The sequence below is a fragment of the Peromyscus leucopus genome, chromosome 4 (genome assembly GCF_004664715.2).
Source record: "Peromyscus leucopus breed LL Stock chromosome 4, UCI_PerLeu_2.1, whole genome shotgun sequence".
Classification (NCBI taxonomy): domain Eukaryota; kingdom Metazoa; phylum Chordata; class Mammalia; order Rodentia; family Cricetidae; genus Peromyscus; species Peromyscus leucopus.
The window spans coordinates 88,747,661-88,891,839 of record NC_051066.1 but is presented as its reverse complement, the minus strand read 5'-3'; the positions used below and the strand labels follow the sequence as shown (position 1 = coordinate 88,891,839).

At 41.2% G+C, this 144,179-nt stretch overlaps 2 protein-coding genes and 1 long non-coding RNA gene across 4 annotated transcripts; 2 read left to right on the top strand and 1 right to left on the bottom strand.

Moving 5' to 3' along the window:
- Positions 1-23,930: 23,930 nt before the first annotated feature.
- Positions 23,931-72,658, bottom strand: LOC114697508. Of its 2 annotated transcripts, XR_005091373.1 has the most exons (4): positions 72,366-72,658; positions 69,255-69,295; positions 26,997-27,135; positions 23,931-24,374 (listed from the first exon to the last, which is right to left on the bottom strand). It is a non-coding gene; the product is annotated as an uncharacterized LOC114697508 (long non-coding RNA). The 2 variants fall into 2 exon arrangements; XR_003735194.2 differs by lacking the exons at positions 69,255-69,295; positions 72,366-72,658 and adding an exon at positions 32,325-33,377.
- Positions 31,312-36,703, top strand: Actc1 (actin alpha cardiac muscle 1). Its single transcript, XM_028875762.1, has 7 exons — positions 31,312-31,420; positions 32,046-32,203; positions 33,397-33,721; positions 34,334-34,495; positions 34,629-34,820; positions 35,673-35,854; positions 36,379-36,703. The coding sequence occupies exons 2-7, from the start codon at positions 32,075-32,077 to the stop codon at positions 36,520-36,522; spliced, it is 1,134 nt and encodes a 377-aa protein (XP_028731595.1). The 5' UTR covers positions 31,312-31,420; positions 32,046-32,074; the 3' UTR covers positions 36,523-36,703.
- A 450-nt stretch (positions 72,659-73,108) lies between the features above and the next one.
- Gjd2 (gap junction protein delta 2) lies at positions 73,109-77,016 on the top strand. The gene is made up of 2 exons (XM_028875763.2): positions 73,109-73,199; positions 74,272-77,016. Exons 1-2 carry the CDS (start codon positions 73,129-73,131, stop codon positions 75,164-75,166), a joined length of 966 nt encoding a protein of 321 aa, XP_028731596.1. The 5' UTR covers positions 73,109-73,128; the 3' UTR covers positions 75,167-77,016.
- The last annotated feature ends 67,163 nt before the right edge of the window (positions 77,017-144,179 follow it).

The following is a 144,179-nucleotide window of genomic DNA, read 5'->3' as shown; positions in this document are numbered from 1 at the left end:
TGGGGGTCATTCTCATTCAAATCTCAGTCTCTGTAGCTGTCCATGCTATTTTTCTTTAAGAATGCTGCCATATATATCTTTGTACACACACACACACACACACACACACACACACACACACACACACACACACTTTAGCTCCTTCCCAGAGTCTTCCTGTGCCTCCAGGAGAATGCCACAGTTCGTTTGTTCCTCTAGACATACTACTTTTTTTTTTTTTCACCAATTCCTTTGCTTTAGCTATAGCTCTCATTAATATCTCCTAAGGTCTCTTTCTGCCAGCCCACTTAAACCCACATACTCCTTTCCAGGTCAGATTCTCCAAACATGCTATTATTCATCTAATAAATATTTATAGAGTATTTACTCATCACAGAATCCTCAAGTAGACTCTGGAGTGCAGCAGTGGAAAAAAAAAAAAGATGTGGTGCTTTTTCATCAAGGGAGTCAGACTCCATCACAGAGGCATTCAAACTTTAATGCATGCTAGAATCACCCTAGGAGCTGATTAAAGCCCTGAAATGCTAGCTCCACCCTTAGAGTATCTTGTTCAGTGTATATGAAGAATTTGCATCACTGACAAGTTCCCCGCCAATGCTTGTGCTGTTGTTCTGGGTACCACATTGAGAACCCCTGCTTCTAGCAGGACACTGAGTAAAATGGAACTGTGGAGCTAATAAATTGTTGCATTATCACCCCAATAATCCTATTGTTTACTTAAAATAGCACCGACACTATAGTTGTTTTTAGCAAAAGTTATATTTGAGTTTTCCTTGAGCTGAGTCTTGGGAATGAACTAGAATTGGATGTAGGGAAAAAAGAGGGTGAAGATTCTAGTTAGAAGGCCTTTGTGAGACTCAGGAGTGAGAGGGCAGGATGCATTGGGAAATTAGAAAATACCTTGGCAGAAGGACAAAGAAAGATTGAGAACATGGCCTCGGGCAAAGCTGAACTCTTTCTTTCCACCTAACAGGTGATGTTTGTTGCTGCCACCAGTGACTCTGAACTCAGAGTTCATCTTAGTATCTTCTGAAGAGTGTATAAAAATAATGAATCACCAGAAATGCAGATTTAATTGAACTGAGGTGGATGATGTATTTTGTTAAGTTTTTTTTTTTTTTTTAATCTTCCTAGGTGATTCTATTTGGCATTTGGATTGAGAATGTGGAAAGACTGGAAAATCCCATCTTTTATAGTGAATATATATATATATATATATATATATATATATATATATTCATACATGCACACACACACAACCACACACACACACATACACACACACACACCATATATATCATTGTATATGTGTGTTTGGGTGTGCATGTCTGAATGCAGGTGCCCTAATGTATTTGTGGGAGGATGGTGTACTTGTGTGTGAAGGCCAATGGTTGCTATTGAGTATCTTCCACTTTGCACTTTATGTTTTGAGGCAGGATCTCTTAGTGAATTTTCACCAAATGGTCTCATGTAACGTAGTGTATCTTGTTATCTTTTATTTGTTTGCTTGTTAGCTTCATGTTTGTGGAATTGTAAGCATTGAGAGAGTGACTATATCTATGTACTTTGACATGTTCCATAGACAGTAATTTCAACAACAGTAAGGAGGTAATGTAAAAGTGGTCATCATTCTATGTATTTATCTACACAGACCTGTCAGCTCAAGGTCTTTCCCATCACCCTGCTTTAAGGGACATGAATGATAGTCCACACTACACTCTTATTATCAATGGAGTGACTAGATCTATATCAGGAGAAGGGAAAAGTGGAAGAAAGCCTAAGGGAACAGGAGCAAGAGGGTGGTGGACAAAGTGAAACTGTCCAGAGCAAGGGACATTCTCACAACTTCAAGTGTTCTGCCCAAAGGGAGGATAAAAGACTTGGGAAGAGACATATCCATGGGTCAAGCATTTCCACACTTTCTCTTTGTTGTCACAAATGCCCCATACAATGGATACCCTATTACTACCGTTCATAGTTTGTCCATGAGGAAGTGAGTTAGAGAGCTTATGTAACTCTCCTAAGGTGTGTGTGAACAGCCTTGCTCTGGGCATGGCACTATTAAATTTTTATTAATTTTTTTCTATGAATTACTTCTTCAAACCTCACAAGTGCTTCAGGTGTTTGTCAACACTGTCCCCCTTTTGAGCAAGAAATCACTTTTAAAGGCAAAACATCCTACCTGATAAGTGGACATGATATTTGAAGAGAGACAGGACCATCTCTGGTCTCTTAATACTGTTCAGCTTTGCTGAACAAGGCTCAAGTTGTCCCTACAAGACACAAAGCTGGTGACTTTTCTGATGGCACCCTGCAAACAAGGAAAAGTTGCCGCACAGAGAGAGGATGGTCAGTCGGGAAGGACTTAGAGAGGAACAGTAAAAACCAGACCTCAGAAGAGTCAGGTTGGGATACATGAGTGTTGTCTTTCTAAGGTGACTTATGCAGGTTCCACACCTGCTCAGTGCAGGGGGAAGTAGTGAGAAAAGTCACAAGTGCTGTGCATAAAGACGTGAGGATGGAAGCAGCTATTATGTGCATGAGAACACAAATAGGAAAATGACACCATATAAATAGACTCATTAAAGATGCAGATATGTGAAGGGAACTGTTAAAACTGGATTGAGGACCAAGGGGGCAGTCAGCCCAGAAAGTGGCATGAGCTGGGAGTAGAGGGGGTTTGTAGGAAAGAGGTGTGGGTAGGAGAAATGCTTTGATGACCCTGGGTGAGGTGCATGGGCTAGAAGTTGACTTTGCCAGAATGAATACAGTTATGCATTTTAGCCAAGCTATGGCAGCTAAGTCAGAGGTAAAAGGCTGGCTGGTTTTGTGAGAATTTCCAGAGATGTTGAGTGGTGATGCCAAGCCCTACACTACAGCTAGAGAATTTAGAATCTGCCTGGGGTGGGCAACCATGACCTCCAGCTAGGATCCACTCTGATGATTACACCCAGAGTGTTGTCCTAATAATCCAGTGTGATGATTACACACATACACACACACACACACACACACATCATCATCATCATCATCTAGGAACTTGTTGAAAAGGCAAATGATCAACATCATTTTCCCCTACCTGCCTCATTAATTGGGCATACCCAGATAATGATGTGTGTGTGCGTGTGCGTGTGCGTGTGCGTGTGTGTAATGTGTATATATATGATATAAAAGTTATCAATGGACTGGTGTAGAGTGCTTGAGAATATGCATGCCTCTTATGAAGAGTACACAAAAGTGATTCTAAAGAGCAAGACATTTGTGCATTTGTTTATAACATTACCCAGTACTGCTAGAATACTTGGTTTTATGGGTCACCAATACATAAAATAATAAAACACACAGTTTAGCATCCTGCTGTTCTAATAGGTGTCCTTTAACATGTTTGTTTGTTTTGTTTTGCCAACCTAGTCTCATGGCTTCAGTCCTATTATGAAACAGAAATCCTTACCTACCAAGGCCAGAGACTAGGGACTCATGAGAACGGCTGTCTGGAAAATGAATAAGGAACCTCTCACAGAGCAGGCGCCCAAGAGCTGGCTCAGGGTTTAGAGGTGAGCACTGGTTGTTCAATACTTTAAGATGGTGATGGCTTGAAGTTGGTCATGGAGGAAATATTCATATCACAGAGAACAATAAACCTCACAAGCAAAGTGTCCTCAGACAACTCAGCACGGCAGCAGAGGCCAAGGACTGAACAAGGTGGAGGTGGGGTCTGACAGTCATGTGGGTGTTGTGTTTATTACCATGGTTGTTATATTTGTACCCAGGCCAGCCTTCCCTGTGTCTAAGACTTACCATTATTCTTCTTTTCTTTGTGTATGGGCATGTTCATTTGTGTGTGCTTGTTCATTCATAGACCGGTGTACAGGCACATGTGTGCACCTGCATGTGGAAGTTAGAAGCTGACAGTGGGTGTCTTCACCAACCTCTCTGCACTCCATTTCATAAAATAGTATTTGTCTTGCTCATGTCTATGTTTGTACATCGTGTGTTTGCAGTACCCCTGGAAGCTAGAAGAGTGTGTCAGATCCTCTGGAACTGGAGTTATGGACAGTTGTGAATTGCCATGTAGGTGCTGGGAATTGAACCTGCGTCCTCTGGAAGAGCAACCAGTGATCTTCACCACTGAGCCATCTCCCAAACCCCTCCACCTTTCTTTTGAGACAAGAGCTCTCACAGAACTAGGAGTTCACCCATTTGGCCTGGCTGGAGAGCCAGCAAGATCCAGGGCTCTTCTGGTCTGTCCCTTGCCAGCTCTGGGATTACAGGATTGTGCAGCAGAGCCTGGGATTTTATGTGCATGCGAGTGATGGAACTCAGTGCTACTATGGCAGCAAGCACTCTACCTACTGAGCAGTCTCTACAGGCCCCAGCTACAATTCTAATATTATTATTATTTCTAATTTAAAAATATGTTTTTCAAGGAACTGTAGATACCTCAACAGTGGAGAGCACTTATTGATCTTTCAAAAGACCAGAGTTCAATTCCCAGCACCCCAGGTGAGCAACTTCCTCCACTGCCATCTTGTGGCTTCAGCAGACACAGAGACACACAGACACACACAGACAGACACACAGACACAGACACAGACACACACACCAAAATAAATCTTAAAATACAAGTTTTTCAATAAAGAAACGTGTTATTAGGAACCCCCCTGCATCTCTCTGTCTGTCTCCCCTTCCCTTCCTCCTGCCTGCCTCTTCCTGTTTAGCTGTAACACACATTTAGTAAGCTACAGGTCTAACATTCTCTGCTTCTGTCACACCACCCTCCTTAGTTTCCTGTGAAAACCACACCTCTGTGGCTTTGCTTTTCCTGCACTACTTATTTGGAATGATATGTTCTTTTTTTTTTCCCTCTAGTCAACTCCACCCAGACCTCACGGTCAGATACTACCCACTCCAGGAAACCTTACCTGATCACTCCAGCTAGTTGCAATCTCTTTTTCTGTCCTACACTCCTGAGGCAATTGTGCCTGTGCTTACTCATTGCAGAATTCCGGGTACAGAAACCTGGGATAGTCAACAGTTGCCTGCAGAAGAGAACTTGGTAAAAATAGTGTAGTTTTCTGCCTCACCCATCTTCTCTCCACTGTCAGGCTCCCAGTAGGCGCCTACTCTTCAGTGCCAGGTAGTAATCTGCTCTGTCTTGGTTTTCTAAAACTAAATACTGGCACAATAGTAAGGGCACTGGCCAGCCAGCCCTTGCCAGCAGAAGAGATCAACTGACTTTGATCAAAATATTGTTTTTAGATTGCCAGGCTTCATAACTCCTAATTTAAATAATCAAGGATATCCCAATCTCAGGCCTTCTCCTTGCAAGGACTTGTAGCCTCCGGTGCATTATGCAGTGTTGAAACTATATCATATCACACATGGATGTGGCCAGATATCCAGAAGTACTTCTAATTATAAACCTGGTGTTTCTTTCCTGGCATTATGTCATCTGATTTTTCTTTTCATTTCTGTGAAATCGGAGACATCTTTGAGAACTTGTTGACACTGTCATGAAAAGACCTTTGGTTGCTTTTTATTTCTCTTCCTTTCTTTGACTAAATTAAATGTATCAAAACTCATCTGGCAGGTGATATTCACACCTCAATTTCTGCTAGAGAAAATCCATAAATTATCAACGGATAGGCATGCACATCTAACCATTAAGGCAGGGCAAAGTGACAGGTCCACCCTACTCTCTGATGCCCTGTGGTTTTTCCCTGTTTTTTTTTTTTTTCTTCCTCCCAGAATTCAAATGCTTCCCATTGTATAATCACAGTGTGACACACAGTCACCTGAAGCCCAGGGCAGAAGCTCTGTCATCTCTTTTCTTACCCTGGTCTAACTCACATCTACACTTTTATTTCTTAGTGGAACTGAACAGAACCTGGAAATGCTTTATTAAAGATTTAATAAATTTAATAAGAATTCTTTCCTCACTTCACTGTTTACATTTCTAGTCCTTTGGTTGACTATCAAGACTGCCAATTTTGTAAATTCAAAATAAGAAATAGCAAAGGCAACTGAACTCATAATATTTTTCTCATCCAAACACTCTTATTAATTGTGGAGGTCCATAAATGTTTCCTAGTGGGATCTGAGCTTGCTTCACCCAGCAGGGCTGCAATGGAGGATCGTTTAACTCCGTGTGTGGTTACCAGGAGATTGGAAAGGGTCTGCACTTGGCTGTGCTAGGGGGAGGTCTTTGGTCCACTCCTTGGCATTCCTATAAATAGCCCTATATAAGAGACAGGAGGGGCCAGTGGATAAGGATCCAGGTCCTCCTGAGGCTATTCTGTGTTTCTGTATCTCTCCCCTTTATCCTTCTATCTAAATCTCTTATCTCTCTCTCCTCAAGTGTACCCTGGGGTAAAATGTGGGAGCCAGTCTCCCAGGTGGCCTTCCACAATTAATCAAAATACAGATTGGGCTTTTCTTTAAAAAGAGATAAAATAAAATTATTGAAAAACCACTTTCTTCAATTTCAATCATCAAGAAAGGATAAGCAAGGGACTGGGGAGGTGACTCAGTGGTTAAGAGCACTGGCTGCTCTTCCAGACGACCTGAATTCTGTTCCCAGCACCAACATGGTAGCTCTCAACCATCTGTAATTCCAGTTTCAGGGGATACAATGTACTCTTTAGGCCACTGAAGGCACTAGACAGGCATGTGATATGTAGACATACAGGGAGAGAAAACACCTATACAGGTAAAATATTAGAAGAACAATATTTTTAAAAGGAAGTATATGCATGAAGAATGTTTCACAGTCATTTGACTGAGCCTCACATGGCTCAGGCTCCTGTGTGCAAAGAAAAAAGTAATTAATGTATGTGAGCTTGGAAAATGGCAGTTGGTGGCAGCAGTGACTACCAGGGATGATGGTCCAGGAAGTTAGTCAAACCAGACTAACACTAGAAAGATGTTGTGAAAGGGAAGGATACAGATGCTAAAGGAAATGACAAATATGATTTGACAGGGGGAATTAGAGATGATATTTGCAGCAGAGGTCTGGCTGTAGGATGCAGGAGAGGAGGTGAAAAGGAAAAAAAAAGTGCTGGTAAAATCTTTGGCCATTCTACTGGGTCCATAGTAACAGCCCACTGTGATTCAAGTTTAAGTTTTCCTTTCTCTACTGAAACTGAATAGCGTTTCTTGGCTGCGTAGTTAAATCTCCAACGGTGGACCTTCTATTTGGGAATAAACAGGTAATAGGCTTGCAACCCAGGAGACAAGTGAACAGGCTGGGATGGCCTCTGGTATGTCCGGAGAATAAAGGAAATCTGGGGGATTTAATTAGGACAGGGATATCTATGCAGGTTATTTTGAAAGCGGGTTCACTGGCACTTGGGACAGCCATGGGAGATTGGCAAAGCAGTAGGCAAGTGTTGGCGATCACTGTGAAAGTTAATCTTAAGTCATAGCTGGCAGTTCTATCTTTAGTTGTTAAGTAAAAATAGTTTCTCTTTTTAATTTCACCCCTTACTGTGTAGTGCTAAGGATAAAACCCTGGGCTACGATGCATTCTAGGCAAGGTCTCTACCATTGAGCTATGCCCTCAGCTCATCTAGAAACTCTCAAAGAGACCATCTCAGTGGGTTGGTTCTGTAAGGTGCCTCCTGAAGCAGGAAGCCAAGGACATTCCCCATTATCTCTCATCTCTGTTTTAGGGGGATGAGACTGAAATGGCTTCCCTTTTCACAGCTGTGTGGACAGCTTCTGGTGTCATGCTTCTTTGAATCCTCTTGCCTATATTCATGTGAGCTTGTCTGTTTTTCTTTAAGATTGATAGGCACTCCTTGTCTATCCTAGACTTGAAAATATTGCTGTGAATTATTTTCCCCCACAATGCCATTCACCTTTTCTGTCTCCTGGTAGACTCTCAGAGCAAATGTGTCATTATGCTGTTTATCATTTCCTTTTAGCCAGGAGAGTATTCACTGCTAAAGAAATCTGTGCTTAAACAATAAATTATTCTGTGCTACATTCTAGGAACTTAACTTTTTAACTTAGCCATTATCTACAATTCACTTAGAGTTGATTTATATAGATAATATTAGACAGAGGTAATGTAATGTTCATTTCTCCCCAAATAGTTATTCAATTGATTCAGAACCATTTATTTAAAAGGTCATCATTTCCTCCATGTTGTTTGAGGTGACATGTGTTTTAGATCAAGTACGCACACACACACACACACACACACACACACACACACACACACACACACGAGTAACTTGATAACAACATCAGGACCCATGTCCTCTGGCTTCTTTTTATTTCTAGCTATAGTGAGGTGAATACCTTTCCTTTACTCTGAGCTCCTACATTGTGTCTTACTGCTTTCTTACAGCTAGTAAGCCAAATGATAGTAAAGCGGAAGCCTCAGAAACCATGGTCCCAAACAAACACTTCCTCTTCTTAACATGTTTATCTCCAGTACTGTTTCACATTGACAGAATGCTAACATTATAACATTATGATAAACTCGTTTTATACTTCCCTCTCAATTTTTTTTTTTTTTTTTTTTTTTTTGCACCTTGATATTTTAGGCACACCATGACCACACCAACCCTTATAAAGGAAAACATTTAATTGTGGTGGCTTACAGTTTCAGAGGTTCAGTCCATTATTGCCATTGTAGGACATGGTGGCATGCAAGTAGATGTGGTGCTGGCTACATGTTGATCAAAAGGCAACAAGAAATGAACTTTGGCATTGGGAGTAGGTGAGCATAGGAGACCTCAAAGCCCACTCCCACAGTGACATACTTCCTCCAACAAGGCTACAACTACTCAAAAAAAAAAAAAAAAAAAAAAAAAAAGGCACACCTCCTAATAGTGCCACTCCATTTGGGAGCCATTTTCTTTCAAACCTCTTCATCTAGTATGACAGTCCTTCCCTTTTAATTGGAATATCACTCCACTTATAGTAATTTAGCTTTTGAGCATCCCTAACCCCAAGCTCCCAATTCTACAAATGCCCCTAAATCAGATTTGTTTTGAATACTGGATGTACAACTGACACCAAGTAATCGTCAAATGATATAGAGCATGCAAGTATTTTAAATATCCTCCCAAACCCAAAATCTAAAATGCTTCTCTCCCTAAGCACTTTTGAAAGAAATATGGATGTATTAGTTCGATATTTATCATTTTCAACTTTGTCCAGCTTTTTCTAGATTATAGATGACAGGCTTATTTATTTACTTATTTTTATTGATTGATTGATTGGCTCATGGGTTGACATAGTTTTTTTAGGCTATCCAAACTGGCTTTGACTTTGCATCCTTCTGCCTTTGCCTCTGGAGTAGCTGGGATTGCAGGTGTGGGCCACCATCCTCATCCTTGATTCAACAGGTTCGTTGTTTCATTTCTTCCCTTGGGTTGACTCGTTACAAGTTACTCATACTCTTATGGCTTCCCAATGTAATGCAACTTTTATTCTGATTTGCCATAGACTAACACGTTTTCATTCTTTTACATTTCCTGGACAATGCGAGCACATTTGAACTCATTAACTCACTTTCCCACTCAACCGAAGCTGCCTACTCCTTGCCCTCACGTTCCCCTTGGCTTTCACTTTTGCTCCTTTTCTGCCTGATGCTGACACACCCTTTCCAGTGGCTACTTGTAAGATTTTCTCTCCCTTTCAGCTGCTTCATAAAATGTGTCTCATCTGTCTTTCTGTGCACTTACTCTGTTTATGTTGGTAGAATTTGCACTAGATTGAGTATCTTGCGTCATTTGTGGGTAATTCTTGACCATTGTTTTATTTAAAGTTTGGTTTTTGCCACATTGTTTTCTTCTAGTAACTGGTCTGGGATCCCGAGAAAATGGCCACACAATCAAAAGTATTTCATGATGCTTCATTACATGAACCTGTGTTCTGTCAATAAAATCCATGTTAGAGGGTGATGGTTAGTTAACTTTTAATAAAAGAAAATACAGCAAGGAGATCAGGTGTATCGCTTCCTTTTTCTCTAATATGAAAGGCTTTGTCTTACTTAATTTGTCGTATTAGGTTCTTGAGGCTACATCTATGGTGATGGTATGCATTTTAAGCCAGATACCCCATACATTATGTTATTTGCATGCTTACAAGAATGTAAATTATTATTTTCTCAAATCGTAGATAATTATTTTCTCAAATTGTAGATAATTTCAGATGGTGTACTCAACATAATTTATCATAAGCTCATTAATAGATAACGTGAGGACCACTAGGTCAGCCTAAGAAGTAGAAGAGCAATAACAAACCATGTTTGTTATGGTAAAAACAGGTAGAGTTAAAAGGGATGTTAAAGTTAATATAATGAGGTCAGGAACACTAGGAATGGGAAATGAAGGGGTCTGCAGCTGGGTATTAGATAGCCAAGCTGTTTGCACAAGAGGAAGGACATTGGGAACAACTGTATTGGCAGACCAGAAGGTCCTCCAGAGTCCCCCTGTAGAATATACACAAAACACTATGGTCCTTTTATATTCTCTTGCTCTTCTAGTGCAGTTAATTAAACAGATGGAAACATTTTATTTTTTATTTTTTATTATTTTATTTTATTTTTTTTTAGGGTTTTGTGTTTTGCGTTTCTATACTTGTACCGCTGCCTCAACTCAAGATGCCTGCTTGCTCCGAGTGCTGGATTAAAGCTGCGAAACAGCATGATGGAAACATTTTAAATATAAGAGTTTTATTAGTTTTTTGAGAGTTTTACAGATGCATACAGTGTATTTTAATAATATCCACCCCTAATACTCCCTCTTAATTCCTCCCAGATCCAACCTCACCTGCCCAGTTTCTCCTAACTATGTATCATTTCAATAACGCACTGAATGCAATTTATGCTGCCCATGTGCTCACAGTTGCCACTCAGTTAAGGGTTGGAGCTGACGATCCCCTCCCTCTCCATCTAAGTATATGACAAGCAACATCCACCTATTCCAGGAAGGAAACCACTCTTACAGACAGAAAGTTGGATATGAGGTACCAAGATAAACTACAGCTACGTCTTGGTAGCTGTGAAAGGAGTTAGCACCCTGTCATAGTAAAACTAGAAGCTGGTAACATAGAGAGGATAACAAAGAAAGCATAGTCCAATTAACAGCTAGCAGATCCTGGCTAGTTCTGAGACCAGTAACACCTTCAAATTCAGCAAGTAGCAACACTGGCTAGGGCTAATGCCCAGCAGGCAGTTAAGGGAAACAGCTAACAAAGTAGAAGTCAGAGGTGGACAGAGAGAGGTTTCAACCATTCTCCTAGCCTCCTTAATTAAGCAAGCAGCTCATGAATGGGTACATGATCATCTCCCTGATTGGCCCAGGGAGACAAGGGTAGATTGTGTGGTCTCTCATTTGGCTCAGCTGGTAATAGTTCAGAGAATGAACCAATCTCAATATAAATTATCTCAGTCTTTGCCTGGGTTTGGCCAAATCCGATAAGAAGCTTCAACAGCATTGTTCTATAAGTTTCTCCTTTCCTAGGGCCCCTTCCCATATGGGAGATAATCTAACCTTTCTGGCATCTTCTCTTGCATCCCCTCCTTGAGCCTTTTGCTTGATTCCTTGAGTTCTGCTTTCTTTCTGCAATAGACCTTCAATGTTTCTTCTTTTAGCTTTCTCTCAATAATGAAGTCTCTTACTGATTTTGTGTGTGTGTGTGTGTGTGTGTGTGTGTGTGTGTGTGTGTGTGTGTGTGTGTACATGCCACTGCACTTGTGTGGAGGTCAGAGAATAGCATGTAGTAGTCAGTTCTCTTCCTGTTGGTACTGAGACTCAAACCCAGGTCATTAGACTTCGCATCAAGCACCTTTACCCACTAAGGCATCTTATCCCTTTAAAAAACTCCCTGTTGAGCACATCCTTCTGGTTGTCTGTGAATTTCATTCTTTAAGTCTGTGAAACAAGGCCCTGGCTGCTGACTTGGTGGAAGCTGTATGTGTCTGTGTGGTTCCAAGTTTTTACTCCTGGGTTATGGAATGTCTGTTTGCAGCAGCACTGATTTCCCTCATTTCCTGATCACTTTAGATGTCATGTCTCAAGTCTTGGATCTCTGTCCTCCAGGAAATTGTGGGTTCATCGCTGAGGTAAAGACATTATGAAGGATCCCACTTCAGGAAACTAGAAGCACACAATGGGAAACACTGATCTAGAAGGTTGAATTTACACTTGACCACAATAGCTGCCTGATATTGTTAGAAAATGCTATATGTATATTTCTAATTGTACTTATACCATTCATTTAACAATGTAATGCAATTTTCTGATCCTTGAATGTTATTAAATGTTATTATTACCAAATATTAGGATATAAAGAAATGAAATTTAGTAGTTAGACATTATAATAGAACTTGTAGTCATTTTATTAGGTATGTTTTAAAAATTGAGCAGATATATTTTAGATAGACAGGTCATCTTCAAACCCTTCAGAGATCTACAGAATATGGCATTTAAAATGTTTTAATAACTTAGAAAAATTTTCTTTTTTGTTATGACTATGAGACATGTTGGCTCCTGGCAGTACCAATCTACTTCAGAGAAAATATGGGCATTGAAGAAACTGCAAATGGAGTAAACTTTCATTGTGGCAAAAGTTCACCACTGAACAACAAAGTATCCTCGAATCAACTGCTGACAAACAGGATAGACAGGACATGAAACAAAGGACTACTGGTTCTTGCCAAAACAAGTGTGGTTATGGTTTTATCAAAAGGCATCTTCTGAGGCCAGGACAATATGGCACCATCCCTGAAGTGGCCTTCACAATCCGGAAAAGGTACAGTGCCCTTTTCTTCGAAGACAGCTGAACAGGCAGTGGGCCGATGGCTTCTGATGTGCAATGGAACAGCAGCTGAAACAGTTATTCTTGAAGAGTAACTAAGCTCATGCCTCTCAATAGAAGACTGGCATTTAATAGAGGGATGTGAAGAAGAATGGGATGCTGAGATGAAGCCACATATACACAGCCAAGAAGAATGGACAGCTGAATTAAAAAAAATCAACAATTTCCAGAATTTAAAATCCTGAATCACGACAGGACACTAGTGGAATTTAGGTGTTTCTGGTACATGGACTGCTCTCACTCAATGTGAGGTCGAACTATTGACCTTGTGTACATCCTACTTCACAAATGAGTCTGTCAGATATGCTAAGCCTATAGGCTGAAGATGATGCCCCAACACTGTGGAGAAAACTCAGGTGACTGTTCAGGCAACTGGCTGTTTCTGTCAACTCACAATTTTTTGGAAATTGCTTGCATGTACTTCCTGGTTTTATTTTTTTATTAGGTAATATTATTTTCCTTCTTGGATCTCTGAGGGAGTTGAAGATTAGTTAGTTATAGTTGAAGATTAATTAGGATAGAAAGTGAATTTGATACATTTTGGACTTACCAAAATAGGATAGATAATGGAATTATTTTCTCTGAATTTGTCAAATACAAATGGACTAGACATTGTTTAGGTATTTATTACTTGTGTATATTCTATATAGTTATTGTACTTTTGTATATAGTTTTTCTTATGTTAGTTATAACCTTTTTTCTTTTTATTAAAATAGAAAAGGGGAAATATGGTGATATTTTATTTGTACTAAAATGTTATTTGTATGTTAATAAATAAAGTTGCCTGAGGGTCAGAGCTATTAGCAAGCCATAGGAAAGCTGGGCGGTGGTGGTGCACACCTTTAATTCCAGCACTTGGTAGGCAGAGCTAGGTAGATCTCTGTGTGTTCAAGGATACAGCCAGCATTGGAGACACATGCCTTTAATCTCAATACCAACCATAGAAGACCTGGAGGTCTGTACAGACAGGCAGTGACTAGGAGGTCATGTGGTTGGGTTTACAACCAATGAGAAGGCAGAACAGAAACTCTATAAAAAAAAAAAAAAGACAGACACAGGAAGTAGGTCTCTTTTGGAGAGGTAGGACCACCGTGAGAGGAAGGGTAAGGTTTTTAGCTCTTAGTTCTGACCTCTTGGCTTTCTTCTTTGCATTGGTTCTGTGTTTCTTATTTAATAAGACAGTTGGTTACATCTACAGTTGCCAGTTTTCTAGGTCGGAGATATGTCCAAAAGAAGACAATACTCTGAAATTTTTGGAATCCCAGAAGCCTCTAATTCCTAATATGACTGTTGCCATAAATAGCTAGTTATTATTGTACTAGTATTGTTTTGTAGTTAACTGTGTGGCTTTTGGAATCAGAATGACTGCGTCTAAATTCTAAGCCCATCCTAATGAGTTTCGATTTGAGGTAAGTCGTGTCTCTGAACCCCAGCTTCCTCATCTATACCCGGGAGAACTAATCCTTCACAGGAGGGACTCAGGGTTAAATTGATGTCATATACACAATACATTTATTGCTGGTAAACTTTTAATATTAGGCATTGCAGCAACTTTATGAGTAGATAATGCAATTTTTCTTCTTTTACTTGTGGAGAAATTGAAGGTTAGTGAGAGTGAGTTAGTTAAGATCACATGGTTGCTAAGTGACAGAGGCAGCTGAGAGGTTCAGGCCTCTGTGAATCTGTTCATTGGTTTGCATTTCTTTTCTGTCTAAATGTTTGCAGCAGCCACACTGGCTGGGGAAGAGAGGAGGTAGAAATGATATCTCAGTAAACATGGGCCTTTGAACGAGTCAGAGTATTCATAATCCTCTGGGAGCTTTTGGGAAATAAAAACCCTCATGCTTCTATTCCAGACATACCCAGTCAGAAACTGCCAAGCTGATCTCATTCTGCTGCCCTCCAGGTCACTCGGATGTAAGTTTAATGATGATGTGCCTTAAGGTGAGTTTCTTTGTGTTTACCAGGTTGTAGGGAAATTTCAACCATAATGACAAGTGTTAGCTTTATTGTTGAGTCACTGTTCCCTAAGATTGTTTTATAATTTTTAGTGCAGTTTTTTTTCTGTTCATATTGTATGAATCCTACATTTTACTGGTTTTATTTTTCATTTTCACATTTTCACTTAGTTTTATCAGTTTGTTCATTTGAGACAAGACATTTATACCAGACTGGAACTCCAGGCTGTCTTGAAATGATGGCAATCCTCCTGCTTCAGCCTCTTGGGTGCTGAGATTAGAGTTGTGAGTGAACATGCTTAGATACTGGTTTGTTTGTTTTCTTTCAATTTGGTTTGTAGATGTGCATGTTCTGTGCAAATATGTGCTCATGCACATATGTGTGGAGACCAGAGGTTAAAAACAGATGTTCCTCAGGAGATTTCCACTTTAGTTTTCGAGACAAGATCTCTCACTGTATCCCAGGGTTCACTGATTGTACTAGACCAATTGGCCAGCAAACCCCAGGAATCCTCCTACTTCTGCAGGTGCTGACTTTACAAGCTCCAGCCACCATGCTTGGCTTTCTTTTGCTGTGGATGCTGGAGTTCATGTGTTTGTGCTGCAAGTGTGTCACTGACTGAACTATCTCCCCAAGCCCTGTTTTGGGTTGGTACATATATATAATATATACATATGTACATATGTATATATATATATAATTTATCTATCTGTCTATCTGTCTATCTACCTACCTACCTACATACCTACCGTTTCTTTGCTGCAATTTTCTATTTATTTAATTTTTTTCAAGATAATTTATAATTTCTTATTGAAACATTTTTAAGAATGACTTCTTGTGGAATAGTGGCTGTGGAGCTTCCATGGGACTGGACTAGGTCCTCTGGATATGGAAGACAGTTGTTTGGCTTGAACTGTTTGGGGGGCACCCAGGCAGGGGGATCGGGATCTGTCCCTGGTCTATGGGCAGGCTTCTGGAACCTGGTGCCTGTGGTGTGACACCTCGCACAGCCTTGGTGAAGTGGGAAGGGGCTTGGACCTGCCTAGGCTCAGTGTGCTGGGCTCTGCTGACTCCCCATGGGAGACTTCAATTTGGGGGATGTGGGGATGTGGGGTGGCTTGGGAAAGAGGGCTGGGAGTGGGAGGAGGGGGGAATCTGTGGATAGTATGTGGAGTGAGTAGAAAATTTCTTTCTTTCTTTCTTTCTTTTTTTTTTTTTGAGACAGGGTTTCTCTGTGTAGCTTTGCACCTTTCCTGGGACTCACTTGGTAGTCCAGGCTGGCCTCGAACTCACAGAGATCCACCTGCCTCTGCCTCCTGAGTGCTGGGATTAAAGGCGTGCGCCACCACCGCCCGGCCGAAAATTTCTTAATAACAAAAAAATGAAAGAAAAAATATTTTAAAAAAAGAAAAAAAATGACTGCTTGAAAATTTTGTTTGACATCCTGTACAATAAAGCCACCTCTGGAGGCATCACCATCCCTGACCTTAAGCTCTATTATAGAACTATAGCAATAAAAAAACCAGCTTGGTATTGACATAAAAACCAACATGTGGAACAATGGAATTGAATTGAAGACTCTGACATTAACCCACACACCTATGAACACCTGCTTTTTGACAAAGAAGCCAAATCTGTACAATGAAAAAAAGAAAGCATCTTCAACAAATGATGCTGGCATAACAGGATGTCAACATGTAGAAGACTGCAAATAGATCCATATTTATCACCATGCACAAAACTCAAGTCCAAGTGGATCAAAGACCTCAATATAAAATGACCTATATAACTTGATAGAAGAGAAAGTAGGAAGTGGTCTTGAACAAACTGGCACAGGAGACCACTTCCTAAATATAACACCAGTAGTACAGACACTGAGAGCAACAATTTAAAAAATGGGACCTCCTGAAACTGAGAAGCTTTTGTAGGGCAAAGGACATGGTCAATAAGACAAAATGACAGCCTACAGAATGGGGAAAGATCTTCACTAATCCCACATCTGACAGAGGGCTGATGTCCAAAATATATAAAGAACTCAAGAAACTAGACATCAAAATAATGAACAATTCAATTAAAAAATGGGCTACAGAGCTAAACAGTGAATTCTCAACAGAAGAATTTGAAATGGCTGAAAGACACTTAAGGAATTGCTCAACATTCTTAGTCATCAGGTAAACGCAAATCAAAATAACTCTGAGATACCATCCTACACCTATCAGAATGGCTAAGATCAAAAACACTGAAGACAGTTTATGTTGGAGTAGATGTGGAGCAAGGGGAACACTCCTACACTGTTGGTAGGAGTGCAAACTTATACAGCCACTTTGGAAATCAGTATGGCAGTTTCTCAGAAAATTGGGAATCAATCTTCCTCAAGACCCAGCTATACCACTCTTGGGTATATACCCAAGGAATGCTCAATCATACCACAATCGTAGTAGTATTTTTTGTAATAGCCAGAACCTGAAAACATTCTGGATGCCACTCAACTGAAGAATGGATTAAGAAACTGTGGTACATATATATACAATGGAGTATTACTCAGCAGTGAAAAACAATGACATCATGAAATTTGCAGGCAAATGGATGAAACTAGAAAATATCACCCTGAGTAAGGTCACTCAAATTCAGAAGGACAAATATGGTATGTACTCACTCATAAGTGGATACTAGATGTAAAACAAAGGATAAACAGACTACAACCCACAGCTCCAGAGATGCTAGCTAACAAGGAAGAACAAAAGAGGGATGCATGGATCACCCTGGGAAGGGGAAATAGATGAGATCTCCATGAGTAAACTGGGGATGAGGGATGGGAAATGGAGGGTAAGGGGTGGGAGATGAGAACATAGGGAAATAGGATGGTTGAGCTGGAACAGGGATGGAGTGGGAGAGTAATGAAAGAGATACCATGATAGAGGGAGACATCAAGGAGATAGGGAGAAACCAGGTACTAGGGAATTTCCCAGGAGTCCTCAAGGATGACCCCAGCTTAGACTACTAGAAATAGTGGAGAGGGTGCCTGAACTGACTTACCTTAATAATCAGATCAGTGAATACTGTAACTGTCATCATAGAGCCCTCATCCAGTAACTGATGAAAGCAGATGTAGAGATCCACAGCCAAACACCAGGCCAAGCTCCATGAGTCCAGTCAAAGAGAGAGAAGAGGGATTGTAAGAGCAAGGGACATCAAGATCACGATGGAGAAACCTACAGAAACAACCAAACCAAACTAATGGGAGCTCATGAAATTTAGACCGACAGCTGTGGAGCCTGCATGGGACTGAACTAGGCCCTCTGCACAAGTGAGACAGTTGTGTAGCTTGATCTGCTTAAGGGGCCCCCTGGCAGTAGGATCAGAATTCATCCCTGGTACATGGGCAGGCTTTTTGGAGCCCACTACCTATGATGGGACACCTCCCGCAGCCTTGAGGCAGGGGGAGGGCTTAGACCTGGCTCTACTAAATGTGCCTCTCCATGCCTTCTTGCAGGAGGGAAGGAGGTGCATTGGGATGTGAGGCTGGAGGGTCGGGAGGAGGAAAGAGGAGGATCTTTGATTGGTATGTAAAATTAATTTTAAAAATTTCTTAATAAAAAAAATTCTTGTTTGATAATTCCAGCATCAGATTTGTATTGATGGTGCTTGCCTATTGTTTGTCTTTTCTCTTTATATTTTATTTTTTCTTATAGTGCTAGGGGCTGAATTCAGGGCCTTATTCATAGTACAAAACACACTCTACCACAGAGCTATATCCCCAGTCCTATGCTGAGTTTTTAAAATTATATCCTGACAATTATGACATTGTATCATGACACCTTTCTTTTATTAGCAGCAAATCCTTCAGTTGAGTTACAGATAGCTGGGTCAGTGTACATGTTTAGATTTCTGACTCTATCCTGGCAAGAACAAAGTCCCTAGCCACACTATCTCATTGCAGAGGATGGGTGGGAGGAAGTCCAGGTCCCCTTGACCTCACTGACACCTTCCTGAGGAAAGTTAAGCCCTGACTCCTGCCACCCCATTTTCTTCAAAAGGGGATGAAAGTTAGTTCCCTGATGGGTTCCATTGTCCACAGAGAGGCAGAAAGCAGAAGGGTGACCTATACAGCTCTGCTGCTTCTGGGTGAGGACATGAGATCAGCTCCCTACTGCTGTTGAAACCAGAGAGGAAGAAAGTAGAGGGTCAGCTAGGTTCTGCATGTCAAGCTCTTGTTTTGCTTTCTAAAGCTGAGTGAGGGTAGTAGGGAGACAAGAATGTGCCTGGCTTTGTTTCCTGTTGGGTCTCATTGTTGGTAGAAGTTCAGCACCCCTTTGGACCCTGTTGACACCATACATGGAGTGCTGACTACAATTTGCCCAGCCTCATCTTGTGGATGGTAGGTGGTGATGAAGAGTCAATTTGGAGGTTATTGACACTTATCTGTGGGAGAAGAATAACATTGCCATCCCCACCCACCCCCAGCCTTAAGAGAAGATCAGCATCTGATTAAATACCCCTGCCACAGGGTCAGGCAGAGATATCTGAGCACCAAAACCTAATGGCTCCAGATAGGAAATGAGAGTAGCCCACACCCATCTTGACTGAAGCAATGGTTGGGGACATAGTTTTCCCATTCCTTTGCTAAATGGCTTTCCACTATTGGGTCACCCTGTTCTTTGTCTTTTTATCAGGAGAACAGATTTCTCTTAAAGCTGATTTTGTCTGTACCTGTTGTTAGTTCAGAAGGTGTGAGGCAATCCCAGAACTCACTGGTATGTTGTTTCCTAAGCCCCAAAGTTCCTATGCAGTCCACCTTCTTCATTCCTCCCTGTGTTTGTTCACTGATGTCCACCACTGTGAGACAGGGGCCTGGGAGGACTAGGATGCTCCATCTGTGCTGGGATCGGACCTTTGATCTATACTCAACCCTAAAGAGAAACATTTAGATAACAGGTACCTTGTTAATATCAACAAATAATTCATATAAATCATGTTTCAGTTAGAATAATCTTTGCTATGGAACAATCTTTTTGTCCACTGTGAATATTTGTTGTTCTTATTGGTTTAATAAAGAGGAAGATGGCTAATAGCTAAGCAGGTGGTGGTTAGGCAGGAGTTGTGAACAAAAAGAGAGTGTGGAATGAAGGACTGAGTGGCCAGCCAGACACAGAGGAAGCAGGAGATGAATATGCAATGCTGAAAAAAAGGTACTGCCATATGGTAGAGCACAAATAGGAAATATGGGTTATTTAAGTTGTAAGAGCTAGTTAGTAACAAGGCTAAGCTATCGGCCAATCATTTATAATTAATAATAAGTCTCTCTGTGGTTATTTGGGAGCTGGCTAGTAGGATAGAGAAAGTCACCTACATATCCTAGTTCAGCCCAATATCTATATCTGTCACCTACACTGTGGCACATCAAAAGAGTCACTTTTCCAAACCAGAACATTCTGGAACGAATTTCCAAAGCAGCACCAGAAATGCAACCACCTCTGCAGTTTTGTGTGGGAGTGTCTAGATAGGCTCGATCCTCCAACTGATGTAGTTTTCCGTTGACCAGAAATACAACATTCAAGCAATTTGACTAGAAGACATTTTATTGCACATGAAGAACTGAAGCAGAGTTAGATTACAGAGGAAAGTTGAAGACAGGTTTAAAAATAACCACACTAGTGGGAAAGATCCAAATCAACACTCAGAGTTGTGATGTGCTTCTTCAAGTACATGGAGGTTATTGTGCAGGATTTGCATTGGGTAAACAAGACAAAAATAATGTCTGACATTCGGCAAGAGGAGCCTAAGTCAGACTGCTTTCCTTTCTTAAGTTCACAAAACAAAAACACGCTGTTGCAAATGTATTCAAATGATGCCTAAGTATAAAATGAAAATACAGTAATTTCTCCCTTCTCCCGCCATACCAACCCCATGTGTGTTGGAGTGTAGAGGCAACCACCAGCAAAGGTTTCTATGGACTAAAGGCACTGAAGTCTCCCTGGAAATTTTCAGTCAACCACAACAGATGACTCAGGTTAGTGGGGAAGAACTTTCTGTCAGGTATAGTTTGGCTTTTAAATTTATGAAAAATTTATCTAAAACACCACACACACACACATATGAATGCATACACGAGCACACACTTACACACTTTCCATTTGTGAGGGCCACTTTTTGTAGCTATCAATAGCACTTAGGTTGAACTCTACATGGAACCTCAGTGCTGTTGTCTCAGAGAATGGGATGTGGTCTCACAGGTCAACCGGTGTCTGTTGAAAAAGCAAATCACTTTAAGACACAGTAACATATACACTTCTGCTTTGTTCATGATGCTGCATTTTGACTCTGGTCCAAAACTCCTCAGCAGTGCTTGACACCCACTTCCTTCCTTGAGCTCTCATGAGTCAATGGGGGCAGATTTAGTTAACAGCCAGAAGAGCTGAGTCTTGTTCACCTTCACTTGAAGGTCTTTGTATGAGTCTAGTGGTCTCGGACTTTTGTTTTAAGGGATTAAAAAAATAACAGATTTTAGCCAGTGTCCATTAAAAAAGTGATCACAGCACCACACTACTCGTGAAAGGTCCTAAGTACATCTCCTTACTGAGCTGTCACATCATCTTGTGGGCCCTCTGCTGGAGATGTGGAATCAGATCTCAAATGGTGCTTTTTAATTGTGGCCTCCAATGTAGATACAGGGCAGTATAGATACTATACATCTGTGTGTATAAACATAGTTGTGGGCACACGTACACACCTGAGAACATTTCCTTTCCAGATGATGATTGAAAGCTATTTTTCCTTTTATGTGCATTGGTGTTTTGCCTGTGTGTATGTCTGTGTGAAGGTGTTAGATCCCCTGGAACTGGAGTTACTGACTGTTGTGAACTGACATATGGTTGCTGGGAATTGAACCCGGGTCTTCTGGAAGTGCAGCCAGTGCTCCCAACCACTGAGCCATTTCTCCAGCCCTTTAAAGTGAGTTTTTAAAAAATGGTGCCTGGTACCACAGCAGTACCAGAACTGTGCTGTTTTCTGGGCTTAAAAAAAAAAAAAAAAAACTAAAATGCAGTGACTATCTCTACAATTTTGTTCAGATGACCACAGACTTTGGGAAAGTTGTTGCTTCAATGATGATGCATAACACACTGATATTATTGTTTTTCATATAAATATGTGTGTATACATATATAATTTGAATTTTTGGAAACGTTAGCTGTGTTGTCAACTTTGGATACAACTACTCCAGTTTATCATGTTGAGTTGACATTGTAGATAAATTAACAGCTATCTTGGTCTTGAAATGTTAAATTTAATTTTTTCCATTTGTACATGAGTAATGCACTGTACTGAATATGTACGGTCTTATCTTGGGGGTTTGATTATAGAAACTAGTGTTCTTTAAATAAAAAAATGATTATGACAGAAAATGTTTTCATAAACATAGTATAACATGATAAAGCTTACTCAGTAATTCTTTCTCCTAGTGTTTTGTCTTTGAAGCTTCTGTCATTAGCACTCTTGTCCTTTCCTCTAACATACATGGAAAATTATATCAAATTGACGTGGGTTAGTATTGGGAAGGACCTGTTACTCAACCAGCCCTTAGAAGCGTAATTCAAATTGCATAGACTTTGAAGCCTTCCCAAGTACTCTAATGAGAAAGACTCTCTTCCGTCTTCCAGCCTTCTACCCTTTGCTTAATTCTTCTTTTATACACGTGGCACACACTTGTGTTCAATACTATCTGTGTGAAACATTTTCCTTGTGCTCATGCTCTGTCTCATCCATTCAAGCACCCCTTCAGTAGCTGGTGCAATACTGTGTCTAGACATGCCATGTGGTGAGAATCAATCAAATCAATAGACTGCATAAACCGCATCTGGATTTCAAAGGGGCATCACTTAGCCAAAGAATTGGATTTTTACTCTTGTTCATATATTTGCATTTGCATGATAAACTTCAGTATTTTGAGTGTACTGAGAATGTTTTTTAAAATGAAAGTGTTTATCCATCTTTTAGCCAGGCAACATGACTCTGGGTAAAGACATTTGCTGCCAAAGCCTCATAACCTGAGTTGGATTCCTAGAACCCATGTGGTAGAAGGAGACAGCTAATTTGTGCAACTTAACCTTTGATCACCACACATGAACAGCAGTACATGAATACACACACACACACACACACACACACACACACACACATACACACACACACACACACCAAATAGATGTAAAAAAATAAAGTCTATTTATTTGAAACATTTTGCTAAATTATTTGACAAAATGAAAGACGTGGGACATGGAGTTTTATTGATCCTTGAGTCCACCAGAGAAAACACTTGAAAACATTTATTTAAATCTCGCTACTGAGATTTAGACATCTTCATGGTTGATGTTGAGAATTTAAATAATATTCAGAGTGACCAAGAGGATAAAAAATACTTTCTTAGAAACAGCACATGCTCTGACCATAGGGTACTTTGCTTTCCTGGCATGCCACATGATGTTGTATTTAATTCAGGCCCAGGCTGGTGATTGTAAAATATTATTAAGACTCTCCTAATAAACAGGTATCTCTGGAAAGAAACATCTGTTCATTCAAGGCCACTCTTAAGGTTGTTTGGAACTTTTCTACATGACTGTGGCTGAATCAGGTGTTTTGAATACGTGGGTTTCCCTTGTTACATCATGATGGAATATAGGAAGCAGAACCAACAACACTTTCACCACAAATGATTCTTTCATGTTTGCATGTGAATGTTCCATGAGAGGAGAGAGAGAGAGAGAGAGAGAGAGAGAGAGAGAGAGAGAGAGAGAGAGAGAGAGAGAGAAGAGAGCAGGCAGATCTAAATGTTGACTTTTCACATTTAGTCAGAATAAGGGTTAATTTGCAGACAGATCAGAGACCCACTTGCTTGCCCAATCAGGAGTCCCATAAAAGTCATAAAACCAGAAGCCATAATATATAAGTAAAAGTCCTGGGTATAGTGGCACACCTTTGATCCCAGCACCTGGGAGACAGAAGCCGCAGATCCCTGGGAATTCAAAGTCAGCCTGGTTTACATAGTGAGTTCCAGGCTAGCAAGAACTACATAGTGAGATCTTGTCTTGAAACAAACAAACAACAACAAAAATGTAATATATATGAAAGATCTGTAAGGTTAAAAAAAGAGAGAGAGAAATAAAAATAAATGTTATTTAAATTCTTAACCAGGAGTTTAGAAACACAGATTCCCCAATAGCTGTAAAATAGCAGCTTTCTGATTCCTCATAGGAAGACAAAGCCTTATGAAGTATACACATATAGCTTAGTTTTGTCTGTAATAGTTCATTGTTTTCAGACTGCCATTTTGAGAGAGTTCAACAGCTGAACTAAAATATATAAAGGAGATGTGAATGAGATAATCCCAAAGTCAGACGCTGCTCCCATTTCAGCATTCTTTGGTTTCAGCTGTTAGCTAGAGATCATTTAGATTGTAACTGCAGGAGCAAGAAATGCTTTTCATGCAAATTCTTGGCATTGCACATCTCTCTTTGAAGAACAAGTGGGCATTCTCCAAACTACTAGGCTAGGAGGCTGCTTTTCTTTCTTCAGCCCAGCAGCTGTAAGGAGATACAAAAGGCAAGGCCAAATGTCTTTTATGTCACACTTAGTTTCATTCTAGAGAAGTTCTCCCAGAGGCATCATTTTATTTTGTACTTTTTAATGTTTCCTAATCCACTGCAATAAGCAAATATTTCTATAATGGGAGGAAGGTTAATTTAGATCAGCAGTTTTATACTTACCATATCAAGAGGAAAACCAACCATGTATGAAAATGTCACAACACAACCCATTATATTGTGCAATTGAATGTTAAAAGAGGAAAAGAAAACATATTATGGTATATGGGCAGTGGGCCTTTTCATTAAGTTATATATACTTTTATTGTGATGGAAGAGGATCGTATGCATTTGTAACTCATAATCAGATTAGTGATGACTTGTGAAATGAACAGCCTATTTCCAATTTCAAGTATTCTCGTCATCATATCCATAAAGTCATTCTTTTCTCTCCCATCTATTTCTTCTTTTTGTCCCACAAAATGTTCTATAGTAGATTCCAAAAATAGATGAGAATACAGTAAAGTAAAAAGTGGAAGAGAAAGAAAACGGAACACCAGGGATGGTTTTGTACAACAGACCACAGCCGTCTTGGTTTGTGTTAACAGCTGGACCACATATGTTGTTTCAGGAACCGTAGACTCAAAACAAGCTTTTTTGTTTGCTGAGTGCTATGATTCTTAGTATTAGAATTGGACAGGAAACTCTCCTAAGTAGCTTGTAGAGAAGATCATGTCCCTGAGGTGGTCATCATAGCAATGTCTTTACAACAGAGGGAATGACCTATTCTTACTCAGTCCCTCAATATACACTAGTGATATCATATTTTTTTTTAAAAAGCAAGAGGTCTATGTGCCATCAAGATGAATTAATGGGGAGAGTGCTTGCCACCAAGCCTTACAACTTGACTTTGATTCCCAGAATCCAGATGATGCAATGAGGGAACTGACGCCCACAAATTGTTCCTGACTTCTACATTTACACCATAGTTGGCACTCATGTGCAGATGCCACACACACAATGGCTCAAATAGAAAATTTTAATTAAAAAACTATTTCCTCAAAATAGAAAGAGAAGTTCTCTATTGAAGGAAGGAAGGAAGGAAGGAAGGAAGGAAAAACAGGCCTGAGGAATGAACCTTGCAGCTGGCAGTCTGTTGAGCTTCATCTACAACTTAACCCAGTTGACCACACACAGAAGAAAGTCTCAAAACAGAGTTAGTCCCTAAGAAGTGCTCAATAAACAACCATGATTTGCCTAATTGGTATACCACTCTCTTGCGTTTGATGTGTGTCTCTTCTTTGACAGGGAACAGAGGAGTTTCACATCATGCAGATGAATGGAAACTCACCCGCTATACATGGCCATGACAGCTTCTGTAAGCAGACAGTCAGTGAAGCTTAAAGGCTTGGACATTACCATGTTTGGGCTATCCAAGAAAAGTAGGCTTGCTTCAGGTAACACTTGAAAAACCAAGACTCCATAAATAGATTTACTTGCTAATATGTGGAGCAAGCCAAATCTGAGCTAAGAAGGACACCTTCCAAGAAGGAACCTACAAGGGTGAGCACTTGATGCTTGAAGGACACACTCCTTTTAAGGAATTAAAAAGGCTATGCAGAACTCTTTTCTGATTTCCCTGCCTTCTACCATGGTGTAGGCCAATGAAAATGCATCCTTAGATAATTAAGCCCACATGACTCCAGAATCTAGCAGGATTTCTATCAGTACCCACCTCCCCTTCCTCCTGGTCTTGTCTGCCTTTCTGAATCTTTTTAAATGGCTTGTTACAATTGGTCTTATTATGTCAGAAAGCAGGGATTCCTTCTGGAATCTTGGAATCTGCCAAGAACAGAATCAATTTGGGGGTCAAAATACTCTCCCAGATAGGTTAATCTCTTTGATGGTTGCATGAAAAACAAGCAGTAAGCCGTAAAGATTAGCCATGCCTGAGCACCAGGATGTGTGGGCGACTACATCTCTCCCAGTCACATCACTTTCTTTTTTTAATGAAAATTGAAACTGAGCCCCTGCCAGAGGGCATGAGGATGAACAAATGTGTAAGGAGATAACATAAAAAATGTTTAGGAAGGCTGGCCCCTTACCCTGCTGTGGTCTGGAGAGAGAGCCTCTCCCAGGCTCCTCAAAGGCACATGGAATGCGGGAGGGACTGGAGGGGTAGAGCAGCTTGTGGGGAGGAATTAAGTGTGGCTTGGTCTGTTTCTGTCTTCTCTGTAAATACTACAACACCTCCAAATGGAGGAACAGCTGAGATAAGTGACTGCTAATCCCCCAGTGCAGGGGAGGAGGCTGGGCTGCTCCCTTTCAGATCCCAGCAGATGGTGGATGAAACAGGCTTCCCCCAGGCAAGGACACAGGGAACTGTCCCACCTTCTGTCCCTTTAGCTTGCTCTGCACGTCACCCTCATAGCCTATTGCGCCAGGAAGGACCTTGCTGGCCCTCCACAGCCCTGGGGACTCGCCTGGATTTGCTATTCCACTGGGATGCTCAAGGTCAGCCAAGCAGGACTCTGGCCAATAGTGACAGTTTGGGCTTCACCCAGCAAAACTCTGTGGGCTGGGGAGACACAGTCAGGCAATTTGTGGAAAGGAGAAACTCACCTGGGCAATAGGGTAAGGTCTCACTAAATACAGATTCATTCCTCTTCAAGGGTGGAATCCCAGAACTTGGACTTCTATTAGGCAGCCCAGCTGTAGGCAATTCTAACATCCCCCTTTGAAGAACAGCAATCTGGGAGACCTGAAGGCATGAGAAAGTGGTTAGGAAGCAGGCTCACTCAGGTGCCTCATTGCGTGCTGGTCTCTACTATTTGTTCATCTTTGTGACTTCAGGTGAGAGTCCCAGATTCTGAGGACTAGGACTCTCTCAAACTTTGGGAAGTGGCTGTTCCTGGATTTTAAAATCATCTTAGTTACAATAATCATGAACATAAAATTAGAAGACTGACAGCATAATAATGTGGATGTACTTAACACTATTGAACTATACACTCACTATCTCAGTTTCCAAATTAAATAAATCACTGAAAATTTGTGTTAAATGAAAAACTAAAGATTCTTATCAACTTAATTAACTTACATTTTAAAAGATGTAAAACAGAGTTTAGTGTTTCTAAAATGTGGAAACAAGCAGTGATACAGTAGTAAATATTTAATGCTATAAATCTTTAAGGATAAGACTGAAAAAACCATGGGAAATAAAAGAAAAAAAAACAGACAAGTAGAATTATAAACTAAAAGGTATCTGCACAGCAAATGAAGCAATTCTCAGGAAAAAGATGTATAGAATGGGAGGAAATATTTGCAACTCTGTCTGCCAAAGGATTAACATGTATATGAGGAACAAAAAGAACCCAATGACCAATTTAAATAAAGCAAATAAATAAATAGAACAAAAGTAATTTGAAATTGCAATAGATTCAAATAGATATTTCTCAGAAGAAAACATTCATAAATAGCTAATAGTCAGCAGGCATAAGCAAATAGGGAAACAGTGTCACTAATTAGGGAAATGCAAATCAAAACCACAATGAGCTATCCATTCACCCCATTTGGAATGAGTTATCATCAAAAAGCCAAAAGATGTTGAGGAAAGCAGACTCTGGCCCACTGTTGGATGGAATGTGTGTTAGTGTAGCCATGAAGGGAAACAGTTTTGGGTGCCTCAAAAACTTTCAATTACAACTATTACATGATGTGGTGCCCCCTCCCCAGGGGATCTATTTCCAGTAACAACAATGTCTGTATCTCAAAGAGATGTTTGCATAGCAGTGCTTATTACAATAATATTCACAAGAGCCAAGAAATGCAAACAATAAGTGTCCAGCAACTGGTGAATAAAGAAAATATCGTGTGTGTGTGTGTGTGTGTGTGTGTGTGTGTGTGTGTGTGTGTAAAAGGAAATTCACAACAACATAGATGGAACTAGATCTAGATTATTATATTACATGAAATACAAGTGAAAGACAAGCCCCCATGTTCTAACTCCTGTGAGATCTGCAGAAGATGATCTCATAGATGTTGATAGCAAACGGTAGTTACTAGAGGCTAGAGAGAGTAGATTCTGGGCAGGGATGGGAAAGGTTCATTAGCACTAAGTTACAGTTAGCAAGAAGTCCTTGTGTGTTGTTGCACAGTAGGGTAACTATAGACAATGTACAGCATATTTCAAAAAGTTAGAAGAAAAGGTTTTGAATGTTTTCACTATAAACCTGTAAGAAAAAGTATTCCTTTTTTTTTTTTTTTACTGTAATGTATATGACATTTTATATAACAGACATGAAAATACATTTTCCTTTAAGTGTTAAAGGACTAATGGAGGCCTGGTGAGAATTCTCAGCAGATAAAGTGTACACTGTACAAGACCTGAGATCAAGCCCTGGAATCCACATGAAGGTGGAAATGGTGAACCAACGCCACAGAGCAGTCCTCTAGCCTGCTTCACATACTGTGGCACCAATTTGCTCCTGCTACCTAGAGGCACTAATAGTAATGAATAAGTAATATTCAAAAATTAAAATGTGTTGAATGGACTGCAAAACATAGTTCTAAAGTGTCTTAAGGATGGTATTGCCTCCCCAAACTGGTGCTCAACAAATTTACCCATACTTCACTAGGACTCACAGTCTTAGAGTGAGTGGCCCTAATAGCATTGCAAAGTATCAGATGAAATATCACTGTTCCCAGTTCTGGAGAACTTCAGCACACATGCAGTGACCACAGGAATCTCTCATCAGCCACTGTCAAGCAGCAACTCTCTCCTACAAGTTCATGAAGTTCAGATCCATTCTACTCTAGAAACAAGTAAGCCAGAGGTGATTGTTGGCCCATGCCTGGAATCGCAGCACTTGGGAGGTAGAAGTTGGAATGTCAGAAGTCCCCTGCCCCCATTTCTAATGACAGAGTGAGACCACCTCTTCTCCCAGCATGTACTGTAAGTCTCTCTGACTTCCACAGTTGCCACTGAGGATGAGTCCTGCTGTGGATTATTTATCACTGAATTTTGTCTCACAAGGATGGAACATTACTGAATCGAGGGATGAATGGCAGTGACCCAATTTTTCAAAGCAGAAAGCTGCTGCTGTCTCTAAAACTATCATTATTGAGTGGTAATGGCTCAAGTTTGGTTTGTCTTGTGTATGACTTACATTGCTTGCCTCTTACTGGGACAATCCTTGATAAACCCTGTGAGAACTGAGTTATTGTGCCCCGTTCGGGGCGGTGGATGGGAATGGCGTCTCAAAGAATTTGTTGGCTTGCCTAAGACCAAATGTGCAGTATGTAGTTAAGTGATGGAGGCAGGATTTGAAGCCTATCACTCCTTCTGGTTCTCCTGTTCTCTGCTCTTTGCATCCTGTCAATGGACATTCTCACTGCAAAGTGCCGATGGTACAGCAGGGCTTGATCTCAGCCCGGCAGGCCTCTCCCCTGTCTCCATGGCCCAGCTGCCCAGCAGTTTCATCCCCAGACCATCCCAAACATGGTTGGGAAGCTCTGAGGGGAGGACCCAGCATTCCCCAGCCCCAGAAGTATCTAATCAGCAGTCCTCCTCAGCATATCAGTCCAAGCCCACTCTAGACAGAGAGGCCGGTGCCCAGTTTGCTATTTTTAACTGGTGTGAACTGAAGGAAAAGCACACGCATTAAAAGTCCAGGCACTAGTCGAGAACCAAGAATACAGGGCACCCCAGGGCAAGCTAGTGACCTGTGTCCTTCTATCTCCTACACCCCCCTCCTCATTTCAGGCTCTTTCTTTTTCTTTCTGAAAAATGCACAGGTCCTTCAAAGTCTGTTCTCCATGAAGGGGATGACACTCATTTGTAGCAATTCTTCTCACACTTTACTGTACATGCTAGTCTTGGGCTGTACAGTGAATCCAGTTCTGGGGTGGGACTGGGACGCTGCATTTTTAACTCATCCAAGTTATGAAGATGCTGTTTTTGTCCTCAGTCAGCGCTTTGAATAGGAGGGCTGGTAAACCCTCATACCCCAAGTGGCTATGATCGTCCCCACAAAAGCATTTGCTTTTTAAGATGTGCCTTTACTTGGAATGAAGAACTTCCACCCCCACCCCACCCCACTCCCCATTCCCCCTGGCCCCATTTAAAGATGCCCATCTACCTGTTAGCAAGTGGCTGTGTTATGTTTTGGGATCGGTGCCTCCATTTACTCTGGAAGCAGAGGGCCCCTTTCTTCCCTAAATGCGAAGTTTGAGTTTGAGCAAAACCCCTACAGAGTGGACAAGGGTTACTTAACCTTAGGGCTGGACTTGGACAGACCCTCAGGCAATCCTCAGCCTTTCCCTGGCAGCTCAGGACCATGCCTGGGGTGGGTCCAAGACTGGCTTTCCCATTTCGGTGAGCTTAGGCCCAGTTCAGGCTAAATGAGACCATAAGATGCCCTACCCAGGTGCCCCCTTTGCATCCAGGTACTTAAAAGTTGCTCTTTGTGTCTACAAGACTGCCCAGACTCTGCTCCTCTGTCTCCTAGTACTGGAAGATGAGAAGCTGCTGTCTCTCCCTGCAGTCCCAGCCAGCTGTCAGGACCCTTCTCCAAGGGCAGCCTGCCAAGCCTTCTGGCTGGCGTGACTTAGGTCCCTTAGTCTGGCGGGGCTAAAGAGTAATAAACCCACACAGCTACCAGAGAGCTCCCCCACCCTAGCGCGGAGGAAGGGGCTCATTGGAGTCACTTTGTCTTCTCCTGCCCCCAACCCCTTGCCGGCCTGCCCCTCCCTAGCTCCCAATTTGGCCATTGCTCTGGCTGCCCCCTCCCCTTCCTTACATGGTCTGGGAGCCCCCCGGCTGATCCTCTCCCCTGCCCTTGGCTCCAAGAATGGCCTCAGCGGTCCTAGATGGTGCTAAAGCGACCAAATAAGGCAAGGTGGCAGATCAGGGGCCCCCCACCCCTGCCCCCGGCTGCTCCAACTGACCCTGTCTATCAGCGTGCTATAAAGCCGCGCTCCAGGCGACTGACACCCAGTGCCTGCTGCCAGTGCCAGCCCAGCGGAAACCAGCTGCCCCTCGCACGGTGAGTCCCAGCTTTGCTCTGCCCTTGCTCACTTCAGGACCTAGTCCGCACTGTGCCTTTGTGCTCTCCTGGATCCCATACACTTTTTTTTTTTTTTAAAGCAAACTTTTTGGTGTCGTTTTTTACTTGTTTTGTCTTGGGCCTATCAATCCCCTCTATAACACAAAAAGAGCTCACTCCATCTTACCACCGGAGCTTTTGTGGGTCACTGATCTCTAGAACTTTTATCCCCCTCCTGGGGTTTGGATAGGGAGGGAGAATAGGCTTTCTGTTGATGAAAAGGTGGAGAGCTGAAAGGGCTGGAATCAGTCTATTGGCCACTAAGGAGTTGGAACTCCCGGGTGGTTAGGGCCATGGCTCCTTGCAACCAGAGTGGAGCGTGAGCCTCTTGTCCATGGGGGTGTGGGTGGGTTCCTCTGCCTTCTCTCAGCCACACTGGCAGTCTCTCAGCTTCTTCCAGTCCTTTTTTTTTGTTGTTGTTTATGTCTTGAGTACAAGGGAGATTCCAGTTGTCTCCCCACTCTCTACACTCCAATAACCCCACTGTGCCCTGCCACCTTCCTCTCTAAAGGAGGACGAGGCCAGCTCTACAGGCACTCACTGTGGGCCCCTTTCCTGTCCTTAGCCCACAGATTCCACAGAAGCTGTGCCATCATGTGTGACGACGAGGAGACCACCGCTTTGGTGTGCGACAATGGCTCAGGGCTGGTGAAGGCCGGCTTCGCGGGTGATGATGCCCCTAGGGCTGTCTTCCCTTCCATCGTGGGTCGCCCACGCCACCAGGTAACACTCTTTGCCCCTCACAGCCTGATTCCCATCTAGCATAGTCCCGGCCATACTCCTTTGTCATTCCCCCAGTCCAGCAATCAATCCAAGCCACTTTAAGCAACCCCTGCCAACCTACCAACACCAAGAAGTCCAGTGCAGCTCTCTCCTAGGAAAGGCCACCAGCTTCTCATTCCGGGTCTCTGGATTTTCAACTGCAGTGTCTTCTCTGTCTCTGAAACATGGATTTTTTTCTTTGCCCTCTGCCCTCTGTCCGTTCAATTTAGTTCAGATAATACGGCTAACCACTAGAAATGTAACTACTTGGAATTAACCAGCACCCAATCTACATTCTTTTCTCTTGTTCACAGCCCAGTGTACAGGACTCCCCAAAGCTGTAACAGACCTCAATCCTGGGTGCTGCATTTTTAGAAGTCAGCTGTGACCAAGGCAGCAAGTGCCACCTTGTTTATTAAAAGAAATGTCATGCTCTCTGGGTTTGTCGCATGCCTGGCCAGACAGGCTGCCAGGGAGCAGAGCTGGGAGTCCTCGGGCTTGGCCAGTTGAAGGGCACTCCAGGATCCTCTGAGTGGTTTGACTTTTCATCTGAGTGATAGTGGCCTGTCAGCCCATGTACACTGGATCTGATGAGTGTCAAAATCTTTTCTTAAGGGCACTAGAAGCTGTAATGACATCATTAATTCAGTTGTTCTAAAAGATAGTCATCTATTTCTTAGGTGACATCAGTGATAAGCTGAGGAATTTAATTAAGTCATCATGCTATTTCAAAAACAAGATAAGACTCTGTTTCTTCAGTGAAATCCCTTTATTCTCCCCTCCAGAGTTATAATCTAATTAATAGAGATACTCTTCCTCATGTGGAGATAAAGTAAAACATTTATTCTAAATGAATCATTGAATTTAGGATTGTATCTTAACTCTTGGAGGTGGGGTCCCACACTAGAGCCTAGGCTTGCCTGGTACTTGCTCTACAGGCCAGGCTGAACTTAAAGTTATGGCCTGTTTCAGCCTTTTGAGTGCTACGATTATAGGCATGAACCACCATGTCCAACTTTCAAATTCTACTGTTATCATTTCTTCTATTTTACAGCTATTCATCACCTTGGGAATTGGATGTTCATTAACAAGGCCTGGACTATATTCCTGTCTTGGCGAGAACATGATGTTCTCATTTTTTTTCTTTTTTGCAGGGCGTCATGGTGGGTATGGGGCAGAAGGACTCCTATGTAGGTGATGAAGCTCAGAGCAAGCGAGGTATCCTGACTCTGAAGTACCCCATTGAACATGGCATTATCACCAACTGGGATGACATGGAGAAGATCTGGCACCATACATTCTACAATGAGCTCCGTGTGGCTCCTGAGGAGCACCCGACCCTGCTCACTGAAGCCCCACTGAACCCCAAGGCCAACCGTGAGAAGATGACCCAGATCATGTTTGAGACCTTCAATGTCCCTGCCATGTATGTGGCCATCCAAGCAGTGCTGTCTCTGTACGCTTCTGGAAGAACCACAGGTTTGTGTGGACTAGGGAGTAGTAACCAGTTAATCATATGCCCAGAACTCACTGACTTCACAGTGAACCCAAATTCTCACCTGACAAAGGATAGGGTCCCCTCTCTGACCCTCTCAGTATCTGTGCTTCGAGGAAGAGGTGACAATAATTCCCTGAGGTTAGTTTCAGAGACTATTTATTATAAGATCTGATAACATGGAGTTAGATCTTTCCCTTATTTAAGATATGTAATATGCAGCATTCATAGCCCCTGGGCAGACGTATTCAAGGACACACATTCCCCTACAGAGTCTGAATCAAAACAGAGAGACACATTTTAAGTAAGGTTGGCCCCAAGATGCTTACATAACATGCTAACAGCTGATAAGAGGGCTGGCCATTTGAAAGTGTCCTCAGGAAATGTTTCTACTACAGCATTTAGTCAGACAAGCTGCGCTGCCTTCGGAGTTAGTATCCATCCATTATGGATCATTTTTATCCTTTGCCCTAGGGAATCTGATTTTATGTGGAGTAATGCCTAGACTTGTTTCTGGTACCTAAACAGAAGCAGGTTTTACTATGGCTGAAACATCTTCAGTGCTTTATCCCGTTCTCATCTATCTTTTCTAACAGGCATTGTTCTGGACTCTGGTGATGGTGTAACTCACAACGTCCCCATCTATGAGGGTTACGCCTTACCCCATGCCATCATGCGTCTGGATCTAGCTGGTCGGGATCTCACCGACTACCTCATGAAGATCCTCACTGAGCGCGGGTACTCCTTTGTCACCACTGGTGAGTGTGTGTGTGTGTGTCTTACCTGTCACAGCATCCGCCTGTTGGTTTTTGCTTCCTTGATGGATTCACCTCCTTCCCCACAACTGATACTTTCTTCAGAGCTTGACTATGAAGTCCTTTATCTCTGCAGCTGAACGGGAGATTGTCCGTGACATTAAGGAAAAGCTGTGTTATGTTGCCCTGGACTTTGAGAATGAGATGGCTACAGCTGCCTCTTCCTCCTCTCTGGAGAAGAGCTATGAACTGCCCGATGGCCAGGTCATCACCATTGGCAACGAGCGTTTCCGCTGTCCAGAGACACTCTTCCAGCCCTCTTTCATTGGTAAGGGATGGGTTCTGATGTTGAAGTTCAGGTTCTCTAGAAATTCTTGAGTCTCCCAGAGTAATATCCATTTAAATTGGAAGGATGGCAGGGTTCTTGAATCAAAGTCTGGTGTCTCACCCTGCTCAGTCTTTCCTCCTGATAGCTGCTCCAGTGAAAATGACTGAGAATGTTACACCAAATTTACCTCACAGTAGGGGATGAGACTGATCAGTCCCTGATAGCGCATGCCTGATTACTCAAGAGAGCCAATGTATTCCAGTAAGTTCCGTTAGTGATAGACTAGACTTTCAGTTATGCACCATTAAACCCAACCATAACTCTATTCATTATGGTAACTGGACACTTGGTGTCACCAAATACCTTTCCTACACACTTGTTTCCAGAAGAAGCTGGAATCTGATTTTAGTCCATAAATTAAAATTATAAGCCAGGCGTGGTAGCTCACATCTGCAATCTCAGTGCTCAGAAACTGAGGCAGAAGTATTGCCTTGAGTTCAAGGTTAGCCTGGGCTACAGAGATTCATCTCAACACAAAATAAAATAGGTTAATTTTCACTTAAACACATGCGATTCTTTCTGTAAAATATCTCCACACTCCCGATAGCTGCAGGATGTGTTCACTCCAAACAGGCACTGAACACATTTGTCTATCTCTTGGCAGTCTATACTGAATTATCTATTAGCACATTTTAGAGACCTATGTTCCACCTGTTCCCAGCAGTGTGTTATGGGGGAGCATATGTTTTAGATATGAACAGTGGCAGCTCACCAACACAGCAGAATTCTGTCCCCTCCCCTCCATCCTTGCCTGAATGTGTTGTGAGTACTTTAAAAAGAACTTGTTCCTAGGGATGGAATCTGCTGGCATCCATGAAACCACTTACAATAGCATCATGAAGTGTGACATCGATATCCGCAAGGACCTGTATGCCAACAATGTCCTATCTGGAGGCACCACCATGTACCCCGGTATTGCTGATCGTATGCAAAAGGAAATCACTGCGCTGGCTCCCAGCACCATGAAGATTAAGGTAGAGAAAGTTTGTGAGTGGGAGGGCAAAGGCAGATCTTTGTGTTCTAAGCCAAACTTCCTTCCCAGCCTCCTTCTCCTATATCTTAGCTTCCTCTCTTTTATGGAAGTTTTCTACTTAGTGCTAACACTATTCCTGATTTTTTTTTCTAGCACTTCCCCCACAAGATATGAACCTTTAGGACTACTTCTAAATAGTGAATATAAGTAAATATTTGAAACACAGTGCGGGGGAGAGTAATAACTAAACTCACCTCTACATTTAAAAGGCCCTAGGTTTTGAATTACCCTTCATGCATTTAGACTTTTGCCATATTCTTGTCTAGTGTAAAGAAGTAGAGAGATAATGAAATACAGGGAAATTTGCAAAACTTAATTGGCTACATTGCCTTATGGTATAACATCTCCCACATTATTTATTGTCAGTTATTCTGTGATGCATTTTCTGTGAGTGTTCCAAACCTATTGCCTGCTCCATTGTTGGGAACTTCAGAACACACTAATGGTTTTGTTTTCTCTCTGCAGATTATTGCTCCCCCTGAGCGTAAATACTCTGTCTGGATTGGGGGCTCCATCCTGGCCTCTCTGTCCACCTTCCAACAAATGTGGATCAGCAAGCAAGAGTATGATGAAGCAGGTCCATCCATTGTCCATCGCAAGTGCTTCTAAGTTGTCTCTCTCTTAGTCTCCCTTATATTCAGGATGATAGTATTGTGCTTCTTGGAATCCTCTGAGCCCCCCTCCTCCATCTCTCCTCAGTCATTGTACAGTTTGTTTACACACATGCAGTTTGTTTGTGCTTCAAATATTTATTGCTTTATAAATAAATCAGACCAGGACTTGCAACCTACAGAAGCCTGTCTTCTTTCTTGTGGGAGTAGTCCCAGGATGGGAAATGTGTCTGGTACCCGAGGCCTGGAATGGGGAAGGTGTTTGTTTGGGTACCCTGAGCATTACCTTATTAATGCAATGCCAAGTTTGCCCGATAAATTCATATGGCATTGAGACAGGAGTTACAGCACTACATTTTGATTTCATCCTTTGGGATAGAATCATGAATAGATTTTGAATCTTAGAAAGAAAGATTAGTTCCATGGCTTAGTTGTTAGGTTTAGTTCTATAGAAGTAAGAAGAGAAAATGGACAACACAACTATCTACAATTGGTTGCTATATTTGGTATTGCAAATTATTTTAGCACATCTTGCATATTTTTATAACTTAATAGAAAACAGACATATTGGTAATAAGAGGGTCAAAGTTTAAATTTGCCTTTCCTCTTGTTTTATTGCCTTCCTCAATTGTCTGGGGTTTTTTGTTTGTTTATTTGCTTGCTTGCTTGTTTTAGTTTTATTTATTTTATTTTGTGTGTATGAGCATTTTGCCTGCCTGTATACCTGTGCACCATGTGCAAGCCTGGAGCCCACAGAGGTAAGAAGAGGGCATAGATCTACTAGAACTGGAGTTACCAATGGCTGTGAGCCACTCTGTGGGTGCTGGGAATCGAAGGGTGCTCTATAGAAGACAGTAAGGATATTAACTGCTGAGATAGCTCTCCAGCCTTCAGATGTGTTTTTGAAGGATATTGAAGACATGGGAAGGTCTACTTGCCAGGTGTTGCTTTGTCTTATTGCATATACCCACCATCTCTCAGTCTCTTGAACCCAGGTTATGTGAAAGTTGTAAAAAAAAAAGGGGGGGAGGAGTAACAGTAAAAGGCTTATGAATACACAATGACCTAGTGAATTCCAAATAAAATATAAAATGAATCCAAGGTGTTTGTGACAGCTATTGCCTATGTTGCATCAAATGACTTCATTGCAACGTTGGTTCTAAGTACACAATGTGTGTATTTCATATTGTGCATGACGTTGCACCATGGAACACCAACAAACACTGCCTGAAACAGCTCAGATTCAAGACTGTTGTACACTATGAATACAGTGTTTTTATTGTGTGCACAAGGTTTCCTATTCTTATCCAAACATAATAGTATAATTTCTGAAAATGGACTTTAATATTTTTCCTGTCCTGAGCATGTAAGCATCAAGGTACTATATCATTGGACTGTATTATGTTAAAATGTTTGATTTTTTAAAGTTGCAGTCTGAGTTGCTGATGAGTTTTATTTTTAAAAATTATTAAAGGAAGGAATTTTGGCCTGGGATTAGAACAGAATTTCCAGCAATTTCTGAGATGGCCCTCATTGTCCTTCTGCCATTTTTGCATTATTTATTTATGAAAAATGGCATTGTCAGAACTGATAGTTACAAAAACCAAAATATAGATCACTTCCGGAAAATATTGAAGATAATCTCTGTCCTAAAGTATCAAATACTCAGTCAAGATTTAATTCTTCATGTGAAAATAAATAAGTACAAACATCTTGTCAGTATGCAAAGTTACTTTCATCTTTAATAAATGGTAAATATATATACATATATATGCCAAAGAACTATTTTAAAATAAATTCCCTTGTGATTTATCAATGATTTGTATACCTACTTTACATAGCTATATGCCTAGGATCACACACACACACAAATCTCAGGTGAAAAGGAATCACAAGCAGAAATTTTAAGACTTTCCCTAAACAAATTTAGGACGTTGAATATCAGCATGTTCAAAACAAGGAGAAAGGGCAGACAGTTTTGTCCACTTGGTGACAGATTTACAGGACAAACTTGCGGACACATGGTCATCTTAGGGTATTGGGGTGATTAAAATGAAGGTGTGAAGGTCAGAGGCAACAAGAAGTTAAGAAACCACAAAGCATGCTGGGAAAAGCATCTACCAGGAACAGTTTTGTTCTGCCCTTGAAAGACTCATCTACATGCAAACTCCAAACATGTATGACCTGGGGGCTTCAACTGATGGACACATGTCTGTTTAAGAATTAGAATTAGGTAGAGTTTGAAAAGATTGCTCAGTGGTTAGGAGCACTGGCTGCTCTTCCAGAGGACCTAGTTTAATTCCCAGCACCTATATGGCAACTCACAACTGTCTGTAACTCCAGCTCCAGGGGATCTGGCACCTCCACACAGACATACATGCAGGCAAAACACCAATGGACAAAAAATAAAAAATGAATAAATCTTAAAAAAAAAAAAACACAAAAGGAACTAGGATTGGGTAAGAAAAGCAGGGAGGAAGTCTCAGGAGGAGGGGGTGGGAAGGAAGCTAAGGGGCCAAACAAAGCAGCCTGACAAGAGCTGGAGAATTTTAGGAAATCTAATTGTGAAAAGTAGGTTTCAACGTGATTGCAGAATCTTGAAATTTGTTCATTTTCAAATTATCTTGTGCATGAACTGTTGGATCTCACAGAGTGTTTGATGGGCTTAATTAAACTTCATCTATTGAGAGAATCAAGATGCAGAAATTAAGCACCTGGTACAGTACTACACAGCTTGTCTGTGGAATACTTAAGACAGAACTCAGATGTTCTGATATCTAATGTGACAGTGCTTCTAAAAGCATATTTTCTAACTTTAGTCACAGTTTATCATGGGTATCCCCATTCTATCATTCTCTGCCCTTTAGGACATCTGGGTTCAAAACCTGGAGCACTTCAGGCTCATCAGATATCTTTAGTAGACTGCTGCTGTCATTACCATTCAAGGTCACCATTGTGTCTTTATGTCCATCAATTTTAAAAGTATCTCTTGATCCTTGACTCTGGGCCAGGTTCAGCAACAGGGTCAGAAGACAGAAAGTTGAATCTGATCATGTTTTCTGCGCTTAAGGAGCTCTCTTGGAGTTCTATATTTAGAATAAGAAGAAGGTCTCTTCTACAATAATGCAGAAATAGTAATCTGATTTGGTGGCCTTTTCTTTAGATAAAGTATAAATGTTATTTTAGATTTTTCCCCTCAGCAGTATCTTGTAGCACAAATGGGTTGCTTCGAAATCCAGGCATCACAAGAAGACATATTTGAGCCATGCATATGGAATATTATATAGACACTTTCTTTGTTTCCTTTATCTCTTAGGTGGAGTGCATACATATTATAAATTTCATATCTAAATATTGTATTAATAGTTTAATGTTACACAATTTACTGGGATATAATCTCCTGGTATTTCTATTTATGAGTAGATATAAGATATATATTATTTCTATTTAAAAGTAAAAGCTTTAGGAATTATTGTCTGACATTTGTATCCAAAGTGGAAAGCACATAGATTCACATTGCATTTTGGTATTCTCTTCTATGCTTGAAAATTTGATGTCAGATACTAGGACAGATGAATCTTTCAAAAACTGTGCTTTAAGAAAGGCACTAAATCAATCATGTTTTTCAAAAGCCACCTTCATGTGAGTAAAATAATTGATATGTTCATAGTAATGTATTTCATTAAAATGCTAAGTATGAAACCTTGTATTATTTATATTTTTCTCAGATTATAATGAAAAAACTATTGTTAGTACTTTTTCATACATTCAAATACTTTTTTTAAACTTTTATGAACTGAGAAATAGGTATTACTGTAGATACGTTTGTAAATATTCAAGACAATAGAATTAGGGAAAAGAAAAATTACTGAAGGAAATAGAATATGTAGAGCACTGGGGCTGATTTACAATTCAGGGCCTAAGTAAAAATTCCCAGGACTTTGTTCATTCATTCATTCATTCATTCATTCATTCATTCATCATTTCTCACATGAGACATGTTTTCTAGGTAGTCCAGGCTGGACTTGAACTTGTGACTCTCCTGCCTATGTTTTTTGAGTTCTGGCATGACCCACCATGCCTAGCATTCTCTTTACTTCTCCCGTAGATACTAAATCTGAATTTTGGACCCACATTCCTGCAGTGAATCCTTACACTAGTGTGACTGTGTTTGGGAGAGGTTTTCTATGCAGGTAATTAAGCTTTAACAAGGTCATAACCTTAAGTATGGAATTGTTGGACTCATTAGAAGAGGAAGAGACACTAGAGGCACACAGAAGGAGCACACGGCAGGCAAGCAACCATCTGCAAGACAATGAACGCCTCCAGAGAAAGCATCCATGCACACATCTTCATTTTGGGCTTCCAGCCTCCAGAACTGTGGGGAATGTTTTTGTTGAAAGCACTCAAACCTGGGGCATTTGGTTGGAGTAGTCTTGATAGACTAATACAAACTCCTTCCATATTTTGGGCATGGTATATTAAGATCCTTCTACAAACTCATCAGTCACTGGGATAGCAAAATAAAAACTTCTTTTGAAGGTGATATTAGCAAAAGTTCTAGAGAGGTCTCTAGCAAGGCTTGGGGACTGAGTCATACAGTGAAATAGTGTTTAGTATTATTCTCATGCACCTGATGGAAACTGATACCTAAAGAGGCATCAGCTTGACTTAGGTCACACTGCTAGTTAGTATCTGAGACTGAACACATCCTGTTAGCAACCCAGTGGATCTCTTCACCAACAATGGCAGTTGGAAACCAAAGAACATGCTCTCTCCATGAACACATTCTATCCATAAGGAGTTTCTGAGTCACTGTCTTATTGTAACTGTACAGACAAATGCTTTGAAGAGAAGGAAAAAAAAATCTGTAAAAATAGGAATAAACCTAGGCAGAAGACTCATTTGCTTGCTTTAGTCAATATATACTTACTGAATTCATCCTAGTAGGTCCTAGAGATAAAACAGATAAGTTCACTGCACTCGTTTGACTTACAGTTCAATGATATGATGTGTGTGTGTGTGTGTGTGTGTGTGTGTGTGTGTGTGTGTGTGTGTGTGTGTTGAGGGTGGGTGGGTTGTGGGGAAGCAGCCAATAGCCAAGTAAACAAACATACAGAGTTCTAGAGAAGGAATAATGTTCAGTGAGAGACTCTAACACACAGGGGGCATCTAGTTGGAGAAGATAGTCAGAAAATGCCTCTAAGGAAATACCAGAAGAATGGGAAAGCTGACAGTAAAGAGAACATGCTCCAAGATATACTGTGTACAGAGAAGCAGGAGACAGCCACTCGCTGGGAAGCAGTGAGGACAAGAGAGGGAGACCTGGGTGGTACTGGGAAGGTGTTAGAATACAAATCAAACAGGGTCTTTGCATGATAATACGAAGTTTAAATTCTAAGTATGACAAAAGGTGTTAATGGGTCATGCACATAAGAATGTATTTCAATATATAATTCTGTTTTGATTAAGATGTATTAATCTTATATATTATTTATATATAGTATAGTATTTCAGTGTATGCATACAGCACATACTAGTCAAATCCAGCCTTCCTTCACTTTCCCCTTCCAAAATTCAATTAATCACTAATCCACATTAAGAATTTTTTTTTTAGCTTTTACATATGATAGAACATGTGATACTTATCTTTCTGTATATGGTTTATTTTACTTAACATAATATCCATTAGTTCTATCCATTTCCCTGAAAATGGATATTCCATTGTGTTTACATGCCATATTTTCTTTGTCCATTCCTTTGTTGTTGAGTCTTTAGGCTGATTCTATATTGCTGCTATTGTAAATAATTCCATAATAAACATGGACATGTAGTGACTTCTCACAGACTGGCTTCATTTTGGGATAACTGGATTACATAGTAGATCTTCTTTTAGTTTTTAAGGAGCTTCCACACTGTTCTCCACCATGGTTATAATTTACATTCCTACTGTCTCAGGGTTTCTGATGCTGTGAAGAGACACCTTGACAACAGCAACTCCTATAAAGAAAACATTTAATTGGGGTGACTCGCTTACAGTTTCAGAGGTTTATTCCATTATCACCATGACAGGAAGCATGGTAGCATGCAGGCAGACATGGTGCTGGAGTAGTAGCCAAGAGTCCTACATCTGGCAGGTAACAGGAAGTCAACTGAGACACTGAGCAGTATCCTGAGCATAGGAAACCTCAAAGCCCGCCCCCACAGTGACATACTTCCTCTAACAAGGCTGTACCCACTCCAACAAAGCCACACCTCCTAATAGTGCAACTCCCTATGAGATTACGGGGGCCAGTAACATTCAAACTACCATACTCAGCATATCTTACCATTATTATTATTTTTCATAACAGCCATTCTAACTGGGCCAGCATGATGTCATGCTGTGGTCTTAATTCTCATTTCTCTGATGGCTGTGTGAAATATTTGTATTCATATTTCTTTTGGTTGTTCAAATCATTTAGCCATCTTGAAATTGTATTTGTTGTTGCTGCTAATATCATCATGAGGTTTTAAGAGCTCATTGTAGACCTTGGGATGTAGCTCAATGGGAGAGAACTTGTCTACCATATGCAGGGTCCTACATTCAATCCCCCAGACCTTATATGCTGCCTCAATTGACATTTAAGCATCACTTTTAACATGGACTCAATGTTGGTGACTTGCCAGGAAGTACCCAAATTTCTTACACCAGATTGGAAATTTGGAGGCATCTAGCTTCATGTGCTGAGCAGCCACCAAATATTCTATGTCTTCATTGTACAGATGGCCCAGCCCTTATAATGTAAACCAATCCTAAATCTACTGTGTGTGAGTATAGGTGTGTGCATGCATGTGCATGTATGTTATGTTCCTGTAGAGAACCTTATCAAATACACCTCAACAAGGAACAGCTAGAGAGTTCGGTGTTGAGAGACTAAAGACCAAGACTGTAGAGTTAGATTTTCCTTCATTTCTCAGAGGGGAAACTGACCTAAGCAATTTCATAAAATAAGGAGAAATACAAGTTTACAATATGGGGCTTAACAAGGAGTTCAGCTGATAATTACTATGATCTTATACTATACAGCATTTGTTTTTAATCTAAACTGGGTTTTTTGAAACCTCAGTGTAGAAAGCACTTTTCACACCACTGTGAGTCTCCCCTCAAGTTGAGGAGAACTTATTTTAAAACTCTTTACATCTTACAGTAAGGGGCAGCTACATTTCCTTTTGTATCCTTTATCCTGGAGTGTCAATCCCATTGTGTTATAATAACTGGTTTGATTTTAATGCCTTCAACGAAATACAGTATAAGCCTTCTAGCATTAAAAAGAAAACTGTAGGTTAGTAGAGATGAAGGAGTCAATAGGAAGAACCTGATTGGTGTTCACTCCAAATAAAAATCGCAATAAGGATGGTGTAAAAAGATAAAATTATCTCCAAACTTGAAGAGAATGGAGTGTGGCCTACACAAACATTGGCTGCAATCCTCCCATACTGCATGTAAGCTTCCGTCAGTGGGTCTCCACAGATGAGAATGAGTGGACACCCCTACAGGCACACACCCTGAGTGAGAAACACACTGCTCTCATTTAACCACCAAGATTGTGGTTGTAACTGCATCATTTTGCCTGGTCTCAGCTCATCTTCACATTGAGTTACTCATCTACTAACTCAAAACTCTGCTTTGGGGTTGTGAGGTGATTTCATACAAATACACTAAGAATAATTAACATTGTATTTTAATAAAGGAAGTTTTTCAGGTTATCAAAGGCTATAAATTAATAGAAACTGAAGTCTTTGAGATTGGGGACAGTTATGTCTTCCTTTCCCATATGAGTGAAATAGCAAGTCACTCTGAAGTTACTCTAGCTCTATCCTGTTGGTTTAATATGTGAGTATGATAAGAAGAAAATAAAAATGAGTTTCACCCAGTTAACTTTGCTTTGACATGTGGCCAAAGTTTCCTTACTTTTCTGGTTCATACAGGATTATATTGCCATCTAAAAAGAAACACATCATTAAGACATAATTCACATGCTCCACAGTTCACCCATTTGGAGTATACAGTTCAAACTTGATGTTGTATATCCAGATAAGTGTAACCATCACCATAATCAATTTTTGAACACATTTTTCACTTCAGAAAGGAACTCTTCATCCTAGCATGCTGCTTTTTCTGTACCCACATGCAGAAGGACTTTGGTGGCATGATTTGGCTGCATATATTCTGTGATGTTTAATCTTGGTTGCCAATTTGATGGGATTTATAATCAAATAGGAGACACATCTCTGGGCATGAGGAAGATTTTCCCAGAGATGTTTAACTGATATGGGAAGACCCACCCTAAATGTGGGTGACATTGTCCCAAGGACTGGGGTCCAGAAGGAGCCTGTTGTAGAGAAAAGGGGCCAGCCAAAGAAACCCACCCTAACCCTGAAACCAGAGCTAGTAGAGTGAAGGAAATCCACCCAGGGCCTTGAAACCAGAGCTAGTGAAAGAAACACACCCTGGCCCTGAGACGTAAGCCAGTAAAAGAAACACTTTAGCCCTGAACCCAGAATCTAAGAAATATGCCCTGACCCTGAAACCAGTGCCAAAGAAACACACTTTGGCCCTAAAATCAGAGCCAGTCAAAGAAATATGCCCTGGCTCAGAAATTAGAGCCAATAGGCTAAAAAGGGTCAGTGAAAGAAACACAGGCTAGCTGGGAAATCAGAGTCAACTCTGCCCCTGACTAATGATACTAACTAACTAAGCCCTGAGCAGAAAAGCTAACCAATCCCTGAGCAGGAAATCTTCTCCCTGGAGAAACTCCGCTCCTAAGAAGCCCTATATGAACCCCTCTGCCTGTTCAGGGGTTGGCTGTGCTTTCCCACCCTGGGGAGGCAGCCGCTCTCCTGGACTCCTCCTTGCCAAATAAATCTCTTTCTCAAAAGAGTCTTGGGTGAAGATCTTCATTTGCTGGCAGAACAGAAGAATCTTGCTGAGACGTCCCTTAGAGGGACTAAACAGAAAAACAAAACAAAAAACCTTGCTGAGATATCATTCCCTTAGAGGGGCTGAGCAAGGCAGAGCAGAAAAAAATAACATTTTGTCTGAGCTGGAGGAGATTGCTACATTTCTGCAGGGGTTTCTGCTTTAGCACAGTGAAGAATAATAAGAATAAGAATAAGAATAAGAAAAAAGAAGAAGAAGAAGAAGAAGAAGAAGAAGAAGAAGAAGAAGAAGAAGAAGAAGAAGAAGAAGAAGAAAAGAAGGAGGAGGAGGAGGAGGAGGAGGAGGAGGAGGAGGAGGAGGAGAGAAGAGGAGGAGAAGAAGAAGAAGAAGAAGAAGAAGAAGAAGAAGAAGAAGAAGAAGAAGAAGAAGAAGAAGAAGAAGAAGAAGAAGAAGAAGAAACATCTTGGACCCTTGAGAAGAAGCAGAGCTATGCTTGGAAGCCTCCTTTAAGGGGGGTGGGAGTGGGGGCAGAGCAAAGCTCAGCTGTCATAACTCTCTCTAGAAGAGCAGGATTGCTACATCCTGTGGGGAGACCATCCCCCCACTGCACCCCAGCTTCAGGTATCACCTGACTTCCCAACAAGTCAGGATACCTTTCCCTCCAGAGCTGAGCTGTCCTATCTCGGCTCTAGGTATAACCTCACTTCCCAACAAGTCAGGAGACCTTTCCCTCCAGAGCTTTAACAATGGAACCTGTGTACCCCTCCCCATCCATGTTGGCATGGTGACTGACTTGCAGGTTTTATGCAGACAACCCTAGCTGCTGGGAGTTTGTAAATACAATAGTCTTGTCATATCCAGAAGATGGTTTCTTTTCAGTCCTCCCCAACTTCTGGCTCTCACAATCTTCCAACCCCTTCTTCTAAAATGGTCCTTCAACCTTAGGGGGAAGGATTATAAGATAGATGTCACCTTTATGGCCTTGCATTCCACAGATACGTGTTCTTTGCCCTTAAACCAGTAGTGAGTTTCTGTCTTAACTACCACCCACTGCGCAATGATACTCCTGTGATGATGACTAATGCACACATCCATGGATACAAAGATACATATTTAGATGGTAGTTTGATACTATGTCCATATAATGAGCTTTATATTACTAAAATTGGTAGCTTTTGCCATCTGTTGAAAGTAAAGTAAGAAAGACACCAGTGACCTTTCCCAGTGTGAACCCTGGGAACCTTGGCAGTTAAATTTAATGATTGAGTTGGCTTGGGTTAGTAATTCACGAATCAGGCAGCATCACCTCTGAAAGTCGGTGGGCTTCACAGATATACAGAAGTAAAGAAAGCAGAAATGATAAACAGCAAGCCTGGTCACTTCACAGGAACTTTCCTTGCAGATAAGGGGAGGGGACTTTGCTATCATACATTCTCAGACCCACTAGGGCCCTCTGACTAGTTACATCAAATCCTCGGGTTTTGGAAGTGCCCTGTTTCTGAGTTCAGTTTGATCACATGGCCACAAGCAGGAGTGACTCAAACTTCACTCCACCTGGCCCAAGGAGGCCAGTGCACGACTTCAGACCAGAACATTAGCCACAAACTTAACAGTTCTCACAGCCAAAAGTCTTCTTGAGAACACTCATCTCAAATGTATCTACATCTCCTCTTTACTTCCCATATTATCTCAGTTCAGAGCTCTTATGATTCGTAACTTTATTGAGATGTAATTTGTATACCACAAAATGTGCCCTTTTTACACATTCCATGGACTGGCTGTTCCTCGAATCTTAAATAGGTCTTATAATAATAATAAAAAAAAAAACTGGTACCAGATATTGGCGTAAATGCTGAAAGATCAGAGAGACAAAGGGACAAACCACTGCCATGCCTCACCTCACCAACTCCACAAATCCTCTGAGTCCTCAACCAAAAGGCACCAGCTGAAAAAGCCTCTAGCTGAAAGGGACACTTCTGCTGAAAAGCTTTTAGTTCCTGTCTCCTCATGCCTTATATACCTTTCTCTGCACAGCCATCACTTCCTGGGATTAAAGGTGTGTGCGCTTCCCAGTACTGGGATTAAAGGCGTGTGCCACCACGGCCTGGCTCTGTTTTATCTCCTAGACTCAGTCAATCTCATGTAGTCCAGGGTGGCTTTGAACACACAGAGATCCAGACAGATCTCTGCCTCCCGAGTACTAGGATTAAAGGTGTGTGCCATCCCTGCCTGGCCTCTATGTTTAATCTAGTGGATTGTTCTGTTTTCTGATCTTTAGGCAAATTTTTATCAGGGTGCACAATCTATCACCACACTGAGCTTCTTATTTGTTAGCCTCTGGTGTCTAGTAAGGGGATTGCCCTATTGTATGGTAACTCCATTTAACTCTCCGTGTGTGTGTGTGTGTGTGTGTGTGTGTGTGTGTGTGTGTGTGTGTGTGTGTGTGTGTGTGTGTGTGTGTGTGTGTGTGTGTGTGTGAGAGAGAGAGAGAGAGAGAGAGAGAGAGATTTCTGATTGGATTTAAGTCTCATTCCACAAGATCAAGCCCATAACTGGCACAGTGAATGGGATAGACATGTCATAGGCCCTATGGAGAAACTATGACTACTATATTGCTAAATTGACATAGTACCCAAACAACTCCTAAATGACTTAGTATACCCATGCATCAATGCATCAATCAAACTTCACATGAGGAGCTTCTGTTTGTAGTAAATAGTGATTAACACAGAGACCCACAGATAGCCAAGGTACAGAAAATAGGAAACTGCAAAATGCTCATCATTAAATGGAGCATTTATACCACATCTCTTCCTCCCAAGGCCACTGTTGGCTCCCGGGAGAAAGAGACAATTTCCTCTGTGAATATAGCCCCTGGTAAATTGATCATGCTTCAGTGAAAGACCACACATCTAAGAACATCTGGGCGGCACAAATTGGTCTTGATGGATTTAAAAAAAAAAATGGCACAAAATTGGGTGTGTAGGAAAGGAGGGGGGAAGAGTTGGAGGAGGGAGTGAATATAATCAAAACACACTGTAAAAAACTCTCAATGAAGTAATAAATAAAAAAATGAAATCAAAATCTTTACAGATGTACCTATTTATGGCACATGATTTAACGGTTTCGAATAACTGTATATACCCAACAGTCACCACCAAAATAAAAATAGAACACCTCTCAAATTGCTTCCTACTTCCAAAGCCAACCTCAGCTTTGGGTACTCCTTCATGTCACTATAGTTAGTTCTGTTCACATTGAACATCATTAAAATACCGTGTTCACTAATCTACGTCTTTTCTGTCTACTACAAGATTCTGCTTTGAAAATTAGTTTCCCAGCCCAATATCTAGAACTAAGCCCGCCAGGAGGATGGATCCCCAAATATTGATTACCAGCCTTCAATTAAAAAAAAAAACTGGAGACATCTAAACATTTGCAGATAATAATAATAACGCCTTTACCATGAGAGGTAACCAATAGGAGTCTCTTGTCTTATTTGTGTCATTTTTCTAGTACTCATCTTTCTTGTCAGCAATATTAAAGACAGCCTGAGTGAGGAAACAAGTCATGAGAAAGGTTATCTTCCTTTGCCTTTGGGCAAAACATGGTTAAAGCGAACAAACTAAGATAGTCTCGTCTAGTTATGATGTTTTGAAACTGAACTTTCAGCTTTGTTCACGAGGCATTTTTAAAAAGCAATTTGCACATGCATATCCTGGATACAAGCAGGAAATCGCTTTGTGCCATATCCTCATTTCTAAAGTACACTGAACACGTGAATGTCCTGTCAGCAAAGTCAGGGCAAGTTGGCTAATTTTTAATAAGCCCTCTCTCACTATCGTATACTCAAAGCTTGAATCATGTAACAGCTTTTCTCCAGGGTTGTTTAAAGCTTGTGAACTGGTTTTTCTCCTTCATGCATGGGGGAGGGCAGCTCTTGTTCAACTTCTGGGCTCTGCTGAAAGGGAAGCCGAGGCACCGGGGTGCATGGCACACAGCTTCTCTCATTCTGTTTGCATGCTTGTATGTCCAGTTTGGCAATGTGTGTATCCCCCTCAGCTGAAGTTCCAAATCTCTCTCTCAACTATCTAGGACACATGAGAATTAACCTACTCATGTAGATTACAGGGCCCCAGCCTTCATTAACCTTAATATTGAAGGAAATACAGCTTTTACAGTTGGAGGAATGGTAATGCCCTCCTTGACAAAGTAATAATATTTATGAGTGGAAGGAGTAGTTCATCCAGTATATGTGTGTTTTCAGTTACTAAAAATTTCACACACATATATGATATATAAAGTATATATAACACATTATATGCAATGTCTCTGGGTTTGTGGACCCCTTTATAAAGTATTTTAAAACTTGAAGCTTATTTTATAGTATATAAAGGTGCTGTTCTGTATTTCCTTGATGTCTGTTGAATCCCTGAAATCTTCAAATGCTCACATTTTTCCCAACAGGAAGTTGATTGCCATTTGCGGAAGGACAGAAGATTTGATACTTCATTCTTAGATACCAAAGTTAAATTTATTCAGTGCTTTCTTCTAGATGGCAGACTTTGTCTGCACTCTGCTGTCTTTATTGTACCTTTGCTACAATGGGATTTAGGGCTGAGCAAATCTCAGCATACTTTGTCCTTTCTTTTGGTGGGTGAAACTTTTGTCAATGACACTGGTTGGTGGAGGTATCACCATAAGGGGAGTGAGGAAGAGGAAGAGGGAGAGCAGCATATAAATTCACAACCTGGGCAAGTTGGAAACAGGAGATGAGCTCCACATTAGCAAAGCCATGATGGCCAGAGAAGAGGGGTGGTTGCTTGGAAACTGAGTTCTGTCTAGGAACAAATGGATGGAAATATGGACGGTGGCTCCTCAGTCACAGTATGGGCAGCTTACGAAGCACTCACTTTTAGTCAATCCCTGATGACATCTGCTCCCAAGATCAGGCCTGACTTTTCCAAAAAGGGAGGCAAGAATTTCTTGACTGCTCTTTCTTCTCTATCCCTTTCCCTAAAGCCACTTTTCTCTTGACACAGGCTAATAGACAAATGTTTAATTGTAGACCAGAAGATTTGACTAATGATTTGATTATTTTCATATATCAATTTGTGGGACACAATCAACGAACACATTTTGGAATCAGTCACATAGGTTCCAACACTATCCTCAATATTAACCAAGCATAGCAGAGAGAAGGAAAGTATATAGTGAAGGCAAATATTTTATGGAGCCCTGTTGTTGTACACACACATATGTATAAGTTAACAACATAAATTGCCTTTTGGTAAAGAGTTTGAAAATAACTGGTATATAGTAATAAATTTTGATATCTTTGAAAAAAATTTTATCAGAAAAAAAGCTTAGACATATATAAAGGAGCAATAGTAGTAAGTAAAATGGACTCTGCTTGTATCTTCACCCAGTTTCCAAATAGTTTTGTAGATAAATATTTTTTTATCTCTCCCAGTAGTTGATAATTATGACTTCTTTCTTCCATCCTACCAAAAGCAGATCAGATTTCTATCTTAATGGAAAAAACCCTTCTTGGTGGGTCTGAGTTTGACTCTTAAAGGTCAGGTGAGAGGTTTTTCTGAAAGGTCTCCGAAAGTCACTGGAAAAAGAAAGGTTAAGGAGAGGTGAAAATCTAGACTGAGTCTTCTGGTAGGTGAAGAAACTGACCTCTGGGGTTGGCAATGGGTTAACCAAGAAAGTCTTCCATTTATGAAAGCTAGAAGTCTCCTACGGGTTCTGGGAATGTGCTCAATACAAGAAAGCCAAGAATCTCACTCAGAGCCCCTGACAATCTCATTAGAGAATCAGGAATGAACAAGTCTCCTTACTCAGCAGTTCACTTCTTAGAGTCAGACAGGCAAGCAGGCAGAGGAGTCACCCATTTCCCTGCCATCCTGTTTCTCTGGAACTATTTCAACCAGCAATGGCCTCACTGCTTTACCAAAATTTTTCCTTCCATGTCTTCACAGGCTGTCCTAGAAAACACTGCTTGGCATATTTGAACAGAAGTTATAAACAGAACTTGGTCATCATTTCATGAAGGTCTGTTACATATGTGGTATGGAAGATTTAAAGCAGGGAGTAGACATTTACAGAATAAAAACCAAAGTGAATTAAGCACAGACTTCACAACACTGAAAAAATCATTAGTGCTTGTATAAGTGGACCAAACATGTGAAACTAAAGATGAGTTGGGCCCACACCAGGTATATATGCAAAAATTGATGCTGTCTCAAAATTCTTCTCTCAACCTTTGGAATAATGACTTTCACTGTTCTCCTTCCTCTTCCTTGCTCTTTAAGACTTCCCTTTTCCAACTTCAAAAAAGAAATCAGGAGCCATAAAAAGAAACTTTGTCAGTGTCATAGTTACCTTCAGTTGTCAACTTGACACACCTGGGAAGAAAAAACCTCAATTGAGAAGTTTCTTTTTTTGGCTTGATCAGTGGGTTTGTCTGTAGGGTGTTAATAGTTAATTGGAAGGTGGAAGGGCCTAGCACACCATGGGCAGTATCATCTCTAGACAATTAGGTCTGGGGTGCACACCAGTAAGCAGCACTCATCTACCATTATTGTTTCAAGCTCCTACATTGAGCTTTTGCTTTGGTTTCCCTCAATGGTAAACTGTAACCTGTCATCCAAATAAACCCTTTCCTCTCCACGTTGTTCTTGGTCAGTGTTTTATCACAAGAAAAGCAAACTAGGTCAGTTGGAGTCGCACATCAATATGCAGGTTCATCTTTCCATGAGAAAGTGCTCTGCCTAAACCTAACATTCAATTTTAGCTGTTGGATTTCTAGAGGGTTTTTCTCGCATTTATTATTTTCTTTGAGTCATCCAATCCCTGCATTTTTGTCTTTAAGCCTCGGTGTTCTCTCTTCCACTTGATCCATTCTGTTGATGAGGACTTGCATTAGACTTTTGATTTTATTTACTGAATTTTTTTTTCATTTCAAGTTTTATTTCATGTTAGGTTTTCTTGAGATATTCTATCTCTTTTTAAATTCTACTTTTATATCTTGAATTGTTTATATTTTGTTCAGCTGTTTGTGTTTTCATGGTCTTTGTTCCAGCATTTATTCATATCCTTTCTGGGTACCTCATATATATTTATAATTGCTATTTTGGAATAATTGTCTTGTATGTCATCTAAGTTGTTTTTTTTGTGGGAAGCATTGCTGAGAGAACACTGATTCCTGGAGGAGACATGTTGACTTAGTTATTTGTGTTCTTTGTGTTTTTGCAGTGGGACCTAGACATCTGTAGTTAGGTGGTTGGTAGCAATTTGGTATGGATATTTATCCCACCTTTGTTGAGTAGATATTTGGATATCTGCTTGCTGTTGCCACAATTTGTCAGGCTTTGGACCAGCTGAATGGTGTTTGGAGTTTAGTCTTCAGGTCACTCTGTGTTGATGTGTAAACAGGGTAACAAAAGTGATACTAGATCAACTAGGGGGAGATGCAGCCTCTGAGCACAAACCTTCCACAGAGCAGGCTACAAACCCTCAGAAGTCTGTGGAAGGTTCACAGTATTCTACTAGAGGCTGTGGTCAGGAATAGGGTCTTGTGGGAATGTTGCTACTTTGGGGAGGTGCATGGGGTTCAGCGTGATCCTTAGACAATAGAGCTGAGGTCATGGAGGAAGTGGGCAGTGAGGGCTGCCTAGGCGAGGTGGGCTGTGCGTGCTCCCTAGGTGAGGTTCATGGGACTCATACGGTCAGAGGGCTTTTTTCGGTCATCACAGCTTACTGTTGCCTTCTGTAGAAACACTCTCTTGACTGGATTCACTCTTCATTTTCCTCCAAACTCCAAATTTTGTGTGTCCTTGAGTGGTCAGCATTTTCCTATCAGTCACAAGGGAACTTGTCAGCACCAAGAATATACCATACTGTATTCCTTCCCTAAAATTCATTGACCAATTTTCCTGGTTTTACTTCCAGGAATTAAACTTTGTGTTTCAAACTTTCATATTCATCAGCCTTTTTGGAGCTTTCTTAAATATCTCAAGGGCATTTTTATGTCAACTTGCCCAAAATCAAATTCATAATTTTCTTTATAAACTTAGTCACATTCAGGCCTCCTCACCTCTCTAAATGGTAATTATTCGTTCTGTTATGCACAGGACTCATCCTTGCTGTCTTTTTCTCACAGATAGTTCTTTCAATTGTCCCTATAGCTATCTCTTAATTCTGTTAGTGAGTTTCATCTCCTCCTGTTTTCCTCTTCACCTCCCCAGGCCCAGACTGATGTAGAAAGCTACCATAACTCCCATATGTTCTGAGGCAGAATAGAAAGGATAGGGAAAATTATGGAAACATGGGAAGAGAACATGAGAATGGTCTGGCTTGCTTGTCCTGAAAATGGACTCAAAAATCTTAATTTGCCTAAGAAGACAATATATGTTCCTAAAAGCTGGTAAATACACTGTGCTTACTTAGCATTGAGGTGGGGGAGTTTCAGACTCTTTCCTGTATTCCTAAATCTATCCCTCATAAGTCTACCCAACAGTTTTGTTCACAAAAGAAAATTCTTTAACTTTTAACCTCAATGTAAACTACACTCTTCGAGTGATGCTGAGAAGTGTTCCTCAGCAACCTTTAGGTGTAACTTAAATATCACCAAAATCTTATATATAACCATGATAAATAAACCTACTTGTGACTTTCTGGAGAAGCTCACATCATCTGGTCACAAACTCTGTCTCTGTCTCTCTCTCTATGTTTCTCTGTGTGTGTGTCTCTCTCTGTCTCTGTCTCTCTGTCTCTGTCTCTATATCTTCCTTTCTCTCTTCCTGTCTAATAACTTTGTTTATAACATCTATATTAAAATGCATTTTAATAAATCTTCAAATCTGCTTGGGTTGAGTTCATCTTAGAAATCTTTTCTGTAGTGAAGCAGGAATCCTGGTTATGGCTGAATGCAGGTACCCAGGGGACGAAGGGACACTTTAGGATACTGTAGAGGATGGAGTGGAGCTGGAAAGAAAATCAGTTCTGTCCTACTGACAGACACCCTCAGCTTATTGTTGTGAATCTTTTGGATTACTGAATTTGTTTTTTTGTTGACAGGGTCTGATTATGAAGTCAATAGTGGCACTGAACTTATTACATAGCCCAGGCTGACCTTGAACTCAAGATCCTCTTGTCTCAGATTAATAGAGGAATGCATGCACATTACAGAATAATTAGCTTTAGCATACTTTCTGTTAGATTTTTCCCCTTTGCTGATTTTTATGGACATAATATGCTTGTCATTCTCAGACACCCAAATTTAATTCTGGATGGATTAGATATGAGTTATTGCCCTCAAACTCATGTGTTCAGATGTGAGGTCTTCAGTGTTCAGATGTGAGGATGTAAGGAAGTGATTGGATCATGAGACCTTTGACCTAATCAATGGATTGATATGTTGATGAATTCATAATTGATGGTGTCTGAATTTGTGGAAAACAGAAGATAGGAAGAAGAAGATCACTAGGAATGTGTCCTGAAAGGTTGTGTGTTATCACTGGTCCCTTTCAGTTCTTCTCTGCTTCCTGGATGTTGAGCTGCAGATTTCATCAGTCATGCCCTTCCCCCTGAGATAAGCTTACCACAGGCCTAAAAGCAACGGGGGCAGTTGGCCTAGACAGAAACCCCTGGGTGTATGAGCCAAAACAAACCTTTCCCTCCTTAGGTTGTGTATTTCAAGTATTTTGTCATGAAAACAAAAACAACAATCTTAACACTTAATAAGCACGGATGCTGAACCAAAGCTCCCTGCTTGGTGGCATTTGGAGCTGGGACCTGTTCTGTGCATTTGTAATTCTATGAAATCATTGTAATTCTATGAAATCATTGTAATTCTATGAAATCATGAAGGTGGGTCATCATTGTGGGATTCATGCTGTTTTAATTTAAAGACAGCTTCTAGCTGTCTTCTCACACCCCTACCTCTCCTCATTTGATGGTTTCCATCATAAGAGGATACAACAAGAAGAAAGCTGACTGTAAGCTAAGAAAATAGTGTTTACTAGGAACTGAACTGACACCCAGGGCACCTACAACTACAGGAGATGATGCTGACTTTATTATTATTGTTGTTGTAGTTTTTCGAGACAGGGTTTCTCTGTGTAACAGCTCTGGCTGTCTTGACACTTGCTTTGTAGACCAGGATGACCTCGAACTCACAGAAACCCACCTACCTCTGCCTTCTGAGTGATGGGATTAAAGGCATGTGCCGCTGCCACCGCCGCCGCCGCCGCCACCACCACCACCACCACCACCACCACCACCACCCAATGATGCTGACTTTAACTGAACCAATGTTCTCTTTTTTTCTCCTTTCTTTGCTGTTTTCTGTACAGTCTAAAGGTTTGCACTGTGTTTCTATTCTTTTGGTTCATGTTCTAAAACATTTAATGTATGCTTGCCAGCAATCTAAACTTATATGCACCATGGGCCGTGTTTGTTCCACTTTTCCTTCATCACCACATTAACAAGGGCAGTAGATAATTTTGAAAATCATGGATACATTCTTCCCCTCATAATCTGTTCAGGGTATGCTTCCTTTCTTTGTATCTCTGTGCACCCTTTTTAGTGAAAAATCTCTAATAGGAAATCTTTTTGTTATTTTCAAAACACAAACAACCCTGTTTTTCTGCCTTCCTTCATGAATATGGGGATCTGTAGAGACACAGAAAACTGTAAGACAGAGCTTATCTGTAGGAAAAGACTGACTATAGTTTTCTTTATGTACTTTCATATCCCAATTCTTCTATGCTGAATATTGTCTATTTTTAAAGTTAAGAGCATTAGAATATGATAGAAAATGAAATACTTTGACCATTGGTTTGCTAAATCAATACCAGATCATTGTGTATTCTGATCATGTTTCTGTGAGATCTTCTAGGGAACCATTTTATGTGATAATGTTACCATGGCACCATACGTGTATTCTCTTTCTTTAGCTCTTAAAATGGAGCAGTCCTACCATTCTAAGCTCAAGTTTCAGTTGTTCTGGGCTGCATTTAATAGCAACTCCCATGGAAATGTGCTTTAAACATCTCCTACTTGACATTAGAAATTCTCCTTCCCCTAATGGAATGTATCATCTGCCTTCATGTAAGACTTCAGTGAGAGTGTAAAGAAGTCAGAGGCAGCACTCACTGACTTGGGGAGGATGGCTGAGTGCTCTTTCTGCTCTCATGACAGAGCTGAGTGCGGCTGCAGTGGTATTGCACACATCTGTGCATGGATGGAAATCCTTCATAGAGGCGAGGTTTCCTCCAGAGCTACCAGCTTTCAGAGGCCCACAGTGAAAATCAAATTTCTACAGAAATGGCAGTCAGTAACACTGAGCTGAAGTCATCGTTTCAGAGTCTCTGGTAGTTGGTCAACAGAAGAAATCTGGTTTCTGTTTGCACAGAACTTCAATGAGTCAATTAATTCAGGCTGTTCTTTTATTTCTAGCACACTGTGTTTGGGTTCTTGTTTTCTCTTGGGCTTAGCTTTAAATGGTTTTCTGCTCCTATTACACCAAAACCTATAGACTGTATATAGTCCAAATTAGCTTGTTCTGATAATAATATCCAAGAGATTTCTTTAAGAGAAGGAAAGGTACCAAATCACCACTGATATCAGAACCCTCCTGATAGTGTGCCTCCAAACTGGCAAGGAAAATTCATCACAACACAGACACTGTACTTTCTGTGTAGCAGGTATTCATGCAGGTGCATTTTTTCAGTTGCTTCGTTCTGTTTAGGCTTCCCTTACTAGAGAATACCAGTATATGTATCAACTGGAACAATAAAATCTTGAGATTTCAATCATAAGGGAGAGAACACATAGATTTCCTCCTATTTCCTTCAGAAATTACAGTAATTTTAATAGCAAAGCAATTTTAAGATGGCAAAAATTCCTAAGATCAAAGACAAAAGGAAACTGAAAAGTAGACAGACAACTGATTATGACTGACAGTTAACTATAGAATAGCTGCAAGAATTAAGGGTGAACAAGAATAAAAATGTAGCCAAGAGCAGGAGGATTGAAATCATCCCCTACCCTCAGCTCACAGAATGTGGAATCTAAGCCTGTACTATCCAAGCAGGAGACTAGTAGATTCCTATCTGATGATTCTCATCAGGCCAACAGAAAGATAAATAGTACTGTCTTGGGGTTCCTAATTCAGTGGTCCAATGAGCTGAGCAGGATAGTTGTTGCTATGAGGAGCCAGAGTGAGCATCATCAGACAGTAGGGATCATGTCTGATCTCGACTCTCTAGACACCTCTAGCATCTCCCAATCTCCCAGTATCAGGACCATCCCAGTGTCTTTCCTCTGACCGAGAACCATGGCTCTATATTAAAGCCCAAAGCCAGCAGGTTCTATTCACGAATGTTTCCAGCCAGTTTCTTAGTGCTTTATTCACTTTTAGACATGAGTTGACAAGCAGATATCTGAGAAAAGCCATTAATTACAAAATTTACATTAAGTAAAGCCATTCATGTAAAATGTGGAGTTCAAAGCAAACTTAAAATAGTTTTAGAGGCAGAAAAGACTGTAGCAGAAGATAAGTAAACTTGAAAATTTATCATTCTTGACAGGCAGTGGTGGTGCGCACCTTTAATCTCATCACTCGGGAGGCAGAGCCAGGTGGATCTCTGTGAGTTCGAGGCCAGCCTGGTCTACAGATCGAGATCCATGACAGACACCAAAACTACACAGAGAAACCCTGTCTCAAAAAAAAAAAAAAAAGAAAGAAAGAAAAGAAAAAAGAAAAAAAATTATTCTCGAGGCTAGCAACATGGCTCATTTGGTAAAAGCATGAGGCCCTGAGTTCAGATCCAGAACACCCATGTAAAAAGGCAGGTGTGGTGACATGTGTACCTGTGACCTCAGTGCTGGCGACATGACAATAGAATCCCCATGGCTGACTGTCTAACTAGTGCAGCCAAACCAGTGAACTCCAGGTTCAGTGAGAGACCCTGCCTTAAAACAAGATCAGTGCTGATTGAGAAAGGTACCTGTGTGACCTCTGACCTTCATGTATATACATATGCGCGCGCACAAGCATAGGCGCACGCACACGAGCACACACACACACACCTCATGCATCAAAAAAAGAAAAATGCTCTAAATAGGAAGAGAAAAGTCAATACAAATGAATTCTTAGACATTAACAGTATGATTACAGAAAAAAATGCAACAAAAATGGAAGAAAAAAATGAGGTAATTTCCAAGAAAGTAGAGCAAAGAGATACAGAATTAAGGAAAACACAAAAATCAGCAGGTTGGATTAGTCAAGAGGAATGTGACAATTCCTAGGAGGAAACAACAAAATAAGAGAAAGTGAAGATGTGAAAGAAACCATCAAAAATAAGCTGCAGGCCCTTTCCCAGAATGGAGGCATGCAAGATTTTCTTTTAATTGAAATGGGCCTCTGAGTTTCTAGCTTCATTGATAAAGCAGATGATTCACACTGAAGCATGTCATTGTAAATTTTCAGAACAGAAGAGACAAAAGGCAGATTAAAGGCATTTTAGGAAAAAATTTGTAACTGGGTTGGAATACAAGTTCTATAAACCTAGCTCTCAGGAGGCTGAACCAGTAGACTTCAAGCTCCAAGCTTGCAAGCCCAGTCTGGGCAACTTTGGGAGATTCTGTCTCAAAATAAAATGTAAAAGGAGGGTAGAGGATGTAACCAGTGGCAGAGGGTTTGCCTGATATACCTAAGGACCTTGGTCTGAGATATGTATATATTAATCCCATGGCTTCATGCAACTGAACAAAATAAACACTGCTCTATGCTCTACTTTGGTTTGGGGTTTGGGGCTTAGCCATTTCCCAGCTGTAAGATTTAAGCAGGTCACTTAATCTCTCTAAATCCCAGGTTGATAATCAGTAAAATCAAGAATTGTTTTACTAAACTAACATAAGCATGTCCCTATGCCCTGGTGGATTGTAAAGGCACAATCCTTCATTTTAAATCCAAGGACAGACGTAACCAGGAAGTTGGGGTGTGTACAGAGTGTGGGAGAGGGATGTTGGCTTATTTTCTGTATTTCTCAGACAAAACACTTAACAAAAGTGATTCAAGGAAGAGTTTGTTTGGGTCACAATTCTCCAGTATGTTGCGGGGAGGTCAGGAAGGCCGGAGTGGGCTGGCCACATTCTGTCTACAGTCATAGGAATGATGGTGGTTACCTAGCGAGCAATCTCTTTTTATGTGAATTTGAGACTCCAGCCCATGGAACGGCACTGTCCACATTTAGGATGAGTCTTTCCACCTCAGTTAAACTAACCTATCAAATTCCTCACAGAAATGCTCACCGTGGTTCTAAATCCTATCAAAGTGACAAGAGGCAAAAAGTATTAGAGACTTGTGTTAACGGAGCACTTCCTATGTACTAAACAATTTGTCGTGGACTCAACCCAGTTATATTATTGGCCTTCTAACTGGAGAAAATTAGCTCTCAAAAAAGCAAAGTCATTTAGCTCTAGAAATAACCGCATAGCAGGATTTAGGCTCAAATCTATGACGTTCATATGTCATTCTCTCTTCAAAAACAGATACCCTCAAAGGGTACTAGACCCACATAAGGAAGAGGCTAAGGTCAGCAGAGTCGCAAAAAGGGCGGTGTCAGAGGGAAGGATATGTGGATTTTACTGGACATGGAGAAATCTGGACACAAAAATCGCTTTCTCTCCTATCACTGTCTTAGCGCTGTCCTACTTCTGATGCTTCACTCAGGAAGTGTTTGAGTATCTGTCCCATGCCAGTGACAGTGCTAGACATGGAAGCATATAAAAGTAAGATGAAAGCAAAACAAGAGAAACAGTGTTGTGCATCAGAGAAGCTTGCAGAGTAGTCGTGAGAGGTGTTGCTGTAGATCATGGGAAGTGATATGCTAGGAGGAGCACCTGGCACAGCCAGACCGTGGCTGGAGAAATGTGGGGGGAAGCAGGGGGGTCTCCTCAGACATGCACCAGGACTGAACTTAGAGGAGCAGGCAGCGTGAGGAGGCAGCTGCGAGAAATAGTTCCCAGGGGGTGACATGATGTCCTTGATGAATTAGAAGGACAGCAGCTATCTCAGTCCAGTCCGAGCGTAGAGGAGGATCCGTCAGAGAAGAAAGTGAACATGTCTACAAAAGCTAGTTTATATGGGGATTCAAGTCCTAGAGAGTTTGGGTTCTTGAATTATATAATATTAATGTGGAAAGAAAGGGTGGGGCTTGCAATGCATGCTCGCTCATTGCAGTATGATGGGTGCATTAGAGGAAGGAAGGCTGGAAGCAGGGAGGAGGCTACTGAATTATTCATGGAAAAATGGTAAGTGACCTGAACCAGGTAGTGATAGAGATGAAGAAAGACAGGTGGATTTAAGAATATACAAAAGCACTTAGCTCCCAACCATGCCTACTCTATTTCTGCTAGGATTTCTGCCTCATTCTTCATCACAGGACCTGCTCTGGAACTTGAGAGACTAGAGAAGACCCATCTGCAGAATCAGTGTGTTCATTGTGTGGCCTTGTTAATGCCATAGACTCCTTTAAAGTTATAGCATAGAAAGAGGATTAGGGACACTGCGCCAGAGACTGTCAGAGAAAAAGGATAGAGATGGGCATTCTTGGCAGAGGTAGCACATGGCAATGTGGGAAGGAATAGTGCATCAGGTTTTGAAGATATGTGAAGCTCTGTGTGGTAGGAGTGAAGGTAGTGTGGAAACAGGACAGGTGGGTAGACAAGAGAGGTAGGCATGGGCTAAATTCTAAGGATCTCCCTGCATACGGTCCAAACTACTCACATGACTGTAAGGACTACTGGAGAATGGCAGATGGTTTGGCCAGAACTCATCATAGAAATGTCATTCCATTAGTAGCATGAAAAAGAGTTCAGGAGATAAATAGGCACTTTTAGAGGTCTGTATCAAATAAGCTATGAAGGAAGAAGGGAAATGGAGAAGAAAGTGCTTTTAGAAATCCTTAGGGGATAAATGGGTCATCATGGGTTGAAGAATAGTTGAAAAAATATGAATGAATTTCTAGACTTTAGTTTGAGGAGCTAGGTTATATTTTTAAGTCAGTCTTTCATTAAAAAAATGAACTAAGTAAGGGTAGTAGTAGATCAATCAGGGCCCCACAGGAATCAGATGACTCCATTGTGATTTCTGAAGAAAGTTTTCAATGAACAAAAGATGTACAGAAGTCAACAAGAGATAGATGCTCAGATATCCAAGGTGTAACAACAGTGGGAAGATATCACTACCTGATAGTTTGAGGGCACAGGGAGAAAAATAAAATTACCAGAATGTTGTAAGATTTGAAGGGCATGGCAGAAACTGTAGCCACAAAGGTTCACTGGAAACATCACCAAGCAGGAGGGAGTCACTGCCTGACCTCATGACCCTTCAATCCTTTCATCTTTGGCTAGGACACCATACTGGTCAAATCTGAACGCAATCTCAAAGAAGTCATCAGCAAAGATCAGCATCTCAAGGTGCAGAGCCAAGCACATAATGGGAAAGAGAGGATCTGGAGGACAAGCAAATAGGAGAGGACTTTAAAAGACAATAATTAATCCTGTCAGTATTTTGACATCTAGATGTCTGTGGGATGAATACATGAAGATCAGCAGCGTTCTCAGCTGTAGATAAATGTCTCAGTATTGTTGCCAAGTTTAGTGATGTCCGATCCTTCCTTCTCAAGGATTCTTAGGAGAATTAGATATGATATTGATCCTTTAAAAAGTGCTTGGGGATTTAAGTATGCATCTTGTATTCCACTGAGAAGTTACAACACTGCCTGTAGTGTATACATTTCAGTATGGGAGCTCCTTTATTTCTTCAATGGTTGGCAAGATACATGAAGTACTGTGGAAGAGGAAAGAGAGAAAGCAACAAGCCATCTCTGTGGTTTCTTTTTGTGATGGGAGTATTGCTTTTTAGACCAGGCTAGCCTTGAAGCCCAAATTCTCCTGAATGTTTAATTACAGGCATCACTACAACAATCCATTCAATCCTCTCTTAACACAGACTAAGTTCTTCAAATCTTTGTCATATTCAAACCCCTTCCCCCCATACACCACACATATACACTCACATAAATTTCTGCCTTGGGTAATTAATTTTCTCTATTTTTTTTTTTAAGTTTTAAGGACTCTACCTAATGACATATGTAAATAACTATACTATCACTTTGAATATAGTCCTGGGAATGAGGTGTGATTTAGTGGCTGAATGCTTACCTAGAAACATTGTGCATATATGCCTATGTGGATGTGTGCCCTTATAGACATAGCAGTGGTGGAGATGGAATTAAGGGCCTGGGCACTCTACCACCGAGCCCTGGATCTAACCAGAATATATTCTGAATGAAACTGAAACCTATTCAGCATAATTTACTCATTCACCAGAAAATGTTCCCTAGTGCATCACCAACTAGGCGTTTGACAGTGTGAATTGCCCCAGACTACACTGTGGCTCTTCATGCACCTGGGAGGTCATGTGACAGTACTGCCTGCTGCTACTGTAGTTTAGGCACTTGCTGACTCATGATTGTGATTTTTCTCTGGAGCTGGTGAAAGTATTTATAAGTATCCTCAGTAATGACAAACTCATCTTCTGAAGAGAAGATTGATTTTGCAAATAGCTGGAAGCCATTGGGTTCTAATGGCCAGCATGAAGGACCTTCCCAACTTGTAACTCAGAAATAGAAGGAAATTAGACCCGACCTCACAGTTACCAGCTTTGCAATGCAGGGGCAAGCCATTTTTTAAAATATCTTTAAAATTTAGTCTTATTATGACATGCATTTTCAGAATCTACTCTTGAAAATACACTTGGGTAACCAAGGTGGCTCATATTACCTGTAGTAAAGAAACAAGGTGGCTATTTTAAGTAATGAGAGTTTTCTTATCTGCTAACAAGGGGCTCTGAAGACAGCCCCCAAAGAGGAAGCTCAGAAACACTCTTGAGGTATGCACCATGATTGGAGCAAGTGTGTGTTTTCTTAAAGACACAACTTTCATTTTATTCTCTTTAGGATTGTTTGTTAGTAGTTATGTTAGTCTTACTTGGTAGATGAACTCTTTAGTTCTATATGACACTTGTTCCATCTTAAAATAAATTTCAAGACATTGCCAAATATTAATGTCTTAGCACATTTCTTTCTGTAAAGATCCCCACCCTCCGCCTAGACTTCCCTCTAGACTTTGCAGATCTATAGAATGGAGGCAAACTTGGACTTTAATTGGAGGGGTAGAAGGAGAGAGAGAAAGAACAGAGAAGCCTGAACTCTTTAATGGGGGTGGCCATTCTTACTGTGTCTTTGAATTTATAGATGCCACGGAGCTGTCTCAATGATTTGCTTACTGTGGGTAAAGATGAACAAGTTTGAATGAGGCATCACAATGGGTGATTTATCCACTAAGACTTATCCACTTATGGTTTATGTCGGCCATTATAATGAGGGCCTATTTGTTTCCTATGTAATTAACATTACAAGTCTGGGATGTTTTCTGAGAAGTCATGTGACTCATTTACCTGGTGGTAGATGTAATCGTTTGCTAGATCTAGAGATGCGTTTCTTTGGTGTACACATAATCCTTGAAGGAAGACAGGTATGTGCATGAGGATACACATCGAGTCTCACCAGCTGAATCGCAGTAGCAGTATCCCACTCTTTCCTTGACTCTATTCTTGCTCACTCTCTGTAGTAGTCGGAATGTGAAATGCCCTGAATATAACCACATATCTGAACATTTGGCCAGCTGATGACACTGTTTGGGAGAGTTGTGGGGCCTTTGGAAGGTATAGCCTTGCTGTGGAAACTTTGGGAGGAATGGTAGTCACTGATTTAGGATGGGGTGGCATTTTACAGATCAGTACCACTTTCCATTCACTCTCAGTTTCCTGACTGAGGATGTAAAGTGACCATCCAGCCTAAGGGTCCTGCCATCATGTCTCTCTCAGTATGATAACAGTATTGCCTCAAACTAAGCAAAAACCAAACATGCCCTCCTTAACTTGCTTCTTGTTGGCTATTTGATCACAGAAACTGGAAAGAAATACATCTCTCTACTCAAATCTTACAGCAATGCAAATAGAGTACCCCATGGAGTTTTAGTAAACAAACCTGATGGGGTCTGGAGAGATGGCTCTGGGGTTAAAAGCATTTGCTACTCTTATAGGAGAGCCAAGTAATTCCCAGCACCCACTTGGGGTACCTCACAGTCACCTGTGACTTCAGCTTCAAGTCATCTGACACCCTCTTCTGGCCTCTGCAGGTGGTACACTCACATGCACATACCCATGCAGACACTACAACATAATTATTTTTTTAATCTTAAAGAATAAACTTAATCGTACCCCTCCTTTCTTACATGCCTTCAAATGGTGCCTGTGACAATTAAGAAAGATACTTAAGCTTCTTTAGCCTAGCATGTTAAATTCTGCCTGAGTTAATGCCTACCTGTTTCCCCAGCCTTGTCTCAAGCCTCTCTCTGCTTCGCTAAGCCATGGACATCACTTAGTTCTTTGAATGTGCGATATGTCGTACCTGTGGCCCGTTCCATGCTGTTTCTCCAGCTCAGAACACCACTTTCCCACTCTTTCACTTGAGTTTCACTTACTGCTCCTTTAGATCTCATCACCCAACCCTTCTCCACAGAGTTGGTCAGCCTCTCCCTGCTCCATTATGGACACTGTATATCTCAGAGCTATCACTTCATGTTTTTTTTTTTTTTAAAACCAATTTTAAACTTAAGCTCTGGCATTTGAGATTATTTGATTTGTTACTATTTGGTTAAATGCAAATGTCTCTCCTACTAGATTTTAAATTCAATGAAGTCAGAGACCATGTTGCTCTGCTTACTATGATCACTTCTTGGCACACAGGTGTAGTTGGAAGATTTCCTGTGTCCTGGCCTGCAGGCAGTCAGGACAAATCTCTCCCACACCCCAAGTAAACACACAGGCTTATATTAGTTATAACTGCTTGGCCAGCAATGAATAAGTCTCATTGAACAAATGAATGAATGACTGAGAGAGTAAGAAATCTGCATGTGCAGAGATCAAGTATTAGTGATTTGGGAGAATGTGGTTGAATCTATGAGTATAGACACATAATAGATATTTGTGAACATCTACTGATTTTTAAAATGCTCCTGACAAATGGGGAGTAGGAAGGAAGGTCGTTTAGTTAATAGAGTGAATACTATGCTATTTATCCATTCAGTCACCTTCGATTAATTTTTGTTCATTCTAATGACTACTCAACCAAACAACTGCACAATAATATAATCCAGGCGTGTGGCCTTCTGATTATCCTGTTCTAGAGACCTGAGAGAAATTAGAGAGCAAAGTGACTAGCTCAGTGGCTTGGTGGTCCCTCTTTTACACCAGTTGGAGCAAGTTGATCAGTAATTTAAACTATATTTTGGACATTTTAAAATGCAGTTACACTTTTGATTGAGGTTTCTATCCTATGGTTACTAGGCAGCAAAATTATAATTTTATTATCAACAGTAACATATTTGATCTATTTTCTTACCTTAGTGAGCAACAATCCCACCTCTGCCTGAAACGGAATAACTTAATTGTTGAATTCATAACAGAAACAGTAATGTTGGAGAACAAAATTCATGAACCGTTCTTGTGCTCTGAATAAAAGATGTAATCGGATGCAATCATTTCATTAATACACACATGGCCCTGTAATGGAAATACTGGGGACCAGATGGCCAGAAGTGGACTGAGATGAAATGAGATGGGTGTTTTCAGTTTAGCAACTAACTACTTAGCCTGTGTGGATTATATTAAGTACTTACAGAACCACATGAACACATTTCAGAATGAAATTCTGGCTTTGTGTCCAGCAGCAGCTATTCCTATCATGAGGAAAAAGCCCACTTCATCAGGCTTGTTAAAAGCTATTGCTGCTCTGCAGTTAATAGAGTACATTATTGCAGTAAATAATTTGACTGCACATTGAAGTCAGAATAAACTAAATATTTTTTCTTTCAAAAATACAAATGCATAGATTTCACTTCCAGGAATGCTGATTTAATTGGTCTGGAGGACAGCTAAGGCACTGCTGGGTTTTAAAGCTCCCTGGTGATTTTAAGATGCAGTAAATACAAGAATCATTGCATTTGTGTGATTCCCATATTTTCACAAGTTGAACCCTTTACAGGTCAATAAATGAAGCAAGTGCTTTTGTGGTATATTATCTGGAAAGGCTTAAATATCCCTTGCTCCCAAATAGCCATTCCCTTTTTAAAGCACAACATATGAAAAACTGCCTAAAAAAATGTTCATTTCTTTGAATGAAGGCTTTGCAACTTAAATAAGGATAATTCCTCTGAGAGGGATAATACATTAAGTGGTTATCAGTTATTAACACCCCGTATGTGTTCCTTTATCGGATTACTTTCCTTTGTGGTCGTGGAGTAAGAGGTGGGAGTGAGTGATGCATGGTGATGGAGGAGTCAATGATCAACAGGATATGGATTCAAGGTGAGTCCCAAATATGGGGTATTTGTCCACTCTATAATCAGGGGACAGTCCATAATCAGGGTAAAAAACATAAGTATATACCAAGAGTCTCAACCTTCCTAATGCTGCAACCCTCAAATACAACTCTTCATGTTGTGGTGACCCCAACCATAGAATTATTTCATTACTACTTCATAACCATAATTTTGCTGTTGTGAATTATAATGTAAATACCTGATATGCAGAATATCTAATATGCCACCCACAACGGGGTCACAACCAACAGATTGAGAACCGCTGAATTAGACTGACCATGGAATGGGTGACAAATAAGAGTGGCGCTTCTCTAGTCTCACTCAGCTGTGGAAACAAGAGGCCCTCCATAGCGGTCCTTGCTTTGGGTGTATAAGAGAGAGCAGAAGCCAGCTTGGTTGTCAAAAATGACCTCTGAACTAAACAATTCCAGGTCTCTGTAATCCTGACAAGACAGATGTTGACTGACTGAACTTCCAGAAGTCAAGAAGCAACCGGTAAAGTCCACATGGGGCTTGAACATAAGCTCCAGCTCTTAGAGATGGGGACTCATTCCAATCCCACCTTATAATTTTGGAAGCTTATAGAAGGCAGCAGGAAGAACCCAACTCTTAAGTCTGACTTTCAGCATCACACTGGTGTAAAAGAAGCAGAGACAGGGTGCATGTGACAACCAAAAGATAGCCTCCCGGTTTGACAATTTCTCAAGGGCAGGCCCTACCCACATGTATTTCCCCTGTAATTTCCTCATCTCTTTTATACAGACTGGAAACTCAGCAGGAGACATAGCTATATTCTGCATGGCTGGGGCTCTGGGTGGACAATGACAAAGAGATCGTGGAGAGGCGGGTACCCAGACACCAGGATGGCTCTTTGGCACTGTAGCTGAATAACTTCTGAATAGCTTTGACTTAAAAGAAATCTCTTCCTGCGGGTCTAATGAGCCTCCCTGGGAAGCTCCCAATGTGAATGGGAATCACGACTTGACATAAACGGGAAAGATTATGTGTCAGCAGGACTGATTTGATTCTTAATGGAGTGTTAATTTATTTGCTGTGATTTCACACATCTGCTTTGGCCACAATACCATATTACGTTGATCCCTGAGACATTACTGCGTAAGGTATATTTTCTATATACAAGGTGAATGAGGAGTGGGGAAATTGTACATGTGATTTTTTTTTTAAAGGAGTACATACTCTTATTCAAAGGGCTAGCAGGAGGAAGATGGTAGATTTGACTATCAGTTAGAAACATGATTTCTTGAGGCTAAGTCACAGTTTGGAATTTGGGCTCATGAGATGGCAGCAATTCTGGCCATATTTAGGATTGTTTATGATCAGTAGATTGAGCAGCTTTATTCCCCTTTGAGACAGTAAATTGTGTGCATCTTTCCAGGCAAGCGTTTCCCTAAAAATCTGGGCTGAGATTTAAACATATGGAAGAAACACAAAAGATAAAAAGGGAGACATCATTTTGCACCAAAGAGTAAAATTTCATTTGCCATTTATATTCTTTTACGTCTCCTAAGACAGGTTAGTTTTATCCCGTCAGAAGACAATTGGATGTTTTCATTGGTGAACAGATGTATGTAGGCCACCGGGGATGGGGGAGTGGGGTGGGGAGTGAATCTCAGTTAACTCTTGTTTGTGAATGAAATGTGAAAGACTTTAACCTGGAGACCAGTCTCAAACAGAAGGAAGTCTCTCTCCCCATCACACAAACCCTGGGAGACTGCAGATGTTGGTGCTTCCCAGGAGAGCTGCATCCAGGGCTCTGATCAGCTTTCCAAGGCCACCTTGCTGATGCTGATGCTGCAGCCTAAGCTTTGCTGCTGCAGCACTCCCTGGCTTAGTTCAGGAAGTGCCAGGACCACAGGGAAGAGGAAAAGAATGGAGAAGAGAGCAGCAGGGACCAATAGTGAGCAAGAAGGCTTTCCCTGGAGTAATCCAGGCCACCCTTAATGTGTTAAGATTCCCACATGGCAAATGGATCCCCTCTTCCTCTGTCTTAAATATGATTACATTACAGAAGAGAACTGAGACTACCTCCAATCAGGAGACACGTAGCTCTCCCAGGTCACAAGAACTAGATGACCTGAGTGTCTTCACCATACCCTCCCAACAAATGCTTGATTTCCACAATGCTAAAGACACTGTGGAAAGCACCATGAGGAATACATGCCCTCTGACCTCCCAATAACTTATGTTCCAGTAAAGCAGAGGTCAAAAGATCAACCTTCATTTTTACAAGTATGGAGTTCCAGTGAGGTTTCACTTACCGGATATTTAGAGTGGAGTTGTTAACAGGTTCATGTGGAACCTGTGGTTGAAGAAAATGAAGTTTTAAGCATATATAAAGATAAAAGCACATCCAGACAGACCCACAGAGTTGAATTTATCATTGTTAGTAACTCTACATTCCATTCCTGAGTCAGGATGTTCAACCCACACCCTTTGCTAGTCTTTGGAGTCTTTCCTTCTAGATGAGACAAAGCTTTTCCAATCTTGGTTAATGGGCATTGTTACTTGCTAAGACAAGGATTTACAAAGTGAGCACCAGAAGTCATTGTGATTTAGATACTCACAGGTACCTATGTCTCTATGATCCAAACCACTTTAAAGGCCACAGTCTTCGCAGTTTTACATTATCTCAGTCTTCCCAAAGACTCTGAATACCACATTTGCCACTGTATGCTAAAGAAACCATGAGGCATGAATTATGCACTCTGTTTCCTAAGGATTTATGGTCCAGGAATAGATCCAAAGCCAAGAGATCCACCTTCACTCTAACATGTACAGTCCCTATGAACTTCCACTTACTGAGTCACAGATAGGCCTGTTTTCAGATCTGTGATGAATGGGGTAAGATTTCCTGATATCTAGGATTCATTCCTATACTAGCAAAGGTGGAATTTAAAAAAAATCTCCAAATTTCAAATAAGAGCCTGTTAACAACTCAAAAACTTGACCCTTAGCTCCAGACTTTAATTTAGCAATCTGATATGGGAACTCAGTGTCTGTATTCTTAACCTACTCAGGTGGTTTACCAAACACTAAGGTTAATTCTATATGTTCTATATTTGATTTTCAACTGATGCCCTTGCTTTAGTATTGTAGAATGAGCTTCAAATTAGAATTAATGGGAGGAACTTTGCAGTTGACTTAAATAAGTAGTTTCAATCAGAGGGGAATTGAGAAGTCAGAATCCAGCCAGATGAAATAATGCCCCGAGGAAGCTCGGAGATGTCCAGCTGTACATAGAACCTCTTTATATTTAATGCAGAACAATCAAGGCAAATTATTCATTGAAAATGGAGTAGATTGGACTCAAAAGAGGAAGGGAAACATAGATGTGTTAAACAACTTATGCATGATTTCTGAAAATAAAAATAGTCAAAAGTTGGATCTTTTCTGGATTTTGTAGTCCCAATCTTTGGAGTGACATTTGCATTTTCTTTCTAGATATCATTTCTACATCTCTTGCAATTCCCTCAATGGGCTTTTGACCTCTGAAACTACAAAAGTTTGAAATTTAAAGTAACGAAATTTAATTGATGAACATTTTAAGATTGGTTTTGTCCCATGGAAGGTTCTTACTGTCTATAATTTCAGTTTCCTAAATGTATTTTCATACAGTTTAACACAGAAATTAGGGTTTATTCTTTTTCTGTTTATTGTAGTATAGCTGACAACTAAAATTTCAATAAATAAAATAAAAACAGTTGTTTTAAAGATATGGTGGTAAGAATAAGTTTTTGTAGCCTTAAAAACAAACTACTTAGTGTGTCATAGGTTTTACATAGAAGTGTTTTGGGGTCTTTATATACCAATGTATCTTTCATGTGTCATATTGAAGCATATTTAAAAATAATAAGCTGATGATTAACAATTCAGTCATAGCCTAGTGATTGAAGTTTGCATTAGACTCACTGTCTATAAAGGTTTGGCAAGACCTAAGCACAGAAGATGATTTTGAGTTATACAACGTATTAGTGGACATTTAAAGGTAGTTAAACAGATTGCCTTTGGTACTTTCTCATTCATTTTCTCTCTACGATTCTTTACTCCAAAAATGTCTGCCATAGATGGAGCAAATATAGGGACTCGACTCAAGGGAGCGAAGAGAAAACCTGGGAATGTGTATCACATTTGAGATGAGGGAATCACCATCCCATCTGTTAGCCAACTGGATAAAAACTCTTTCTGTCTTTATTCTCAAACATATTTTTCTGCTAAGAGGGTGAAGCTACCCCTGCCTTAACCATAACATTCCCTTTATCTCCTTCATATTTCCCCATCTTTGATGAACTCCATGACGATCTGCTTCCTTGGGCTAGAAGCGTCAACCCCAAGAGACAATCTTGGTGCAGTCATTCCTCAGATGCTCAAGCTTGTGTTCTGTCTGTAAGCATTATGCGTGCAGAAGGGCATGTGTGGGAACTCTGAGCCCTACTCGGCACCCTTCCTCCCAGTCTCAGGACCACCAGGTACCCAACTGACTCAATTGTTCTACACTCAAAGCACATGCTAGTGTAGCTTATATAATATACATATGTGTGTGCTCCCTGAGGGTAATTAAGGCTGAATTATATTCCTAAAACCAGCTAGCAACCCTTTCCCAGTCAGATTTTTGGAAGGATGACAAGTCCCTAACTCATTGTGCTTTTGGTATTTATAGGAAACACTCCCAACTTTGATGTCTCCTAAAACTGACCCTCAGCTAATTAGCAGCCTGGTGTGATTGTTTCAGTTTTCCTGGGACCAATTAAGTAAGGTGCTGTAGATGGAACCGACAACAAAATGTAAATTTAAAAACCGCTTCTAGAATCTGCTCATTGAGGGAGGGAGAAAAGCAAAGGCTGAATAAGGAGAGTCGGGGGTGGGGTGAGATTGCGAGCTGCTGTTTCTGCTAGATGAATGCTGAATCTCCTTAAATTCAGACTGGACCGTGCTAACCTGAAGAGTACCCCCTACTCTCATCAGTTACGTGCAGATAAAAACACAGCCTCCTAATCTGTGTAGGGAGAAATGAGAACTCATCGTGGCCAGACCACTGGCTCGCTGCTAGGCACCTGTTTGGTTGGCAAATACTTTGTGTCCAGACCTTCATGCTCAGAACACCTTCACACCTGCATTCAGGCGTCAGCCAGCAGGGAGTATCATTGGGTCTTTCTCACTCCAGCATCTGATCAGCTCACCAAAGCCAGGACCCTCTGCAGCACTCTCGCGGAAAGCTGTCCTCTCCCAGTAAGGGCTAAAAAGAGCCCTTCCCCCAACCAGCACCACCATCTAGAAAAGGAATTTCAGTGGTGTCTCAGAAGGCCCAAAGCTAAAGGTGAGGGACAGGCGGGGACAGGCTAAGCTACCTACTCGGGTCCCTCCTCACTCACCTACGAGTCTGCTCCTCCTGCGGGAGGCCGGCGGCCAGGTGAGGCTACCTGGGAGCCCCAGAAGCCCCAAGGGGCGCTGCAGTCCTTGGTCTCCCCATCCCCGGCGCAGCGGGGGACTCCAGACCGTCTCCTCCCCCCCGCAGCGCGCGGCCGCGGCCCCTCGGGCTCCGACGCTTGGCGACAGCGGCACGCCGCGCTCTGCTCCCCTCCGCCGACCTGGCGTGACGCAGGCGGAGACTACTTAAGGGCGGATTAGAGGCGGTGGCCGCGGATTCCCCAGCCCCGCAGCCAGCTCTGCGCGCGCCGCAGCAGCGCGGGAGCGCCAGGTGCCCGCTCCAGTGACAGGCACCGGGGACGGTGCGCGGACCCAGACCGCAAGATCGCGGGGAAGGCGGCGCAGAGACCAACCAGTCTCCCGCGGGCAGGAGCTCGGCCACCTGCACGCTGCCACCCAGCCCCGCCCCTCGCCGGGAGACTGCGGGAGTCAACCTGACTCCCGGACGGCAGCGAGGTGCTGGCCAGCTCCTCCGCACCGCGCCAACAGCCCCATTGGTCGGGACGCGCATAGATTGCTTTCCCCCTTTTTTAAGTGCAATAAAAGGGGGAGGGGCTCGTGGATTTTTTTTTAAACATTTTTTTTGTTTGCTTCTTTAATTGGGGGCAATTCGCTCCCCGGTCAGGAGGTGCGGCCCGGGGAGGGGCCAGGACCAGGAACGTGCCCGGTACTGCCCAGTCTTTGTCTGCTGCCTCCGGATGCACAGCGATGGGGGAATGGACCATCTTGGAGAGGCTGCTGGAAGCCGCGGTGCAGCAGCACTCCACTATGATCGGGAGGTAAGGGCACCAAGCCAGCCGTCAGCGGGCCCGTCGGGCGGCCCTTGGGAATATCTTCTCCCATCTCTAACGACCCTCAGACCCCCAGCTAGCCCTCTGCCTCCTCCCCATCCTCTGTCCAAGTGCTAGTGTTGCCTGCATTAAGGGATTACCCGAAGCCCAGTGACGCCCCACTCCTCCAGTTACTCCTGACCAGCTCCCCCATACTTTCTCTATAAAGCACCACAGGGGGAAGGGGTTCTCGCTTCCCTCATCAGAAAAGGACTTGTGGACTCAGTCCTGGTACCCCCACTCTCCAGAGTCAGCTCCAATCTCCATCTGGTTCCCTAAATAGAATCTACAAGGAAGGCAGAATTGCATTTGGACAGAGAAGGGCAAGTGGGGAGATGGATTTGCTCATCACAGCAGATGCATCATTCTTTAACAGATATTTATTAAGCTAGACTCTGTTCTCCGTTAAAACTTAATGCCAGAGAGCCGTACACATAGCTGGCTTCTTTTTGTGGATATCTATATGTATGTATATATGCACATATGTATGTGTAGGATATATATTTATTTATTCATATTTATCTCTACCTGCAGCTATCTATTTATGTATATAGACATGTGAGTTTTGTATTCATAACTGTTTCTATGGACAATTAAGTTCTATATGTTGAGACTAGTACTTACACATGTAGGGCTCAATACTCACCCCATGTGTAGACCCTCAAACACACATTCTCTGTAAAAGATTCTACATGCATTGGCCAGAGTAAAGGTGTGTTTAGAGTCTCTAGACATTCTTCATATAGAGCTGAAATATACACATTACAAAAGGACCATAAACAGTGTATGACATTGTGCAGATGTGAGATACTTGTAATATGAAGTATTTCAAGCTTACCAGCACCAAGCAGAAAAGGAAGAGATAAAGTTGTTTTCCAGGCTCTCAGTTCAGTACCACTCAAGGGTGGACAGCTCCCCTGTCCAAGGACTGGTAAACACTGAAAACAGGAAAGATCAGGGACTGCCCATCACTGACTTAGCCTATGAGAACCTCTCTCCCCCCTCCTTTTCCTCTGCTCAGGATCCTGTTGACTGTGGTGGTGATCTTCCGGATACTCATTGTGGCCATTGTGGGGGAGACGGTGTACGATGATGAGCAGACCATGTTTGTGTGCAACACCCTGCAGCCCGGCTGTAACCAGGCCTGCTATGACCGCGCCTTTCCCATCTCCCATATACGTTACTGGGTCTTCCAGATCATAATGGTGTGCACCCCCAGTCTCTGTTTCATCACCTATTCTGTGCACCAATCGGCCAAGCAGCGAGAACGCCGGTACTCTACTGTCTTCCTAGCCCTGGACAGAGACCCCACTGAGTCTATAGGGGGACCTGGAGGAACTGGGGTTGGGGGCAGTAGTGGGAGCAAACGAGAAGATAAGAAGTTGCAAAATGCCATTGTCAATGGGGTGCTGCAGAACACAGAGAACACCAGCAAGGAGACAGAACCAGATTGCTTAGAGGTTAAAGAGCTGACTCCACACCCATCAGGGCTGCGCACAGCAGCAAGGTCCAAGCTCCGAAGACAGGAAGGTATCTCTCGCTTCTATATCATCCAAGTGGTGTTCCGAAATGCTCTGGAGATTGGGTTTCTGGTGGGCCAATACTTTCTATATGGCTTCAGTGTTCCGGGGTTATATGAGTGTAACCGATACCCCTGCATCAAGGAGGTGGAATGTTATGTGTCTAGACCTACTGAGAAGACAGTCTTTCTGGTGTTTATGTTTGCTGTGAGCGGCATTTGTGTGGTGCTCAACCTGGCTGAACTTAACCATCTGGGATGGCGCAAGATCAAACTCGCTGTCCGTGGGGCCCAGGCCAAGAGAAAGTCGGTCTATGAGATACGTAACAAAGACCTGCCTCGAGTCAGTGTTCCCAACTTCGGCAGGACTCAGTCCAGTGACTCCGCCTACGTGTGAAAAGGCAGGTTCGGGGAAGGCCTGCTGGGTGGCAAGTAGCCCCGAGGCAGATGATGACTCAAGGGTAGACAGACCTGCCCTCATTTATGTGATGCTCGATATCAAGGTGTAGGAGACGGATATTAAGGGGTCTTCATCGGCAAAGAGAAAATGTAGAACTGTCATCACACATCCCACCATCGGTTCTACAGAGACAATTGGGTAGAGTGACGAGATGACTGAGCCGGACTTCCTTGGGCCTTTCTCTTTAATGGCCCTTCCTGCTCCTGACAACAGTGGCCTGGTACAGCTGCCAAGCAAGACTTAGCTCTGCCGAGCTCTGTATTCTGGTGAATGGCATGAGTCAAATACTCATTGATATAAAATTTGTGACCCATCTCAGCACATCCCTTCATCCTGGGCTGCAGAAAAAAAAAAAAAAAAAACCACCCCTGAGGATCTTTCTCCCCCATCAGCATGCCCCTTTCCCTCAAACCCAGGATAGCATGCCAGCTTTTCTGTTTCCTTGATCTGGCCTTATATTAGCCCTAACACAGTTTATCTGCAAGCTAGAGGGAATTACATGGGGTGCTTTTTGGAGACTGGCCAGGGCAGAGGTTTGCAGTAAGAGCCCCATATGACTGGTTCTTAGTCATTATGAAAACCTTAGGAATGTCTCAATATTTCCAATTTTTTTAACTCAAATTGCACTGGTGCTGTTTATTAGGGGTGGGGGATGGGAGGGAGGGAATATCAACAACACTTCCGTGAGATGGTCATTTCACTGTTGAGCATGTGTTTATGAGCTTTGGGATATTTCTGCCTTCTAGCTTATGGACTGTGGATAGTATTAACAATATGGTTTTTGTTGAAATGGAGGGTATCTACTCAAGCCACAGAATTTCTAACTGGTAGATCTTGCTCATTTTCTTACCTAATTTTGTTGTGCTACACAGCTGCACATCATTTTTGCCATGGTTTGAATTTACCTGTGTGCTCACACCAGAGACCTTAATCAGCCCATGTCAATCCCAACTTATTTTATCATAAGTTATTTTTGAAACACACACTTGCACACAATCACTGGTTTAACACACCTGGAAGTAAACATTATTGGCTAACATGTGTTTATGGATACTTATTTGAGACATATACCAAAGGTTCAAAAACCTGTTGTTTGAACTGAGGCAATTCTCCTCTGTTGCTCTTATTTATTTAAGTGCCATATTCCACCTTTCACACCCACTGTGTATTTAGCTGAAACATTAGGCAAGAGTAGTATTCAGATAATATGTTTTTATGGAAGCCCTCTATTTCCTTTGAATTATTATTATTATTATTGTTATTATTATTGTTTTTTGATTTAGATATGGATGTGGTATGTTATACAACCGAGGATTTGTTTAAAATAAAGTTCTTGCCTTTTTTTATAAACTGGGAAGAGCCTTCATTTTTCTATTTTGATTGGAGTTCTATTTGTTTAAATAAATGTTCAAAATGTTACAATGGAGGGACATTTGGCCCAGGGAGTGAACAATAGATGAAACATATCTGAGGGATGAATAATAAAGTCCAATCCTCCATGAGCAGACACAGAGAAGCTGGCAACTTTTACGAATGTTTAAATGTGAATGGTGATGTTTTAAGTGTTATTCCCTTCTCCTTTCTGACTTTAGCCTGGCATTTCTCTACCTGTGTAAGTATATTTCTTGGATATAGATGTCAATAATACTGGACCACAGTCACTCTATTTAGGAGTGTTTTTTCCATCTTTTTCCCACCATGGATTGTTACAGTTGGCAGGCACACTGTTCAACCACTGATCTCGTTAGAACCTGGTGTCTAAAAAGATGTCCAAAGGTGCCAGGCAGTGGTGGCGCACGCCTTTAATCCCAGCACTCGGGAGGCAGAGCCAGGCGGATCGCTGTGAGTTCGAGGCCAGCCTGGGCTACCAAGTGAGTTCCAGGAAAGGCGCAAAGCTACACAGAGAAACCCTGTCTCGAAAAACCAAAAAAAAAAAAAAAAAAAAAAAAAAAAGATGTCCAAAGGAGTTCTCTAGACCAGCACTGTCTGGTAAAACTTCTGCAATAATGACATCTAACCTTGGAACGATTATCTACATGTGATTACTGAGGTCTTAAAATGTGGCTAGTGCAACTAAAGAACAGAATCTCTAATCTGATTTAACTTTGATGGACTTAAATAGCTATGATAGTTAGCTACCATAGTATCACACAGCACAGTTCTAGATGTTTTAATCAGCTGTTTTCCTTGCATCTTTAAATGGGGATGGATCTTTTGCTTATATGTCATAAGATCTTTCTAGCTGTATCATTTTATGGTTTCTTGCCTTCCCTACATGTGGTCCTGTTTCTGTAGACTAATGTTCTTCCCCTGTTATTTAACTTTATACAATGTTCTAATCTTAATGAGTACTTGGTTTGAACAGCAGGAAACAGTGTAGAATTTCCCGGGTAGTTGTCTTTCCAACACAATGGTTACACCTTTTAACTATGGGCCACGTAAATGCCAATTTTAGAATGAAAATGTGTCTATTTCAATCTATAGGTTTCCATCTGCAGTATAAATAAGCGGTTGAAGATGATTATCCTTGAGTAAAGAAACAGATTCTCCTCTGCCTTATGTTTGGTAAGCTAAAAATGTTTCAAGACACCTCCCAGAGCTGAAGGAAGAGTGTCGCTTGAGCACTCTTAGCATATGCTTGGGTGTGAAAGAAATGGGAATCTGTGTGGAAAACAAGGTCTGTTGTATTTATGCCTTGATGGAGGATTAAAAGAGGAGTGGTTCCTGGGAGTGCATCCTTTATCAGTGAGGCTCATCTTTTTGCTCTCGTTTGGTGTTTCTCAACACCTGCAAGAGACAAGACTATTAACGCATGTGTTAGTAACTCATGTTAACTCACGGAGAGAAAGCATGCTTGCAGTATATAGACACCCTGAAGGATGTCTTGCTTTTTATCAAATGAACACATATACTTGGATGGTTTGATGGTGCACATAGCTGTGTGATGAATGTGACCTAAATCTTTATTGTGTGAAAGGATGCCACTGATATATTCTTTTAGATTCCTTAATCTTTTGGTTAGCTTTAAGTCCTTTGGTCTATGCACAAATATGTATGCATGTGTGCATGTGCGTGAGTGCATGCATTTGTGTGTGTGTGTGTGTGTGTGTGTGTGCATGTTTGTGTATGTATGTGTTTAAGTGTGTGTGTGTGTGTGTGTGTGTGTGTGTGTGTGTGTGTGTGTATACTGGTGGAGTAGTGGGTAACAGTCCATGAACTGGGTTTAAAAGTTTGGCAACTAGCTTGGGGGGACTAACTTTCTTAGTCTCAGGAAAAAAATAACTGAAATTACAGAATTTGTCATGTGTAGGTTCCCAAATATCTAAAAGATCACAAATATGGGTGGTAACAGTCCTATTCTATGTACTCTGTGATCTTTGTCCTTTTTGACCACTGGTCCAAAAGCAGTACTCATAGCAGTGGGTTTCTTGGAAAGTAGTAACATCCTGGAAGAGAGAACGGAGTAAAAACACTTAGGACACACAATTTGAGTTTATTTTTTTTTTGTTTTATTAACAATTTTAGTTTGACTATTTTAGTATTCTAGGGCTGAGATTACAGAATGACATAGACAGCAGAGATTATTTTCTTATGGTTCTAGAGGTTAAAATCCCAAACCAAGGTGTTGGTAAGTTGGTGTCCTCTTTGTGATGGCTGTTCTCTTTTATAAGGACACTGTCAGATTGCATTTGGGCTCCATTTTTAACTTGCCTTTTCTCAGAGGAGTGTAGATGAGACAGGGTCTCATTCTGTAGCCTAGATGGTCTTGAATTACCCCAAATCCTCCTGCCTTTGCTTCACATGTAGGGAGGGTATAGGTCACCAGGCCTGACAATAGTCGTCTTTTATATTCATTACAGTTAGAGGCCTTATCTCCAAATATAGCAACATTCTGATATACTTGTGTCAGACCTTCTGAATAGTAATTTGGAAGGACACACTAAAGATTTTCACATCTTCAGGTGCCCTTACAGTTACGGGAACTATATAAATATATGCATAAAAGGAACCACTTTTGAAAATAAGGGCAAAGTAGGTAATTGAATAGAACATCAGAACAATGAGTGTATGTTAGACTGCTCTGGGCCAACTAAGTTACAGTGTAGATGCTGCACACAAGGCACTAAGTAGAGACTGAGCTCCTGCAGCAGAGCCAGGAAGCCTGAAGATACAAGGATAGTACCACTAAGCTTAGCCCTTGAGGTCTATGAAAAATCAACCTCTTAGATGGAAAGATCGAATGTTTAGTCGATAGAAATGGAGGAGAATGTATTATTTCCTTTGCCTCACTCCACACCACCTTTCTAAGCTGATGGGTGATACAAGCTCAGAATCCGCATTGTTTATTTTTCCAGTCTTGGGCATCAGGACTGGTGAGCCTGAAACATTAACACAGCATCATAAGAATCAGTTACCTAGAGAGGAAAAGGGAAGGCTGAGGCTATCATGACAGACATCCTCATGCTAAATGCATCTGGGGTTCATGACAGGAAGCTATAGATGGATAACTGACAGAAATTCTCAAGGCCTTTGGAGTAGCCATGGCTCCAAGTTGAGATTTTCATGGAGCCCAAGGGTCTGGGCAGGGTTACAGCCTGGAGTCGACAGGGGAGAGGAGGAGAGATATTTGGAGGCCAAGAGAGATGGAGTCGAGGGAAGAATGTTTGCATGGGCACAAAGTTCTAATGAGCGTTTATATAAAGGAGAGAGTTTTAACTAAATGAAGACTCAAATATCATTTGTTGGATTTGGTGAGTAGCAAGGTAGAACTTATCACATGCTGCCCTAGATACTTTCAGCCCTCAGAAGATTGGGTAGAAATAACAGCAGCCAAGAGTAAATGATCAACCCCATCCCTGACAGTGCTCTGAAAGTCAGTCAAGCCTGCCACATCAGCCTTATGCTGACTCAACGCTTACTAAACTACCAGGCTACTCTGCTCTAGTAGAAGGTGTGGTAGTTAAACAGACCTGGTTGAGACAAGCCTAAATGAGTAGTTAAGATTAAAATGGTCCAGTGCCTCTTTCAACTTTGGGCCTTTTAAGGACAGTACCAGAGAAACATTGATGTAACACTAGAGATGAATGCTGACCTGCAGTCAGCCAGACACACTGCTCATCCAGGCCACTGCCCCAAGTCTCTGGTCCCCATGAGGAGCAGAGTGGAGGAAGTAGACCTGTTATTCTTGCTTATTCCATAAGCAACATTCTAAAGCATGCCTAACATCATATATAGAGGCCATCATTTGAAAGCAGGCTACTGAAACCCTCACTAACAACTTCTCTTGCAAGGAATAAATGACCTAAAATATAAAGTAATCAGAAGCCATTTGATTCTTAAGCCATTCAGTAATATATTGAGCACCAGTGGTCTGTAATCCCCTGGATGGTGTCATGAGAAACACAGAGAAGGCCATACTATCCTCCTCCCTTCACAGGGTCTCCAGTCAGCCTGAGGGGAGGCCAACAGTCTCAAACAGCAGAATGTGACCTGCGATTATCAAGTTTCAAAGCCTGGGTACTAAGGAGGAAGATTCTGTATCTGTATGTGTGTATGTGGGTGCTTGGTATGTGCGTGTGTGTGTGTGTGTGTGTGTGTGTGTGTGTGTGTGTGTGTGTGTGTGTAGTTGGAAGATGGGAATGGCGAGGGACAGAAAAGCTTCAATCAACAAGGCACAAGAAAACCTCACTAAAATTTTTTCTTTACTTCTTGTATGTTTGTTTTTTTTTTTGGTTTTATTTTGTTGTTGTCATTGTTGTTTTGTCAAGATGATGACAAAGTCTCAGGACTCCTAGCTTGGATCAGCCTTCATTCCATGAGTGGCCAGAGCTCTTGCCATCTCTAGGGAAAGTACCTGTGTTATCCCAACACAGCCAGCCTGACCTGGCATTGGACAATGACTGGGACCACTGTTAGCTATCTAGGTGCACAGACTAAAGCTGGTAAATCCCTAGAAGCTGTGACCTGGTATTGGCTTTTTGAGGATGACCAGCCTGGGTGGTGGTTAGGCTAGGGAGCAGAGATAAGGTCTGGGGACCTGGCATAGATTCAGAGCAGGTAGAAGGGGTCTGGGCACTTTAACTCTGTCTCCATCCTCAGGGTCAGTCAAAGGAGCTGGGCAGAGTGTTTGGGTGGTCCCAGATGATCTGGGACTGGTGTCCTGAGGATAGGAGGGAGGCTGGGGAGACATAAGCATGTGCTGCAGAACGAGGAACCTGCAGCATTTGGAGAGAGCCATGATCTCAGCCAGACTGGAATAGAAATATTTCACCATAAAGGGCTTATTAAGAAGGTCTATTCCAAAGAGAATTTAGGGACCCACAGAAATATAACTTCTGTCTAGAAAAGATGTGGAGAATGGGGGGGGGTATTTTCCCTGGGGTTCATAAAAGGAAGTGAGAAGTGAGTCTGACAAGTGAGTGGACTGCATTATGTGTAGGGTAAGGGAGGCCATGCCGATTTGAGGAGACAATGTGAGGAGACATCTTTCATCAAAGCCTCTCACTGCTGCTTTGAGCTGTGCCAGGTCCCCAGGCATCAGTCACACTGTCCTGTCTTACTACGCAGAGGCTCACTGCACCCATCTCAGGATCAGCTTTGATTTTGAAAACACATTTCAATCTCAACAGTAAGGGATTGGAGCAAATATCTAGGGTGATGGTTGGGGATTTGGCAGCATGGCCCCATTAACATTAGTGGGAGTTAGTCAGCTAAATCCCAGACATGAAACGGAATCCTGTGTTTATTCTTCATGATGACCTTTCTGATGTAAATTGATACAATATTTCAGAACCACTTAGACCGATTAAGCTTTGTAGAATCTACCTCTTCTAAAAGGAAAATCTTTCTGGAAATTGCTGCTTTGTGCACTGAAATGTTTGTATTTGCGGGCAACTGTGGCCAATAGGAACATATGGGTACCTAAATATAGAATTGGTGAGTTTTGATACCTCTGAGACATTGGATCTGGGGAGAGTTATCTGTTGTACATGCCTCCAGGTAGGGGCCAACAGTTTTGCAAATTATTGCTTTTGCCAAAGAACATCTTCCTTCTTCCACAATTTTGCATTTTCTTCCCTCTTTTTTTTTTTTTTTTTTTTTTTCATTTTTCTCAGTGACAGTGAAAGAAATTCCTGGTCGCTTTTTATATGAAATCTGAATGTTTGGAAGAGTCTATTAAGGACTCCAGTAATGACAAAACAGATGCATATTTACTGTGTTCCAGGTTCCACAATCACAGGAGTGACCTCACCCAATTCTTAGCCACTGGCCTGGATGGAAAGTGCTTATAATTATTCAACCCATTTTCAGATGAAGAACTTAAGACATCTAGATGTTCTACCCACCCACCAAGTCATATAGTTGATGTATGACCATGGTTAGATTCATACTCATCAGCCTAAGGTTGAAGTCAAGTTTTAACATTTCTTACACTGCCTGCAGGATGCCTGGGAGGTAAGGTCACAGGAAGCCTGGCATATTCTCTCACATTCTTCTCATCACATCTTTACTGCAGCATTTCTCCCCTCTCCTTTTCTCTAAAAAGCTTTTATTTCTCCCCAAGATTAAAAAAAGTGTGCATGTATCTGCTTGAGTTTATGTGCACTACATGGGTGTAGGTGTCTGAGGAGGCCGGATCCCTAGGAATTGGAGGTACTGGTGGTTGTGAATCATCCAGTGTCGATGCTGGGAACTTAACCCAGGTCCCCTACAAGAGCAGTGAGTACTTATGACTTCAGAGCAATCTCTCCACCCCCAAAAGTTCTTTTTCATATGTTGTAATACAGCATAAGACCATGAGGCTTTCAAAGGCCTTCATCTTCCTTTTTGTAGGGCCTGGCATAAAATGAGGTCTCACAAATGCTAATTGATTAAATAACTAAAGGCATAGGATCACACAACCTTGAGATAGACAAAGAAGATCATTTCATTCACTCTTTCATTTCATACATGTAACTTGGTTCAAGAAAGCAAGTTTATAGAAAGAACTCTGGGCTAGATGGAAGTTGAGGCAGGATAGGATTAAGAAAATGGGTATCTCAGACTAAAGGAAAGATCACCCTGCATTGGACAAGGGTCATTAGCTGTTGCTGGCAGAGTTTCCAGACTCAGAACCCAGATCTATTTCTAGATACAGGCTATGTGAATCTTGTTTTAGGTAAACACATAGCTTGTCAATTCTGTCATACTATTCTCTTGGCCTTAGTCTAGGTCAGATAATGAACTTAAGGGAAATTTTCTATTGTCTTGGTCCCATATTGTATGTATAATATCTATTGTGCGAATCTATATCCTGTATCACTTTAGACATCTCTACTCCTGGTACACCACAAGAAACCATGTTTTGGCTTTTTTCTTTTAGAATTTCTGGGTAACGTAATAGTCCTTGATGGAAATCAGACTCTCTAAGCCATGAAATAGATCTGTGGCTCTCATCTCTCCTCACTAAAGATTCTCTGTAGCCTCCTCTCTTCTGGGGGTCATTGCTTGTCCTGTGACACATGTGTATTGGTAGGCATTTCAGGGTAATATTTAAAATTCTATTTCTTCCTGAGTTTATTTCATTCTATTGCTGTGATTTACATGAAGGATGGTCAATGGATTCATTTATTCTTTTAGTATATATTTACTAAATAGAGTATTTTCAGTTGTTCATTGCTAAGTTAACACTAAGATCTTTAATGTCCTCCACAGCCTTAAGTGTTTGAACATCCAATCTCTGGCACATTGAACTGTTTTCGGAGGTTGTTGGGCCAGACTGGTGGAGGTTGGTTACTGAAGCGTGGCCCTGGGAGGTTATAGCCTGACCCTGCTTTTGCCCCCATACCGTCTGCTTCCTGATCAGCCAACAGAGGAGAGGCCTCTGCCACCCTGTCCTGCTCCCATGAACTCCATCATGTGTTCGTTGTTGTGATAAACTGAAACTGGACTGCAACTAAGTAGAAGCTGAAGTGGGTATCCTGGAGAGGCAGGCAGCCTCACTGTGGTCATCCTAGCCGGCTTCTAATTCAGACACGAGAGAGAAATTTGAAAGTACTGCTTTTCTCTTCAAATGGTGTCATTTATTTTTACATCATTACAAAAGTAATATATATTCAGGACAGAGAAAAGCACAATAAAAAGACTTTTTACACCCACAAAAACATTGTTAAACTGTACCTGTCTGTTGTTGTGAACCTGTGTAGGCCACTGCTAGGTTAACCACAGATAAGGCTTCTATGGAGTTAAGGCCACACTGTGTATATGGTTTTGTAGCACTTTTCCCCCTTAGAGACAGGTTAACATTTTCCGTATCAGCCAACATCTCTATAACAGGCTTTTGATTAATTAATGGGCATGCTGGTCCCACAGTTGACTTGAGCAACTCCCTAGTTGTTGGATATTTGGGTTGTTATGAGTTACAGCATTTACACCAATAGTCAGTTGTCAATACATTTTTTTCAGCTCTTCAAAAAGATGACTATGAGCAGTTAAGGTAAATGTCCAAGGAGCGGATAATGTTTGTAATAAAGCAAAGCAAGATTATATAATAGGAAGATATATACACTCTTTGTATTTTGTTTTGAGAGCAGAGGGGAAGGCAAAGCTAATTTGGAAGTTCATTTATGCATGTGTGATATGTGCATGTTGATCTGCATGTGTGAGTATGAGTGAGTGCACATACGCTATGACACACACACAGAAGTTAAAGCACTCTTTCATGTTGGTCCTCACCTCCCATCGTGTGTGAGAGAGAGGCTCTCAGTGGCTTTCCACTAAACACAACCAAGATGGCTGGCCTGTGAGCCTCCATGGATTCTCCTTTCTCTACCTAACTTCTCCCCATGGAAGTACTAGGATTCCACATACTTGTGTTACTGTGCCTGACTGGCTTTTAAGTGGATTATGGGGATTCAAACTCTGGTCTTCACTTATGCTGCAAGCCTTTTAACCATTGAGTCATTTCTGCAGCCTAGAGGTTCATTTTTATATTTCACTTAAGACAATCAGTACATGTCATGTGAATTCCTGTGCGTGTAAGTATGTGCACATGCATGCACATATATGTGAGTGACAAGAACTAACTTTCTAATACAAGCTGTCAGTACAGAGACTTGTGGTGCCAGTGACTCACAAGTTTGAAGTGAAAGTCTTGTCTCAAGTATTGAGGCTAGACATATGAATGCACTACCGGGCCAGGGCCTGATTCTAAAGTCCCCGGGAGAAAGCACAAAAGTTTAATCAAGCTTTCGTTAAATTACATGCAGCTCACGTCTTGGACAAGAGCTGCCTTTGGCTAAGGGAATCATCTCACTGGAACCACAGTAAGAGATCAGAGTTTAGCTGGACGGTCCTAGGCAAGAGGTGAAGCGCCAACTCTGGGTCTCAGGGGTGGCACAAAATCTGAGTCACAGGGATTTGAAATGCGTCCTGCTGGGTCTGAGCTGAAACCAGTAAGCAAGTGGCTGAGATGGAAGCTTCGCAAGGCAACGAATGCAAACACTCACACAGGCACCTTCGAGGGCCACACGGTGCACGTATGAGCATAACAATGGGGCTGTGAGAGCACTTAAGACTGCCAGTCTTTATTAGTAGGAACAAACATTTCTAAAGGAGCCCTTGTGTGGGTTTTGGTTCTTTTTGCCAAGTATCTCTGAAATTTAAGTGAAGGTACATTTGATAAAAATAGCAGTTTGCTTCTCTGAGCCTGGGTGCTAATGAGCTCAGCAGGCATTTAGTCCTCACTTTGATCTGTTTGCTTTCTTTACCACACCTCTCTCTGGTGCTCCTGGGGTCCCAGGGTGTTGAGAGGAGGGTGGCTGGTACTTTAAAAAGAATTTCCTAGGTGAGAAAATGCAATGATGTAAGGAATTCTTTTTAAGGAACTGGGTAGAAAGGCTAATACATTAACCAAGTGGGGACTGTGGGCAGGGGTGCCACCTTTCTCAAGGCAATGCTTTGTTTAAAAAATGATACCCTCCTTGCTGGTTTAAATAATTCCATTGAATTTAAAAAAGAAGAAGAAAGGGGGAATGGAAGGTGAACTCAAGCTTCACTACCTGCCCTCTTCGTGGAGATAAATGACAGGAAACCAGACAGGAAATGCAAATACAGTTTTAGGTGTAAACTATAAAAATACCCAAGATCCATAATATGGTACTATCCCATGGCCATCTCTGCTTAAATTCTGATGTGTCCAATCTGTATTTGCTGAGCCCACCCATGAGTCAGACACCGAATTGGCATCTTGGCTCTTTCCTTATCTAGTTGTGTGATCCAGGAAGTTATTGAACCTGGCTAAGACCTGGTTTCTACATCTGTAAAGTGAGAATAATAAAATCATTGATTTCATTGGATTGCTGGAAGTTTTAAATTTGACTGTTAGAGTTCATCATGGTGCCTGAGACACACTAAGTGTTTGCTAAATGTTACTTCTCTATTACAATAATGATTATCTATTAGTAAGAAACTAGGTGGTTTTATTTGGTCATTGTCATACTGAGCTCATCAAAATTCTCTGTGTAAGAGGATACTAAGAATACACAAGAAGGGGTTTGGAAAAGTAAGACCTTTTTTTTTTCATATTCCATAGTTCATTGAAGGCCAGTCACCTAACTCCTACTGTATGTCATGTGTTGGGAACACACAGTGGAATCCAACTTTGAGAAAAGAAGGCGTAGTAGCCAGTACACCAGGCTTCTTGCTGAAGAAGAAGCATTCAGGGAAGACCTATGGAGGAAATCTCTTCTTATTTCCTCAGAACGTGACTCTGTTACACAATCTAAATAAACCTCCTCCATTTCTGTAAAGCTTGTAGGATAACTAGGATAGAAAATAGCTATCTCACATATGCCAAAATGAGCTCTGAAATCACTTGTTCTTCAGTGTCAGCAGCCAGGTGCAAAGAAAGACTTCAAATCACAGCCTGCTCTAGCTCTAAATCTCCAGTTGCTAAAATGGTCTATGGACAAACCAATCCTGAATGGTCCCAGTCTTGCCTCAGTTACTAAAAATGTGCTATCCACAAACTACAGCGAGACTGAGGATCTTGCCTTGACCAAGGCCCCAAAGACAGAGATATGCTAATGGAAAAGCCCCTAAAGTTCTCAAATGACTTTACAGAGTCTAGGAGATAGAAGGACAGAGATAAAGAATGAAGGCATGAGCTACAGGAAAGACTGCCATACAGTTTAATACTCACTACCACCACCATTGACTAATCTAGGATGTTACAGCTGAAGTTGAAGGACACCAGTTGGGCAATGAATGCCGGTGATGTACAAGCTATGCCTAGATTGGCTAGGCAAAGCCATGTGATGATTGGTATGTTAGGGAGAACCTTTGAAAGATGTGTTCTACAGATACTTGAAAAATTCCAAAATATCTCAGCCTGTGTCAGACTGGGTCTCAAGTAATTGTCATGTGGGGAAACATGTCTCAGAAGCTGCCCCTTCCTTTCCTTAACACTTCCCCTCCTCCTTCCTTTTCTTCCCTTCTTTCCACTCAATAACCCTATGGGAGTTCCACCTATTTTTTTCCTCTTAGAAGAGGGAAGGACAACTTTTTTGTGAATTCTTTCATCTCAAAACTAAAGTTTTAAAAATGATTATCTCTTTAAATAAACATCAGAAAAGAAAAGCTCAGCCAGAAATGTAGAGTGCTTAATCAAAAGAGTCAATGAAATAAGCACCTTTAAGCAGGGCCTTTTCAATTTATTCAAGCAATTTCATTGAGAGAAACCAGTTTGGGGGCACGAAACAGCTCGTATCTTTTGCAGATCCATGGGCTCCCTGGATTGGCAGGCATTTCATGCTAGTCCAGCCTCTTGTATACCCCCATGTTTGTGCACCCTCCTTTCAGGGTGACTGTCCATATCTATGGCTGAGGACCATAACCTTCCCTTTGTAATGCCTCTGTTATCCAACATCTCTCCCTGCTTGAAAGCTCTTTTTTTTATGGTAAGCTAGAAACTGCTTTTCCCAAATAGCGGCACCTTCCAGATAATGATCTACAGCAAAGGGGGTTTGTGCTTTCTTCTGGCTTTCTTCTGTTCATCCTCACCTATAGGGCTCACTGTCTGAGGTGGAACTAATTTAACACATGCTTCCTTCCAGGGAAAATTGCCACTCCTGTGATATTTGAGACAATGGGTCCAATAGGGAGGAAAGAATCTTGATGTATAAGGTTCTGCATTAGAAAAGACAGGGCACTAGCTAGCCAGGGGCATGTGTACTGGCATCTGTGGTTCTCTGTCTTTGCCAAGAATAAAGATGGAAACAATAAGGATAGAAATAACTATTAAAATACAAGTGGGAGGATTATTATTTTTCCCCACTCACAAGCAATGATGAGTGTACTAGATTCATATTTGGAAAAAGTGGGTAACTTTGATGTTCATTCAGAACAAATTGGTATCAGATAACCACAATCCCATATGTTCCTATTTTCTGTTTTGGTTGCTAGGCGCATGGAATTCGTGAGAAGTTGGCTAAGTATGTATGACACATTTTTGTATGTGAATCATAAATATTGGCTGATTCCTTTCAGGATCCGCTGTCATTCAGAAATAGATGCTGAATGAAGCCTTCCTTCTCTCCTCAAGAAGACCCAGGCTCTCAGTAGACACAGGGTGTGGGAGGGAGGCAGGTCTCCAGCATGGGGGAAGAGGAATGAAAATGACAGGTCCTTTACCCCTGAGAGGCATGCTGCAGTTAACCAGACACCTCCCAAGTCACAACCTCACTTGATCTTCCTGCTTTCCTCTGAGGTAGGTATTAGGGTTGGCAGCTATCTTCATCCCAGGAATAAGGGTGCACACATCACAGCGCAGTGGTGGCAGGAGAAACCCCAGAAGGGGGGATCTCCTGAGAGTGATGTTTCATCCTGGCAGCTCTGGGGCCAGTCCTTCAGTGTGGCGCAACGTGCTCCACCATCCTGCTGAGTCCAGCATTTTATTTCTTAGCTTGCTTTTTCCCCCCATTGGTACTTACATAAATATCCATCTAGGGAGGGAGGGAGAGAAGGGAAGAGAGACAGAGAGAGGATGGGGGAACGGCAGCTGTCATCAGGTCAGGGTGTCAGGCTGGGGACCTGCCATCTCATTGAACAAATCTCCTTTCAGCTCCAACAGTGTCCTGAGTGCAGCTGTAATCAAGGGTGATATGACTGTCCCCAGGCTCAGGAATACTCCCTACCCATAAAGAGAACAGAGAGAGTGAGTGCTTTAGCCTGTTACCAAGTTACCAAGGTGTTACTTATGAATCATTAACCAGAGGCAGAGAAAATGAGAATAAGTCAAAGCAAACAAATCCTGACAGTGGGGCCTCTAAAGACGGATCTCAGGTCAGCATTTGGGCATTAATCCTACCTGGTTGTCACAAACATGCAATGTGCTTAGGTAGGAGAGCAGGCCGTGCTTTAGACTCCAGATAACTCTAAAAAGCCTTCCAATATTTGGCACATGTCAATAAAGCTGGAATCTCTCTCTCTCTCTCTCTCTCTCTCTCTCTCTCTCTCTCTCTCTCTCTCTCTCTCTCACACACACACACACACACACACACACACACACACGCATCTCTGATCTCTCCCTTTCTCTGTCTCTGTCTCTCTCTCTCACACACACACAAACACACACTCACGCAAGCACACACAAGTGCACATATGCACACACTCCCTCCCTTCTGATGTCACTGTGTATTACATGGTTCATGACAGCCAACATTTTTGACTTCTGTCCTGCATGGAGATACTTTGCACACCACACTCTAGACCCCACTTCAATGCTGAAAAGCCTACAGTGTTGCTTTTCTCTTTCTGGAAGTCTGTTGCTTAAATAACCGCCAGCAAACAAGAGGAGTGAACGTGGATACCAGTTGAAGCTGGTTGCTGCACATTTGGAGACAGGTTGAGCTAGTCTGCATTGTGTCTGTAAAAATATCAGCAAAAGTTATAAAAAGTCAAGGCACTGAAGTGACTGGACTTGGTTGAATCTCATAGTGGAAGTCTGTATGAGCTCTGCAGCATTGACTTCATTCAAATAATAGCAAACCCAGCTAAGCTACTTCCTAATAGTAATTCTACAGAGCACAGAATCTTCCTAACATTTCCACATCTGGAAAACTAAATAAGCAGTAGCTACCTTGTTAGGTTTCTATCAGCACTATTTGAAGCAACTTTATTGTTTCTTAACAGGTAGTAAAAATAACATCTATAGAATTTTTAAGGGAAATGTAGTATAAGGATGATTGAGTATTTGAACACTCACGGCTGGATGCCTAGTTGATTGTCATAAATGAACTGTAATAGAGATTCAAAGAGCATGAAGTCTATATTCAATTTCACATGTCTTTATGCATGGTGCTTCTTCTCTCTTGGCCACACACCAACTCTCTGTTTGCCAGTCTGCACAATGAAAACTTGGCTTACTAACAGCTCCTATGTTTTTACATTTTCTCAATTCAATGGTGTCACCAGGCTGAGTTCGAATCTCTTATTATGGAGTCCAAGTCTTTTGAGGGAGGATTTTTTTTTAATTGTTTAGCTTGAGCAAGAGTTATGTTCCCATATCCAACAATGAAGGCTGAGCATTAAGTCATCATGAGAGGCTCCCTTGGAAGCCACATGGATGAAACCAGCAAGGAGAAGCGCTCAAAAGGCAATAGAGTAATTTTCAAACACTGATTTGTTTGTAGTCATGTTGGTACTAGTCAGACATTGTGATTGCAGTCAAAAAATAAAATGCTTAAGACACAACAGTAGTTAACGGATAAGTTCTGAAGGCTACTCCTTTGAGCTGACTCTCCTTTATGTGTTCAGGGTAGTGTCTAAGGTTAGCCCATTTATAATGAAGGGTATAAGAACTAGAATTATCTATGGTAGTTTGTGCCAGTTAAAATATGCAAGGTGAAGAACCTTAGGAAAAAATCAAGCAAGAAAGTAGGATAGGAAGTGCTTGGGTTGTAAGTTTAAATAGAGTGTCTAACAAGACAGTGATGATTGGACAGTTACCAACAGGAAGCAAATAAGTGGGCCCTGATCTTTTTTTTTTTCCCCTTTGGGAAAAGAAATAACATTCTAGATAGAGGGACCAGCAAGTGGCAGAACCATGAGTTAGAAAGAAGAGTGAGAAGTCATGCACAGCTAGAATTGAGTAAGACAAAATTAGTATAAGAGATGTATGGACCTGCTGACTTCTACCGATCTTCAGAGTTTTCTACTTGGAAGAGAGAAGAGGTATAAGATGCTGATACAGATGGACAGAGCATCAGCCTTGTCCATTCATCAGTGTTCCTCTGAATAAGCCAATTGTAATGAGATAAAGGTAGACTGAGCCAATTTCTTATACCATAAACCTAACAAGAAATAATAGAGTGGATTCAGAAGCAAACATGTGTCTGCCAGTACAAAAATCAGCTCCAGGGTGCTGTTCTTCCTTGGGAAATTGAAAGAATTGAACAGTACTGGTAGGAGACCTGGCATTTCAAGAAGAGTGAATGAATGTCCCCTTACACACCACTAAGCTACTGAAGGAAGAAACTGTATGAGAACAAGATTCATTTTGAAAAAAATAACCATTTAAAAAGACACCAAAATATAACCTTTACAATACTTAGTTCTGAATGCTAATTAGGAGATGATCCATAAAGTTATTAGAAAAGGAAATCCCTGTCATGTGATCATGCCCCATAGCTCTTTCTGTGATGAATATTGACAAGTGTTTTGAATGTGAACATTAGCTAATAAACTGACAGGAAGAGTACCATAGGGAGATGCAGAGCTTGTGGTAAAAGAAATTCCTCCTTTTCCAAGAATCTTGCCCTTACAGTATCTGTACTATCAACCCAAAGCCCATACTAATGTGGTCTTTTCCTGAAACTCTGATTTGTATAGGAGTTCATGAAAAATGCAGCTTGCCCCTGTGTGTTGGGTACTCAGATGCCCAGAAGTTAAGCATCTCTCAAACATCTAGCGGAATGAAGAGAATCGTGTAATTTAGATACAGAAAATCAATTATAAAGGAGAAACACAGCAAATCCAACCTTCCTGTAACAGGTGGTCCAGGGACAGTGAAGGAGCAGAATAAGCCTCTTAACTAACCTTGATAATAATAAAAGTGCCCACTACTTTCTTAAAGAATTGATTCTAGTGGTCAGAAGAGGGGACTTCCTTCAGTAGTTGTGAACAATGGTGTCTCAGAGAAGAACTACTTATAGTGTAATTTACATCTCTCTCATCTGTCCCTATATTCATGTGGCAAAATGTAAAAACATCCACAAAAAAAGATGGCTATACTTAGAAATAAAATGAGAGTAGAGGAAAGACCTTTTTAAAATGTCATCTTCATATTTGTATATTTTGGTACATTGACCAAGTATGTGAATTTATTTCTCTAATTATGGCACTGATCATGATAAAATTTTCTCTTCTCCATTTTTAATACCAAGAGGAAAGGGTAAAGTATATCAGAGTTCATTACATGATAGGGCAGACTATTATGAGTCTACCTGCCAACACATACCAGTTTGTCATTTATCTCCTCTGGCTCTCTCATTTATTCTTTCTTGTTTCTACCATTGCCTGTCACCTATGTATCTATCTTTCATCTATCTGTATACATCATCATCTATCCATCCGTCTGCCCTAGTTTTGTTTTTTGATTTTCTATTTTGAAAATACTCTGACAAGAGCAACGTAGAAGGAAAATGGTTGACTTTGGCTCATAATTCCAGGGCACAGTCCATCACTGCAGGTAAATCTAGGAAGGAAATTGGAACATCTAGCCACACCACATCCACAGTCAAGATCAGAGAGCAAAATGAATGCATACATACTACCTTATTCAGCTTTTTCAGCTTGCTTTATATAGTCTAGGGCCCAACCCATGATATACCTATTTGAAATGGGTTTTCCCACTTCAATGAACCCCTGTTAAGAAAATTACTCACAGGCATACACATACGCCAACATTATCTTGACACTTCTTTATTGAGACTCTCAACCCAGGTGATTTCACACTGTATCAGGTTGACAGTGAGAATTGATCATCACACCATACAAACAAAACACACAAAAGTCAGACATGATATATTTCCCCCCAAATTATTCCTATACCAAGTCACTTTCTTAGAGGTAAAAGACATCATACACATCTTTTTGTTCAATGTTCCATTGAACAAACATCTACATTGCTCTTGTATTGCTTACAGAAATAACATGATGTGACTCCATAATTAGTCCTGTGTCTTATTTTTCCCTAAAGGCTACATAGTATCTCATTGCATATTTGTTCCATAATTTATTTCCCACTTCTCTGATGATGGATATTGTTGGTTGTTTCCACGCTTTTATCATTGCAAACAAAACTCTACCTCTGGATGTTTGGCATTATATAAAGACAGCCAATTTAGAAACTGCTCAATTTGCTGATAGATAATGCTTTACAACTGAACTGAAAATGTGGAGTGACAGCCTTGTGACTCAGCCTGATGTGATGGGGAGTAACAACATGCAATCTTTTTCTACCATCAATTATCATGAAGTAAATTAACGGTGTCAGAAGGGAAAAGTAAAATATTCTTGGCTCTTAAAAATCAATTTTCAATCTTTTATTCACCTAAACAGGACAAGAATAAAGTGGAGAAAAGCTTTCTATTCACATTCATATTTAAGAAACACATTCAATGTTATTTGGCTTAATATCTAGAAATGAGCTACAAGATGTAGAAAGGCAACATTATGCTATTCATGTTAACTTTACCAGTCACTACATAATTCACAGTCAAAACTGGCAAAAGAAAACCCACATGAGATTTGGTACATAGCAGTAAAACAGAGCTGTGCTCATCAAACATTGTGTGGACATTATTGTGGTGATGGACAGAGATAACAGACACCTTCCAGCAAGTGTTAGTCTTCCTCCCTGCTGCTAAACTGCTTCCTTCCTAGGGCCCTGCTGACCAGTGATGGTTTAGACACTCCACAGTGCTTAGCTGTAACCCACACTACTGTCAGATCCACAGCTTCTCAGGCTCATGAGCTCCTCCTAATTGTCCCACTCTGTCACCAGGATATGCTCCACTCCTCAGATTTCCTCACAAGGTCCAATGTGTCTTCCAGCCAGTGCTTCAACTAGAAAGTTGTAACACTCTCTAGGATTATCTGACATCTGCCTCCAGACCTTGTCAGGTTTCTCCCACATTTATGTAGACTTCTGTTCCTATATCAGCTCCCCTATCCCTCAATATCATATTGGCTTGCCTTTCCTACCTACCCCTGACTGTTACTGTGGACAAAACTAGGCACTGTTAGGCACACTCTTCCTGAAGTGCCATGTTCTTTTCTAGACTCTGGGCTGTGACAGACAGATGTGAAACTTCTAAAGATAATATTGAGATAATAGTGTCCTCCTGTTTGTAATGAGTCAGGATAAAGGAGAAGAGTTTAAACTCACATCTGAGAGATCATTTTGGGAGTCTTCAGAAAATGTTTAAGTTCTCAGCCTGAGACAGTTTGGGTCTTGCTACAACCCAAAGAGATGAGAAAATGACCCTTTTTGTCACAGTCAATGTTAATACCATACCACAGCCACTTGTCACTCAAGAAATGCCACATTAGCTTAATTCACTGGTTTCAACCCATTGTGCTTTTTGTTCTGGTGCCCCCCAAGTCTGTCTGTATGTAGAATGTATTCTAGTTTATCACCTAAAGGTATGTACCCTCCAGCATTCTTTCCTGAGACCCACTAAGCTCCTTTTCTCCCCTGAAGATCAAAGACCAATGTAGATTTTGTAGAGTAACTTTTCTTTCTCATTGGCTATTGCTTATAAAAAACCAAAGCATGGAGGTTAGATTTGTTCATTTCAGTGCTAGAGGTGAACCCAGGACTTTCGAATGACAGGCAAGTGCTCTAGCACTGAACTATATTCCCTATCCCGTGTGTGTGTGTGTGTGTGTGTGTGTGTGTGTGTGTGTGTGTGTGTGTTCATGTGGATGTGCATGCACATGGAGAACAGAGGTTGGTGTAGGTTGCATCATACTCTCCCTTTAGTTTTTGAGGCAGGGTCTCTCACTGAACCTGGAGCTCATCAATTCAGCTACACTGAGGTCTACTTTTTAATAAATACAGGCCTCAGATGTGTTATCTGATGCCTTAGTCTCCCAGAGCTGGGATTGTAGGCCTATGCACCTACACTTGGCTTATACATTTTCAGCATGAATTTGCTAGGCCAACACTTGGGCACAACTTGGCTGCTGGCTCCATCTCAATTTTGTTTTGTTGTTGTTGTTATTTGTTTGTTTGTTTATTTTTATGTGATATCTACTGAGTTATCTATCTTTGCTCTTAATTGTAGCAAAACATATATGAAATATGTGTAACCCAAAATGTGTCATTTCAGCCAATTTTCATTATTCTATTTAGTAGCATTATTTATAGTCACAGTGTTGTACAACCATCCCTACTGTCTAGTTTCAAAATCGTATCACCTCAGATAGAAGCTCCATACTTACTAAGCATTAATTCTATTTCTCCCCTACCTCTATGAATTTGCCTCCTCTAGATGGGTATAGATGATGTCACATAATGTTTGTCCTTTTGGATCTGGCCTTGCTGATTAGTAGGAGGTTGTCAGGTGACTCTTTTTGAGACTCCAGACTTCTATGTTATGTTGAGGACAATGTTCCTCTTTCCTGTGTTCTTGGGACTCTCCTTATGACTCCATTCTATAGTTTCCTTTTTAAAAACGTGTCATCCTCGAAAGAGTAGAAGGCTCCAAACACAGTAGGAATTTATTCAAATGTGATGCTTTGAAAATACAAAGCAATGAAGAGATAAATGCAACAACACAAAGATATTCAACATTCTTTCATATTGACGTATATTCATTGTGTGTGATATTAGGTTTCATAAGAACATTTCATGTACAAGGATAATGTACTCTGAGTATGTTCCTTCCATCTACTAACCCCTTCCATTCCCTCATCCTCTTCTCCATCTTATTATTCTCCTTTGATTTCCCTAGATTGTTTTTCATATATATGATATCATATATATCATGTATAAATATATGATATATATCATACTTGATATGTATGCACACTTGATTTTATGCATCTATATAAAATGTAGGATCTACAAATAAGAGAAAATGTGATAGTTGTCTAAGACTGGCCTAATTAAAATATGAAAAAGCTCAATATTCTTAAAAGCAACCTCTATACAGATAAAACATCAAAGGCATATTTCTATATTTGCATTGAGGCAATGAAGTTTGCAGAGCTGCTGATATCATGTTATTCAAGGCTGTTAAGCCCTCAACTAGCTCATAATTGTCTTCAAGCATTTAAACACATCTCCCTCACTATATGAGGATAACATGTCCACACATCTTCAAGCATGATTAATCCCTTTTGACATTTCTCTTCAATCTTTGGAGGATGGTTGGCTTTGCTTGTGGCTGCATTGACAATAACTTATCTCTTTTCCTTCCATTCCTGAAGGGAAATGTCATAACGAGAACCCACTATTAAATAAAACATGTACATTACAGGGAGTTTTTTCTTCTTCTGAGAAACAAAAGAGGCTGACCTCAGAGTCAGAATGAATTTATACTGAGCAAAGAATAAGCAGGACCTAAATATAGAGCCTCATTTGTGTGGTTATTAATTAGCATTTGCTATTCTTTTCTGAAGTAAGAAAATTCTTCCAGAGTATACAACAACAGGAAAGTAGCCCTGCTCATCCAGGTAAGTAAATGACCTCCTCATAAACTATCAATACTTTAACTGTATAAATTATACCTTGATCAAAGTAATTATTTGCTCCTCCATCCAACAAATACAAGTCACACAAGGTACTGTAGTAGTTATTGTCAGTTCTGTCAACATGGTAGCCACTCATGTGGCACTTTGTAAATTAAATAAACCAAATGAGGTTCTTAAAAACTCTGTTTCTGATTTGCCTTAACTGTATTTAAAGTACTCAATAGTCACACATTAAATAGTTGCTCCATATTGGTCAACATAGCTGGCAATCTGTTTCCTTCACTGCTCAAACTTCTAGGAGGTAGAATGGGTATGAAGTATAAAAGAACCTAAGAAGAGAATTTCCTTGGAAGAGCACGTGAGCTAGCTGGGCAGGCTGTGTTTATAAAAGGTGTGTAATTGTTTCCACAATACATGACAGCAGGAACAAAGACAGCTCTGTTCTTTTGGAGGCAAGTACTCCGTGACAGGTACTGACACGAGGAAGAACAAAAATAATACACAGCTGCCATTTATCTTGGTTCCTCCTTTCTCATCTCCGAGGGTGTGCAAGGGTATCAACCTTTGACAGATGTGGCTGATTTGTTACGTGAGTTTGCACAAAAAGGGGGAGACAAAAAACTGGACAAGAAAGAAGAAAAAAGAGAGTGAGAAGCCAGATTTTCAGAATCTAGGTCCAAGAGGGGAGTTGTTGGGAAGACGTGAAAAGAAAGGTTCTGAGCAATCATGAAGTGTAACAAAAGCACGTGGAAAAGACAGGGTACTGTAAAAAGCCGGCTCTCTGTTTCTTCCAGGTACAGAGGAACATGAGTAGGAAGTCATTTTGAAGTCAGTATTTTCTCACAGGACTTTGTTCTTAGATGTTACACTGTTCTGAAGCAGGACTAACTATCTGAGTTGTATAAAATGAGTTTTTCTTACCATTATTTATTTAACCTTTACTGCTTCTTTGAAAAATAGGAAACTTTGATCTTAGAACTTTGTCTATTATCACCCCATTCCCCCCACCTGTATCACTTGACAGCCATCATTCTACCCAGTTTAACTTGAGTGTTATTTCTCTCATTTACCAACATGCAACTCGAAAGTCACAGCATATGACCCAGGGCTATCCATCTAATAAGTATATGTGACTCCAATGCCCCTGGTTTCAGTTGCTGAGTTCAGGTCTCAAAGCAAGAAGGACCAAACAGTACATGATACAGTGCCAAGAAAATACAACGAGCAATAATATAAGCTTTGGAGCCAGAAGAAACAGATCAGTATACTAGAGTAATTGTTTTATGTTTCATGACGAAGTAAAAATATCAGCTGCCTAAGGAGGACTCAGGGATAGTGAGAGGTATGAACAACAGCCAAGGCTACAAACTGTTCTGAGGAGCAGACGGTTTCATGACATTCTCAAAGAGGATGGAAGTAGAAACACACACACACACACACACACACACACACACACACACACACGCACACACACACAGCATTGCTATTGGAATGCATGTACTGATAGTGCTTATACTAGTACTTAAATTTCAGCCTAGTTACAGATACTCAGTGTTCCTTGGCATCTCCATACCTGCTCTCCATAAAACTTATGGTGGAATGGTTAACTTTATGTGTTATTTTCACAGCCCTGCCTCCCCACCCCCACCCCGCCAGGTGCTCAGGCACTTGATCAAGCATAATGATTCTAGGTGTGTCTTGGAGGTGCTTCTGAATGAGACTGGTATTTAAATCAGTGGATGAGAAAAGCAGAGTGCCCTCCTAGGATAAATGTGTGTCCTGTGTTGTTTGACATGTTCCTCACTGTAACAGGATATCTGAGGAAAACAGAACATTTATGTTGACGTGTTTCAGAGGCATCAGTCTGTGGTAGCTTGGCCAGTTTGTGCCTGTGGCGGCACAGGACATTGTGATGGGAATGGAAGCAGAGGAAATCTCACCTCATGGTGATCCTGAAGCAAAGGATAGAAAAGAGGAGAAGTGCTAACAATATCTTCAAGGTCTCACCCCCCAATAGCTTAACTGCCTTCCACTAGGCTCCTCCTGCTCAGGATCTCACCTCCTGATAGAATACAGACAGTTTCAGCAGATGGTCCTTTGTAGGAGTCTCCAAATCCAAATACAGCACCAAGTTCAGTGGAAGGTTGAACAGAATGAAGCCTGGGCGATTTATAATGCCTCTGCCTATTTCTACACTCCCACCCCTGTGTGTGTGTGTGTGTGTGTGTGTGTGTGTGTGTGTGTGTGTGTGTGTGTGTGTTCATGTGTGTGCACATGTGTGCGCATGTATATGTGTGTAGAGTAGAGAGAACAATCTCTGGTGTCATTCCTCAGGTGCTCTTTGCTTTTTCATTTGTTTGGTTTTTAGGTAGGGCATAAAACTCACCAGATAGCCAGACCCAGGGATCTACTTGCCTCCATCTCCCCAGCACTGAGATTATGAGCACACACAACCTACCACACCTGGCTTTTTTCCACATGGGTTCTGGAGATTTAATTCAGGTCCTTGTGCATGTGAGGCAAGCCATTTTCCCAACTAAACCATTCCCCAGCCTCTCTACCTATTTTTATCTTCCACCTTCAGACGCAAACTCAGACACAGACAAAAATTTACACTATCAACTTTCCTGGTTGTTAGGACTTCAGACAGGGCTGGAACCTGAGTCTCCAGCTGTCTGAAGGTTTTCAGTCTCCAAAATGACAGAAGCCAATTTCTAATAATAAACTCTGTGTGTGTGTGTGTGTGTGTGTGTGTGTGTGTGTGTGTGTGTACACGCGCGTTCTATTAGTCCTGTCTCACTGGAGAACACTAACCCATAAGACATTTGTAGACTGATCAAGATCATATGTGAATCAGGAAGTTCACCCCTCCAGACTATCTTTTTCTGAATCTTCCTAGGGGTGAATTCAAGAAAAGGCAATAGGTTCTTCTGTTCTGTAGACCTTTAGGTCTAGACTGGAACTACAGTGGCACCTTAACATTTATCAAAAAGGGCTGGGGCGTAGCTCAGTGGTATAGTGCTTGCCTAACACATGAAAGAGCTGGACTTAAGCCTCAGTACCAGGAACAATCTAAGGGAATACCCAGTGTTTAAGGATTGGATCACAGTGATCTTTCTACGGCCACTTCAATCTCCCTAGATTTTAATTTTAAATTTAATTTTAATTTTTAAAAATTTTGTTTTATTTGTATTATGAAGCAATATTAGAGTTTATTTAGAAAACAGATTTTTAATTTTTTATTTGTTTTTTTGGTTTTATACACTATTAATTATTTGTTTATCTGCTTATTTATTTTATTTAGTATGTATGGTTCCCACACCTGTGTGCTTTCATGCATGTGCAGCGGGGCATTGTAACGGTTGGTGGACACATTCTTCTTGGAATGTGTGGATCTGTGAAATCGAATCCATGTCCTTAGACTTGGCATCAAATGACTTAACCCACTAAGCCTTCTTGTTGGCCCAGAAACAGTTTTAATACAGATTTAAACATAAGCATTAAAGAAGAGAGAGAAATGCTCAAAAAAAGGACAATATGCATCGAAGACAGGGTCGAGGGTGTCTCAAGAAAGAGAGTTGTGCCTTCCCAGACCTTTAGGAGTTTCCTCTAAAAGCTTTCTCCAAACAGCATGATTTTGGCTAACAGATAAAAGAAGAGAGAGAAAGACAGATGTAAGAGGAATGGAAGAATTGTGACCAGATTTGAGCTGAGAGTGTTCTTTTCTGAGTCTACCTGGTATCACCGCAAGTAGAATCCAATTAACCCCAAAGAGCAAGCCAGTCAAGCTTCCAATCTTCAGCTAAGGAAAATACTTTGGTCCATTAAACAGCTCTGGGTTAGCACTGTCCCAGCCAGAGTATGGCTCAGCTATGAACCTTTGTCACCTAGGAATTTTTAAAGACAGACTACCACATGGAATAGTTAGGTCACTGGTCATGGGGATATTAGATTAAACAAGCTTGGAGCCAGACCTACCTCTAAACACTAAGATTTCATGCTTTGGATGGAAACATAAATATGTCTTAACACTATAGCAGATTTCAAAATGGAGCCACCCTGCCTAGACCTCCCAAAACAGCAACTCCCAGAGGATGAAGACCTACCCAGGTTTGCCCACATACTCTGAGAGTTAGATTAGCGCAAAGACTTTAGTCAGTTTTATCAAGATGGGGCAGAATTCACATTCTCTCATTTCCTCTCCTCACTTCTTTGGAGAGATTCGGGTGTATTAGGGGGCTTTTCTCCCCTCCATGTTGCTCTAATCCCCCTCTCCTTTTTATTTTTGGCTTCTTCCCAGGATATGCTCCTTAAAGTAGCCACCCAAGCACTCCTTGTTACTGCATAAAAACGCAAGAGCTCAGGCTCCACCAGGTGATTTAGACTCTGCATTATCATGAGCTCCCAGATGATTTCAGTAACTTTGAAAATTTGTGACTCACTATCCTGTACCACTTCCCAAAGGATCCCCTGAGATAAATGCCCAGACACCAGGATACGTGCTGTGCCGAGGGATGCTCTGCTCTGCTCTGTCTTTTATCTCCTAGGAAATTAAGTCATTAGTTCCCAGCCATAAAGCCCAAACTGTTAGTTTAAAAGCAAAATTACACATAATGTGCATTTAGTGTCAAGTATGTACTTAGCAAGACTGAGAAAGAGGGACCATCCAGTTGTCATTGCAGTTGGACAGACAACTGTTTCATGGGGAGGGCCGGGTAAGGAATGGGAAGGCAACACCTTGGAATGCTACAGTTCAGCATTCAATTATGCACTCAGTATACAACAGCTGAGTGCATGCGCCATTCACATGTCAGCCACATTTCTCGAGTCTCTCGTTCTCTGGTCCATTTGGCTTGTTTCTCTCCTACCTTCTGTTGGTTCGGATCTCTTTCTCTTATGTCTTTAAAAGCAGCTCTGACAGCTGGGAAAGAGTGAGCAATGCCTTAGGTATTTGAGAATTTTTATAGGAGGTATCAGGAGGCAGATTGTCGCAAACTAAATCTCCCAGGCTCAAGTTCTTTTTATCACATCGTTGTTACTAGATGCTCTTGGCCCTGAGAATAGAAAGTCTGGAAGACTTAAGATGAGATTCCTGAACTCTTAAGTTCTCTCACCCTGGTCACCAGCAGCAAGTAGGAGACCATGTTCTGATTAGGGCAATATAGCATAGAAGTGCATAGCACTGAGATGACACAATGAATATCTTTACACACACACACACACACAAAAAAAAAAAAAAAAAAAACAGAGGGGGAGTTATTTGATGAGAGAGATAAGAATGGGAGTAAATATGAGGAAGGTACATGATATATGCATAAAGATAAAATTGTTATCTTTATACTAAAATAAATAAAAATATAGGTTTTGGAGTTTGCTCAGCTTCTCCTGAACTCTACTCTTGATACATGTAAATGTTAATTACAGAGATGGTTTTGAACTGTACAGTTGGTGTCCTCTTTGGGAGAAGGAGGATGGAGGGTGAAGGAACCTGCCTCATGCAGTTGTTGCTAATAAAGCATCCAGGGCACAGAAGTGCTCTGTACATAAAATTACCATCGTAGTTATTATTCCCATAGTCTACATTATGCACTTAGCAATCACCACCCTTGCAGGATAAGTCTGGAGTTCCCCTAAGGAATGCAAATTAAGTTCACTCACATATACATAATGTTCTATATAAGCTGCATCATGTTAAGCAAAACAAGCCCAACTTAGAATGACAAATGTTATGTGTTTTCTCTCATATGTAGCATCTCGATTCAAATGTTACATATATATTTTAATACTCTAGTAACACTAGTAAATGGGTGTGTAGAAGAGAAAGACAGAGTAATGGGAGTGAATGATATGCATGTATAAAATGTTATAATGAAACCCACTGTTTTGTGTGCTAGTTTAAAAATTAGTGAGTCAACAAAAAATGCAAAAATTCTTGAAGAATATACTTCTTAAAAACAGTGATTATAGGTCGGGCATTGGTGGCGCACGCCTTTAATCCCAGCACTCGGGAGGCAGAGCCAGGCGGATCTCTGTGAGTTCGAGGCCAGCCTGGGCTACCAAGTGAGCTCCATGAAAGGCACAAAGCTACACAGAGAAACCCTGTCTCGAAAACAAAACAAAAAAAAAAAATAGTGATTATAAGCCTGGCAAGGTGGTGAATGCTTTTAATCCCAGCACTTGGGAGGCAGAGGCAGGCAGATCTCTGAATTCAAGGCCAGCCTAGTCAATAGAGGGAATTCCAGGGCAGCCAGAGTTACATAGAGAAGCACTTTCTCATAAAAACAAAAACAAACAAGCAAACAAATAAACAAACAAACAAATAAATAAAAAATAGTAATTAAAGTCACATCTACATAGGCATCTGGACTCAGTCTTTTTTTTTTTATATGAAAAACATGCCATCTAGAATAGTTATGGTAAATCTTAGAAATCTAAGGGCACCGTGTGTGTGTGTGTGTGTGTGTGTGTGTGTGTGTGTGTTGAAAAAGTGGCTAATGAGGTTTATTCATTGTGATCATTTTTGAGTCTTGCCTCAGTTCCCACCAACTGCCAAATTACATTTATTGTCCCCAGTCTGTTGAGTTTCCCATAATGGTTCCCACACAGGCCTTCCTGGAATGCCAGAGCTTGAAGACAAAGGGTCTGAATGCCTCAGCACCAGGTTATTCTTGGAAGTCATGCACCTTGACCCAGATGGAATTATACAGCTCTGGCCTCTTTATTTATGGCTGGAATCAAGAGATATCTGTTCTGAGTGAAGTAACAGAGGCATGGTAATCTCACTGGGCATACCCAAGAGGTCCCGTGTGGATAGTGAAGTATGGGATCACTGTTTTTTCAAATTATTTCCTTCAGATGATAGAATCCTTTCATTCAACAATGAAGTATCCCAAAATGTCAAACTTAACATTCTTTTATTCTGGTTCATAAGTTTGCATTTATGCACAGGGTATTATTGGAACCTCTATTTCTCCACATGATTACTGCCATGAGTACCCACTCACTAGCACATGCATGCACACATGCACACACACATAAACACACACACACACACACACACACACACACACAGAGTGCTGGTTCCTATTGCATGCTACCATGGGATTCCAAACTTTCTTTCAACATTGATTTAAAACTCACTGCATGTAAAAATGTCTAAGACCTATTCAGCTCCAATTTTCTATATTTATTTGTTTATGGGGTACATAAGGAAAATCTCTGAGTCTAAGAACAATAGTGAGATAGTCTAGAAGAGAAGAGCCAAAATTCGGAGATGGAGCCAAGGGTCTAAGTAGAGCAACAAACTCTGAGGGAGCAAGGAATATCAATAACATAGTTGGAAGACTCTCTGAGGACAGAGAAGTCTGCAGGTACAGCTCCTCAGATGGGTCATAAACAAAAGCCCAATGTGCACCAGAAGCAGTGTTTGACCACAATCCAAACAAGGTCTCATTGCTCAGGCATCTCCAAAGTACAAACAGGTTTTCCAGCAAGACACTGTTTCCAATGGAAGCTTAGGAAGGAAGTCTGGAAGATGGGCAGCGGGGGAGGGCAGCAGAAGGAGTCAAAATTTCTGTTCACAGAGGTCTAATAAGACCCACAAGCCCTTCTAAATAGTTGTTCACATCTCTGAAGTGTGTATGACAGCATTTTAAAGTTTGTTAGTACTTACTCCCTGTCTGAGATGTGTTAAGGTATGGTTGACATTTGACCAAATATACTCCTTGTCTGGTGTCTAGAAATACCAAGTCTTGGAAAATGGTTACGGTTATCTGAGTAGAAAATGAGGGAAATGTTAAGCAAAAAGTGGGATAGGCACATATGTTGGCTGGAGTAGGATCAGGGAGCAGTCATTCCATCCATTTTTCAAGGTCAAGCCATGAACATGCATGAGAAGAAACAACATTTCAACCTTTTACATGTCACACTCACTTCCATCTTATGTACTGAGAGCTTTATATTGGTCACACTTTCCCATGGGGTCTGTAAGAGAACCTGTAAATGCTCTTCTCAAAGGTTCACAACGTATGTTTCTGTGTCGGGGAGGGACTGACACTCCAATAGTAGAGACACCTGAGGTTGGGCCTTTCCCCGCTCCTCGCACACCTCTTCCTTCTTTGGGGATAGGCTTGTCTATAATAGGTTGGTTTCTAACTCACTCTGTTGCTGAAGCGGAGCTTCAACTCCTCAGCATCGTATCCCCCACTTCCAACTCCCTATATGCACCTCCAGAGGGATGGAATTATAAGAGTGCCACCAAGATAGGCTCAAAATTTTGCTTCCTAACCCAAAGTGTCTAAGAACTCTTCCTTTCTTTTTCCTCTGCCCCTGACACAACTTGGGAGGGCAGTCATTGAAGATCTCTCAGGGCTGCTCCATTGAGGTCCAAATAAAACAGGTCAAACCAACAAGGAGTTTAGGAACAGCTGAGCAGACAGAGCCACAGTCTCTGCCAGGTCAGGGAAATACTGCCTATCTTTCCCTCTCTCCCTCTCACCCTTCTCCCCACCAACACACAGCAGGCTTTCCAGCCTCCGAAACTCTTTGAGAAGAGGCCATATTAGGGAACAGTAGCAGCCACCTGATTCCCCTTCCCAAATTTAGGGATTGATTGGTGATTTACACCCAGTCCTCAGTTACAACTGCTGCATCCCTGTGGTGGATCCAGTATGGTTGCAGATGCAGCACAAAGACCCCGTGTGCAGTCAGGGCGATTGGGCCGGAATGGCGAGGAAAGTGAGGTTGTGGGGTGGATTTCTCACAAGAGCATACCCGGCACCTACAGGTCTAGTGTCTCCGTGCCTAAAGCCTCGTCTGGACCCTGCCTGCCTCCCGTATGTCTCCTTTTCCACAATCTGACCCACCATGGTGGGTAAAATGTGTGGGCACTAGCTACCCTGTGCACTGCTCCTACGAGGTATGGGCACCAGGCATCTGTTCCTGCTGCCTGCCCAAAATAGACCATCTCATTGTGATGGACGACTAATCCTTTGGCTGCTATCCTGCCTGGGTCACCAGCTCAGTGCGGAAGGGGAGGGCGACAAGGGCCACTTAACTCATTCAGCACATTCCCTCTAGTCCACAGAAGTGCCCAGCTGCTCAGCCCTTCTGTGGAAACTGAGATGGGGTGGCAGGTGGCTGGGCTGTCCTCCAACAAGGAGACCAGTTGCTTCCTTTCAAGTGGCTACTGGACTCCTGGGTGCAGAGAACCTATAGGAGCTCATTCTGGTACTCTCTCTTTCTCTCCTTCATGTACAAGTTCTTCCTGTGTGTTTCACTCTCCCAATTTTGCTTACCTCATAGGACTATTGTTATGATTAAATATGTTAATATACATATAATGCCTAAAATGTCACAAAAGGAGAAATACTGTGTGATTCTACTTTTATGTGGTATCAAGAGTAGTCAAATTACAGAAGCAGACAGTAGAATGGTGGCTGCCAGCAGCTGGTGGACAGAGAAATGAGTTAGCAGAATTTCAGGATGAGTTGATATGTTTCTGATTGGTGGTGATAATTATATTACACAACAATGTAAATGTACTAATGCCTCTGAACTGTGTGCTTCACAATGGTAAAGAGGTTCTTCATGGTATATATTTTACTACAATAACACATATATAGTAAGTGCATGTAAATACTGGCTGTTATTTATTTATTTATTGTTATTGATCACCTATGATGTACAGTACTTCCTACTTCATTTTATAAATGTGTATTTCCTCTAAATAAGAAGATGTATTCATACATGGTGCTCCTATCATCTCATTTGATTCAATACCTGCTCATAGCCAGCTCTACTCTACCTACACAAAATAATCAGACATGTTGGACAAGAAGAAAGAATACTCTGGAGTAAATTCTTCAGCCTCCTGGCTTACAGAGATGATGCTTCCTACTGTGGGTAATCCTGAAAATCATCCTGGAAAGACAATGAGAAAGCTAGAGCAGAGTGATCTCTCTCACTGTTTAATGATATTCTTCCTAGTGGGTTGTTCTAAAGCTTACAAATGATGAAAATGAACCTCCTGAAGCCACTCAGAGACCCACTTCAGGGTCATCCTGTGTTTGGATCAGAGAAGCTGATACTCTTAGGGTATGGACCAATCCTGAGGCAGCCTGGAAGCTTCATCCAATATTCATGGATGTCAAACTCCTAGGACTGGTCCTTAAAGAAACTAACCTTAGAGGAAGATGTATGCATCCTGCTATTTACTAATGATCATCTTTTTAGGAGGGGCCCTCTCTCATATCCTCAGATCCTATATCACCCCACCTAGAGTGAGCAAGGAGGAAGGAGCCAGTCTACAGTTCTTTTTCCCCCTCTCTCTCTCTCTCTCTCTCTCTCTCTCTCTCTCTCTCTCTCTCTCTCTCTGTTTGCTTTTGGATCACAGGGTCTTCTGTGTAATCCCCATTGTCCTTAGTTAACATAGTACTTTATATATGGAGAATATATATATATATATCCCAAGGTGGTCTTCAGCTTATACAAATCCTCTTGCTGCAGCCTCCTGAGTACTGAGATGACAGATGTGCTTCACTATACCCAGTTGTAGCTTTCAGTCAATTCTCCAAACCTAATTGTTTTGAGTTTCAGAGGTATTGCAAATACGCTTGCTGTAGAAATCACCTGAAAGAATTCTTTGGGAAGGTCCAGGGGCCAGTGACTACATCTTGTCAGTAAGAGAAAACCAGAGGGAGCTGGTGGAGGCTGGGTACACCAGAACTTGAGTCTCACACAGTAAGCACCAGGCTATTTTTGTGTGGAATATTTTCACAGGCTCCTTGAGGGTGTGAGGCTTCATCAGAAAGCAGGAGTTCACCTTGTGGGAGAGTAAACTGAATTTTCAGGGACCTTAAACAACCTTTGGCCTTGGCTCATAAGGCCAAGGAAAGAGGAGCTGAATGACACTGAGCAGCAAAATGAAAAGCCACAGATGGATGACTAAAATGGTGGCTGGAAAGGGCAGTGGAGAGAAAACGAGCCAAAGGCTTGAAGGTCATGAGAGCATCCGGGGCTGTGGCTGGAAAATGCCACAATGTTAGGGACACAAAATGCACGCTCTAGCCCTGGCTTCCACCTTCCCACTTGGTTTGGATGCTTTCTGCCCTGAACTGACATCCCACGCCACAGAGTTTGCTCTGCTATGGTGGGGTTTGTCTAAGTTCCCAGTTAGCTGGAGAGATCAGAGATGAATCATTGTGTATAAAGGGCTGTACCCTTTGCGCCACCTTGGGAAAGCACATTCTGCTGAGTAGGCTCAAACTTAGCAGATGACAAGTCGATTTCTTGTCAGCCAGAGGCTCCCTTTTGAAGATTCCCCACGGGGTGGCTATAGGGACAAGGGCAGGGAAGCATGCAAGAGCTTAGCATGTGACCTTGATCTGAGTGACTGTGACTTTAACTCCTTTGGATAGGATTAGATGTCATGCTGCCTTCACAAGGATCCCATACCCATTCAGGTTCTCAAAATTATCTTATGATCACACATAATTTATGTGAAAGACAGACAGACAGACACACACACACACACACTTACACAGCATCTGGACCCCACTTACAAAGCCAGGTCCGGGTTCATTAGGGACTTGTTCCAGAGGAGGGTGGAATTGTTAGAAATAGTACACTATGGCTTCCAGCAATGAGGTAGAGGCACACATTTATGAATATTTTGCATGCAGATAGAAATCTGAAGCAAAAGTTGATTTAATGAAGGTATAGGAGAGTAAAAGTAACATGAAGAAAGAAAAGCTCAATGTCCAGAGCATTGAGAAGAATTTGTTTCTACCCAGCTCTGAAATGGGTGGCCTTACAAAAACTGAACCTCCCTGGCTCTCCATTTCTTTAAGCATAAATCATAAGTGATAATAATGGTTAATCACCTAGCCATACAAACTATAATTGGGTGAAGGAAGGAGAAAGGGAGAATGTTAATAAAATCCTTGGTCTATGGCAAAGTGCACAGGGTTACAGACCACAATAAAGCCTTCAGAGTCACATTTGGATATGAACGTTGAGATTTCCTGTCTGTATCACTTAGGCTGGGTGTTGTAATTCAAGCTGGGACACTCCTGGCTGCAACCCTGAGCACCATAAAGTCACTGCTTAGTACATTGAAAATAGTGCAGTGAAGCAGAGCACACAACCCTAGCCCCAGCCGATCAAGCTAGTCCTTACTGCTGGGTTTTTATGGGGTGAGTCCCAGGTTGTCAATCATCTACCTGCAGCTGTGCCTCAGGCCTCTTGTTCTGCTCAGGCTGCTTAGAGATTTCTCTCTCCTCAGACTCCCACAACTATAATCTCCACATGAAAATTAACACTTCACTACTTTATTGATTCACATTTAGTTAAGGAATATACACTTTGGAATTTGGAGCTGAAGTTATTTGTTTATTCTGTTCTTGCTACAGACAAGAGCGATGACTTCTCTTGAGCCTACTCAAAAACTACAAACCAGGCTTCATTCATTCCTCCTATTACTGACTTACATATTTGGGGTAAAGGATGTAGCAGTGTAAAAATTTCACCTATGTCCAACAGCCAGTTGGTGTTTACAGTGAGACAGTCATTTTGTTCCATCTTTAATAGAGACGAAGAGTTGTAGCCCATTCTCTAAAGCTTAACTTCTAGACGCTTTGAAAAGAAATGGCTTAATTTATCTTTAGCCATTGTGGTTCTTTTCACTGAGTTCAGTATTCTGCATTTGTGTCTCTGTGTTATTTCTTGCAGCATTTCAATATCAGCGTCTAACAAGATGACCAGAAATAATAAGCGCTTGACATTTCCCTCCTCCTCTCCAGCAAAACCTAATTATTCCCTGAGCCAACTTTGCTTGTCAGGAAGAGTTCCACAGAGTCTAGAAGCAAGGGCATTTTATCCTTTGCAGATTAACAGAGCTGAAGATTTCAAATGTATAACTTTAAAATAGTAGAAGTGTCAAACAAGGGTCAACTTTCACGCAGGACATTTCTATTGGTGAAAAGTCTAGTAAGTTACTAATTGCTTAGCATGTTTATTTATAGCAAGTTAACTCTTACAAAGCTTGGCACCAATTCTTTTCAGAAGCTATGGAGAGTCAACGTCATTGCAGAAGGAACAGATGCCCAAACCTGAAAATGTTTATGCACATGTGTGAACACCTCTCCTTGTCTGTTCCCCAAATGGACATCATCTAAATATTCTCTCCAAGTGTCTGCCTTCTACTTATGAGGTATTTAAAGGAATTGTTGGAATTAAGCACCCAAAGACTTGACTTGCTAACAGGACTTTGTGCTTATAGGCATAGTGGTGATCTTTAGACAGTCCTCTACCTCCATGCTTAGTTTATCATGGTGCTGAACTAAAGGGAGCAGGGAGGATACTCGCAAATTTTCCCAGCTGCCTTTCTTTATTTCTGTCAATTCAACTTGCCTCCTAGACCCTCCTACCCATGATCCCCTACAAATACTAAGGGTCCATTTGGGGAACTGAAGCTAAAAAGGCTCTCTGACTAGTAGGGTATTGATGTTTAGTAGATTTTTGTATTATTTGTAGTAGAGTTTTCTGCTTACAGTCAGGATAAACTTGTCACGAGTAAGCGCTCGAAAAAGTAAACAAGACTTTATTGTTACTGTATCGTATTTTTAATTTTTATTTTTTTTTTTGTTTACTTGAGCGCTGTCTTGCTGGTTTAATGCTCTGGTCATGCGCGCTGCAGTGTTTCTGTAGCTTCGTTAGAATTTTCTTCCTTTTATTCTGTGATGACATGTTTTTTTTGAAATCAAGCAATTACATACAGAGTAAGAAATTAAAAGAAATATAAAAAAGGCAGAAGCTTAAAGGAACTCTAACTATAATATCAGATTTAAAGGGAGCTTGGCAGCATGGGCTAAGGGAAGATGGATATAATTGCTTTGGGAAAAGGTCATCTTCCATGAGCTCACGAGGAAAACCATCATGTATGCCATTTCTATTCTCTGCGTGGCCATCCCAATGAAAGGAAGTTTTGTTGGGTCTTGTTTTTACATTTATTTACTTGTATGGGTATATGTGTGCAGGCATGTAGAGGTCAGAGGATGACTTTTGAGATGTTGTTTCTACCATGTGGATCCGAGGGATGGAACTCAGTTTGTCAACCTAGGCAGCAGGTGCCTTTCCCCACTGAGCCACCTCACCAACCACGGTCCTGATTTTTTTTTCTGTTTATTTTTAGACATGATCTTACTCTGTAACCTCAGCTGACCTGGAATTCATAATGTAGCACAGGTTGGCCTTGAATTTGTGGTAACCCTGCCTCAGCCTCTATAGTGAAATGCTGGAATTAGAGGTGTAAAACTTCACTCCTGGCACATGTTAGTGTTGGGGCTGGAGAGATCATTCAGTGCATGAAGTGCTTGCTGTGCAAACAAGAGGGACTGAATTCATATTAATAGCACCCACATAAAAGCTAGGTGGAGCAGCAACTGTCTGTAACGACAGTGTTGGGGAAGCAGAGATGGGCATGTCCCAGGTGCTTCCTGCCCAGTCAGTCCAGCTGAAATGGACAGCTTCAGGTTAAACGAGAGCCATGTCTCAAAAAAAAAAAAATAAGGTGTGTAGTAATAGATGAAGATATCAACTTCTGGTCTTCACAGGCATACACACATGGACACACACCTGATTATCTATATAGACATAAACAAATCAACCAACCCCCCCCACACACCTAGATTACCTTTGATCTTTGCCACAAACTGTTCTTACACTTAAAAAAATGTTTTCTAAAACATGTTTATTTGTAAACATTGTTCATACTCTTTGCGTGCTTTTAGAAACTTGCTAAAAGCTTTTCAATTTTGACAGATCTTATCTCTCCATCCCTTTTGTTATATTTTAAACTCTTTCCTGGTCATGTTCTTCAGAAAACCCGCCTGGTCCCAGCTATCACAGTGGTGTCTCTGCAGGCACTAAAGATCAGTGGACAGGCACCGCCATTACAGGAGAGCGAGGTTGAGTCCATTCCCCACATTGATTTGTACAGTATTATCAACATGCTCTGGACTACTGATTCTGCCTGGCCAGTAGATAGTTTTTGTTCTGAAAGACGAGGGACAGTGTGGTCACCAGGCAGGGCTAATGGGCAGGAAACACCATGTTCTTTCCAGTCTCTGAGCACTCCTGGCAGCTGGACAGGGGCAGAGATGGCTCGAGGCAGAGAGGTCACGTCTGTGTCCCAACTCTGAGCTCTTGAGCCATAGCAACCGTTCAGTTGTGAGGAAACATTGCCAGTTCACACACATGCCTTCCCTCACCCAGTTACACAGACGTCAGAAATGACCTAACTTTGCACATTTAGTCAATACAGGGGGTAGGGCAGTGAGGCTTAAGCTGCAAATTAGCACATGTTGCTGATGTGTTTTGTGTGCTCTTGGTCTGGAGTGAGATCCAACTCTCAGACTCTTGTTCAAAACACTTGGTGCCATCCCTATTGGTCACCTGTTGTTGTTTAGTCTTTTATAGATGTCCTTCTTCAAGTGAGTTCAGATAACTAATACGGGATGTTTCTGCGGCGTTTGATTCAGCCAGTTCAACCTCTTGGCGTTCCTCTAACATCACTTACATGGCAGTATGCAAAGAACCTTGGTTGTGGTTAGATGCTGTCTTGGCTGAAAACCATTTTTGTGGAGTCCCGTCAAGTACCTGCTCAGGGAGTAGGGATTCTGGTTTGACATCTGTCCTAGGTGGTTTTTAGAAACCCTCCTTACTTCCCTCTCACTTAGTTGCCCTGTTTAGGAGATGGGGGAGTTACTTCACCTTCTCTAAAGTAGGGAGAAAAGGAAATGGAGATGTGCTAAGCATGTTACTTCACTAAGGTCCTCTAAAGGGTGGGAACAATCACTTCCCTGTGCTGATCGCTCTGGTCCATGGATATAATCCCATCTATGCAGGCTCTTCCAAGGCAGGAGGGATCAATTCACCAGCAATTGAGTATGGTGTGAAAGTGTTCTTATACAAACTATGATGCTAGTTGATGCTTCCAATGGATTTCTTCATCATAGCCCATCCAGCGTCTGGTAGAGAAGATATGTTCAATAAACACTGGAAGCATGACTGATTGACTGACTGAGTAAAACATTATCCTCTTCTCGATTTAACATCAAGAACCTACAATGGACACTTGATAAACGTTTGCCTGACGCCGAGCTGTTACATTCAACCCTTATTCGTACAGTATCCAGAGTTTGCTGTTGCCTGTGTTGGGATTTCACTGTCCCTAAGGTGTGTGAGGGTTGTACTCAGGGACACCCTCCCAACATCATACGCAGATATCAAAAAGTGCTGTAAAAGACAACGGCGTTTTGTGTCCTGGATTGGGGAGTATCGTTAAGTCCAGAAAGTTGCTAGGAAGGCATCATCAATCACAGTGAATGAATGGATCCATTCTTTGAATTGAACTTGATCCGCTAAAGTTCGACACAGCTTTCTCTAGCCATAGGGAAACATTCCACAGCCCTATTCTTGACAATTTGTTTAGAAAACTCAGATCTTCATTTTCTTTTGCTTCTGAGTTCTCGAGATTGTACAGAGAGGAAGTGCTTCTTATTTGCTAACCAACTCCAGGTTTCTATGGCGCCTGCAGGGAGCAGAGGCTGCAGGTCCATGGACCATTCTCATACTTAACCTGAGTGATCCGGAGATATGCTGAGGTTTTCATAACTCCTCATATGCACATTGTCATGAGTATGTGACTGGACTGTATTAAGAGAATTTTTTTTTTACATGGTGATCTTGTGTCTGTGTGGGAGTTGCAATATAGCCACGGTTCATCCAGTTTTTATTTGAAAAAAAAATTACTTATATGGAAATTAGTATTAAAGGGGGCAAATACTCTGATTGCTAACAAACTCTCCAGCCTTGGTATTGTTATTGCAGAAGGAGTGAATGAACCGAATGAAGGACACTTCAAGCTAAGGGACTTTATTATGAAATGACGAGGTAAAAAATCTAATCAAAACTGTGACAGAAGGCAATGGGAAATTAGGGCTGGATTTATATTCAAGTTATGTGAACCCAAATATAATGGTTTCTGAGCAGCCTAAGAATTTGAGATTTAACTATATATTGGGGTAGATATTTTATAATCCCAAGGAAGCTACATAGAGGCTCTGCACCTGTCCAGGAAGGTGAATACAGCTCACCTGCATCTCTGAGTTTGGGATGTGTTATTGGCAAATGCTTCACAGGAATCATGAGGATCAAATCATTGAAATAATACTGCATTTCCCAAAGCCCCTCCTGTCCCCACTGTTCCATCTGCTACATGTGCTTGGGGCATTGCATGGTTCAGCGTTCAGAACACTCCAGTCATATGAGGGCAAAGTGACCTTCCCCTAGGATGAAAGCCTTGTAGAGTGACCTAATGAGGACATTCCCTTAAGAACTGAGAACCAGGAACCAGTTGTCTACTGGGATCTGGTGTTTCCATGACATCTGTGGACCAGTTTGGCTTTCCTATTTCTATGCATGTCTTTGCATGTAGTGACCCACCAAGAATGGAATTAAATCGTCTTTTATTGACTGTACAACAAAAAGGGTAATTTTGTAAACTGCGTCTGGAACTAGGTTTGAGTAGTGTTAGGACACAGCATGGGCTGAAATTGCATTTACCCTTTCTTCTCTTTGAGCTTAAGTAAGTTCCTGAGAGAATACCAAGCCTGTTTCCTGTGTCTAACAGCCTTCTTCCTTTCCTTCCATTCCCTCAAGTATCACCATGTTAGCGTTTGTCATCTTAAGTCTAGGTCTTTTCAAGACCTTCCTCATCTACCTCCATGCCTCTAGTTCCTGTTTCATTTGAGGCCATTCAGCCTAACGCTTCCTAAGTTAACCCTGCCCTCCCAGTATGCTGGCACTGCATTAACTACATGTCCCCTACTAAGGAGCTGTTGATGACCCCACTGAGCACTGATTCAAGTCCAAGCTTCACAGATGAGCATTTGAAGCTCTTCTCATCAAAGTTCCAACTTCCTTTTCTAGGTTCTTGTCCATGTATAGCCTGTTTACACCCCACACTGTGTAGACCATAGATACACAAATTTCCAAATGCAACTTATCTCCTCCTGTCCACATTCACCTCACCCCTTTCCTAGCTTCATAGCTGGGTTCATAAGCCTTTTCTCTAAAAGAGATATCCTCATTCAAATTCACATGTGTGTGTGCATACACATTCATTTAGGGCTTTAAGATATGACTTGCATAAATATTATACATTCATTAGTGGAAAAACAATAGATGAAATGTAAAGAAAATAAAATGTATATAGACCTATCTCCTAAAGATAACTGTACTTCAGTAGGCCATCTTGTTATGGGTACTTGTAGGCTATTTAGTAATTCACACACATACATTTCATATGTGCTGTGTTTCTTAACTGACTGTGCTTGGGTATTGTTTTAGGTAAAAGTAATGCAGCTTGTACTGAAGTATGAACTTCCCAAAGGTCACAGTCCATTTATCCACATAGCACTAAATCCAGAGCTAAGTATAGTTATGTCAGTGTTTATTGAAAACAGGGCTGGGAATGTGGCCTAGTGGTAGAGCATTTGCTTAGCACACATGAGACCTTAGGTTCATATTCTCAGCAATGCAAAAAGAAAATAAATGTCTATTGAAAACAAAATGAATGAGTACACGTTCTTGAACACCTGGGTAACTGTCAATAAACATTTCAAGGAAATTAAGGTGATATTATTCAAATTTATTTATTTATGTGATGAAACACTTTTTAAAAAATTGCTATTAAGGTTTGAACCCTGTAAGGTCATGGAGAGCCAATAAATTATGCCAAGCAGCAGTCTGAGGTGATTTCTAGGTACCTATTAGAATCCCAGTGCTCCACTAGGAGTTTTCTAACAGAAGGAAGATATAGGAAATGTAGTCTTTGTATATTCTGGAAACTTCTGTTATTAATCTAACTCTTTGTGTCCTGAATATAATGTAGATCCCATTTCCAGGTCTTTCTCAATCTCCTATGCAATATATGTCTCATGCTCGAGAATCTTGGGGCTAGGTGTACAGCAATGCTTATATCAATGGTGTACAGCAATGCTTATATCAATAGTGTACAGCAATGCTTATAGCAATAGTGAAGAGCAATCTTACAGCAATGGCATACAGTAATGCTTACTTACATTAATGGTGTATAGCAATGCTTATAGCAATGGCATACAGTAACACTTATATCAACGGTTTATAGCAATGCTTATAGCAATGGTATACAGCAATGCTTCCATCTTCACAGCAGCTTCCTACCTTCTCTACTCTCTTGTTGTAGTCCCAAAGAGCAGACAGCTAGCCTGTCTCCAAAGGAAATGTAGATATTGTGGTTTCCAACTGAAGCTAGTAACAGTTGTTGGGAGCTTATTCAGAAAATATCTTCACAGGAATGAAATGGTTATTCATGTGCTTTGCTGCCCAGTTCAATTTTTCAGATGACTCATGTTGGAAGTCCAACTGAATCAAGAGAACCAAGTCTGTTAGGTAAAGTGATGCCGACTCCTGTGGTTGGATGTCTAGATTAGCACTGTCACTTTTCTGTTCAGGAACTGAGACACAGAGAAAGGAATGTAGCTCTCAGGGTGAAGACTCTGGAACGGGATTATTCATCAAAGAGAAGAGCTGAAATTCAGGAACTACGAAGATGGTAAAGGCCAGCACTACTCTTCTTCCGTGTGTGATTCTGGTGGTTTGTTTTGGCAGGAATACTAGAGAAAGTGCAGAGGAGACTGACAATGTATTTACTGTGCATGTTTTTGTGGTGAAGACAGGGAGAACCTCCCAGTCTCAGTGGGAAAGTGGTTCCTTTGATAAATCTTCACTTCTCTGAAAGTGAAATTTTTCTCAAAAAGAACTTAGGATATATACCAAAGAAAGAAGGATGAATACCATGCTTGACAGGTTTGTAGAAGTCACACAGAGGGCTGGGTGTGCAGGAAGGCATTCTTTATATGTCATTAAGGTCTAGTTTGTCTGTAGCTCTTCTTTATCACAAGAAATGAATCAGGTAGAGAATTAACATGTTCTCTTTCTTCTCTTGGATTAACCTTTCTTCTTCCACTGGATTCTCAAGGCAGTCAGTCAAAATAACCTAGTTTATTTTCTCTGTACCATCTAAGGATGAGACCCCCACAGGGTGCTATTTAAGCCTATGTCAAGGTAGGAGGTCATATAAAGAATGACAGTAGGATATATAAAGAATATGGGATAGAATTCTTTAACTAAGGAAATAACTGAAGAGCCAGCTACTCTATAAAAAAATTAAATCTCTGTTACTCTGCTTTGTATTCATAACTGGGCCACCGATAGATTTTTCATTGATACCATATAAACAATAATGTCAAAGATAAACTAATGGAGGCCATACTGTCCTTGCATCCTCATCTGTAAAATAGATATATAAAGACTGATCTATCTCATCATTTTATACACCCAGGTCTTTTATAAACACTACTTTTTAGATGCTAGAGTTGTTCAGCAAAGCTCAAATACTTAGATGGGAAACACCCTCTTCTTCAGAGAGAGACTCTGGTGATGGTGATTCCTGGATCAAATTTAAAAGGTCTGAGGGACTTTCGGTTACAGACCATTGGCTGTCTGAGTCAGAGAAATTCTGAAGTCTCCAATACGCTTTGGGAGATCACTGCCAGTACATTTGCTCAAGCGAGTTAGCACCTGTCCAGAAGTGCTAGTCCTCTTTATCTTGGACAGGAAGCGGAGAAGATGTCTCCAGGATGAGATCTCCTTCTCAGAAACATTGTAGTCAGTGTTCTGGGCATCATGAGAACTGTTTTTTAAAACAAAGCTTTGTTTTCATTCACCAGTCTGTTTATATTTGTTAAGTAGCAGCTCTCTCCAAGATGCTGTATTTGGTGTTATAATCTGTATCCTGGGTGAAAACCACTTTCATGGCATCCCATGAGGCAGTTTCTGAAATAGAGAAAGGGTCTAGTTTGGTTTCTGTCCTCCTTTGTGATTTGGAAAAAATCGCCTATTTTTCTCTGTTTCTCCATGTCTAAGATGAGGTGATTGTTTGTCTCCTTTTCCTAAGGATGTCAGGTAGAGAGAAAATAAAATGGGGGAAATGATGAGGCTGTAATACTGAGGTCCTCCAGAAGTGATGGGGGATCCATCAGAAAGTCATTTTGGTTAGAAAACACTGGCCATGACTTCAATACCTTCTCTACAGCCTTCTCTCAGATAGGAGGGTTCAAGCATCTTGTGCAGCATTAAAGTGTTCTTGGGTTATTATGAAAGCTATAGTTCCATGTGTTAACTTCATGTCATTTTCCTGATCCTTACTGGCTATTTGATAAATGCTTATTGAATAGTTTCTCAGCTGAATGTATAAAACAATATCCTTTTTTCATCCTTATGTGCAGTGCCCCTCTATGCAGTGGACACTGAATGAGTAGCTGGTGGTGTATCGTTCTATTTCAACTTACCAACTCAGAATGCAAAACCTGTTACTATGTTGGCATTTAGTTTTCCTCAAGATGAATAAGGAATGCTCAGAGCTGTCTCTGCCAGCATCCTCTTAGCAAATGAGAGTGAAGTTATCTACACAATAGTGACAAGGAATGGAATTCTGTGCTCTCCCTAGGAATGGTGAAAGTATGGTCATTGGTATTTCTCTTGCCTCCTATTTGCTTTACAGTGAGGAGCTCTTTTGAAAAGCTAGTAACCTGGAAACAACCAGGCTTAATCAGTACTGTTGAAATCTACTAGGCTTCTGCCTCATAATGACCATGTTCATATGATGGCAAAGAAGTCTCCTTAGATAAAGAGCTTATGACTGAGCAAGTGAGTTAATTACTGAACAAACAGCACCATTAGAAGAGGGATGGGAAAGTCTGACGCCTAGTGGTCATCAGGGAGTGCCTGCCACTAGCCACAAAGAATCCTAAGCAGGGAATGTTTCCAGCTAAAACAAAAACAACCCAAAATTTGTCCAAAGACTCCAGAGCTAGCCTCTGATTGTGATCTATATGGTGAAGTTTTAATATTTGTAGTGGAAAGGACTGATTACCAGGAAAAAATATGGAGCCATTAAGGAAATCTAAAACAAGTAGTTCTGACTTAGCAGATAGCTCTATGTCAAACTGCAGGTACCATCAGAAAGAACAAAAAAGGACCAAAGAGATAGAGCTGTGGGCTCAAGATCTACACACCTCCCTTCTTCCGTCTGCCTAAAAATAGGATCTACAGCTTAAGCAGTTTCTTAGAACCTCACAAGTCCACCTCAGTTGGTGTTTCAAAACAGGTGGTTGTGTTACCATTAGGAAGCCACTGACCTCTATGCCTCAGTTTACACAAGAAGAGGAAGTAATTCTACTCCTTGAAAATTTTCTAAGGTAATGTAATGATAGTTGACAAGGAAGTAAAAGAATGTGAAGCCCCTTTGATCCCAAGTACCTCTTTTTGTGTGTGTGCTAATGATGAATTGTTCTTTATTAAATATTTGTTGATCTGTTAATTCCCATCAAGTATAATATTATTAAACAAAGAGACTTTATAATTATGTACTAGAAAAGAAAATTCTCAGAAGAGAGGAGGGAGGGGAAACTGTAGTTGGTGTATAAAATAAATGAAAAAAATTTAGTTAAAAAAAAGAAAATTCCCTTAAATATGATGTTTACAAAGGTTGGTCAAATGCACATGGATGTATTTTTCCCTGAAGAAAACAAAACTATCTAAATGCTCAGCATTAAGGAATTGGTCAAATAAAGTAGCTTCTACTGGATGCGATGTGTTGGGAGAATTTTTCAAAAGGATAAAGCAGTATTAAATGTTCTATTATAAAATGCTGAGACTATACTGATTAACAAAAAAACAGGCTACAGAGACACCATGATTTTTCTGATAATGTGTTAACTTATATAATGAGTATTTGAAAATCTCCCCATTAAATGGCGCGATTGTGTGATCTCTAATTGTTTATACTTTCTGGTATTGTCTGATTTATTTTGGGCAATGATCATATATAACATCCCAACAAAAACAGCAATAAATGCTCTCAAAATTTTTATTTTTATCTTTGTAACACCAGAAGGATATCAAAAGATAACAGTTGACAGGGCATCTGAAACAGGCATAACGCCAATGTCACATAGAACTCTGGCTGCTCTTGGTGTTGTCTTTAGGGGATTTGGAATCCTGTTTCAGGGTGAAACAGATGGCCAGACGTGAACTATAATCTTTGGAAGAGAGAAGAGGGAGTAGAAAATTGTCATCTCTGCCTCCATTTCCTCCTTTAAATCTTGATGTTAGATGCTTTCCTCTGCAGGTGAAGGACATCTCCTGTGGTCCTTTCTGCTCCACCAAACTGGAGACTGAGGGAACCCTTTCTTCTTGTTGTTACAGCCATACAGTTTCGGTCCTGAGCATCACTCACCAGAAATTGACCACATCTCACAGATGGACTTTCTGAGTCCTATTCCATGGTCTCCTGTTATTGTGTGGAGGGGCTAAGGAAGACAGAACAGGACACTGATCTCACTGTGAGGGATGGGGTCTGTTCATGAACACAACCCAAAGAATTTGGAGAAAGGATTCATGACAGGGAAAGTGAGGCAGGAGTTGGAACTGTGGCTTGGCCCCCACTAGAGACAATTTTACTAGAATTGAATGACTTCCACGGCACATGTAGAGACTGTCAAGGACCAATAAACTACACCTAGAAAGAACTATAAGGGAGAACTAGACTCAGCTGCTGAATTGATCCTCTGTACCAACCCTTTGCATCCTTCTGTATCACTTCTCAGAGTTCTGTGTGATGCAAACACTTTAGGAATGGAAGGCACTGAGGCGATAAAAAGCAAAGATCAAGTCTCCTCAATCTGCATCTGCAGCCATTCCTGAGCTATATTTCCCCCTGTTGGAAGGCAGCTAAAAAATAGTCAGGTTGTAAACTTATTTTCAATCTTGCTCCTCCTCGTCTTCTTCTTTCTCCTTTTTGTTCATTGTTTAAATGGGAGGACAAGGTCTAATCCCCAAAGATGATCACTAAGGAGCGCCAAATGTTGAGTACTTAGAGAATTTTGGACCATGATCTGCTGTGTTGTCAGGCACCGTTGGTGCTGGATTGAAGAGGATGCCAATGACCCTGGGGTAACTTGCTAAACACTTTTCATAATGACCCTTTCTTATGCTTATAAAGACTCACGAAAAGTAAAAGAACATTTTACAACTGAGGAAATGAAGACTCAATTCACTCTCTACAAATAACTCTTATTTCTTTTGATTCAGATTTGCTCCTATCTTATGAGTTTCTCAAAAAAAAAAAAAAAAAAAAAAGTTCATTGCCCATTCATTCTTGAGTCTTTAGGCCTGAAACTAACTACTTCAAACCCCAAGCTAATGTTTAGACTTGTATCAGGATTTGATTTTCAGTAGTAACAACCTAAGGTGTTCATTTTTATTGGGTAAGAGTATAATCAATTTCACAGAGTGGTAATGAGCTTGCCTTCTGGAATTAGACTTCTAGCTCCAGCACTTAATACTGTTCCAGTTTGTATAAACCACTTAACCCCTCTTTCCCAGTGTGTTGGACTGCAAAGGGCCCTTCACACATAGAATATGCATATGCATCATTGTTCTAAGTGCTCAGCAGAGTCTCATGCCCAGTAAACATGAGAATATTAGTCATTGCTAGTACCCTTAATGTGTTCTGATGTCTACGGTTTTCCATGCATTATCTGACTGAACTCTTGCAATCAATCTACTGAGATGAGGTAACTAGACTCAGGAGTATACACTGCTGACCAAGAGGAGGACAGCTCATTAGGGGAAAGATAACAAATCTGACTCAGGGTCCACTCTGTACTGCTTCCCAAATCTCTCCAACCTGACCAAGACAATAGAAAAATATGACAGAGTGTAAAGACTGTCCATCTTACTTTCATTTGTAACAGAGGTACTTGACTTCTGGTGTATGTTCACAAGGGAAAACCCAAACTTCAGAGTCAATGGTTGTTACATGGTGTGCTTTCCACATGCCAGTGCAAGGAAGATGCTCTCAGAAGCCAGTATGAGTGTGCAAGCAGATTCCCCATACCACAGATGTGGCTTAATTCAAGCTCTAAGATGATGCCATTGGAACTAAAGGTGAGAGTCAGGGATCTCCACAGGAAATGTAAAGTGGAGGTTTGATTGAGAATGGCCCGGCCCCATAGGCTCATATGTTTGAGTTCTTGGTCTCCCGTTTGGGGAAGTTGAGGAGGTGTGGCCTTGATAGAGGAGGTGTGTCACTGGAAATGGGCTCAAATTCAGACTTGCACAGATGAGGCTTTGCGGAGCTGTCTCACTGGCCCTGTCTTTGTCTTTTCCATTGTTTTCTTTGAATGAGCTTTTGAGTACACATTAAGGCTGCCTTAAATATCCCCAGCTGTAAGCAGCTTATCCTCAGGATAAGCAATGGTGCTCTGTCTCCACATGACTTAAGATAAAAGTGTCTCTGAATTAGGAACTCAGATCATAGTGAAAAGCAGCTGCTTATTTCTGAATAATGAGCAAGTCAAAGGCTTTTCAGGCTGGCAATTCAGTAGTAAATTAAAATAGTCATGTAACAGGATAGGGGGAACTATCCTGTTCTTGATGGTTCAACAATATAAAAAGTTAATCTAACAAAAAAAAAAAAAAAACAACAACAACAACAAAAAAAAAAAAACAGAAAAACAAAAAACAAAAGCCGGGTGGCGGCGGCGGCGGCGGCGGCGGCGGCGGCGGCGGCGGCGGCGGCGGCGGCGGCGCACGCCTTTAATCCCAGCACTCGGGAGGCAGGGCCAGGTAGATCTCTGTGAGTTCGAGGCCAGCCTGGGCTACCAAGTGAGTCCCAGGAAAGGCGCAAAGCTACACAGAAAAACCCTGTCTCGAAAAACAAAAACAAAAACAAAGTTAATCTACAGTCTTTAATACAAAAAATGGCAATATCAAAACACCAACTATCATATTCATTGTCTTAAACTTTTCTAATAGCTTGTGTATGTGTGTGTGTGTGTTGAGATGGCTATATGTATGTGTATGTTGGTATGTGCGCAGTATATATGCACATTTGTGCATGTATGTGTTGTTTGTCAACACTGGATGTCTTTATCTCTACCTCTTATTTCTGGGGCAGGGTCTTTCACTGAACTTGGGCTCACCAACTCCACAAGACTAGCTGACCAACAAGTACCAGAGTTCCTTCTGTCTCTACCTTTCTAGTTCTGGAATTACAGATACACAAAGACATGCCAAGTTTGTTTTTGTTTTTTTAAACATGAGTGTTAGGTATTCAAACTTGGGTACCCATGCATGGGTGGCAAGCACTTTACCATTTCCTCGACCCTATTTTCAAATGTTTCTTTTGCAAGAGGCAAGTGTATATGGTTGTGGTATTTGTGTGAGCATGTGCCCCAGCTGTCCCTAAAAACGTGTGCATGTAGACCAGAGGTTGACATACGTTATCTTCCTCAATCACTCTCCTCCATCTCACATAATGAATCAGGGTCTCTCTCTTGAAAGCAGAGCTGATCAGAATTCAGTTCCTCAGATTTCATGGCAAGTTCTTTACCCTTTGAGCCATCTCTCCAGTTCCTTAAACTTCCCCAATAAGAAAATCATTGAACTTCCTAATGTCTTGAAGGAACATTTGTGCTCACAAGTTACTTGGGCAGGTAGTATGTGTTCTAAAATTGTCATTTTGTTTGGAATCTGTAGCAGGAATCTTAGAAAGTCTTATTAATAAAATCAAACCTGAGGCCAGTTATTGGGGTGAATGCTGGAAGATCAGAGAAATAGAGCAAGCCACAGCTACCTCACCTCACCAGTTCCTCAGCTGATCCTGTTTTTTCAGACTGGAAGTTTCTGAGTCCTCATCCAGAATGAATCTCAGCTGAACTGTGCTGCTCGAAAGCCTAAAAGCTTAACCAGCCAAATGCTTCTAGTTTCTGGTCTCCACGCCTTATATATCTTTCTGTTTTTGCCATCATTCCCTGGGATTAAAGGCTCACTTCTGGTGATTAAAGGTGTGTGTCACCATGCCTGGCTGTTTCAAATATGGCCTTGAACTCACAGAAATCCAGAGGGATTTCTACCTCTGGAATGCTAGGATTAAAGTTGTGAGTGCCACCATTTTCTAGCCTTTGTATCTAGTGGCTGTTCTGTCTCTGATCCCAGATAAGTTTATTAGGGTGCGTAATATTTTGGGGAACACAATACCACCACAGGGATCAGCAGTTCAACCTCATCACAAACATGACTTATTAAAATTGTTGAGGTTATGATTGGTATCATGATCTAATTATCTGTATGATAGTCTTGAGATTTGTTCAGTGCTAAAAACAGTTTAACAAGTGAAAATAGCAATAAAGTATATAGTCTGCAGTATAGAATTTAGCAAGGATGTCACTGCTTTTCTTCTAAGAGTGCCCTTCTGAAAAACCTGCTTGGTACATATGACAATAATTATGAGTTTTGTGATAGTGATAGCAACAACTTACTGTTGATGACATTAAATTAAATTAAATATTACATTTGTGTTTCTTTAGTCATATAATTTTATTGTGTTTTATGAAAGTTGGTATGTAAAATGAATAGAAAATTTCTTAATAAAAAGAAAGTAATATTATGCTACTTTTTAGAATTAATGTTAGAAAGTAATTAAAATTCTCAAGAGTCACACAGCTACAAAATGTTACACTTAGAATTCAGACTTTCTTAAAATCCCATTCTCAGGCTGACATTCTCCCCTGAAGTTCAGATAAATCTGAATTCTGGACTCTGACATGGGCACCTAAGAAAGCATCATTCACCACTCTGTTAAAAGCTAAGCAGTCCTGATTTGAGAAGAATGTCTTATTTTCAAGGCTTCCCAAAGACTGGCTTAATGCTCTGCTTCACAGGAAGAATCTTGATGAGGAGGAAAGGTGGCCATACCTTGGGGTCTAAGCAGATCATATGGCACACTAAGATTGTGTTTGGATCTCTAGGGAGTTTTGCTTTTGGCCAGGCCACTGGCATTGACTTTTTTAGCACAAAGCACCACATGCATTATGCTGTCATCTGAGCATCCTCAGAGATAATTGCAGCATGCCAGCCATGATAACACCCAGCCCTGGATCTCATGGCCTACTTCTGAAAGGAGCTGCGTGGTTTTACAATTATCACTCAGATTGGCATGGAGAAGAGGAGGGTGGGAGAGCAGTAGGAGGAGAAATCTTTTCAAACTGGATGAAGAGATCAGCTGCCTTGGATGCCACACTGTGCTGGCCAAGCCAGGGTTCCTGTGACATCATACTCTACTCTCATACTGTCAGCAAAATTCCCTAAGGACAGCAGCTGCTGTCTCCTAGAAACCTGTGCCAGCTCCTCCTTTCCGTGAGAATGCTCATCACTTTTCAACTCCTAGTACTTCCCTTTCACTCACAAGGCTGTTCTGAGATAATGGAAATGATGAAGGGCAACATGTTTCCATGATGGGTAGAGATCCATGAATGTGGTGGCTCCTTAAAGGATGTTTGCAGACTACCCTACCCAAGTGTCCAGATGAGTTACAGATGAGGGATCTAGCTTACTCTTCAGCCTCCCCCATTTTCTCAGGGAGCCATTCATGTACAATCAGTTCCCATGTGTGCCAGTATATGAAAGGTCTTGAGAACTTCAGATAGCATAAGTAAGAAATATTCAACTGCTGTTATAGTTACCATAACATAATAGCAATGCAAAAGTATGAAGAACCCCAAGGAAAGCTAGTAGAAGTAAGAAACACATACCTTAAACCTAAATTCTACCTCTTATTTTTTTGATTTATGATAATACTGCCATTATATACAAATAACCAGAAAATTCAAATGTCCAGATTTTCAAATGTCCAGAATTTCATAATTAAAGCAATGTCTCTTAAGAAGATTGCTAGGATACCATGAGATTCTCAAGAGTTTCTGAATTGTTGAAGATGAAACTGTGACCATTGTCTTTGGTGGGCATTTGACTAGGGTCTAATTGATCATGTAATTGCATAATGTCACATTTATGACATAATGTTAGGATTTCTCACAGTTTTATCATTTAAGTGGAGCTTTTCCCAGTTGTAGCTTTTGACTACAATTAAAGTGAGCTATCAAATCCTCACTAACAAACAATTCTGTCTCTGGTACTTCATGAACAAGCTTAATGAAGATACTTCTATTGTCTTTCACTCAACACAGAAGCCTCCTGACTGATGATGGAGTACAGGCCAATAAACCTTTTATAAATTGAAGCTATCCTAAGTAGAAAATGTATGTGGAACACCTAGTCTATGGAACAGCACATTTTAGCAATACCAGGCAGTGTAGAATACCCTTTGTTTACTCTGGTGATTGTGTGATTGACTGGAAACAGCTTCTGCCACCAATGCCACAGCAGTGTCTTCTGATATGTCACTAGCCCAGGAAAAGACCAAAATTCAAAGTATGGTTTCTATTGAAAATATATCATTTGAAATTCAGATGATCACAAGTTGAACCATCCTAAGCTGAGGACCATCTGCAGTCATACTTTCTTTAAATAAATATGACAAATTCCAAGATGTTATAGTCCCAAAGATGATATAGAAGGAGAAAGAGTTGAAGAAATTGAGAGATCTGTGTGTTCAACAGTCCTTAGCTGCTGTCAGTCAGAGCTGAGTTAAAGTTTCTCACCACAGTCTAGTGTGTCTCTGTTTGCTTTTTAGATGCTTCGTTCCTGGGATCTTGCCCTTAGGTTCCTGGTTATGCATAACAATTTACCACCAGAGGTCTGTGGGCTGATTTTCCCAGAGAATAATAAAACCAACTGTACTCCATTTCTTCTCTGGTTCTCCCCAGGTTCCTACAGTCACCTAGCTGCAGCAGTCAGAACAGCCACCAGTGTGCAAAGCCTATGCAATATTCTCCAATACTAGCTTTCTGATGAAAATTCATGCTCATTTTCAAATAAATTTTCTCCTCCAACTTTTCTTTTCCATAGGCAGGGAACTAGCTTCAAAACTGCTTTCAATAATAATTTTTCTGTCATTAGAAGTATCCAACAAGTACCTATGACAAATGAAATGTACAGTTATCTGATAGACTATTTTACTAACATGCTCATCTTTGGGAGCAAAGATTCTAAAGCACTTGCACACAGTAGATGCTTAATAAATCGAATCACACATGAAATTGGTGTTTCTCTTACTCTAGCTCTTGAATCCTGCAGAGTGTACTAGGAGAAAATGACAATGTTCAAAAATACTGCCATGCTGAATTGGTAACAAACAGGGATTAAGAAGCAATACTTCATGGAGAAACCCTGTCTTGAAAAATCAAAAAAAAAAAAAAAAAAAAAAGAAAAAAGAAAAAAAAAGAAAGATAAAAAGAAAAGAAAAGAAAGAAACAATACTTGATCATATTGGTGAAATTATTAAGGCCACTCCACATAGTTAAAAGGAAGATTTATTTAATGGGTAACTTACAAATGAAGGGATAGATAGGTCACAGGGTCTGGGGAAGGTGGATCGCAGTCCAGTGGTGTTCTCTGGAGCTCTGCTTGGTCAACCTCCACTGTCAAGAGTCCAGGAACAGAGAGAGCGCTGAACCATCCAGATTTCGGGTCTCCAGGCACCTCCCTTGGCTCCGCCTTGTAGGCGTGACAGTTGCTGAAGCCTCAATGGGGGTTGGAATTTCCAGATCAAAGCTGGAATGGCTACCCACTACATGATCAGTCATAAATAATACAATACAAACTGATGTCTTCTCAAGGACTCAGATGTACAACTCAAACCAAACATATTGCAGATTATGAGAGAAGGGCAGGTGTCATGAGATCTGGAGTGGTCAAGTATAGGTTTTTGTTTGTTTGGTTGGTTGGTTGATTGGTTTGTTGGATTGGTTTTTTGAGACAGGCAAACCTAGGAAATCTCAGACACAGGCAATAAGGAGATGGCAGAATGGGAAGATTCACACAAACCCACCCCAGACCTAATTACTCTAATAAAATTGGACTAACTTCTTTTAACTCAACTAGAAAGGGGGGAAAAGACATGATTCCTTGGTTATGAAGGACCTGAGAAATCTAACTAGTGCCCTCTCCTGTCTTCTCCTGTGACCTTTCTTAGCCCACTTCAGGAAAACACAGGTTGATGCTGCCCTAGGAAGCTAGGGAGGTGGCTTTCACAGCCTTGCCACCTTCTTAGGTACCTGGCCTATCAACAGCCTTTGCATTAGCAAGCAAGGGAAAACAATTTTCTAAGCTTCACAGTTCTTATCTGGGACTCCTAGTGCCAAAAGACAGATTAGCAAGAGCATGTCAGACAGTGCATAATAACACGTGCACTTGTGTTATGTACGGGGAGTGGTGGGGACAGGCAGGCTAATGTCCAAAAGTAAACTCGGAAGAAGTGCCTTTGATTTCAGACTTAAGTATTATTGTCTTCTGAAACCAAGAAGGAAAAATGTAAGGAAACTTACAGAAAACAAAGAAAAAAATATTTAATTTGCAGCCTTCACCACTGGTAAGTCTCTAGTGGCTCAGCCAGCTCCCTCTTCCTGGGAAAAGAGAGGAAAATACCAATAGATTCAAATGGAACCTCCTGTAGGGATGTACGCTCCTCATAAAATACAGTAACTCCTCTGTTTTCACATTCCCCCCCCCCCCCGTGTTTACAGTTTCTCAGAAATAATCACCTTAAAATAATCCTTATGCCACACATATTTGGGAGTAGCACTCTGGTATCTTTAACAGTTGTATGCTGTGACTTGTTATGGACCCCATCCTTAAGAAGTAAGTTGGCCCATGAAGACATCGCAGGATCACAGTCCCGTGGCTGCAAGTCTGCCTAAGCCTTGTTCTGTACTCTGAGATGATGAACAGAAATGCCAATTATTCTCCAGGTGCCCTTTGCATAATTAAGTCTCTCCTTGTTTTACCCTTCTTTATTCCTAAATTATTTCTGTCCTCAATCATTTCTGTCTCCTTCCCTGCCTGGCTTCCCTCATTCATTCTGACTTTATGTGTCAATGAGAAGCCATGTCCCGCAAAGGCCTGAAAAGAAGGGATGCCCTTCCTAGGGGAGGCCTGTTTTCTCTCTATGCCCCTCTCAGACTTTGTGCGCTCCCCCAAGGCACCTTGGCAATGCAGCCAGGAGGTGGGTAGTGTGGTTTCTAGCGAAGGCTATGAGCTGAATACATTATTGCTGCATCTTATTAGCAGCCTTTGGAACATCTTGCAACCCGCATCATTGTGGATCTGAGAGATGAGGGCTACAGAGAAAAGGAGAACTGTGAAAGTGGAGAGGGGTGCCTCGCAGTCCTGTTTCTGTGCGCTGCATCTAGGCCAGAGGGGGGTTACTTTTGACTGTGATGGCAAGTGTTGATTTTCTTTAAATTGCACATAACAAGAGAGATGGTTCACTCTCAAGGAAGAAGACGACTGATTCCTTACCCCAAAGAAACTATTTTCTTCACTACAAACCCCAGCTCAGGATTGCAACAAGAGCTTTTTCTCTCTTTGGAACCAACCTGGAACTCCTCTGCCTGGTTTTTGAGGCATCCGAGACTAGTCTACTCATCCATTCACATTTCTCATGGTTTCCAGAGTTCTCCCTTTCCTCTCTGACATATTTACTCACTACACCAGCATACACTGCTATTATTCTTACCTCTGTTTTTCACATGATATTGAAAGTAGCCCTTTCATATCTCTACTCTACAAAATCCAAGGAATCTTATAGAGCCACTGCAACTTTATCCTAGAATTACAGATTCTCAAAGTCAGAACTCTTGAATGTGTTTCAATCAAAATCTAGCCCATACAAGATTCTTAATAAACATTTATAAACGAATTAATGTACTATGCTTCTCTGAGTAATTCTAACAGGGGTTACCTTTTTGATTCTGTTGGTTGAAGATATAATCATGAGGCAAAACAAGAAGCTAAATAGACTCTTGAACAGCTTGCCTGAAAATTTTGAGTTTTACTTTTTGAAGATAAGAAAGAAGCCATTTGAAGGCTGGTGTTGATGATTAACATACACTGTAGTCATGAATACACATCACAGTTGTTTTGTACAGTAAGGATGGACCATAGTGGGTATCCTGGCTCAGTGACACTTACAGTAATAATTAAGAATTTCAGACCAAGGAATTTTGAATTGACATTTACTCCTGGTGGCTTTGTCAGAAGTTGTCAGAGAAGACAGAAATGGAGAAAGTGATGGCCATGGAAGATATACGTGTCAGTCAGACTCTTCACTGCTGTCACAAATATCCAGGAGCAACAATTTGAGTATGAACAATATATTTTGGCTCAAGGTTTCATAGGCTTCTATCTATGGTTAGTTGGCTTCATTGGCTTCAAGACAGGGCAAAAATATCAAGGTGGAAGCGCATGAGAATGAGACAGGGAAGCTCTTCCCCCCAGGACAATGTCTAGGACTTCCTGGCAAGGCATGCATGCCTAAATTTTTGCAGTCTGAAGTCCAGTGCCTATCAATCCATTATAGTCCTTGAAGAAAGATTGCACTGACTGGCCATTCCCCTGGAAGCCAGAGGGCCAATGGGTGCCACTGTTGGGTCCTTGGGAGAGGTCACTTTGCTTGGTGAGAGACTCTAGGTAAAAATAGAAGCCCCAGTGTAGCCTCCTGGGCAAGTTATTTATTCATGAATTCTAAATTATTGAGGTCATTGAACAGTGTGCTATTTTTAACCTATGAGAGAGGAACGAACATGGTGAACTGGGTTTTTAAGGGAGGCTGTGTCTTCATGGGACAGAAGGCAGATGGTTTAAAAAGTGACTAGAAGTGTGGGCATGTACTTAGTGGTGATCTTAAGAAGCCTTTTGTCTGTAGACAGATCTGAGTCATTTACTGCCAGCCAGCCATAAGAATAGGGTTCACTGTAATTTGAGACTGAATATCATGGTGTCAAGAACCATGGAGGTGACTAGGTCACCCTTTGGAGGTGACTAGGTCACAAGGACATCTGAAGTCATGAGTAGATTGATGTTATTATCTTGAAGAAGGTTTGTAATAAAAATACAATCCTCTCTCTTTCTCTCTCCCTCTGTCCTTCTTTCCTTCCTCCTCCCCCTCTTTTTTGCAATGTTTTCTGCCATGCTATGATAAAGCAAGAAGTACCTCACTTTAGCTGGTTACAGTGGAGCACAGCTGTAATCCCAGAACTTGGGAGGGCAAGGCAGGAGGTTCACAAGTTCAAGACCAACTTGGACTAGACTCTGTACTAAAATGCAAAACTAAATACATAAATAAACCTTAATCAAATGCAGCTTTTAATCTTCAACTCCACAGCCTTCAGAAATAAGTTTCTTTTCTTTCTAAAGAAAGTGTTTTAGAAAATAGATGAAGATAAATCCTTTATCAGGCTAGTTGACACTATAAGCAGATGTTTTCTCTCATGTGATTTTACAGTGTGCTAAGAAAGCTTTTAATGTGTGAAATCAAAAAAGGGATGCCCAACTTTGCCATTCTCAGAGTTCAAATGCTCGGTTCTACTCTTGGAAGCAAACATTTCCTAGGAGACATCACACATGAATGGTTGATTATCTATGAGCACCACAGCAAGACAATGAGCAATGGTTTTGTTTTTACATTTTTTTATTTGTTTATTCTTGTGTCTTTCCCATCATACCTCCCTATCCCACCCATTTCCTGTCCCACCAAAAGTAAAACAAAATAAAATTTAAGAGAAAAAGATGGGGAAAAGGAAGAAGTGAAAAATCTTGTCATGGAAGCTGCAGTGTGACACAGTGAGTCGCGCAGTAAATCCCTTTATCTATATATTTTTACACGCAGGCGTTTATCGAAAAGAATCATTGGTCTGGTTTGAGGCCCTCGGCCTCTGCTGCACCAACACTGGTGTGGATGTTGGGGTGGGCCAGCACAAAACCCTGGTTCTGGGCCTGCATAGTTGCAGGGTTGATCAGTCTGCCGGACAATGAGCAATAGTTTATTGAGTGAAAAAAAAAAGTCGCGCAAAATAGTGCTTGGGCTTGGGAAGGGGGTAAGATTACAGTAGATGAAGGACCTGGGCCTGGAGAGAGAAACTGACAGAGTGCTTTCCCCTGCTCAGTCTTAAATAAATCTAGGTGATTTTGTCTTCTATACATTTCCATTACCTTACACTTTCAGGAACTCACCCAGATTTGATCAATAAAAATGTGTACATAGCCTGTGATTGTTTATCCTTGCATGGGGATCTGATATTTCATTCATTTAATGCAATAATCCTTCTTCCTTGGTGCCTGTATTACTCAGGATTCTCTAGAGTAACAGAACTGATAGAATGAGTGTGTGTGTGTGTGTGTGTGTGTGTGTGTAGGGGATTTATTAGACTGGCTTACAGGCTAGTACAACAATGGCTGTCTAACAGCAGAAAGTCCAAGAATCCAGTAGTTGTTCAGTCCTCAAGGCTGGATGGCTCAGCTGGTCTTCAGTACACTCTGGAATCCCAAAGAAGTAATGAATGGACTGGCCAGTGAGAGCAAACAGGTAAGGAGAACAGGCTTCATTTGCCCATGTCCTTTTTGTAGGCTGCCAGAAGAAGGTGTGGTCCAGATTATTGGTGGTTCCTGCTTCAAAAGATCCAGATTAAAAGTGGGTCTTCCCCACTTCAAATGATTTAAGAAAAAAACTTTCACAGATATGCCCAGCCACTTGGGTTTTTAGTTAATTCTAGATGTATTCAAGTACATAGGTAAGACTAGCCATCACAGTGCTCCAGACCAATTAATATTTTTTTTTCTCATTTCTCATTATGATTCCTAAAATTGAGAAATCTCCAACTTTGTGAGGTAGTGCTTCCTACTCATCAGAGAAACTTTTACAACTGTAAGGTGAGCCTTAGCCTATCCTCCCACAAATATGATCCTAACTGCAGATAGCAGCCTCCACCTGTCCCAAAACATGGAATCAGAGGTGAGTGTCTCCTGAAAGTAGGAAGGCTATAGAATTTCTGGTGGGAGAGTGGAGGCATTTCCCTCCCACTTCCAAGGACAACAACCTTTTGCCCTGCTTGTCTGTGGGGGCTTTGTGGCACCAGCACTATGACCCACCCATCTGCTCCTTGTAACCATCCCATGCATTGTCACATTTTCTCTTTAAAGAGCCTAGTTCTGCTTACATTAACAAGAGTCAGTATCTGTCAAGTGCCACTTTGACTTCTGACTTTTTATATTTAACACACAGAAATGTTGGCTGTACCAAGCCTCATAAATACTAATTGTTAATGTTAATCAATTTAATTCTAAGTCTCTGAAGTAAGACTAAAATATCCCTTGTAGGAAAAAGGAAACCAGCATTAGGGAGAAGACAGTCTAATTCGTCTTAAATAACTCAGTTGTTGAGTGCAGAGCTGCAGTTCAAAGACAGCCTGTCTCTGCATGTAAGCTTTGTGCCCTCTTCTCCTCAGACAAGCCTTTCCCCATGGACTTCCCTTGTGATCCCTCCAGCATTGCCCCCTCTATGCCTTCATTCTTGGGCATCCTCAGTCTGTAATGAGCCACAACTTAGAATTGTCTTCAATTTACAAACCCAAGGTAAAAGAAGGTAGCTGCTATCCCCCAGGCCCCAAAACACTTGACTACAATTGGGAGAAATCAGTTCCCTTCCTGTTTGCCTTCACTTGGCAGCTGTGGGAATGCCTGATACTTGTTGACATAAGGAAGAAGCACCAGTCTCAGCTGGGAAACAGCAAGATCCAAAGAAACATTGATAACCATCCAAGTAAATTTGCAGGCCCTTCCCTGCATGCAACAGCTGATGTTGAAATTCTGAGTAATTTTGCTTCTTTCTGTGCAAGAAAACAAGAAAATGTAAGTAGCTAATGTAAGTATTGGTACCAGTGGTGCTCATGGTTCCTGTATCTCACAGCGTTCTTTGCCTTTCTCGTCATCATATTGCTTTGCTCATGACCTGGTGCAGAAAAGCAAATTGGCATATAGTAGTTCATGCCACTCACCAGGCAGTGCTCCCAAAAACCTGGCACTCATTTGCTTCCATTTGTTCCTTCTGGATCTGTCAAAGCTTCCCTACAACTCAATTCCTTCTGTCAGTTGGGACTAGAATCATCATCCTCAGAGAAGGGACAAAGGTCTCTATTTGTCTTCTTCTTAGGTCACATATACATGTACAGATTGGCTAGAATGTTCCAGTAGGTAAAGAACACTCTTTATTTGAAAACTCTCCAGGACTCAACAAGAGAATGTGGTCATGTCGGTGACAGTGGGAGTTTTGATGAAAGTGGGAAGGGTTAAGGAATGAGAGTAGAAGGACATCAGTTCCAAATCTTAGAACCAGGAGTTCACCCTCTTGGCTATTTTTTTTAACTACAGGCAGGTGCTGTTAAAAATGAGAAAGGCCCACATTGGGAGTATAGATGTCCTGCTGTGTCACTTGAGTGTGCAATAAGCTCTGTGACTATCTGAATATACATAGGGAGAGCCAAGGTCCAGAAAAGAGTAAAGAAAAGGAGGAAAGAAAGGGGTTTGGTACAGTCACCCCTTATTATACAGGAGACATCAAAAAACAGGGAAGCTTATTCCCTTGCATAAAATGACACCATCTTTTCCTATAACCTAATACACCTTCATGTAAACTTTAAACCATATTTGGATAATTATACTTTACACAATGCAAATACTAGATGAGTATATGTTATGCTGTATCATCCAGGGAATAGTAAAGGCAACTCTCTACATGTTTGGTACAGATGCAACTTTTGATCTGCTGTTGGTTGAGTTCACAGATTCACCCATGTTAGAGAGACCTGACTGTATGCAGCATATATTCTTTAGACTTTGCCAGCGCTATAAAATGCTTAAAATAACCAACTAGTGCTAGGTGTGGTAGTATATATCTGTGATCATAGCACTTGGGCGGCAGAGGCAGGTGGATCTCTATAAATTTGAAGGCAACCTTGTCTATATAGTGAGTTTCAGGCCAACCAGGGATATACATAGAGACAAAAACAAACTAACACACTGCTTATAATAGGTAACTGATAGAGAAGTGAGCCAAAAACTATAGATTCCAGTGTTCCATGGAGTGAAGGAATATACTATCATACTAAGAATGCTTGGAGCCAACAGAAATAGGACTCTGGTTGAATTTATATGTCATTTCCTACTTGCCTTCCTCATGTTCAGGAAGTTCAGCCAGGCAGGTATAAGGGTGGGGAGAGCTTGGCCTGTGTTTCAACATAACCAATTCACTATTTCCAGGCTTGAGACACTTAAGTAATTCTTAATAGGATGTCACTAGGGACCCCTGGATCTCAGAAGATGGCCTCAAAAAGCTGAAGATAATACCTGTCCCCACAAGACAGATGGATAAACCTTGTAATTTACAGACTACTCTACGGAGTTCTACAAGAAGGTCTGGCTTGCCAGGAGGCAACATTTGGCTCCGATACATTGCTGCTCTATACTAACCCATAAAATAATATAAGGGAGACTCAAAAGGACCAAATCAGTTTTAAATAACTTAACCACATTTTGGATGCAATGAATTCCTATGGGAATATAAAAACAGTTCAATTCACAATGCCTGGTATCCAATTAAAAATGACCAGTCATCTGAAGAAAGGGGAAAATGAAAATGAATCTGGGAGTAGAATCAATCAGTCAAAAGTGACTTGGGGCTGACGATACAGGCATTAGAATTAGTTGACAATGACTCTAGAACAACCGGAACTCTGTTTTGCCCGCCTTAAAAGATAGAGAGGGAAAAATTGACAAGGGAAAGATGAAGGATATTCTCAAAAACACTCTTGAACTTCTGGAGCAAAAAGTCTATAATACCACAAGAAATGAAAAGAAATCTAGCAAGGCCCCGGTTCTGGTTAATCATTTGAGGTTAGGTGTTGTGCCAGTACTTCAGGCCCCAGCTTCTGGTCTCTATTTGAGGTTAGAAAGCCTGCCCATCACTTTGACTCCAACTCTGGTTTACCCTTTGTGGTTTTATATGAGTTATTGTTGTTGCTACTGTGACAAAACACCATGACAAAAACCAGTTCAAGGAAGAAAGAGTTTATTTTGGCTTATAACTCCAGATGGAGAGTCCACAATGGCAGGGCAGGCATGGTGGCCCAAGCAGGAAGCTGACATTACATTTTCAGCCACATACAGGAAGCAGAGAGAACCAACTAGAAAGCAGGTGAGCCTATGAACCCTCAAAGCCCATTCCTAATGACATGCTCCCTCCAGTAAAGCTCCATTTCTTTGAGTTTCCATACCCCCCCCACACACACAAACAACATCATCAACCAGGGACCAAACATTCTAATATGTGAGTCTCTCTTGGTCTTGTTCCACTCCATATATACAGCTCTCTTTAGAAGATGTCTTACACTTCTGCCATATCCAACATTTTCCTGTCACCACTATAACCAAGGCTTCACTTTCAAAGCCTCATGCAATGGCCTCTCAAGGGTCTCTTGGCCTCGCAGAGGCCTCTTCTTGCAGAGACTCCAGCACTGTCACACACTGGCTGGCCTCAGTGGTTCTCTGAAGCTTCAGTGGAAGAGCCCATGATTCACCAACACCTCCTTGCATTTTTCCTCCTCATTCAGCTATATACAATAAACCTGCCTCCTCGCTCAGTGGTATATAATAAATGCACTGAGTTTCCTGGCTGCTGGTGTCTCTCCATCATAGCACATGGCCCATTTGATCTCAGCCTTTCCGTAAATGTGTCTGTCTGTCTGTCTGTTCTTTCTTCATTCCTTTGTTGCCCCAGTCAGGTCAATCCATAAAGCTGCTCAGATTGAGGCATGGGTGGGTATAAGTAGAAAAATTTAATTTGGTTTCATGATTTGGACATTTCAACAAATTAGTAAGGCTTGTTTTATAGTCTCCCTTGAGTATGTGGTTTGAATCTAGTGATAATGTCACACTAATAAGGAGGTTTACAGTAATCACATTACTCTCCCTAGGCATGATGGGGAATCATGAGTATGAATTATCTGAATGTTCTGCTCCCATGAGAAGTGAGTCTCAAGAAGGAGGGTGTGTGGCTCTGAGCTCACACCAAGGGACATGGAGAACTTCATTCATAGAAGGTCTTTGCTTCCTTTTTGACTTGCTTTTCCACAGAGTATATTCCCATTCACAGGCTGTTTTCTATTTATTTTATCTGGTGAGGGAAGTACAGAGGAGTATTAGCTCCTTTTCAGACATGATTCGGATAGGATCCTTTCCTAAAGGAAGTTACCCTGTGACTGTGTGATCATTTACTTTCTCAATTAATACGTTAAATTGGGTGATGAAGGGAATGAGTGAGGAATGAAATTCAACTGTAACATGAATCTCTCTCTCTCTTTTTTTTTTTTGGTTTTTTGAGACAGGGTTTCTCTGTGTAGCTTTGCACCTTTCCTGGAACTCACTTTGTAGACCAGGCTGGCCTTGAACTCACAGAGATCCGCCTGCCTCTGCCTCCCGAGTGCTGAGATTAAAGGCATGTGCCAGCACTGCCTCACTTTGTAACACAAATCTTAAAAGTTCTTATAATAATAATAATAATAATAATAATAATAACAGATGTAGAACAAATCTTAAAAGTTCTTATTAATAAAATCAAGCCTGAGGCCAGTTATTGGGGTGAATGCTGGAAGATCAGAGAAGCAGAACAAGCCACAGCTATCTCACCTCGCCAGTTCCTCAGCTTGTCCTGTTTCCTCAGACGGGAAGCTTCTGAGTCCTCATCCAGAATGAATCTCAGCTGAACTGCTGCTAGAGGCCTGAAAGCTTAACCAGCCAAAATGCCTCTAGTTATTGGTCTTCACACCTTATATACCTTATGGGTATCTGCCATCACTCCTTGGGATTAAAGGCTCGTTTTCTGGGATTAAAGGCGTGAAGTCACCATGTTTGGCTGTATCCTTTAACACATGGATTTCTGCCTCTGGAATGCTAGGATTAAAGGCTTGTGCTACCACTGACTATCCTCTATGTTTAATATTGTAGTTGTTCTGTCTCTGACCCCAGATAAGTTTATTAGGGTGCACAATATTTTGGGGAACATAATACCACCACACCCTGAGCCAGATACTGGGGTAAAAGCTGAAAAATGAGAGAAGCAGAAAAAGCTACAGCCAATCTCACCTTGCCAACTCTTCAGCCAATCCTGTTTCCACACATGAATCCTCAGACTGAAAAGCTGTGAGTCCTCACCCCTGAGGGTCTTAGTTGAACTTCTACTTAGTTCCTGTCTCCTCATGCCTTATATACCGTTCTCCACCCAGCCATGTCACTTCCTGGGATTAAAGACATGCGTTTTCCAAACAAAGAAAAGAGATCTGAAGTGCTGAGATTAAAGGTATGTGCCACCCTGCCTGACTCTGTTCCCAGTGTGGCCTTGAACTCACAGAGATCCAGACCAATCTCTGCCTCTCAAATGATAGGATTAAGGGTGTGTGCCACCACTGTCTGGTCTGTATGTCTAATCTAGTGGCTGACTCTGTCCTCTGATCCCCAGATAAGTTTATTAGAGTACACAATATACTTTTCTTACTATTATGTTTTTCTCTAATACATACCACAATAGTGCTTCTCTTATAGGTTTTGAATGTGATTGGACAAATCTTGATATCTCACCCATGACCGTTATTGCTATTATAATGATGTTCTAATTTGACTTCTGTTGCTATGATAAAACAACTTGGGGGTTGGAGAGATGGCTCAGAGATTAAGAGCACTGGTTGCTCTTCCAGAGGACCTGGATTCAATTCCAAGCATTTACGTGGCAGTTTACAACTGTCTGTAACTCCAATCCCAGGGTATTTGATGCCCTGTCTGGTCTCTGTGCATGCATGTGGTGCACAGACATACATGCAGGCAAAACTTCCATGCACATACAAGTAAATAAGTAATTTTAAGAAATCAACTTGGGGAGGAATTTATTTCAGCATATACTTCCTAGTCATAATCAATCATTGAGGGAAGTCAGGACAGGAACTCAAGGCAGGAACCTGGAGACAAGCACCATGAAGGAAGCCTACTAACTAGCTCATTCATTGGCTCATGGTCAGCTAGCCTTCTTATATAGCCCAGACCCATTTTCTTGGGGATGTGCCATGCACAGTGGACTGGGACCTCTCACATCAATCATCAATCAAAACAGACTCTCATAGACATAGTCACAGGCCAATCTGATCTGTAAAATTCCTTAATTGAGGCTCTCTCTTTCCACATAATCCTAGATTGTGCTAAGTTGGCAACAAAAACTAACCACGATAGGTGGTATTTTTAATATGAGCATAGTTATAGTTATTGTTGATTATCTGCTATGAGAAAAATCAATAAATAGTCCAAATATTAATTTGACACTACATCAGATGCTGAATTCTATCTATTCTAATTGTCTTAACAACTGCAGGGATAATCATTTTCTTCTTACAAATCAGGAGACTGAAGCTCAAGAAGACTTAATAACCAAGGTAATAAGAGCCTGTCTGATACCCAAACCTCCCTTTCTTCCACTCCAGTAGCATTTCTCCATCAGTAAAGCCTCAGGACTGAGGAAGGAACATGGTAACAAAGAGAAAAGCTTTATTTGGATCATGTCACCCAATAATCGCCCTGGAGCATCCTTGCCTTAAGCCTGTTGCTTTGCTAATAGGTTCCTTAGTGAAGTCAATAACACAGGCTCTTTCTGTGTCCTGATAAAGAGTAGGTTGGGCCACATGAACATGTGCTCAGGGTGCTTCCTCAAAGCCTGGTCCTGTCTGGACACACTTGAGCACATAGTCTTCAGTTTCATTGGTTTCTTGACCATCTCTTGGTATTCAGATCTTGGCAATGGGCTGAATTAAAAAGCTCTTCAAATATCCTACTGGGTATCTTCAGTTTTTATTGTAAGCAGCAACCTTAGAGGCCTAGACATAACAAAAGTTAAATGTACCCTGCCTGATGTTGGTATAGCTTACTCTTCTGACAGGATTCCAGCCTCAGGTCCAGAAAGGGGATGAGTTAGGTATAAGGTCAACTGGCAAGAAGCAAATAATCCTTCAAGATAACAATACTTCTTCTTGTGAAACATTTTTACCCTTAAATCTCTGAATCACAAAATCTGAAGAAATAAAAAGGAGCAACAAATAAGCATAGAGCAACAGCAATTCTTGGCATACACAATGAAGGATCCTCATGACTAGAGAAAATTCCTTTCATTCCATGGATTGCTTCTAAATATAGCTGTGAATCACTTAATGACAGAGCAAGTTCTGAGAAATTAATGGTCTGGCAATTGTGTCATTGTGAGAACAACATGAAGCATACTTACATCAACACATTGGTTGGTTTTTATTGTGAACTTGACACCAACTAGAGTCACATGGGAAGATGGAACCTCAAACTGAAGAATTGTCTCCATAAGACCATCCTGTGGCCTTGTCTGTGGGGCATTTTCCTGATTGCTTGGCAGAGGAAAGCCAGGCCCATTGTAGACCTGGACTGTATAAGAAAAGTAGCTAAATGTGTGCCAGAGAAGCTAGCAAGAAGTATCTCTCCATGATTCCTGCCTGCACTCCCAAGCTCCTACCTTGGCTTAATGAAGACTATAACCTGTAAGCTAAAATAAGCCTTCTCCTCCCCAGTTACTTTTGGTTATGGTGTTTATCATAGCAACAGACTCAAACTAGAACAACCAAGTAGGGTAACTGTAATATTATTATGGAATAAAATCCTTTAAGATCACCATGATACACAGCTTCTTATGGACCAAAACATTGAGTGCTGTTCATGTACATGACTGCCAGAATCAAATAAAAATGGGAAGCTTTAATCTCACAATGGAGATATTCCTCAGAGATACAACTGGAGTTGGCTTCACCTAAGAACATTTTTTCTAGCTCTTTTGCAAGTGCTTTAAATGAGAAATGGAACAGCATGGAAATGAAAGTATTTTTATAGCAATATATTAAAATATTTTCCTTCTATGTCTAAAATTTATGAAAACCATTCTGGAGAGCTGAAGAAGTCCTGAGTAAATGTGTGAAGAATGGAAAAAGGCCATGTCAAGGACCAATGCCTCAGACCAATGGGAAAATGGCAAAAGTTTCCCTCGGGTGAGGCTCAGAGGGATAGCAAAATCTTCCTGTAGTCAAAGTGTGAATGTTTCCAGTGTGTGCAAAAGCTAGCAACTGCAGCTTCCTCCTGCTGGGTGCTTACAGCCTGAGACTGGTGCTTACAGAGACTTTCTAAGGAGACTGGCTGACCCATCCCCATATGTTTTACATAATAGAAATGCCAAAGCTCTGAGTTGTTGCATAGCAGGTGCTGATCCATGTGCCACCTAGCTTTTCTGTACACGTGTCTGCCTGTCCATCTGTTTGTTTTTCATTCCTTTATGTCCCCAGTCAGGTAAGGATCTCAACATTCAGGTCATGGCAAACCATATATTCCTGTCTCTTAGAAACTGTTTCTCTCTCTCTCTCTTATAAATTTTAACCTTATTAGCTTGGCCACAATTTCATATGCTTATAAAATATATGGTTTCTGTGTTACATGGTTTCATGATCTTCTCAACAGATCTTTGATTAAGAAAGTATAGTCAGTGTTAGTTGACAAACAGTTATTTTGAGAGAATACTAAAGAGTAGATATCTACCTATCAATTGCCAAAAAAAAAAAAAGGTCACAGCATGAAGAACATAGCTGCAAAACATACAAACAAAAAATGTTCAATGTACTGAAAATATTCATAGCACAAATGCATTGGCAGACACAGGCTTCATTGCCAACCTAACAAGGAAATCAGAACTATTTTGCATCAAAAAGGAAACAATTTTTAAAAGTCAAATAAAGGGAAATGATCTAACATGTATTCCTTCTTAACAATTTTCTCCTTTCTGAGTTTTGTCAGAAAGAGAAAGTACGTGAAGGAGAATGAGTGCCCTGCCTGGATGACATCAAACCTCACTCCATCTGCATTTTTTAGCCACTCCTTGGCTACTTTCTAGTCCCACCATCATGTCTTGATTTGGTCCTGTGCTTTTGTTCCCTCTGGAAATAGCCCTGGTACAACTGGGACTGGCTATAGAATGCCTTCTCTTTTAAACTAGGAAAGGTCTGGTGAGATTGAAAGTGGATAAGGAAATCCTGCAAGAGTAGACACGTTCCTAGGTACAGCTTTTTCTCCCCCTCCCTTCTCCCCTTCTTCCTCCTTCTCATCATCAACTCTCAGGGGTAGAAGCACCTCTTCCTCCTCCTCCATTTCTGATGCTACTTTACACACTTGTTTCCATACCTTTGGATGACACAGATTTTCTCATCCATTGAGATGTGACCCAAAGGAAGCACACCTGCAAGCCTGTGAAGCTGGAGTGCCAGATTGTCTCATTCTCACTGTTTCTTACAAGATCTTATGAGGGTTCATAACACATTTTTACAAATCCCCATTTTCTTTTTACAATTTATCAGTGAACAGTATTATGGAATAATCCAAACAGAACTCCCTCCAATAATAGAGTTTCACATCCCATTAGAGTTTCTGTATTTAGCAAACAGACATTCACAACTCTAAGCTAAATTTGAATTTCAGATAAATAATACATAATTTCATTATTTTAAACATTGCATGGCATATAACTTACTTTAGAAAAGTATTAAATAAACAACAATTCATGCTTTTTATTTCAACTATTACATGGGAACATTTATGCTAAATACTCTATTTTCTGTTCATTCCAAAATCAAATTTAAGCGGGAATCCCTTTCTGGTTGAACTCTAAAGAGCAAGAAAAGCCTTTCATGTCCCCAATGAGATAAAGTCTTAGGCCGCAATTTGAGACTTTCAAGAAATCTGTGCTGACTAATCTTATGCAATTTTATTTATTTATTTATTTATTTACTTATTTATTTATTATTTAATTTTTGGCACATTATGGCCCTAGACACACACAGATTAAAATAATTTCCCAACTGAGTGGAAAAAATGAAAAACTTTATGAGATGTCACTGCTGTGCTTTGTGTTGGGATCCAGCATGAAACACGTGCTTGAAGAAGTGTGGTATTGTGAGAAATTTTTCCTAGGGAGATATAAACTCCCCACCCCACCCCCCTCCATAAGGTCCCAATGACAAACCAAAGCACTATCCTCCCAAGTTCAGCCAGGAGAACCAATGAGTGTATTGGGCTTACTAAGAGATCGCAGGTGAGTGGTTACTGGCAAGAGCATGAGTGACCTTAGAAAGCAGCTGCAATGGAAGACCTGTACCCAGCATGAATGATAGCTGCCCCATGGCTGTATTGATGGAGCCCAACCCAGTTAACCTTACCCAGTTTTTGTATTCTAGGCCTTCCCAGCTAGACAACATGCAATTAAGAGTGAAATTACACATAAATGGTTAGGAAAAATGACTGGGTACTCAGGTGAGGGTCCAATGACCCACTCCTATCCTGTTCTGTGAGAGAATGTCAGTGGTGAACAAGCCAGATTGTGGTGATATTTTGAAAACTGGCACAGCTGATCTCATGAAGACAGGTGGTGGCTGTTTTGCTAAGAAGACCACATTCTACATGTGATCATTGGCTGCAGAGGAGCTCCTAACTAGTGGGGGAGGGCGGTAGAGGGAATAATGGCTCTAGATTATTTGAGTTGAAAAAGGAAATGCTACAGCAGTGTCCTCAAATGTTTTGGACCTTTTTTAAGCAGGAAATAATAACAGTGATGCAATACACATGTTCACATGCATGGAATTAAAATAGAAATGCCATGAAATGGTCACCATCACCTCATCTCCACAATAGTATTTACTATTCTAACCTATCTCATTTTTCTATAAAAAGAGTTGATTGCCCTCAGGTGATTTTAAGGATCACAGAAAACAAGAGATGTGATATTTTGAACAGATAAAATTTGCTAGAAGATCAGAGGACAGAACAAGTCACTAGATTAAACATAGAGGCCAGGCCCTGGTATTACACACCTTTAATCTTCCACTTAGGAGGCAGAGGCAGAGATCCTTCTGGATTTCTGTGAATTCATGGCCACACTGGGCTACACAAGATTAATCCAGTCTGAAAGAGAAACAGCCAGACAGTGGTGGTACACACCTTTAATTCCAGCACTAGGAAAGTTGAGATAGGAAGTGATATGGCTGGGTAAAGAAAGTAATATAAGGCAAAAGGAGAGAGGAAATCATGCTCTTTCAGGCTGAGGAGTTGGTAAGGTAAGAAATGGAGGATGTGACTTGCTTTGCTTCTCTAATCT

Coding starts and splice junctions, on each gene's coding strand:
- Actc1 (XM_028875762.1), top strand. CDS start 32,075: ATGTGTGACGACGAGGAGACCACCGCTTTGGTGTGCGACAATGGCTCA. Junction 32,204..33,396: donor TGGGTCGCCCACGCCACCAG/GTAACACTCTTT, acceptor TCTTTTTTGCAG/GGCGTCATGGTGGGTATGGG. Junction 33,722..34,333: donor CGCTTCTGGAAGAACCACAG/GTTTGTGTGGAC, acceptor CTTTTCTAACAG/GCATTGTTCTGGACTCTGGT.
- Gjd2 (XM_028875763.2), top strand. CDS start 73,129: ATGGGGGAATGGACCATCTTGGAGAGGCTGCTGGAAGCCGCGGTGCAG. Junction 73,200..74,271: donor CACTCCACTATGATCGGGAG/GTAAGGGCACCA, acceptor TCCTCTGCTCAG/GATCCTGTTGACTGTGGTGG.